General features: G+C 45.2%; 5 protein-coding genes across 9 annotated transcripts in view; 2 read left to right on the top strand and 3 right to left on the bottom strand.

Annotated features, from left to right (window-relative positions):
• The first annotated feature begins 717 nt into the window (after nt 1-717).
• SKIL (SKI like proto-oncogene) lies at nt 718-18,778 on the top strand. 2 transcript variants are annotated; one of them, XM_027647370.1, is made up of 7 exons: nt 718-771; nt 1,693-3,615; nt 8,140-8,237; nt 9,635-9,873; nt 10,098-10,342; nt 11,153-11,377; nt 13,652-18,778. In XM_027647370.1, the coding sequence occupies exons 2-7, from the start codon at nt 2,509-2,511 to the stop codon at nt 13,811-13,813; spliced, it is 2,076 nt and encodes a 691-aa protein (XP_027503171.1). In that variant the 5' UTR covers nt 718-771; nt 1,693-2,508; the 3' UTR covers nt 13,814-18,778. The 2 variants fall into 2 exon arrangements, with proteins under 2 accessions (XP_027503171.1, XP_027503172.1); XM_027647371.1 differs by lacking the exon at nt 718-771 and adding an exon at nt 1,060-1,084.
• Nucleotides 18,779-22,258: 3,480 nt separating this feature from the next.
• CLDN11 (claudin 11) lies at nt 22,259-32,366 on the top strand. Of its 3 annotated transcripts, none has more exons than XM_027647624.1 (4): nt 22,259-22,717; nt 25,445-25,609; nt 31,182-31,346; nt 31,864-32,366. In XM_027647624.1, the coding sequence occupies exons 1-4, from the start codon at nt 22,492-22,494 to the stop codon at nt 31,896-31,898; spliced, it is 591 nt and encodes a 196-aa protein (XP_027503425.1). In that variant the 5' UTR covers nt 22,259-22,491; the 3' UTR covers nt 31,899-32,366. The 3 variants fall into 3 exon arrangements, with proteins under 3 accessions (XP_027503425.1, XP_027503424.1, XP_027503423.1); XM_027647623.1 differs by having other exon boundaries at nt 22,262-22,717; nt 31,182-31,458; XM_027647622.1 differs by having other exon boundaries at nt 22,263-22,717; nt 31,182-32,366.
• A 2,429-nt stretch (nt 32,367-34,795) lies between these two features.
• Nucleotides 34,796-65,240, bottom strand: SLC7A14 (solute carrier family 7 member 14). The gene is made up of 8 exons (XM_027647407.1): nt 65,213-65,240; nt 51,168-51,567; nt 45,849-46,085; nt 44,883-45,100; nt 42,855-43,001; nt 41,577-41,785; nt 40,352-41,229; nt 34,796-39,140 (listed from the first exon to the last, which is right to left on the bottom strand). Exons 2-8 carry the CDS (start codon nt 51,469-51,471, stop codon nt 38,818-38,820), a joined length of 2,316 nt encoding a protein of 771 aa, XP_027503208.1. The 5' UTR covers nt 51,472-51,567; nt 65,213-65,240; the 3' UTR covers nt 34,796-38,817.
• A 50,558-nt stretch (nt 65,241-115,798) lies between these two features.
• RPL22L1 (ribosomal protein L22 like 1) lies at nt 115,799-118,172 on the bottom strand. The gene is made up of 4 exons (XM_027647266.1): nt 118,114-118,172; nt 117,444-117,536; nt 116,928-117,049; nt 115,799-116,053 (listed from the first exon to the last, which is right to left on the bottom strand). Exons 1-4 carry the CDS (start codon nt 118,120-118,122, stop codon nt 115,909-115,911), a joined length of 369 nt encoding a protein of 122 aa, XP_027503067.1. The 5' UTR covers nt 118,123-118,172; the 3' UTR covers nt 115,799-115,908.
• A 282-nt stretch (nt 118,173-118,454) lies between these two features.
• Nucleotides 118,455-122,329, bottom strand: part of EIF5A2 (eukaryotic translation initiation factor 5A2) — a 7,479-nt gene continuing 3,604 nt past the window's right edge. Inside the window, exons 4-5 of one of the 2 annotated variants that reach the window (XM_027647265.1) lie at nt 122,240-122,329; nt 118,455-119,160 (exon numbers count right to left, since the gene is read on the bottom strand). The exon at nt 122,240-122,329 is cut by the window's right edge and continues 1 nt beyond it. In XM_027647265.1, the coding sequence (XP_027503066.1) occupies nt 122,271-122,329 (59 nt within the window). In that variant the 3' untranslated portion in view covers nt 118,455-119,160; nt 122,240-122,270. The other variant, XM_027647264.1, reaches the window with a different exon arrangement.

Below are 122,329 nucleotides of genomic sequence, written 5' to 3'. Positions count from 1 at the left end.
GAGACAGTCACTGAGGGACAGTCAGTGAGGGACAGTCACTGAGGGACCCTCTGTCGGGACAGTCACTGAAGGAGCTTTGCTGGGGGACAGTCACTGAGGAACCTTCGCTGGGGGACCCTCTATGAGGGATCCTCGCCGAGGGACAGTCCCTGAGGGACCCCCATTGAGGGACAGTGACTGGGAGCCCCTCGCTGAGGGCCTTCGCCTGCCGCCGCCGCGCCTCGGGGGAGCGACCCTCCCGACAGCTCCCTGCCGGCGCCGGGGCCTCCTCCCGCCCGGCTTTGCCCTTCTGCCATGGCCGCTCTCCCTCCCCCGCGCCGCAGCTGCCGCTCCGTGCCCGTCCCTCCGCCGGCGCCTGTCGAGCTCTGACGGGGGAGAGAGGGCGGCGCGGGGCCGGGTCTGACCCGGGCGGGCTGAGGTGGGGGCGGCGGGCGGACAGAAACAACACTTTTTAATGTCTATTATATTTATATATTTTTTTTAAATATAATTTTTAACGTATTCTGCCCTCTCCCGCGGGCGGAGGGGGCCGCTCCGGGCTCCCCCGGCGCTGAGGCGGCGGTGTCGGTGTCGGGGGGGAGGGGGAGGGGCGGGCGAGCGCTCCCGCCGCTGCCCCAGACAGTGGGCGGGGCCGGCGCGCGCCGCCGGCGGGTTCGTGCCCGCGCGCCGCCGCCGCCGCCGTCTCGGTCTCCGCAGTGAGGTCACGGGTGGGCGGCGCGAGCGCGGCGCCTGTTCCGCTCCCCGCGGCCGCCGGAGCCCCCGCGGCGCCGGGTGAGGAGCGGGGAGCGCGCCGGGGACCCGCCGGGGGCGGCGGCGAGCGGGGCGGCCTCGCCGCGGGTGGAGGGTGGGGGGGGGGGGGGAGTCGGGGGGAAGGGCGGGAGCGCCCGCGGGGGATGGGAGGGAGCGGCGGCGGCGGCGGCGCGGAGGCGGCGGGGAGAGGGGGACAAGGGGAGCGCGGGGGAAGCGGGCGGCACGGCGGCGGTGCCGGGCGGACAGCGGGGAGCCGGGCGGGGCGGAGGGGAGAGCCCGGCGGCGGGAGGGGGAAGGGCTGAGCCGTGCCCGGAGCGGTGCCGGCGGGGCCGGGGTGAGTCACGGCGCGGGAGGGAGCGGCGGGATGCGGCGTCCCGGGAGGGGCTGCGGGGTCGGGGGCTGAGAGTGGGGTCGGTGCCCGGCCCTGGGCTGGGGGGGAGCGCCCGTCCTGCGGGGCGTACTCGCCGGGAGAGCCGCTCCGGGCCACCCCCTCCCCCGCCGGCATCGCCCGTCGGCCGGGCTCGCCCCGGGGCTCCGTGAGTCACTGGGAAAGGCACCTTGCCTCTGGCAGGGAACCCCAGGATGGCTTGGGTTCCAAGGGGCCTTAAAGCTCATCTCATTCCACCCCCCTGCCATGGGCAGGGACACCTTCCACTAGACCAGGTTGCTCCAAGCCCCGTCCAACCTGGCCTTAAACAATTCCAGGGATGGGGCAGCCACAGCTTCTCTGGGCAACCTGTGCCAGGGCCTCACCACCCTCCCAGCAAAGGATTTCTTCCTTGTATCAAATCTAAACCTCCCGTCTTTCAGCTTAAAGCCGTTCCCCCTTGTCCTGTCACTCCGTACTCCTGTCAAAGGTCCCTCTCCAGCTCTCTTGAAGCCCCTTCAGGTGCTGAGCACACCCTGGGATTGCCTGTGACCGGCCCCTCTCTCTGTTCACAGGTTATCAGGAAGGACTGGCAGAACTCTGCTCTAGCACATGAATTCAGCCCATGGCCTGGATCTCACCTCTACTACTAATAACTCGGGCTGGGAAAATTCTGACACACGCCAGTGACATCTGGGCGAAAGGTGACTCTCCAGGGACGTTTAGCTTTTGCTGTCGATCTGGATCAGCCTTTAGTTTGAGGATTTATTTGTGAACTGCCGTAGTAACTCTCGTGGTGGTGGTGAAATCATAAAGCTGGCAGCACAATAAAGCAAGCCCTTAAGATTGTGTTTGATCTCTGGGAGCTGAAAGTGCTGAATAAAATTTTCACACAACTTAAAACTACGTTTTGGATTGGCTGCGTTCAGATTGACGTTCTTCAGGCTGAGCCTATTTTTCTATTTTAATATTTAAATAGAGACTTGTTTGAAAAGACAGTATATTTTTTAAAGGAAAACAATGATCAAGGATGGACGTGTATCAGCATGTCATTTTTTACTAAATTGCTGTACAAGACTACTGTGTAAAATAGGGGGTAGGGTATGAAGAAAAGCCTTTTGTATAAATATTGCAGTGGGTTTTTTATATTAGAAAATTGAACAAATAACTAAAAAAGTTGTGTAACCTCTCCATTAGTAATTTTATGGTACTACATGCAAAATGGGTCACAGTTTTTAGTGTTGGAAGCTGAAGAAGTAACATTTTACTGAAAGGATTGTGAAACTTGTTGTACCTGAGGTAATCCAAGATCACTTGAAACTATTTTTTATATGAACAATCAGAAAAATGCACATTTAAGACTAACTTAATTAAAGTTCTGGTGTTTAGCAATGGAAAGCCCACAGATAAACTTCCCTCTAGGTCTGGTTTCAGACCAGAAAAGGAGCAGGATCCAAGAGGATGGGAGTCCTCCACTGAAAAAAGCAATGACAGAAATGCATGTAAATAACAAAGTACAGGTTGTAATAAATAAATTGCCAACAATAAAGAAGGAAAACTTGGATGACTATGACGAAACTCCTGTGGAGGCTGATGGGGAACCCGCCAAGCCAAACAGTGCTTCGCTATCTGAGCCTTTGAGTTTAAATCCAGGTTTGAAACACACATTGGCACAGTTTCACCTGAGCAGCCAGAGCTCTCTGGGTGGACCAGCAGCTTTTTCAGCTCGTTATTCCCAGGAGACCATGTCACCCACCGTCTTCCTGCCTCTTCCATCGCCACAAGTACTCTCCGGGCCGCTGCTCATTCCTCCAGACAGCTCCACGGAGCTCACCCAGACTCTGCTGGAGGGGGAATCCATCTCTTGTTTTAAAGTCGGGGGAGAAAAAAGACTTTGCCTTCCTCAAGTGTTGAACTCGGTTCTCCGAGACTTCTCACTGCAGCAGATCAACACGGTGTGTGATGAACTCTACATTTACTGCTCACGGTGCACTTCCGACCAGCTCCATATCCTGAAGGTTTTGGGAATTCTTCCATTCAACGCTCCGTCCTGTGGGCTCATTACGCTGACGGATGCTCAGAGACTATGCAATGCTTTACTGCGCCCTCGCACTTTTCCCCAAAACGGCAGTTTTCTCCCCTGTAAGAACACCTTGGCCCAGCTGAAAGAGACTGGCAGTGCCTTTGAAGTAGAGCATGAATGCCTGGGCAAGTGCCAGGGGCTGTTTGCACCTCAGTTCTACCTTGCGCCGGACGACCCGTGTATCCAGTGTCTGGAATGCTACGGGATGTTCTCACCCCAGACGTTCGTGATGCACTCACACAGGTCCCCGGACAAGAGGACCTGCCACTGGGGGTTTGAGTCGGCCAAGTGGCACTGCTACCTGCACATTAACCAAAAATACCTGGGAACGTCGGAGGAGCGGGAGCTGAAGCATCTCTTGGAGGAAATGAAGGAGAAATTCAGTGAGAAAAATCAGAAAAGGACGCGGTCCAAAGTAAGTTCACCTGCTCTGGTAAAACTCCCAATTCTCTGTTCCTGCTCACACATAAATACTTGTTTTGGAAGCGCGTTGCTTGGCTTTGCTAAGTGGGAATGCTTGTCACATCAAGCCTAAGTTAAATTTGTGAGAGAGCTTCACCATGGAAATAACATTTCTCATTAAAAGGGGTGGTAATTTCTTTCCTCTTTGGGCTGTAAGTAACCACTCGAGCCGGCTTGGCTCTGTTGGTTCTTGTTCTGTTCTGAGGTATTACAGACTCTGAAAAAATCAGGGCCATTGAGGGAATTTTCATTCTCCCATTTGACCTTTGAGTAGGTTTTATGCGGCGTGTGTTGCAGCAGCTGAGCAAAGCAGAAAGGAGCTTGAAAATCAAGTATTACAAATTAATTCTTCATTTGTTATTTGTGCTCCAGCTCACACACGTGGGCAGGGTGGCAACCTGGCTTGCTGGCCACCCATCTCATGACTTGTGTGCAGGGTAATGGTGCATTGCTAAAGGGCTATTTAGGAGCCCAAAGTCTGCTTGTTCAGCAAGAGCTTTCTGTTTAAACCACTTGTGTAGAGAAATATGCCAAAAAGAGGGGGGTTTTAAGCAGCCCAAGTAATGAGCTGTAGGCCGGTATCTTGACAATGGTTAATAATAGACGTCTTATTTTTTCCTAAAATACTGCTGCAAGTCTGTGCTGTGGTTCAAAAATACAGAGCTTATTTGTCCCTTGGAGAGCTTCTATTTTAAATAATAAGACAAGCACCAGATAAACATTTACATCATAGATGTTTCCATTCATAGAAAGTACAAGTTTTGGGTATAATTTAAACTTAGAGGTCTTTATGCCCCTTGTCTTTGTTTCTTTTCAGTGTATTTGGTTTTCCATGTCTGTTTGATGGCTCTTGGTTTGATGATAAATCCATTTTGCCTGTTGGATGTTTTGTGGTGGATTTCAAAATAGCAGCAAGAGCAGCCCAGATGGCTGAGCCCAAAAAGGGGTGCTATAAGCTGACACCTTTTGACATAAATTCCTGAAAAGTTAGTGTTGCAGGAAGGCTTGCTGTAGTAACAGGTACTGTTACAGTGGTGTCAGTCTACAAGAAGGGGTTTTAGCAGCAAATTCCTATGGAAGTCTGCAGCATGGCACACTTCCATATGCTGAATTAGTTGAAGATGCAGTCTCCTAGCAAGGAGACTTTGCATTTCAACTGATAAAGACCTGTCAGTCTTTATCCCTGCAAAGCCAGCGTAGGAAATAAACTACAACATGGTGGAAATAGTCTTCCATATTCATACCTATAAATGCTGCTTCCCTTTCCACAGTAGCAGATTTCAGACCATGGGATCTTTCGGTTTCTTGTGCACAGACAAAAAAAACCCAGCTGAAATTGGCAGTAGCAGTCATTTGGACTGGACCAGTGCAAATGAAATACAGAAACTTTCTGCAGTCTTCCATTGCAGACCTGTGTAATTCTTTCTTACAAAGCTTCGTATGAAACCAGAGTGAGAAGCTGTGAAAACGTGAACAAAATTAAGCAATGGGGGAGGATTTTTTCTTGGTTTCTTTTTTTTTTTTTTTGTCTTGTGGATATTCATCTGGAAAGTATAAAAGATTAGAATAGTTTAGGAGGACAGTGTTGGAGCACAGCTTCCGTTTCCTTGTCCTGGAGAAGCTTGGGCTGCTTCAGTCGTCTTTTCATGGAATCATGGAATGGTTTGGAAGGGACCCTTAAGCTCATCTCATTCCACCCCCTGCCATAGGCAGGAACACCTTCCACTAGACCAGGTTGCTCCAAGCCCAGTCCAACCTGGCCTTGAACAATTCCAGGGATGGGCAGCCAGAATTTCTTTCCCTCGTTTCTGTGGTGTGAGAGAAGTATTAGGTACAACATTTAGACATTCCCTTTCCTTGTACTCCTAAGGGAATTTATTTGCAGGATGTTCTATTTGCCGTTCTGTCACCTCTTTACCACCTTTGCTGAGTCAGTGCTCTGAAGTGCCAATGCATCTTTGTTATCTTGGAGGAAGAACAGTTGCCCTTGGCCAGGTCTTTATCCATCTAGTAATAATAAATCAGTTCATTCCCATGGCCTTTGGAGCATCCTAGATCCCATGCCTCGCCTTTCTCCTTAACGTTTCACTCTGAGTTTATTCACCTCACAGTGCATAAATATTCTGCTTCAATATTTTAAGAGCAGACAAAGTACTCAGGAGGTTAATTCCTTTCTGTTCTTTGTGCTGGTAAGAAATCTGTAAGCTGTGTGCTTGATTGTCATAGTTTTCTGTGGAGTTCTAGACTGCAGTGCCACATCCACCTGCTCTTCATGGAACAGCTGTCACTGAGTCTGTGCTGATCTCTGCGCTCACAGATCCTCGTTTCCTTTGACTTTGCGACAGCTTCTGACCTCTCTGCATTAAAACTTTGTCTTGCTTCTCAGACTAATTCCTTGTGTTGGTCACAGTGTGTGGGGAAAAGCTCAGTGTGAAGAGTTAACATTGCTTCTGAGTATTTTGTAAATCCTGTCTCTGCTGAAACTACTGGCTTAATGATTAAACTGAAAAAACTACTTTCCTATATATTATTTTTCCTTGAGGAACAGCTTTGTCCAACTAGCTTAGAAGAAAAATAAGACATTTTTCTTGTAGCCCTTTCAAACAGTTTGGGTATAACTAACTCAGTGTATTTACAGAATTATTTAAGAGCATCTAAAATAAACAAATTGTTGGGTAATGAAATAACATACACATATGTGTATATATATATAAGTAGATGCTTTATTTTATTAACCTGTATGTGGAGGGAAGAATCCTGTTAGAAAATGGCTTCATGTTTATGGTTACATTGCATTTTCTTTCATAAGTAAAAATTTGATTGCATGCTGTGAAATTTATTTGCAAAATGCACATTAATGGGTGGACAGTAAAGTCGGTTTCCATTTGAAATAGGTTAAAAAAAAGTAAAAATCTGACTTAATAACTGGAAAATAGAGATTACATGATAGATAATTTCATATGTAAACATATAAACATGGTAAAATGCAAGTTGTAAAATATGGACAAATGTGGTTCAGGACAAAATCAGATTGCTGCATACTAGCTGCTGTATAAGTAGATTATATGTGATTATTTAAATTACTTGAATGATCTGAGTAAGTAGAAAAGACTTCACAAGTGTCAGGATGAGGCCAATTTTTCTAGAGATTAATCAAGTCTTTATTATTTAAAGGCTTGATTATGAATTTACTGCTCTGAAGCTCTGCTTCCTTGTGCCCTCCCTCCTTTCTGTCTGCACTGGAACTGACTTGAGGAGCTGCAGGGGTGGAGTTAAATTTCAGTTTCATTGTGAGAGCCGAATTTAGGGGGCTGGAAGTTTTGATCAGAATGAAATAGGTGGGATTTGGTCCCTCATGTTGGATTCCAATCATGTGGGATTCTACAGACCATGGCACAGACAATCCTGGTGTCATTGACTCTTTGACTGCCAGGGATGGAGTTTTGTGACAGTTTATTTCAGGGTGTGTAGTTATAAACTTTTCTGATGATATAGCACACAAGGAGTGATATCCTTTGCTTCACTTGTATTTTTCCCTTTCCTTCGCTTATTAAACAGTCTTTATCTTGTCCTGGGAACTTTCTTGTCCTTGTCCCCATCTCGCTGGGGGTGGTGCTGAGGGAGTGGCTGTGTGGGTGTTTGGCAGCTGCCTGGGGTCAGCCAACCACACCCTGCCCAAAAACCCACATCCCAGGGCTGTTTTAACACAGTGAAATTAAGAACCAATTTCTTACCTACAAGTCTTGCTTTAAATATATGATGAGACACCTTTCCCTTGAAGTTACCAGCAACTTTGCAGGGGAGCACGAAGGATCACGAGTAACTTTGATTGAAGTGTGATTCCAAAAATATTTCTTGAGACACACAGAACAGGAATTGTTATCCAAGAGAATGCACAGAAGTTTTTAAGATTATATATTCTGATGCACCTGAGTTAATTTTGTTTGTTGCTGCAAAGGGAATGGAGTTGTCATGTTACTGTGAGCAGCTCTGCCTGCTTCTACAATAAAAATTCATGATTGAATAAAATTCAGTCCCTGGAACACCATCAAATTGTTCCTTTTTATCTTGTAATAAAGTATCTTACAGGTTCTTAGTCTATGTAGAGATACTTTATTGCAAAAGGCTCCCACAACCTTTTGGGAATCCTAGTTTCTGCTTTCTCTTTCTCCCAGACTTGTTTAACATGCCTCTGGCAGAGTTCTGGGAGCTCAGCAGAGCTTTTAGATAGGTTGGTAAAGAGATTTTCTTTTAATTTCATTGCTATTTTTCCCATAATGGGATACTGGAGATCGAGGAAACTTCTGTGGCTTGGCCTCACCCCAAAGCTCTGCCAAAGACACCCTACTTCCCATACTCCAGTTTCTCAGATGTGTCTGTATTAATGGTGTAAATGCCATTCCTCTGAGGACTACTTATGAAAATGTAAATAACATTTACCTATGTTCCAATTACCAATTTATTTTCTTTTCTTTAGGCAGAGCCACAGCAGAACCTGGAATTATCGCAGTGGTATCCAGTTATAAAGCAAGAAGCAGAAGCTGATCCTCAACCACCCTCCTTTTTCCATCCCAGGTAACTGAATTTCCTGGTTAAAAGTATAACTGCTGTCAAATATTTAAATATTTTTGGCTATTTAAGTGTAATTCAAACTGAAAAAAAAGGTATTTGCAACCTGAACTGTTAAGGAAACTCTAAGGGATCACACAGGGATAATTGAACTCTAACTTTTTATGCATTTCTTAATGTCAATACTAATGAACTGCTTGTGAGTAGTTTTTGGTACAGGACTCAAGCTGTGATCTGTAAGTGTTCTTCAGTAGGTAATACTATTGAAATGTAATTAAAATTTCACTTTTCAGAGTAGAAATGACAGAAGATAATTTTTGACCTTTCACATTATAGTACAATGCATGCTCCTGGAAAGCTGCACAGGACCCACTTACCATGAAGGCAACTTAATTTTCTTCCAGAAAAGACTTGTAAAAGGGGTTTGAAGGCTTTCTTCCACAGTGGAGCAATGGCTGCAGCTGAGTTGCCTGTTGAGTAGTTTCCTGGTTTGAGAAACCAAGTGCATTTCCTTAACTTCTCACACAGTTTGTCATCTGCTTCAGTCAGGGAAACAGTTTTTCTTGACCACTCGTGTGCCTTCACCCCCTGTGGTTACACAGGGGGGATTTGGGTCAGAGCAGACCCTTTTGGTTAACAGCAGGCAGCAAACACATCACACTGGTTCCCACACAGGCACGAGAATGGGAGCACTCCTGTGATGGTCCCTCACATTCCCATTTCTGTCAGTGCCTTCCTTCAGACCCAGGAGAAAGGGAGGTGTTGGAGACAGCAGTGTTGACTCCAGCATCAGGACACTGGTTGTCTTGGTACTGACCTGGACACATCTGGGACTGTCTTTCCTCTGCACTACACAAAAGCTGACTGGTGAGGTTGGAGTGGTACACAGGGATGCTCCTGGGAGCCCAGGAAAATCCAAGCAGGCCACTCAGTGTATGTGGAAAAGAAGGTCCAGCATTGGTCCGGGACATACCCCAGCACTGTCAGGATGCAGCTTTGCTGTTTAAGATGCTCATTCCCACTTCACTGATCACTTCCCCATCCTCCACTGCTAATATAAGTATAAGGATTATGAAAATGCTGGAGAGTCTGGATTTAGTGGCATTCTAATTTCACTCTTTGCATTTAAATGAAGACTTCATATGATTTTCTGTAGGTTTTTTTTTTTTTTAATCAGCCATGTTTGGAAAATCCTCTTGTTTGATAGCCTCAAAACCTTATCTAGATTATCTACTCAGTAAAGATTAAGTGGATTGTTAGGATTTCCTTTTGCATAGGAAAAATTTAAAAAGGGCGTGCTTATTTTTTACAGTTTGAACTGAAATTAAACTTACTGCTCTGTACCAGCCATCATTTATTATGTCTTACCATTCACTATGAATTTTACTCTTCTGCTGTTTCAGTTACTACCTTTATATGTGTGATAAAGTGGTTGCCCCGAATGTATCTCTTGCATCACAATATAAGGATGTTGCAAAAACAACAGTCAAAGCTTCAGAAGTAATTAAATCCTCACCTGGGCAGTCGGAGAAGAAGCTCAGCAGTGGAAAGCACAAAAAGGCTGCCTCCTATCCAGAGGTTTCTCTTGAAGAACAGGAAAAAATTGACTTGAAAAGTGGTGTGGAGCAGCATAAACGTTTAGGTGAGTAGTCAGAATCATGTCTAAGTCTTTGATTTTTATAGCACAGAATTTTGGAAAGCGTAACACCACTGAACAAGAACTTTGTGACATTACCTCAGGTTTCCAAAAATTCCTCGCCCCTTTTTGTTATCTTGCTTTTCTTTGCCTTTTTTTTTTTTTTCCCCCCCCACTCTGGGAGTTGAATTTTCTGTGGTTATTATGCTGTGTTCTTCTTTTCTGTGTAGATCCACCTGTGGTGCCGACTCGTCCTGCGAGAGGTGGGAAATCTGAGCGTGTTTCTTCCAAACTCTCCAGAGACTCTGCCCGTGCTGAAGGGGGGGGTGATGCACGGACCTTGTCCCCCACGCTCATGAAAGACATCAGTTGTGAAGATGACAAGGGAAAGATCATGGAAGAAGTGATGAAAACCTACATCAAACAGCAGGAAAAGCTGAACACCATTTTGCGGAGGAAGCAGCAGCTCCAAATGGTACAGTGCCAGTCTGAGAGCGCTTCACCTCTGACACCAGAGAGCTGCTGGGAGCTGGCTGGCCCCAGAGGCAATAGCACAGATTACATTCATTTAGGAACAGCAAAACACACAGATCATCTTTCCCTCAGCTTGAATCCAGACACCAGATCTTTAGTATCCCTTACGCTCAGGAGGTTTGAGCCTGCTAATAATTGGTGTCTCTTCAGTTTGCAGCTGCTGGGTCCGAGCAGCTCCTGCTTTTGCTGTATCCTCTCAAATTTCTCAGTTTTAAGGGTTTTAAAGAGGTGACATCAATATTCTAGGAATGGTTTTATCACTGCCCTGTACAAAAAAAGAACACCACCCTCCTATTTCAGTTTGCTGAGGCTTGTTTTTAGGGATTTTAGTTTTAGCCCTTTTGTAATAATGGATGATTTTAGAGGCTGGTGCTTGCTTGTGACATTTCTGTTTTCTGAATTAAGTTAAATACTGTCTTTGCTTCTTACATTCATGGAACAGACCTAATATTTTATTTTAATTTAGTTTAGTTTAGTTTAAATGCTAATCTCAGATTCTATGATTTCAGGTAGGGCCCTAAAGCTACCACTTTTAGGTTGTTCTGCTATTGGAGGTAAAGCTTGTAGGTAAGTTAAAATAAATTAAGTCTTCAAAAATATCAAAATACTAGTGGAAAAAGAAGCCAAACACATTTATTCTGTTTTCTGATGATGCACTTCTTTCAACTTCAGAGTAAACCAGTAAACCAGGTTTTTTTATTTTTCTGGTCTTAGAAAAAAAGGTGTATGTGATCTTGATTTTTCTTTACAGGAAGTGGAAATGTTAAGTAACTCTAAAGCTATGAAGGAACTGACTGAAGAGCAGCAGAATTTACAGAAAGAACTAGAGTGTTTGCAAGCAGATCATGCTCAAAGAATGGAAGAGTTTTATTTTGAGCAGAGAGACTTGGAGAAGAAACTGGACCAAGTGATGAAGCAAAAGTGTAGCTGTGACTCCAATTTGGAAAAAGACAAAGAAGCTGAATATGCAGCACAGGTGAGAAGGGAAGGTTTTTTTCCAACCAGACAGTATTTGGTTATCAGGAAATGGTGAAGCTGTTGCTCAGGCACTTAAGGGTTTCATTTTCTCTGTGTGTTTTGACACCACAAATACCAAAATAGGTCACAGTGACAGCAATATTTATTTCCCTGTCCCTTGATTAAAACTGGGGTAGAATGCAACTTACAGAAACACTTGATGTTTTTGATGAAATATTAATCTTAAACATGAGGTCTGCTTTATCCTCATTTAAAACAGACTCTGTTCTGAATGTATATGGGCTTGCCAGCGGTATAGAGTTAAACAATCTCATTTTATTTCTTTGAATAAGCTATTAATCTTCTTCCTTTTATGTTAAAAAGAAAGTCCAAATCTCTAAACCATGGTTTTGTCAGATTAGCAGCATAACTTGTTGCTCTTTCTGTTCCTCGGTGGTAGAATCTTCTGCACTATCTGCTGAGCCCCTTCTGTGCTGCAGCAGAACATTTGGCCAAGAGTTCTCTTGGAAATGAAAATGATATTTGTGTCTCTCATTCCTGCCCCTTGGATTCATATGTCAAAACCTGTGGAGTTGTTGTTTTTTTCCTTTCACTTTCCTTTCAGCTTTTACTATTGTCCCTTTATGTTGGAGGGTATTCATGTCATTCCAATGGGACAAAATATAGCCAATGCCAAAGGGAATCCTGGAATACCCTTTTTAAAATCAGCTGCAGTTATGATCAAATGTATAGTGATGTATTTTGCACCATGTCACAGAAAACTAGTCCTAACAGACTCATTTTTAAAGTAAACAAAATCGAAAACTTGAGCTCAGCAAAGTTTTGTGGTCATTTATTTGTTCCTGACTGTGTATATTTCCTGTTCTTACTGACTCAAAGTGAGAAACAGGCAGTACTTGAGAGACAGGTTTTGGTATTTTTGGTGAGTAGGGCAGAGACCAGCATCGTAAATCCTTCTCACGAATTTAATTTCATGACATCCCACTCCACTGATTCCTGGCCTTTGCTGCCAGAAATAATCCTCTCTGACTCAGGCCTGATTTACTAAACATCTGGTACAAGCCCTATTAGTGCAAGTAACAACGTGTTCGAATTCATGAAGATAATCATGTATAGCACGTTTTATGTGGCTTGTGCAGCTTGCTTTCGTTACAGGGTAAAAACCATGGATTGTTCCCCCAAGTTCTAACTTCTGAAGTTAGACTTTGAAAACTAAATGCATTCCTTGTGTAAAAGTTTAATATCCACACTGGGATATAAAGTGTAATAGCCACACTGGGATATTACCTGTGTGGCAGAGCTATTCACAACATATAATTTGAACATTTTTCTTCACTTATCACATCTTATAGTAGATTTTGGTTCCAGGAAGCATCAGATTTAAACAGAGGTCCTGGAAACAGGGAACTTCCCCAGGCCTTAATCCAATGTCTTCCTGAAGCAGTTGCCCAGGTTGCCTTTTCTGTCAGAGAACTGTGGACTAGAAGGAACCCTCTGTGTGCATTAAACAAAATTAATAATTTGGGATTTGCTACTTGCTTAAAAGTCTCTTTTTCTTTTTAGGCCTGTCTAGGCACTGCCTTCTCTCCCTTTTTGGCTTCTTTATTGAATTGGCTTCTTTATTGTCTACTTTAATTGTTGCTTCACCCTGTCAATCAGAGCAGGGCAGAATAACCAGTACTGGAACCTTTCCTTAGAGCTGGAAATCAAAACTCAGCCAGAGAAATGTGTATGTGGGACATGCTGCAACATGCAGGCAGTGGGCACTGTTGTGCTGCAGCACTTCACTGAATCCAAGTCGTGGAGTCAGAGGACTTGCATTAACAGCCTATTACTGTATTCCAAAGATGAAGGAGGTACTTTATTTCTGTGTTTAAACATAAAATATTTCACAGAAACATTTGAGTGGACTCAGGTTTACATGGTTATGGTCAAGATTTTCTAAATGTCATTTCTGGTAATTCTATTTCATTTATACTAAAGGGTATCAGAAAGCAGTGGTGGTGGGTTTGTTTGCTCTAGAAATGCATTCAGGTATTGAAATAAAGAAGTAACATTTTGACAGGTCAGAGAAATGAACCTGAGAAATGAAAAGGTGCAGCTTGTCCTGGGATTTGTGAAACATCTGATGCAGACATCATCCTAATCTCCCCAACAGATTATATGTATTGTCAACGCGGTCTAGTGTGACAGGTCCTATAACTACAATTTATATGTATTTAAAAATTTTTGCTAAAATGTGCTCTGCCTCTCTGTCTCTCCTGTTTCACAGCTGGCAGAACTGAGACAGAGGTTGGATCATGCAGAGGCAGATAGACAAGAGCTTCAGGATGAACTGAGACAGGAACGAGAGGCACGGGAGAAGTTAGAGATGATGATAAAGGAATTGAAGCTACAGATCCTGAAATCTTCAAAAAATGGGAAAGGAAAATAGAAATCGGAAGAGGAAGCACGACTGCCTCCTTCAAACAGGGTGTTTTGGTTTTTAATGAGTTGTGAACAATTTCTGTGTGCTGAGAAGAAGTGTTCTCTACAGGTTTCTGTTTCCCAGACAGGTCCAGATGAAGATATACATAGATATAAATAACTAGAGATAGATAGACATTTTTAGATTTTCCTAACCAATGAAAATCTGCATTGATTTGTACTGGTGTTTTTCTCAAACTATGAAAAATATGAAACCCTTGGTTTAGAGTGACCAGTTTCTGTCTATTTCTGACACAGTCTTAAGGACTCAACACTTTTTAACACTGTCTGTTAAAACATGTGTGGGTATCTTTATTTTGCTATCAATTGCACATCCAGTTATACAAGTACATTAAGAACATTCTGAATTCTTCCAAGTCAAAAATAGTTTGGGTTTCAGTGAGAATTAAATGTTCTTGAACCGAGGAAAGTAAAGGCAGCTTTTCATCTGTTAGGTAATGCTCAAAATTGCCACAATGACTGATGATTGAGCCTCAAAAGTGATTTACCAGCATGAGTTTTCCCTATAATTTCATTGTGTGAAGTCAGGCTGATCTTTTCAGTATTGTCTATTTAACAACTCGTTATCAATCTAAAGAGTGCTTGAGCCAGCACTTACCTGCTGTGCTGAAAGAAGAAAACATTGGGATTTTTTTTAATTAATTAAAAAATTTACAATTACAATGGAATCTCTGGAAGTTAAAAATTCACAAGTTTTCTTCTATGTAGTAGGTGTGAAAGAAACATTAATAAAAGGCTTAAAGGTGGGGCTATTTATTCTAGAAACTGAGAAAACTTGACTTAACTGTTTTCAAGATTCTAATGCTTTCAAGAAAAATATTTATTAAGGAATATGTGTTAATTTCTTTAGCACCCTAAGCCTCCACACTTTGAGCTTCTTGCCAACCTGTGGGTTTTTCTTTCATTACATAGAACAGGCCTTAACTGACATTGTGATCATAGCTTAAAAAATAAAATTCTGAGGTATGGCACTTTGAAAAATCATTTTGATAGTCTCTGTATTTGGCTGGCATGGTAGGGTTACCATGAGTTAAGAAATACAGCATGTTTGTTAAGCTATAACGTTGGGAAATGTGTAATTGTACAGAATTACTGTTTTATGTATATATAATGTTTGAGTACTTCTGAAGTCTGGTTCCTAGTGGATTAAATGCATGGCTACAGAGTTGGATGAAGAAATACTTTATTTGCACTTCTCTCCAAAAAGTTGGATACAGCTGGCAGATGTCAGCTGATCATGTCAGTGATAGGAATATTTTCGTAATTCTAGTATTTCACTACATAATTTTAACTTGTGCTTTAGCTTCTTTTTTTAAGGTACTTAGGTTTAATATCCTCTTAATAATTCAGTTAATTTTGGATGATGCCACTAGTAAAAGCCTACGTTGATTAATTTTTTTCCCTGAACTTGTAAAACTGAAAACTTTTGAGCTCTTTTTTGTTTCTGTTTTAGTGGTATAACAAGACTGAATATCACAGAGAAAGATGAAATTGCACATATCTTTAAATTGGATGAGAAATGAGGTGGTAAATTAAATGTCATGGAGTCATAGGACGATTTTTTTATAACTATGTACAATTTTGTTTATGAACTCTGTTTCATAGTTACACTGACAATTAAAGCAGGAAAGATGAGAAATTATCAATTTTCTTTGTCAGTGTCGATCAGAATCATAGAATAGTTTGGATTGGAAGGGGCCTTAAAGATGATCTCGAACCACCCCCCTGCCAGAAAAGAAAACCCAGATTATATTTTCCCCTTCTTCAACTCCATCTCCAAATTCTTGCATTAAAAAAAATAAAAATAAAAAAGAAAAGGCCTGTCTTTGCAGCATGGTTTGGAGGGGAAGGTGCTGACTAAATAGTTCTGGCTGTGTATGCAGCACTTGTTTTAAAAACACCGTAAATGTTTTATTGTACCAACCACCAAACCCAGGGATGGCAGGAGAGGAGGCAGGAATATTGATAAAAGTGTGATGATTAGGGAATGGAGCAAGTTGTTCAACTTGCTTGGCAGATCCTGTGTTGGATTAGCTGGATGGGCAAGGGGAAAAGGTGTTATTAAAGGATGGAGAGATGCATTTCTAGTTGCTTTTCAGTGTCAGTGTTTGGACCCAGGCTTGCTGGGTTGTCAGTGTAGATAAATAAGGCCACCAGCTCGTTTAATACAGCTGCAGTGACTAATTCACACAGTATTTATAGCTTAGCTGTTGAATGTATGGAATCCTCCTGGGATTATTATATTAGAACACTGTATATTCTGTTTCCATGCAGGTCTTGTCTCTATTTTGTGACTTCTGCTCAAATCTCCCCTTTTGCCAGCAGTTGATATTCAGCAGCACTTGGTGGACTGCTGGAGGCTCTTAAAATGCTGGTGTCTGTCCTTTGTTCTAATATTTTCACTGTTGCAAGAATTCCAGCAGCTATAGGATGTTTTACCAACTCCAACTGCAGATGAGGCCTCCTGATCATTTTCAGACATCTGGCTGATAAAGCTAATGGGACATTTATTAAAATGACTTTAAAAGTAGCTTTGTAAATATTCCATTTAGTTAATCTAAAGTTAGAATGCATTTTAAATTATTGTAATCCTCTTAAAATTCTTAAATACTACTTTCAGGCTCTTGGCGAAACATAATTTTCGTACGCGTAGACTTAATTTTATACTGATTTTCAGTAATAATGTATACATAAATGTGCCATAGACTTTTGTGTGTTCACAGTCTTCGAAAGATAGTTTTTTAGTAAATTGTAAATAGTACTGTATAAGTTCTAGAACAAATATATGTTGACTTTTTTTTTTTTTTTTTTTTTCCCCTACCTTATGCTAGTTCTGTTGAATGGTTTATTTTGCAGCCTGATTTAGGAACTTGGAATGCACACTTGAGGGCCCTCACTTAAGTGCACACTTAATGGTAGAAACTAATTCTGTCATTAGGTCCTTGCTTTTAGTCATAGCATGCTCATTTTATGTATTGTTATCTGTTTTTCCTTCAGCTATTGCTTGCTGGTCTTTCAGGCAGGAAGTCATGTTCCCAGATACTTGTGACGTGAAGCCTGTAGGAAAAAAAAAAATCCTAAAATTGCCCCTAATTTGAAAGTTGGATTATTAAACACCTAGGGCAAGATTGAAGTTGCCTAGTGCACCTTTTGGAACAAAGTAAGTAGGATTCAAGGTGAATACCTAGTTTGCTCCTATACATTTTTAAAAGAGAACTTTCACGTGCTTTGTGTACTTTAATCAACAAAATATAAGAGCTTAGAGAGTAAAACTCTTGTAATTTTGGCAGTCTAGAAACACCCTCACTCGCAGTATAACCAGGTATCCCTCAACGAAAGAGATTTTTATCTAAATCTCCAGATTTAAGTCCGTGTTTTAGGTTTTTATAAAGCATATCGTTCAGTTTGACCATTTAGATGAATGTAGTTATGTTTCACCTTCTTAAACTAATTTTATTCTATATTTAATATATTGATAGCTTAGGTGTAAAACCATTTGTACATAGTAAAGGCAAAATGCAATTAGTGAAGTAGGAAAAGTTGGGTGGGAGCATAAAGCTACTGGTGGCCTGGAAAAAAAATAAGTCTTGGCCCATATTTTAGAAGTCACAATGTTTTATTCATACATCTTGTTTTATATCGGGGAGGGGATAGCTAGAATGTGTTATGAAATTTTTGGAAACCTTTCCTAGCATTAGTCAGGAGGTTGGCCTTGCAGTGCTGTCATGGTCAGCTACCTAGAATTCACTTGTTTGTAGAGTATATATTTTGATTGTCGGTAAAGATAACAACTTTGTATTTTTTCTGCACTTAATTTGTGTAATTAATCCACACAACAGAGTTTTCTATAACATGGTGAAGTCGACAAAAGACGTAATTTCTCCTACCTGTTAATCTGTGCTTGCAATATTTCAGTAATTTTATTTAAACCATCAATAGGAAGCAGCAGAAAGCTGCAAATTTCAATATTTTTTTTTTTGCTCATTACATTTGTAGTGTGCGTGTTCATCAGTTTTCTTTACAGAAAGCTTGTAGAATTTTCTATTTGCTGCATATATCTATTTAAAAAAATGCAGTCATTTTTTAGCTTTTGTGAAAGCAGTTATTGCTTACAAATTGCACGATGATTTTCTAGTGTGTCTCCATTACTTAGCAAATTGTTTTTTTCAGGGTTAGTGGTTCAGTTGGAAAACGCTTGAAAAACGAGTTTTAAGCACTTCATCAAGCACAGCAAACACGGTATAAAACTTTGCTATTTGAAAATGGATTAAATGTAACAATACCAATTGAATTTTTTTTTTGTCTTCTAAGAGATACCTCACTTAAAGGAAAGCACAGCTGTACTGTATTTAAACTAATCCTAGGAAATAATAAAAAAGTTGGTCTGAAATATTTCGTTGCCGTCAACGTTGCTTTCTGTGGTTGACAAAACGTTTTTTGTGTTTTCATCCTCGCTCTCCAAAGTATTTTTTGCTGTTGACATGCCAGTATAATTCTCTCAAATGACAGAAAGTAGCTGCAAAACAACCGAGTCCGTGTGAGCTCGAGGCAACAGGTTGAGTGACTATTCTGAAACCGTAGGAAAAACAATCCGTGCATTCAACAATTTTTAATACTTTGCCAATGATGTACAGTCTTATTGTCAGCGTTGCTGTGGTTGCATTACATGACACACAGAACTGTCCTCTACCTCACGTGAGATTTAACAGATATTTTATATGGTTTTAGTAAACAAGATGCATCTATCTGGTCACTTAGTTTACAAATTTTGAATTATATTTATTGAAACATGACATACTGTGCTCTTAGCTTATACCTCAATTGTATTTTGTGCTGTTATCCATTTCCATGCCTTGTAAATACCTGTATAGATCGTGGATTCGAAAGCAAATAAAGAACTGTAATGTCAGAACACTTTGTCGTATTTTTGAACACCGACTTCTAAACTTGACTCTTTGAAGGTGTTTCACACGAGGACAGAGCCTTCCTTGCTTTGATTACAGCAAATTAAAACCTGATTATGCTGAAATTTGTTAGCAGAACTCCCGTGGCCTGCAGCAGGTCCCCACTTCTCTAGAGGGTATTTTTAGCAAAATCTACAAGATCAAAGCTCTCCCTCCCCACGACTCCACTTCCTAAAGCTCTTATGGCTCTGTCAAAGTATTGACACAAAGATTTCTGTGTATCTTGGCATAAATTTGGGGTTTATACCTGTAAATACAACCACTTGCAGCTTGGCAAGTTCTGTGGTGCTCAGTTTTGTCACCACTCAGCTGCTCAAGCAGTGTTTGAGTTGTTCACACCTCTCTTCAAGAGCTCAATAATGGATGAGGTTAAAACCACACATTACCACAATAAATGCTGAGTTTATACAAAGTTAAAATCAGAAATGAGAATTTTACTGTGTTTCCTGAAAAATGGTTACTGCTGATGGGAAATATTTCCTAGAGCGACTCGGGAGTTCTTAGTTTTTGTAAAGCATGTGATTGTGTTGCTTAACACAAGTTTTGTGTCCTATCAGAGAGCTTAAATAGCAGAAAATTCAGAATAGGAGAGGGAAGGAGCAGTTGAGATGAAAAAAGGGAGCAGTTCCTCTAAGCTGTATATGAATGAGTCTTCCATTTACCTTGAGCTTCCACCACTTACAACAATAAGCTGTATGCTGTTGGTCACTTAAAACACCCTGTATTGTAGTAAAATAAAACTCTTGGCACAAGTAATATTTTGGAGGTTTTCTGGGTGATTTTATGCATCCTGAGAGTTTTTTCTAGGCAGATAAGAAAGCACATTCACATACACACACTTTGGTATTTTTTCCTCTCCTCAAATCAGTGCAAAAATGCTTTGTCCTTGTTTTAAGGAACTGTTCTTGCATATAGGAAATCCTGATGATGATTCAGGTTATTGCAAATCCTTAATGCTGCCGTGTAATTGCCTGTGTTTTACAGCTGAGGAGAGAAAGGCATGGTATGAGTCAGGATAAAGATTAAATTGATATTTTCATGAGCTCAGCCTTCAGTATAGAAGAAAATGAAAAACAAGCTGTACCACTTAAACCTGCTTTTATTCTGCATCCTAACTTGCATTTTCATACCGCTGTGTTTCTAAATAGGGAGCAGCTGTAGGGCTGAAGATGGAAAGAAAAAGTTCAAGGTGAGTCATCTGGATGAGAAAGAGCCATGGGGTGTTGATAGCTTGGCTATGACTAATTGCAGCTCCTGTCTTTTGTCAGAGAGAACAATGAGGATCAAACAGAAACTGTGTGAGTGAAGGGTGAAAAGATTGATCTTTAAGGAGTTCACACTGTTGCTGAAATAAATGTGTGTGCAGCAGTGTCTTTTAAAAGGGTAACTTTTAAGACTGTGGCCCAAAGTGATTGTTTCTTTGGCATATTGCTGGGAAGTCATTCTTATTTCTTATTTTATTGATCTTGTAAATCATTGTTCACTTGTCTCATAGTAACTTATACTCACTTAACTACTGATGGTGTGATTTATAAGACAGATAAAATTCTGTCTCTGTCGACATTAGCGAAATAATTCACACTGTGCCCTGTGGGCTCCAGCTCCAGTACTATTGAATAGTGTTAGTTACCAAAGTGTAAAATGTATTCCTTGCCTGTTTAGCTGCTGCACAGTCCCTGATAAATACATTTGTGAAGGAAAACATGGAGTTAAGAAGGTTTTGTGGTTAAGGATGATGTAACTGTAGGAGACCGAATTACAGAAGGATGTGTTTGCAACCTGCAAATTAATACCTTGCAGCATTTTTAAAATACTTGTATTGTGCATTAGGATGCACCTGCACTATCACTGTGTAAAATGCCTCTAACCTCAGCCTTGGGATGAAATTTGTAATCTCATCTCCTTCCAAATTCAGGAGGTGACACATGATCCATCTAAAGCAAATGTACAGTCCAGGAGGTGGAACAACACTAGTTTCACTCAAGAGAAGACAAGTTTATCTACTGAATAATAGATAAGCAGGGATATTGTTTGGGGAAAGATTAAATCTATCTAGAATCGAACCCTAGGCAACATAAAAATGGTGGTTGGATGTAAGAACAGCATGCTCCACCTGAAGTGGGTGCAGTAGAGGAGTAAGCTATGTAGGTAGATGGAATAGCATCAGGAAAGTCAATTTTTCACAAAAATACCATAAACCAGGTATCACAAAAAAACAAGGAGTAACCAACAATATAAAATAAATGTGAAAACAACTATTAAATTTCTATTTATTATAAAAGTTTCTCTTTAAAAATAATTTTCAGCTATTTATGTAGTAACTCCAACGTGCAGATGAAGCTTTGTGACAAAGGTGTGCCCTCAATGTCCTTGAATTTTGAATCTAAGGAACAGATGACAGATGAAGCTTAAGATGCTCTTGTTCATGTTTTTCACTTTATTTGCTAAAAAATGGGGGGAAATACCGTTGGATGAAAGAGGACGAAGAGCAGGATATATTTCATTCTCGACACCTTAATAGCAGAGTGGAGCTTCCAGTATTTCTCACTAACAGCTCTAGGAGTGAATCAAATCCATTGTAGTGTCATTTTCTTGCCTCTTTTCCCTCCCCGTGCACCACAGACAGCTCTCCACTAGTGGTCTCTCCAGGCTCGCGGCATCTGCCGAGATCCAAACCTTCCCCTGGCAAACCCAGCAGCGCTGGAGGAGGATGCACAGTGAGGAAATGTCTTTAGGAGTGTGTTGGCACGCGATAGCTCATTTATGTGTTGTGAAAATACAAAGCAAGGTTAGGAAAATATCCTGCTTGCCTGCTTTTCCTGATGCAGAACAAGCTGCAAAGTTTCCCTTCTTTTGTCGTTTTGAAGCGGGCTGTTCCTGTTCTATCAAACACACTAAAATTCATGTAATAAATTGACTCAGACTAAAAGTCTGAGTTAAAATCTGCTCATTCTGTTTTGAGCGTTCAAAAGTGGAAGTAAGATGCTGTTAAAAATGCACATATTTAAGACTCGGTGACTGTTAGTTAATGCTTCTGAAAACCCAGGTGCAGCGGAGAATGCAGTGATGGATCTTTTATATTTTTACAATTACTGAAAACACCAGGAAATACCCGAGAGTGATTTTTTCCCTTTACTGCAGCTGTGCTGATGGCTTTGGTGAGATGATCAGTTCCACCTCTCCAGTAACTCTGTCCACCACGTTTCTTCCCTCATCATTCCACGAGGAGGTACCAGTGTGACCATTTGTCTTCAGCTCACAAACACTGCCTTAATTTTTCTCCATTGGTGCTGAATTTTGAATAGTCAGGTTGTTTGCATCTGAATAAACCCCTCTGGTTTGTTTTTCAAGCACGGCTGGGTGTGATTGTGCATCTCCTCCTCTCCACACCCTCCTTCCCCTCGGATGCTCTGGATGAACTGGCAGAAGTTGGGGCTCCCCGCTTGCTCCTCCCATGTGTTGTGGGGCTGGAGGCAGCTCTGACCCCTCCCAGGGAGGGAGCTGGGCAGAGGCAGCCGAGTTCTTTCAGCAGAGCCTGATCAGGGACCTCATCCTGCCAAACCCCATCCCTCCTGCTCCCAGCAGCCGGGATCTCGCCGGGCGGCTTCGCTGAACCCCTGCTGGCACTGTCCTGTCCAGCTCACCCCACCAAGGGACAGAGATGGTGGCCACCTGCCTGCACCTGGCTGGATTTGTCTGCAGTTTTATAGGGTGGATCGGGGTGGTTGTGGCAACGGCCACCAACGACTGGGTGGTGACCTGCGGCTACACCATCACCACCTGCAGGAAGATGGATGAGCTGGGATCCAAGGGGCTGTGGGCAGACTGTGTCATGGCAACAGGTCTCTATCACTGCAAGCCCCTCGTGGACATCCTCATACTGCCAGGTACGTGTGTCCCGTCCTCCCCCTTCCCACCCAGAGTGAAGGGTGAAGCCTTGCCCGGAGCAGCGCAGGTCCTGCTGCCAGAGGAGCTGGTGGTGAAGCTCCTTCAGCTTCATCAGCATAGGAGATGGTCCATTAAATACCCTAAAGAATGTAAATGATAGCTCTGAACAGGATTCCTATTGATTTATACCTGGTTTTAATCATACCCAGGTATCGTGTTATCTGTGGCTACGAAAATCCAGTTAATGTTTAATCATTGCTCTGAGTGAAAGCTCACTGTTCCTCTCATATCTTGTCTCTAGATTGCCCTGCAAAACATACAGAGCACACTGTGGTGTAATAGAGTATTTCAAGAGGATGGTGAACTATTACAAACGTTAAGGCTCGATTCCTTAAAGTGATTTGGAGCATAATGAATCTTTCAGCATCTATTATTAATGCTCCTATGGCTTTTAATCTTTTGGAAGATCATCATTAGTCTTGATGGTCTTGTGCTTCCCACAGGTTCTAAGGCAAGGCAGAACTTTTACACAGCAAACAGATGTAACTATGTTTAACTTGTCTTGATGTTTTTTAATGATATAGCAATTTTCACCTAGCTTATTACAAAGCAAAAATTAAGCCAGGTGTTTAATTAGTATTAATGCATCTTTTGAGCTAATGAAACCTGCCAAAGTCTAGTGAGGTCTGGTCCCTGTAAGTTTAGTTTGTGATCTTGCCCATTTCAATCACTGTTAACTCTGAAGTGCTTCATTCTCCTGTGCTTTAAATTGCAATTCCTATATCATGTCAGAGGTGCCTCTCCCAAAGCTGACAGAGGAGAAATTACTATTCCTTGTCATTTTCTTTCATGTTTCCTGGTTTATTTGTTTAAACTGATGTGAAAATTATTTTACCAGAGGTAAAAGGGATTGTTCCTGACTTTCCCTCTGTTACAGAGCTTGGTCTGTGTCACACAGTGCTCAGCAATATTGAGTCTCTCAGATTCACTCCTATTCTCCCTTTCTCTCTGTGTGTGTATACTTTTATTTTAGAGGGTTTGCCTTTCTTATTACTCCTGTTGTTAAATCTGATCCAGCAGAGAAGTCCGTGTTTGTCCCAAAGAAACTTAATAAATAGGTAAATGGGTCTTGCAGCAGCAGAGAGCAAGGCTTCCCTCCAGCAGAAACAAATTACAAACCAAGATGTTTCTGCTTGTAGCCTGTTTGATACCCATAGCTTGCCATGAGAGGGAAATTTATCCTGGTGAAATTTATCCTGGTGTGCCCAAGAGTCTTTCATGGTCTGAACCAAGTCTTTAAAATGAATTGTTGGTATTAATTGGAATTGATTGCACAGAAACCTCACTGGGCACTGCCATCACCTTTGTTTAGGGTCTTGTTTTACGCCCTGAATTCCTCAGGCAACTTTTTTTGTTAAGTTTCGTCTTGAAAAAAAAATCAAGCAAATATTCGATATACAGAGAGTCTGCATTTCCAGGAACAGTAAGTCCTCATTCCTGGTGTCATATCCCTGTGTCAGTGGGACATGCTTGAGGCTCCAGTGTGCTGGTGTTGTTTGAGGCATCATGAACCCCTGTGTCTGTATATGGCAGCTTTGTTATTGAGAGGGTACAAGGAGCCAGCACACCTGCTGAGACTGTCTCGGGAGCTGGGGCAGGTCACCAGATACTGGGCCAAACCTGACACTGGTTCTTTTTCTTTTGTATGCAAGTGATGACCTGCTTTAATGTATTTATAAGTAAGTTTTATATAGTATATATACATTGTACATAAAATACATAAAATTTATATATACAGTCTACATATAAATATTTTTAAAATCATATATTAGGATATATAGATCCTCCCAGAGTGGCAGAAATGCCATAATCCCTGTCCAGCACACCCACAGCCCCTGGTTCCCTGTTGTTTCTTGCTGCCTTGTGTGCAGGGACAGGCAGGAGAGGGATGGGAGATGATGAAAAGCCAGGAGATCCTGTGATGTCTGTAGGAACCCAAAGGAATAACGTGGCTATCAGTTATGGCAACTCAGGCAGCTCTGCAAAGTACAGTCACTTCTCCCTAAGGAAGGGCTGTGCCGGTGGTCAGCTCGAGCCATGGATGTCCTCTGAAACCCCACAACCAGGCTGAGCTCCTGGGGTGCAGTGCTGGGATGTGGTTGAGGAATGTCCCTCCTCCTCCTCCTCCTCCCCCCAGGTCAACAGTGCTCAGCACCTTGGGGCAGCTCCTCATAGTATTTCACAGACCTGAGAGTTTCAGTAGTGGGTCTTCCACTGTTCAGCCCTCTGAATGATGGGAGATTCTTTAAAACTTTAAATACCTGTGTTTAATCTTGAAGACTGCAAATTCTTGTTATTTAATCAAAGCTCTTGCTATGAAAAGCTATAGGAAAACTCCTTCCTAGCCATTTCTTCTACTTTCCCTTCCCTTATTTTCCAGCTCCATGATTTCTCAGTGTCTTGCTGGGAAGAGCTTGTGTTTTCCAGGCAGTGCTATTTGTTTGCTGGAAAATTCTGAGCCTGCACATCCTGTACTCATGCACTGCCCACTGCACTGTGGCCTCACGGCCTCACACCTGGCGCAGGTTTAATGTTTACACGAGGGATGATCCCATCTCCCATACTCCGTGCAAGTCTCCGGATCTAATCAAACAGGAACCTTTGTCCAAAGGTCTCCTTCTCTTGTGCCAAATAACCCAAATCCTCTTTCCCTGCCTTGCCAACAGGGTATGTCCAAGCGTGTCGAGCGCTGATGATCGCAGCCTCCGTCCTGGGCCTTCCCGCAATATTCCTGCTGATAACGGTCCTGCCCTGCATCCGGATGGGCCACGAGCCTGGAGCAGCCAAGTACCGGCGGTCCCAGCTGGGAGGGATCCTCATCATCCTCCTGGGTAAGGCACCTGCTGCGTGTGGAGGGCTGGAGCTCTTCCCCTGCTCCAGGATGGCATGGTGTGGGCTGGCTGTGTTCACCTGGAAGGATGTTTGTCCAGGCTGGGCTGACTCTGGAGCTCTCCAGCATCCCTGCAGTCTGTGGGGTGGACAAAAGGCACAGACAGGAGCTGGGGGACAAAGACAGGAGGCAGGGAGTGAAGCAGGGTGAGGGAGGAGGGATGGGAATCCCCCTGTCTCTGTCCTGTGAGTCCTCAGGCATGGCCTGCAGGCACTGGTTTTGCTGGTTTGCTGTGAAAGCCACGTTATTTTTGGAAAAAGGTCTAAACTACCAAGCTGCTTCCAGGGAATGGATGACCTCCAAATTTTCACAGGGCATTGCAAATGCAACAGGGTGAAATAAATGGAGGCGTGCGGGAAGGGAAAGCCCCTACTGAGCAAGGGCTGGTCCTGTGGAAGCAGCAGGGGAAGGAGCACAGAGTGGGCATGGACATGGGAAGAGGGCTGGTGTGTCCCCTGTGTCTCCCAACCCCCTTGGAGGCCTAGCCCTTGGCCTCCAAGCCCTGGGAATTTCTTCCCGTCCTCAGTGCTTGTGGAGGAGATTGTTTTGAGCAGCACAGACTGTGGAGCTCATTGTCCCCCATGCAACACCTGCATGTTCTTGAAGCCTCGTCATCTCAGCAACAGCCTGCGGTGCCTTGTTTTCACCCGTCTGTGTGGCAGAGGAGGAGGGGGGAGGGAAAGTGGCCTCTTTGTGTGGCTCTGCTGGTCGCTGGCAGCCAGCACTGACATCATGCCCGTCTTCTTTCTTCTTCTTCTCCTTATTTTTTTTTCAAGTGGGCACTGAATATAGCTGCACACTCAGAAGGGCTGTCCCCTGGGTGCTCCTTCCCTACTCTGGCCCCCTGTGGTTAGTACAAGTCCATACATCCCAATCTAAGGGATTGAGTCCAAGGGACCCTATTAGTATCTGTAGGGTTTAGGGGCACATTATCGTGGTTGGAAGTCCTAAAATCAGCTTTATAGGGCCTGTTTAGAACATCCTAATCACAAAGAGTCACATTAGAGAGCTGTTGGAATGTGATTTTCATCCCTGTCCCAAAACCTTGAGTCATGGATTTGGGCTCAGCAAAATGAAAAAATAAGTGGGGTTATTTTCTGCCTGTGAGTGAAACTTCAGTGCTGGAGGAGTCTGCCCAGGATGAGGAGGCCCAGCAGAGCTGCACTGTGTCACAAAAGCCAGGAGTTTCTGGTTCCAGTCAAGGAGAACCATGCTGCAGGTCAGCCCTTCTTCTATGGCTGCAGACATGGAGGCAGGAGGATTGTCCCTAAAAATCCCAAAGGGCAGTGGGATGACAGGACCAGAACACATGTGGCAAATTGCAGTGATAGTATTGGATAATGCAGCATTAGAACAAGTGAAACCCCATATGCTGCAGTGTCACAGCAGGATTTGGGTCTGCTGTGCCACTATCCTGTCTTGGTCGTGCTGTGATGGGTCACCAGGGAGGAGAATAGATGTGCAAGGATGATGGAGAGTTGTGGTGCTCCATAAGCCAGGCTCCCCTCTGTCTCTGAACATGGTTTTCCCACTAGGTATATCCTGTGAGGAAAGGAAATGTTTTTTTAAGAAAAAACAAACTAATCCACATTTACTTTTATAAAGCCCAAATTTTCCCAGGCTGATCAGCAAGACAGTCCTCTTGGAAGAAGAATAATGTACAGAGCTTTGGACTTTGACATTGTTTAGGTTGATGAATGATCTGTTACTTGCAAAATGAGGTGTTACCATTCCAGAGCATTTAACAAGCACGGATCAGGCCTTGAGAGATATAATACCGACTTAAAATCCATTATATTCTAGAAGTAACATACTCTGGACTGTTCTTATTTCGCCCCGGCCACTGAACTCTCACTTGTGGTTTCCAGAACCTCACGGGCTCCAGACGTTTCCTCTTACGAGAGAGAGCAAGTCCCAGAGCTCTGGCTAAAAGAAAACAACCTCCAAAACACTCCTTAACACAGCAGAAATGGGGAGTGGGAATGCAATCAGGGAAATTGGCCCCATGGCAAACTTTACTTGCTTGGGGAAGGGATGGTAGTTTGTCACTGACATTTATTACAAGGGAAAATAAGGGTTGAAACACAGCATGGAGCAAAAAAAAATAAATTATATATATAAGAAGTTGAAAACTTGCCAGGAAAACAATGGGCTCAGATATTCCATTGATTTTTCTGTCCACTGATAATCACAGGCTGCAGAGTGCAACCTGTGTGCACGCCCTCCTATCCTGCTGCTGATGTGTTTATGGCTTGGCTTGATCCTATCTGACTGAGAGAATTGATTTATAGTTGAAAACAACCATCAGCAGAGGTTTGCTCTGAGCTGGCATGAAAACATTTCATACGCTGGTGTTGATGGAAAAACCCTGACCCAGCCCGTGTTGTTGATACTAATCTGGGGTCCCCTTGCTGGTAACCAAAGGGACATCTTCCTAATGTAGGAGAGAGACTGAGACACTGGAAAACACAGTGAAATACATATCAGTTAAGGGGAATTGCTACTACAAAATGACCTATCAGCTATTGTGTACTAAACAAAGGATGTTACTGATCTTTTCTGGACACTGCCCAAGTTTTACTTGTAAAATCATAGGTATCAAGAGAAAAAGATTACCTTGAGCATAGAATAAAAAAAATTGTGGATATCTATTATTTCAACCAAATGGTTTGAAAGAGAAATCTGTGTGACTTTGAGTCAGCAACCCAGAGTAGTTAAATTTAGCTGTGAAAGAAAACTATTCTTTATTCTGCAGAAAGCCTTTAACTTACTGTTAAGGAATTTGGCAGGGACTCACTGTCCCTTGAGTTAGAGTAATCCTGCTCCCTCTCCCCCAGCTCTCCAAGTACCCTCTGTGCTTCTTGTTTCTGTGCACTTCCATCTGACTCAAATATTCCTGTAATGTAGAATATTAAGAGTTTCAGCTCAGCAGACTGAGCTACTGCAAGTTCACAGTCAAAAAAGGACTTGGAAATGCTGGGAACTGGGATGTCTCCCTGTGGATTCACAGGAATCTGATGGAGCAAGGACATTCATGCCATGCAGAGCTGAGATGTTTTAGGTAGAGGCAGCAGCTTTGACAGGATTGCCTGCTCCAGGTGCAAAAAGCAGGCAAGCTTTCCATACATGTGTGCTCCAAAACATGCCTGTTTTTTCAACTAACCTGGTTGTTCTAATAGAAAATATTCCTTCTGTTTGTTGAAGGACTTCCTTTTCTCCTAGGCTATATTGGCTACAGCAGCTCTGCTGTCTGAAGACTTTCTTATTTAGAGAGAGGCAAAGGGTGCCTCGGCATTAACAGAAGAGAAGGGATAATAACTTCCACCTGCGCTCCTTTTCCATGTAGGCAGCTGTTTCAGAACTTGAAATTTGCCCTAAAATGCCTTTTCCAATCCCTTTGGGTTCCTTGTCAAATCACCTGGTTTTTTTCAGCCTTTCCCTGTGATACATCTAGACCAATATTTGAGTCCATGGAGAGGTATTGCAGTTGCTGACTGTCCTTTTCCCATCTCCTCAGAGGATTTACAGCCCAATCTCATCTGTGCAGAGTGATGAAACCCAGTCCTGTTCCAGGGCATCCCTCTTGCTCAGCAACGGGGTCACTGGTGACTGATGGCAGCTGGTGGCCTCCAAAGGCAGAGAGGTCAAAAGGACCCATGCAAAGTCCTTGGCTTGTGTTTCACAGCTTTCTGGTATTGTCAGCACTAAAATAAGATGGTTTTACATGTAGTGGAGCCACACGCACAAGAGATGCCATTGTGTGAGCATCCCTGAGAGCTCTTCTCACCCCAGTGCAAGTGTTTTCCTTGCTCCTGTGTTGTGGGGGAGGGTCTGTATAGATAAGGCTCTTATAGTCTATAGACAAAAATATATATATTTATATATATTTACTGCTGACAGAAAAAAGAAAAGATGATTGTGTTTTTTCGGACAACAAAGCAGCTTTGTTTCCAGAGCCCATTAGAATGCTTTGTGGATTCCCAACTGATACATTTTTGTTTTAAAGTGTTGGAAGCTCATGAGCTGTTTGCAGGACTGCTCCACACGCGGGAGAAACACTCTTTCCCCTCCCTGCCTTCTCCAAAAATTCCTTCCAAAGCTGCGGGGCCCTTGCTTTGAGGAGGCCCAAAATTATTACTGGCTTTATTAGCATCCTTCAAATGTTCTTCTCTCTTCCATAAGAAAATATTTTCTCTCACAATAACTGCAGCTTTGGGGATGGGTTTTCTGCTGTACCAGCCAGGAGCTACGGTTTGTTCTCTGCTTTAACTAAACAATTTTATTTTTAATTTCACCCCTTTCTTTTTCCCTCTTGCAACCTTAACTTTCTGACACTGCCTCCAGATACCTTTTAACACGGTCGGTGGAAATCTGTAACGCTGCCACGGACCTGTTATTGTTTTGCTCTCATTCTCTGATAGCCACAAGGATGGAGTCCTGCACAGCTTGTCCCGGAGGCAAGTAAATATTGACACATTAATTCTTCTCAGATGTACAGACCATCAAGGAGTATTGTTTTAGGACCTGCTCCTGGGAGGTGATTAACACCATCAACTCCCATTGCCCTCGGTGCATGTGGGGACTCTGTGGGGACTGTCTCCCTCACATGTCACCTCACAGCACCACTGCACCAGCATTCCTGCTTTCTGTGGGAAGAAAACTATGCAATTTCAAGTAAAATGCAAATCCTACAGTCATTTTCTGACCCGCTGTAGACTCTAGGCAGACTCCTGTTTAGACCCTCCACGTCCCACTTCTATTCAACTCAATAAGTTTCTGGACAGCCTTACCAGGTGTGACCCCATCACTTGATAGAAATTCTCCTTAGGGAAGGAGAATCTACTTTCCAGAGTTGTGAGACATTTTCTTCTCCATAAAAAAATCCTGATAATGCTGAACTGCTGCTCATTTCATCTCTGCCCATTTTCTGCTCGTATTTCATAAGGCCCTACTCTGTCTTGCTGGGATATTTTGGTGACATTTGTGTGATCATTCAGTAGAGCCACTGAAATGATGTGGATTGACATGGGCTGAGGACACAGCACGTGGGTCCATGCAGAAATAGTGATTTAAATCAGGTGATTCTGGGCCACTGATTTTACTCTCTCACTAATGCATACAGCTTTTGTGGTCTTGCTTCATATTTAACCTATTCCTAATTCTGGAGCTCTCCAGAGCATCAGTTGCAGGGATGACTCTCATTCTTCCTCCTTAAAACTAATTCTAGGGGAACAAACCTTTTTCCCTTCTCATAAACGTATCAGATTGTGTCAGGCACCAGCTGTTTTTTCTTCTTGTTTCCTGGCTCCTGAGAGAGATGGCTGTTCTCTCTCACTCCCTCTCTCATGAGGCCTCCATCTCAGAGACCTCTGCGAGGGGTGGGCTTCGTCTCTGTCCCCTGTCTTACAGAGCCTTCCTTCCCTTTTGGCGTGCTCTGTGTCCCATGGTGGGGTTCCATGCTGGAGTCCCCTCCAGTTTGGAACCCTGACTCTTTCCTCCCCTTCTCTCCCCAGCCATGTGCGGTGTCGTCGCGACGATCTGGTTCCCGGTGTGCGCCCACCGCGAGACCACCATCATGAGCTTCGGCTACTCCCTGTACACGGGCTGGATCGGCTCTGCCCTCTGCCTCTTCGGTGGCTGTGTCATCGTCTGCTGCTCGGGAGATGCCCAGACGTTCGGTGAGAACCGCTTCTACTACGGCTCGGGGTCCAGCTCCCCCACCCACGCCAAGAGCGCGCACGTGTAACCGCCCCGGGGACGCCCCACGGCTGCCGTCGGATGCTTTGGCTGGTGGGTTTGTGTGCCCTGGGTTTGCTCCTACTGACACACACGGCTGTCAGGCTCCCAGGGGGAGATTTAGAAAAAGCAGCACAAATGTCTGGTAGTTTGAAGCATTATTCCCCCCCCCCCCCCATCTGTTCCCCCCTTCTCTAGAAAGACAGCTCCAGCCAACCCTACCTCTTGGTCCCTCCCCAGTTTGTCCTTGACTGCCTGCCCCGTCTTCTTGTAGCCAGGATGACTCAGATGGTTTGGGGTTATCATGTGGGTTTTAGGGTTTTTACTTTATTTTCTAGCTCCCCTGATTATAGGAGAGTTTAAAGCAATAAAACAGAAATGAGAGAGACACTTTCCCATTGTTAGAAGGACTCTGACAGCTTCTCCCCCCACCTCACTGTTTCCTTTCCCCTGCTCAAGGTCTCGGCTCTGGCACAGTTGGGGAGAGAGGATAGGGAGGAAGGCTGTCCTCTCCCACCGGGCGAATGTTTCTCTTTTGGAACAAGAGGAGGGGACTTTTCTGCCTTTTTCTGTAAATACTTTTGTATCAGTTTCATCATTTTAGTAACAGTATTTCCCCCACCCCCACAGTCATCAGTATGAAGGAAACCGAACCCAAAGGTCCTAATGACGCGGTAGATAACAGTGCCTTTTCAAATAGTTATAAATGACTTTGGGGGCTCTTATCCCCACCCTCTGGTTTAGTTTCTTATCTTTCTTTTGTACAGATCAGCTACTAAAAATGTATTTTTACATTTTTTTAAACTCCTCACTTTCCTCCTCTAAGTTTGTATTGCCTCGTTAAAGCACCACATTTTAACATGCAGTATAATGTACCTGTTACAATACAATTCTGGTGAGTACTGATGATGCCTTTGTACTTTCAGTGAAATACTGTACAATAAATAACAGAGTACCTGCAACCTCTGACTTCATTTTTTTCCTTCCTTCCTGTGTGTTTCCATAGCTAGTTTTTCCATGACAGGAGTTTCCCAATGATTTTGAAGATGATTTTTTTTTTTTTTTCGTAGCAGTTCAGGATGAAAAATTCTGCTCTGCTGTGGCATTAAGTGGGGAATATTTAAAATATGAGTAATTTTCCTGCATGGAACTGGCCATTATCTTATTCATTGGCTCTTTCGATGTTCCCAGTAGCAGCTTGTACCAGTAGAACCCACTTGTGGGATTCTTTATTGTGAAGAAGACTTAGAAACTCCCCGAGGTGGTGGAGATGCACCCCCAGCAGTGTAAAGTTGAGACCTCGTGTTGCTGGAAGTGCTCTCAACTAAAAGAAGAGTCTGATCTGGGGTCATCGCTCTGATTAAAACTGTGTAAGATCAAGATCTGACTCTGTCCTTACCAGAGGCTGTAGCAATTTAATTATGTTGATACAAAATCCCATCTGTTCCCAGAGATGTTAACTCAGTTCAAATAATTTGTGTAAGCCAGGAGGAGGAAAAGAGGAATAGCTGCTGTTCAGGGATGGGCAAGGGGAGAGCCACAGTGGAAAGGTGAGGGGAGGAGAAGGGTCTGAGCAACCAGATTGTTTGGGGTGATGAAGAATAATCTGAAAACAAGGCTGTGGATTCAGGACTGTCCTTTCACCTTGGTCTGCTTCAGTAGAAGCCAAATTGTGCAACACAGCCATGGGCAAGGATGTTGCAGCTCCCAACTCCCCCCACCTCCCTGTGGGAAGCAGAGGCTGGAGCATTTAAAACGAGCCAAAGGGAGGCTGATTGTGCTCCACAGCAACCCTTTGCCTGCCTGGGCCAGGGATGGGCAGCAGCCCGAGCATCTGCCTCTAACGCCGCGCAGCCTTGAAGGCGGCTCTGTTGTGTGCGCTGTGCCTCGCCGCCGTGCTGTGCGATGTCCCCAGGGCGGGCAGGGCCGGTGGCAGGACACTTGTGCCCATGACATCACAGGCAGGGCACAGGCAGTTGTTGTACGCGCCGGGCGCTGTCAGTGCTGCCATTGATGTGCGGGTGCCACGGGCGAGGGGGCGGCGCACAGACGTGCCAGCTTGTGCGGGCTGCCCGGGGATTGTGGACTGTGCCCCGCCGATTGAGCCCCGGGATTTAACCCCGGGACTGACGGCGGCGTGGGAGCAGGAAACCACTGGAATGCTGCCCCGCAAGCAGCCCTGGAGCAAAGCGGGAGGGGAAAGCACAGGAATATCGCTCTCAGATGCCTGAGTCGGGTCTTTGGCAAGGTGTTGGTGCTGCTAGAGGTGCATGGCCTGATGGGGAACGAGCCCTGCCGGGCAGCGCTTAGGGGTTTTTTCTGTCCACGTCCTCGGACAGCACCTTGTCCCTTTCAGCCTAACCCATTCTGTGATTCCATGATCTTCAGGTAGGTGGGACTGAGGACCCTTGACAGGGCATGGTGCCAGGGCTCTGCTTGCTCTGCCCATGGTCACAGGTTACTGGCGTCAGACCCCAAATGCAACCCTTGAAAAGCCCTGGGCGAGCTGCTCAGAGGGAAGCAGCTATTTCAGGGAAGAAAATAAAAAAAAACCCCAAACTAAACAAAATAACCCCACAGCAGTTGCAGGGAAAACCTACTGTCTGCAACTGTAGGGTGTGAGGAGAAGGGGCCAAGAATGCGACAGGATATTAGTGCTGGCACTGCAGAGGGGAAGTGTTCAAAGGAAGCACCAAGAACACTAAACTATTCAAGTTTTTAAAGGATCAAAGCTAAAATACCTGCTTTGTGTCCTCCCCAAACACGCTGCTCCCCTGTGGGCTGTCACAGGTGGGGATGGCCATGGCACTGTCGGCTCTTGAAGGTTTTGGGTGCTTGTTTGCTGACTCAAAGCCTCAAAACAGGGTCAAATAGAATTGTCTTGAATGTAAAAAGTGCTCCACAGCGTGCCTACCATCAAGTGTGGAGCAGTGGGTGTGAGCTGTAGCAGCCACCCCACTGTGGGAGTGGTGATCCCTGATGCCCAGTGGAGCTCTCCCCAGATCCACCAGGACCAGTTGGAGCTGGTGATCCCATCCCCACGATGGGAATGCACCTGGCAACCTCCCCACTCCCCAGATAGCAAGGATACAAGGAAGAAGACCATGGGGGGACACCGGTGGCCCTGAGCACCCCAAAGAGGACAGGCAGCTGTGTCTTCACAAGCAAAACCTGGCTCCCCACAGCCCCAGTGCCTGTGCGGGGAGGGGACAGTGCTGTGACACTCCAGTTCCTCCAGGGAAAGGTGGGTGCTAGCAGCACCACAGGCAGATGGAAAGACCAGGTAACTCCCCAGGGCTTCACACTGCAGTAGTCAACCTGTGGTCATTAGCTTTAGGCTTTTTCCTTCTTCTCTATTTTTTTTTTAATTGTGTAAACGGATAACCATTTTCTTTCACAACAATGCAAGTCAATACCAAAGTCAGCTCACTGAAATGGATCTTCTACAATGGAAACTTTGAAGCACTTAAGGCAAGATATTGTTCATCTCTAGCTTCAATTTAGCACTGAAAAAGTATCAGAGCTTCAGGTACTGATTGGCTTAACAAAATTTACATGGGAAATTTTCTTTTATTATTTTTTGGTTTAGTCTTTCATTTAAAAGATTTACATTACTATGGAAACTGATATTAAGACACAATTGTCTCTGGCTTTCTTTACAAATCCCTTAGTTCTTCTTTGATTTTTAAATGTAAAGGCACACAATAAAGCTTTATGCATTTATTAAAATATACAGATTTGGTAAATTTAGATTTTTTTTCTTAGTATCTTGATTATATATATGTATTATATGTATAGTTGTCAACAACACAATCATTTGAAAATAAAAATCACTCCATAACATATCTGCATATTTTTTTTCTTTCTCATGACACACTACAAGACCCCATTGTACAATGCACCAATGGGATTCTGGAAACCACAAAAAAAAATATAAATGGATATAACAAACTGCTTTTAACAAATACACCAACTTCATACCAGAACTGCAGAGAATTGTTACACCAGAAAGTACCACCTGCAAAAAAAAAAAGCAAGATATACATCAGAGAGACCAAACAAAACGAAGTGAAGGTCATTTACAAGCTGGATTTACAACATCCCATGTAGTTCAGGGTGTGATTTCGCTGCCATGTGGAGGATGCCAGCGTGCTGGGCCTCGGATCGAGGGGTTGTGATGGTGCAGAGCGAATTTGTGGAGGGGCTGAGATCTTACAGAGTTGGTCTGGAAGGTCTGAGGTATTTATGCTCAATCTGTACCATGCACTGGGCCCCTCAGGAGGGGTGGTCAGGCATGAAGGGGCTCTGTGCCTCTCACCAGTGGTGGGAGCAGGATGGTACCACTCTGCCTGTGCCCTTGTGATGGTCAGGGATGCGAGAACATCCCTCAGGCCACCCAGAGAGAAAGGCTGGATTTGGGGCCACAGCAAAACAGGCACTTGCACCTCTTGCAGCACCCAAGACTGTCCCAGGGGCCAGCAGTGCCCAGGGGCAATGGACACACCTGGACATTTTGCCTTGGCAGCTTTTGCTCGTGCCCACTGAAGACCCCAACACTGCTACAGGAGACAGCACATGAGCTCCCAAATGGAGACTGAACCCACACATCCCCCAGGAAGTGCCACTCGGAGAAGGGGGCAGGGATCCTGCTGTGAACCAGGCCTGACCCAGCCTCTGGCTTGGCCACTTCTCCTTAAACAGCTCCATTGGGTGGGACGTGGTGGGCTTGGGAAGAGGGTACAGCTCCCACCCCTGACTCGGCGAGAGCTGACAGCAGCCTATCCACACCAGACAGTGCTGTGGCATCAAATGCTGTTTCCTGGCAGTCCCAGGATGTGGCACAGCCATCCTGCTCCAGCACTTCCTCGGGAAGGAGAAGGAAGATGGGTGAATGGGAACAAGAGCAGCCAAAGGGCCTCACTCAATGCTTGGATCCAATGGAGAGGTTCCTACAGACACCAAAGAGCAAGGGATCAAGCCCCCACCAAATTATACGGCATAACTAGAGCAGACATGACGACAGACACTGGAACTGGTAACTGCTCTGTAGCAAGAGATTAAGGCTGCAAGAAGAATAACGGGCTTTGATTCAACAGGGTACTTGGGCTTGAGTTTGTGGTTCAGCCGATGCCTAAATACCGTGTGGAAGCAGGATGAAAATGACTACCTGGGATATGGTACAGTACAAGAGCTGGTAGCAAAATAGCATCAATCTTTCTCCCTGAAAACGTAACGCCAGACCTGCGAGGTGCCATCTCTCTTGGGAACTTCTAAGGCATTGAGGAGGAGAGCAGCCAAGCGTGAGTGAGCGGTGACCATTGCGAGAGGAGCTCAGCACCACCAGGAAGGTTTTCCGAGCTGGCCCGTGAGCGGTGCACACATTGCAAACAGCTTTTCGGTGGGACACACTCCGGTTTGCTGCTGTAGGAGCGTGGTAGGGGTGGGCAGCAGGAGGCAATGCCAGAGCAAAGCTCACAAGTCCATTAACCGAATCCTGACTCCCAATCTGAAGCCCCCACAGAGGTCAAACATCCCTTGGCTTGCCCGCAGCGCTCCGGGTTAATATCTGCAGAATCAGATGCTCTTCTCCACTGGGAAAATGACTGTAGTTTGTCACTGTTTGGGAAAGATGCTGCAGGGAAACTTTTGTGGTCCCAGGCAGAGCCTGTCCATTGAACCCTTGAGCTCTGGGAACAATGGGGGTGGGCACATGTCCAGGCACCCTCTGCACCCAGCAGCCACTTACCCACAGAGGGTGTTTTGGGGGCTGAGTCTCATTCAGTGAACCAAAGTGTTAACAGTTCTCAATATCCATGAGGATAATTCCATGTTGGAAATTCTGCCCCCATTGATGTTAAATTTTCCTCTGGAATGCCAGCAGCAGCACCTGATACCAGGGATTGGTCTGGGTTGTGCTGAGGAGCCCCACGGATGGATTCACCTGTGGCCTTCAGCAGCCAGGAGGAGGATGGGTGTTGCTGTCTGATGGGGTGCTTTTTTGGTTACTATTTATTCAATAAGGTGTTCCTCCATTACACTGTTTTACACCAAGCGTGATGGGCTTCAGCACTGGATCTGCTGCTAATCACTGACCAAACTCCACCACTGCTAATGGTTCTGTGGGGACACTGGCAGCAGGGAATCTGATGGCACTGCTGGGGGCCATGGCCATGTTCAGGGGGTTTGACATCCATCTGCTGACCACCTCTGCCCTGCGAGCCAGCAGCTCAGTTTGGTTTCAGACTGAAATATGGACACTTAAGGAACGAGCAGCATTTCAGTGTTTTTCATACAGCACCCACCAAGCCAAAGTCAGAAAAAGAGGAAATGGTACAAGGTGGAGATGGCAGCAGGGAGACAGATTTCAGCTGCCAAGTCCTCTCTGCTCGCCGCATGTGGCCCAGCCCTGTCAAGGTGTGGCTGACCCAGGAATGCTGCTGTTTTGTGAGGGCATGGATGCATCCCCGAAGCACTGAGGCCAGAGCGAGCACTGAAATGTGCCCAGCGCGGTGAGGAATGATGGTGCAGTCATTTCTGTAAAAGACACAAGGTGCTGGAAGCAGCGCTCAGCCTCACACAGGTGATGCTCAGAGCAGCAGCGCATGGTCCTTGTTGACCATTTGTACAAGGTGGGTTAGCCAAGAGTGGGTCACAGCCCTCGCTGCGACCCGAAATGGGACCACAGGGTCACAACCACAGATTTGGGATGTTGGGCCATGCTGGGACTTCAAGGTTGGACTAAGACATGGATTAATTTTGAATCCCTATATTTGGGGTACTTGAGTTCAGGGTGTGGGGATGGACTCAGGGGTAGCACTGCTGTGTGCACTGAGTGCCTTCACACCAGAACGGGCCATGGAAACACCATGTGATGGAAACAACCATCTACCTCTGAACAACTCCCGGGAAAGAGTTTGTCCATCTCCATTTTGTACCTATCCACCCGCCCGTGTCTCTGGCTCAGCTGTCACTTTAGGTGGTTCAAAGGAAAAAAACACACATGCCAAGAAAGTGCCAAAAATGTAAGAGTGACATCCCACCGCTGTGGCCTTTGGGTGGACATTCCCCAGGGACAATTTGTCTTGTCCCCTCATGTGGCTCCTTCCACCTCTAAACACCCTCCCAGTTTGGCACATCTCCCACTCCACTGCCTCCACTGGTGCAGCTGGTGCCAGGAGATCAACAAGTCCTGGGGGATCAGCCAGCATTCACCGGGGCGAGACCCAACTGGTGGAGCTGGGACGGGCCACGAGTGATTTTGGTTCGGGGTCAACGGCAATCGCAGAGCGTGTCCCGAGGACCGGAGGTGAGCAGGGCGGTGGTGGAGGACCCGGGGAGGATGGGACAGGACGGGGGAGCCACAGAGACCCTTCCTCATGGTCTGGGTGGTGTGGCGCCCCACTGCCCATCCCGCTACTCAGGCGAGTAGTCCAACTCATCGTTGGCAATGAGAGCCTCTGACGGCGCTTTGTGCCTGCCTTTGCTTTTCGACCTGCTACTTGTCCGATGGCTTTCCTTGGCGCCCGCCATTTGCTGGTACGAGAAGCCCTTGTCCTCGGGAGGATCCCAGCCCGGGTAGCTCTCGCCCTCGGGGGCAAAGGAGAAGCTGTCGTCTACAGAGAAGGGGTCGACATCCACGTCGTAGCGCTGGTAGGTGCTCTGGTGCAGGGCCTCCTCCCGGGCGCTGATCTCCAGAGTGCTGTTCCACATCCCGTAGCCAAAGTAGATGAGCAGACCTGCGGTGGGTGAGAGGGAGAGGGTTGGACCCCAGCTAACTACTACCCCTACCTGATCTCACCCTCCTGCACCAATGCTTTCCCTGAGCGCAAATGTATCCAGAGATCTCATTTCCAGTTGATCCTGGGATTAACCTACACCACAGTGTGTACAGAGAAACCCCAGACTTCTCCACGTGCTGTGGACTGACCACAGGGGACTATTTGTGATGTTAAATCAGGACCACACACCTCTGCCAGAAAAACCAATGGAATGTGCCTCCCCCATCACACAAACATCTGTGGATGGGCTGCTGGAGCCCATAACACCTAATGCAGTGACTTAATTGACTTGTTGCCATTGCTGGCAGCTGAAGAGGTATTAGATGTACCCACAGGGGAAAGTACTTAATCACAGCAGATTAAATTGATGCTTCTAGGTAGAAGGGCTTTCCCTGGATTTACAGCTTCACCTATCACCTTCAAGGGCCAAAAAAGCACCGAGTGTGGCTTCGTGAGCCCATACAGTGCAGGTGGCAGCTCCTGCTCAGTGGCTCAGCATGGAGGAGCTATGAGAGCTGCCTATTTCTCCTGGGTTTGTGGAGTAAGTGGGTTGCAATGTAAAGCAAGGGAAATTATGGATATGCTGCACTCCTGGCTATTTGTCAGAAAGCCTACATTTGGAAAAAGAAGGGTCCACAACAGAGCCTGTGAGTCCTAAGATGCTCCTGCCACAGTTAAGAATTTAGACCAAGAAAAGGAGATACAGGTCCCTTGGTTCTGTCTTCCCCAGGGCTGTTGGAGTTGGGCAGCTCTGGGCTTTGGAAACACAGTGTTGAGATATTGGTGTGGGCTGCTGAAGAGCTCAAGTGGGTGCAGTAGCAAGAAAGCAGGCTGATATCTGTATGAAACCTGCCTGTGAGGCAATTTCCAGAACCCGCCTACCTTGCATCAAAAAAGCCATCAAAATAGTCACCTTTGCATGGAGCAGTTTGCTTCCATCAAACTGACATTTCCTGGAGGTGTAATTTTCCATTTAGATGTGGTTCAGGGGTTTGATAAAATGAGGTCTCTAAGAACTTCAGGATGACAAGGGGCAGACGAAAAGGACTGGGCACGTCCCAGCTGAAGAAGCCTCAGCCTAAGTACTCTAATTAGGGAAGTTGTTATTATTATCAACCTTTCAAAAAAGTGTCAGTTAAAAAATTAAAATAAATGAATCTGGGACTCACCCACAAAACACCAGACAGCAAATCGGATCCATGTGACCGTGGAGAGCTTCAGCATGAGATAGATGTTCACCAGCATAGCGAAGGCAGGGACGAAGGGCAGACAGGGTGCCATGTAGGGCAGCTTCTTGGGGTTTTCTGGCTGCTGCAAGATCACAAACACCAGCACAGCGATGAGCAGGACCATCAGCACGACCAGGAGGACAGCCCACCAGCTCTGCTCAGAGATGTAGTCTGCCCCGAAAATGATGAAGGAGCAGAAGATGAACATCAGGACAAAGAGCAGGAGCACGCAGGTGGTGACAGTGTGGCCGGTGGCCACCGTTGGACGGTCCATCTTCCCTGGCAGCCCCAGGTGGATCCGCATCGTGTAGTATCGAGGGCCAATCAGCTTCTTCAGCTTGATGAGGTAAATGTTCTCAGACTCATCTGCCTCTATCCCCGAGGTCATGTCGACCGTGCCGTAATTGGGGTGATTCACATTGTAGGCGGATTTATCGGATTTCCCAATCAGCATCTCGTTATCCCCCAGCGACGGCAGATTCTTCGCCCCACACGTGTTGGTCGGTGGGCCGGAGAACTCCTCTCCTTCGCTCCCTGGGGAGCAAGCTTCCTTCTCACAGTCAGCCAGGATGCCCTCCTTCTTCTTGGTGTGCTCCTCGGAGAGGAATTTGACGAAGCCGTCGATGTCGCTCTCGGGCTGGTAGCGGAGGAGCAGGACACAGACGGACACCAGTGTGTAGGCGAGCAGGGTGCCGATGGACATCATTTCTATCAGGTCCCGCAGGCTGACCAGCAAGGAGAGCAGCGCTGCGAGGAACCCGGAGACGATACAAGCCACCACGGGGGTTTCCGTGTAAGAACTGATGTGGGACAAAAACCTGGAGCACAAAAGAGTTGCAGGAAGTTAAAATTTCACATCACAGCAGTTCTCTGCTGCAATAACCCAGCTAGAAGGGACAGACACTCTGGAATTAAATCCTCATCCTTACACAAGAGGAATCTCCATGTACCAGCACCAAATGAAAAACTTCTGGGTAGACCACTCCTGATATTTTCCCCCCAGGCTATTTGGTGTGTGCCCTGCTCTGCAAGCACTGAGTCACTGCGTGTCCATTGCCCCCTGCACTGTCGGGGTGTTGGAGTACAGGACAGCCCCCACCCCCTGCACAATTCCCCTCCAGATCCCAAGGGGCCAAAAATAAATGCCAGCATGGGCATGACTGACCTGAAGAGCAGCCCATCACCAGCCATGGCGTAGATGACCCTGGGCATTGGGAAGAGGGAGCCCAGCAAGCTGACGGTCAGTCCGGCCACGGACCCGATGGCAACGATGAATTTGGCCGCGTAGAAGCCGTGGACCACAAACATTTCCATCAGTGGGGACTCGGTGTCGATGGCATCGTAGGGCACCATCAGCGTGAGGATCATGCTCACCTGGGGAAGGGGAGAGGAGCAGGACAGAGGTCTCAGCAGCAGCTCCAGCGGCTCCAGGGGACTCTCAGGGTGTGGGGGCTGCTTGTCAAGGGTGGAAACCCCAAAAATTTCAAGTCTGATTGGGATGTCCCCTGCGGAGGGGATGTAAAATGCTGGAGGCTAGGACTGTACGTGCTTTGTTGTGGGGTGGTAAATCCAGAAAACTGTGGGAACTTGGTCCCTGTTATTCAAAGGCAGGAAAGGGACCCTTGAACCTTGCTGTAGTCAAGGTGTCAAGTGGGATGGTTTGACTGGTGGGGCTGGTGGGACTGGTGGGGTCACTAACACTCATATTGGCCACGTTCCACTGCTGGGACAGAGCTACCTGAGTCATGCACTCCTGATGGGAGAGACCCTAAATCCAGATTGCATTCCTTTGGGAAACACTCTGATCCTATTTGAGTCAAAGAATTTGGTTTTGCGAGAAGCTTTCTTTGAAATTATCAGAACAATGTTTTTTCTCCTTCATGACTCAATTTTGCTCCCTTACAGGGAAAATCCCTAAGTACAGACATGCATTTATTGGGTTGCAGAGCAGCAGAATCTCTCACACAGCCATCCCTGCCCATCCCTCCTCTCACTTGGACCCTCTCCCATATCTCCAGCAGAGGCAGTGCTGCTTTTCCCATAAACACAGAGAAAGGATGCTGCAATGCTGCTTCTCCTTCTGCTTTCCTGCACTCCTGGATACAAAAATAGCTGTGGGTCTGCCACATGTCCCTGCAGCTGGAAGAGGGGTCTTGTCAGGTGACAGGAGCCTGGGGACAAACCAGGCTATGGCTGAGTGGAGCCTTGGCAGGTACTGCAGGCGCATGGAAACAAAGCTGATATCAGTTCCTACTAAGGAAAGGGACCTTGTCCAAGGGTCAGACTGGCACCTTGGCTCACCTCACCTCAGACTGGAGAGGGGAGCTGTGCAGATGCCCAGAAGGGACTCACACTATACATATATATAAATATATATATATTTAAAAAAATACATGCTTACATGCATATTTCTGTATATTTACCCTGTATAGGTGTTACTTACAGACACATATGCTGTCAAGCACGTGACCAGTGAGGCTGTGATGGCATAGGGGATGGAGGTGTTGGGATTCTTCGCTTCTTCTCCCGTGGTAGCGATGATGTCGAAGCCGATGAAGGCATAGAAACAGGTTGCAGCCCCTTTGAGCACCTGTGCAGAGGATCAAACTTCTGGGTGCCAGGAGGGAGGCTGGCACCCAGCCAGAGAGAGGGAGCTGAGCAAAAACTGCAGGAGCCCAGTTCTGCTCCTTGTCTGAGCTAAAGGGTGAGTGAGGGGAGGTCAGAGGACGCACACACAGAGCTGGGGACTGACCCCGGGAGCGTCCCTAACCCAGTGGTCTGGTCTGGGGGAAAGATTTCCCTGTGTGTCCCAAGCCACTGGAGGCACCTGCAACTCATGGCACACCACAAACCTGTGCACACTCAGGGCCCCAGCGGCAGAGGAAAACAGTCAACCGATTTCAGGTTTGTTGTCACAATCCTCCACCCCAAATCCATTTATATTAGTAGGGATTTGGAACATGTTTACACGTTCTGTGTTAGGAAGATGTCTCATGTGGCAGCAAGAGCCGCTAGCAGAGGAAGCAGGAGAGAGCAGCCGCAGTCAGATGTGTGCCGCTCTCCAAACAACCTCTGTTTTGCTTGGAAGCTGCAGACAGGTTAGGAGCACACACTGGAGCCCTTGGATGAGGAATTATTTGTACTTTTTAGTTTTTTTTTTTAATGTGATTTTTTAAAATATACAATACTAGCGAGGACATTTATAGGAAAGAAACGCTGAAGCAGGGTAAAGACTGCCTGGCTGTGAGTGAGCTGATCTGGAGTTGTGAAACCCTTGCATGCATCTAGATTGCTTGCTGGGCACCACCTGTCCATCACATCTCTGTCATCTCAGTGTCTGGTGATAGGGAACACAGTAAAACTCACTTCTTTTAGGGACTATCTATAATTACCTTTTTAAAGTATCCCCTACACTGCTGGTGATCTCACATCTCTGCTTGGTGGATATACTTTTACAAACAACTTGTGAGAGAACCAACCAGCTGAACATGATGGGACCACCCTATTGGGTTTGATGTGTTTTGGATATGTACCTTTTAAAATTATGGGTTTTTGCTCTCAACTTGGTGAGCTGAATTGGAGCAAAACAGATGTTTTCTATTTCCTCTTTTTCACTCCTGTTGTATGGCATAAAAAGCCAATCACAACCCAAAGGTAAAGATGACCTCTGGTCTCAAGTGAGCCTCAGTGCTCTTCTCACTGTTGTTCTCTGGCAAAGAGGTATTGATTTACCGAAGGGAGGTACAGGGACTGTATGGTAGCTTGGGATCCTTTCAATAATCAAGATTCTTGGTTTACTTTACTTTCTTGCTTGTTTTTCTGCACAAAACCCCAATGGAGTCGAGCAGTGTAAATCTGAGAAATTATCTTGGGTTTAGGCCAGCTGAGATACTTTCAGTCTCTGTTCATCCTTGGATAAAAACCAGTGCAAGCAAGCTAAAAAAGCCAAATATGTCCAAATTCTCAGTAAGCTATGAGGGAACGTCCATAAAATAAGTACTGGCAGGTGGCATTATGAAGTGCTCAAAACAAATGCTTGAGAACATTGTTGTTGAAAACCAGCCAACACAAGTATCTCCCCACTCCACAGAGGCTGAGCCAGCTCCTCTGGAGCTCCCTGCCTCAGATGGCTACAGCATTTTGCTCCATGGCCTGACAATTAGTGGCATTTCCTGGGGGATGCTTTCATGTGGAGTTTGGCTCTCCAGGAGGATGTTTTGGAAAAGTTCTGGGTTTATGCTAAGAGGTATAAGGAGATAAAAGCAAAGCATTGCTGTAGTCTCTGGGTTTGGCAGAGCAAGCTGGTCTGGATCCAAGCCTACAGTCCTGGGATTTGGAGGTCCCTGGCCAAAGCACGGGTGGGTTTAGCAGGGTTGGGGTTTGGAGGGTGCAGTGGAAGCACCCCATGAGCAAACCTAAGTGTGTGGCACCACTTGTGTGCTGTGTGTCCCTCCATGTGCCCAGGACTTACCCCTGGCCATCCAAAGGGCAGGAATTGCCCTTCAGCCCAGTTGTCACTTTTGATGTAGAAGAGTCCAGCAATCATGATGAAGATCCAGACTGCCAAGTTAATGACATTGAGCACATTGTTCAGCCCCACCGAGTTCTTCACCCCCATGGCCACGATGATGGTGACAATGACAGCAATGACCAGAGCAAGAAGGTCGGGGTATGATTCCTCTCCTTTCCCTAGGTGAGAGAAAAAAGATGTGTTACTCTCCATCCACAGCATCACCAGGAACTCTGTGGGGGAGTTTTAAACACTTTCCAGACCTTGAAGCTTTGCAGAACCCACTGGTCTCATTGCAAAGGCAGTCTCCAGATGCCCTCAACTCCACCAGTTAAAGTTATTTAATTAAGGTGATAAATCTTGATGCCTAAAGACACTGTTCAGAGCTTTGGGAGAGCAGCAAACAAGTGATCAGGTCCCAGTTTGCATGACATGTATCTGCCAAATACTCATTAAAAATCCATCAGTCATGAAGTTTTCATGACAGGTACAGGACATCTGGCTGGTTTACTTACTGGTAGGACCCATGGACTGTTGCTGGAAATGATGGTCATACGGGATCACCACAGCCCCCAGTTTGTCCATGGCAGTACCGCAGACACCAGCTTGTGCTCTCTACCAAAATTCTGTGTGTGCCCCCATGGGACCGATCAGAGTGTTTGCACTGGGTGAAGTGTTTCTGTGCTGTTGCTACCCTTCGACATTTGACTGTTTCTGTGCGTTTACTCCAAATTCCAGCTCATCCCGAAAGGGCTCAAAGTATCCCGTATCCCATCTCCTCAAACCCTGCCTGTGAACCCGACCGCCGAGGCAAAGCAGCAGAGCCAGACAGACGGTAAATAATGAATGAAGCCTAATATCCATGTCTGACTTTTGACGAGCTTCCAATTGCTTTCCAGACCCTCATTACGCGGAAGCGCGGCGTACCCAGCCCGTTCAGCGTCCCAACGCTGCTGATCATCCAGCGGCTGATGGTGTGGTTGGCCAGCGAGTCGAACATGCTGCTGAGGGCGCTGGCCCCCGCGGCCGTGCCGATCAGGTACTCCAGGATGAGGTTCCAGCCGATGAAGAACGCCACGAACTCCCCCACGGTCACGTAGCTGTAGGTGTAGGCAGAGCCCGTGGTCTTGGGGACGCGCACGCCAAACTCGGCGTAGCAAACGCCTGGTTGGAAGAACATGAAGAGAGATAAGGAAGATGTGCTCGGAAAAGGAGAAAGTAAAACTGCCTTGGTGGCACCTCCCAGAGGTGCCAGGAGGTGTCAGGGCTATAGTCAGCATCAGGAGCCCAGAGACATTGCAGGGGGCCATGGTGACCCTCCATCCCCAGTTTCTTGGCTTGGAAACCAGACAAATTTTCACTAAAATCAAGTTGTGATGGATTTTTCTTTTTTTCTGAGGGGACATAGTTCAAACTAGCTAAATGTTTACATGTGATCCTGGACTGGTGTTGCCCCGATCAAGATGCCACTGAAGGGCTCACACAAGGCTACATCTCTCCCTGCCCCAACCTTCCAATCTCCAAACAACTATTACTGTGTTGTTTGCCAGATCCAGGCACGAGCACTGTCCTGATCATCCCTGCTCTTGTTCATACCCATGCAAGAGGAGTTTGAAGACATCTCACATAGAGAACGTAAGTTATTTTAACATTTAAAAAATGTTATATTTAAATCTTCTAAAGAATAATTGCAAAACTAACTGTGCAGAAGAAGAAAAGAAAAGCAAAAAGAAGTATTTAACTGGAACTGTTTGGGAGGAGAATTCAGTGGACATTAATACCTTCTGAACTCCTTGTGTGCTTACTATGTCAGGATAATTTTTAATAAAAACTTGACCCTGACACACTGATGTCTTAAAACAATCATTAGCCTTTATTTAAAAGGAATGGATGGACTTACTTATAAATTCCCCAAATATTAGTCAGGACAAGTGCCAGAAGGGCACACAGTGTCTTGCATGTTTAACACTGATTAAGCCCCAAAACCCCTTCCCCAAAGACCTCAGTACAGCTTGTATGGGTGAATTGGTTAAGGCTGTTACTATCATTGTGTAAACACTTAGTAATTATTGAGTTCTTTACCATCTACTATTCTCTATTTAAAAGATAATAATTGCTTCAAATTTGCAATCACTTCAGTATAGAGAGGGGAATGAATAATTTATAAAAACGTGAGATGGCTGCTCTCAGACTCTAAGTGCAGTTTTTATACAGTACAAACACAGAGTTATTGAATCTCTTAAACTGAATTTGGTGGTGCTTTTTTTGTTGCTATTGGAGGACTTTTATATTCCATTCACTGTTCAACTTGCATGTGTGTTGCTTTGCAATGGGGCTCTTCAAAACTTGATTTCTGTAAAGCAGCCCAACAGGAGCTGCAAGACATCCTCATCATCCATCCATCCCTACTGACAGTCATTATTCAAAGCTGATGAAAAATGCATGTGCTCAGCAAAGGTACGATGTTCACAGATAACTACAGCCCTGAATGATTTATGAAACTGGTGCTCTGATGGGGACAAGTATCTAGTGTCACTCTCTGATGGCCCTAAAAATCATATACACTTTCCTGGACGCAGGTCTACTTCTAGCCAATGACAAGATAACAAGTTAAAGACAATTGCGATCGATACACAACGATAACAGCAAAGCAAGGATATTAATATGTAAAAAATGTTTGAGTTTTCAATTACTCTACTAGGATCCCAAAATAGAAGAGCAGTCTTTCACTATGCATTGGGTACAGCAATACATTATGGATATCAGCATTAGGTATCAGTATATTTTATACATATATGTATATAAAATACGTATTATATATAGTAATCTGCTGGATCTGCAGTGTAGAATAATACTAGTAAAATTATTATTATTATTATTACCATTACTACTGCTACTACTCCTATTACTACTACAATATAACTGCACAACAACACTGTGTGAGTTACTCCTTGGGAGCCTGAGCTATTGAGCACCTTGTCCCTCTGTATCCAGAGGGATGCAGCTCTCCCAGTACTCCTGCACAGTCCAGCTTGGGGGCTGTAGGCAGAGACTGGGCACACTCTCCCTATCACAACTCTTTGGAGACAGATTTCTCTTCCCCCCCAGTCAAGAGTGTTTGCAAGCTTCTACAGAAAACAAGCCAACACAGTGGCTGTTCGGAAGAGCAAACATTCTACAGAGGACCATTTCTTTTCCTTGAATATCTGCTACACTTGTGCAATTGATGTGACAGTCATTACACTTGTATAATTACACAGTTGTTGACATTATTCAGCAGGACATAAACACAGCTGAGGGGTTTGGTCCAAGGCATTGGCCCTTCGAAGATGAAAACAGCTGATGGGCAGCACAACTGGTGGCATGAGGAACTGGTGCTTTTGGTGTGTTGGGATGGTGGTGGTCATGCTGTGGGTTATGGCGCTCCCAATACTACCTGGTACAGGAACTATGAGACATCCCACAGGGCACTGGTATGATGGGAGTGATGTTTCAGGTGGAAAAAAAAGCCTTCAGAGAGGGGCCTTTCAGATGCACTGGAGGTAACACCAAATAATTCATGTTACCATGCAAGAAACCCAGAGGGATCATCCTTTGTTAACGAACAGCACCTAATTTATTGAGGCATTCATATTATTTGCAGCAGACCACTGAGCCTGTCCATTGTGTTTCATGATCACTACATGCTGACGTATAAGAGGCAGCTCCATAAAGAAAGATTCCTTAGAACAAGGACTCCCATCTCTCCACTTCCACCCAATCAGCTGCAGCTGGAGCCCCTTAGCCCAGCCCTCATCCTGCAGCCAGGCAGCACCTGAGGCACATGCTCAGCTCCATCCTGCTCCATCCTCTCATCCTGCAGCCAGGCAGAACCTGAGGCTCATGCTCAGCTTAATCCTGCTCCATGGAGCATCGCGGCTGCTGGTGAGCTGTTCCCTCATGGGTACCAGGTAAGACCATGGCACCTATGCTCCAAACGAGGTTGTATTACTTCAGGAGAGGAGATCACCAAGCAACAGCTGGTGAAAAAGGCTGCAAAGAGGGTGATGGGGTTGGGTAACATGGAAACTGTTGATTTTTGCCAAGAAGGAGTTTTGGTTAGACATGGGTGTGAGAGTGGGAAATGCTGGTGGTCACAGGAACCTGCAGAGGCTTTTTGTGGAGGGAAGCTTCTACTTGAGAGCTAAACAAAAGGCCTTCCAGTGAGAGAATAATTTATTTAATTTAATTTATCAGGTTAATAGATTATGGTGCCTGTGTAAGTACCCTTATGGGGTACATGTTGCTTAAACCTCGGGGAAGGTGTAACTGGAATTTGTTGGGTGGATGAAATTGGAAAAATCCCTGTCTGAAACTGGGCTAACCAGTGCAGAGGGGTTTCCCATTGGCAGGGCTCCTAGGTGAGCTGGATGACTTTCTGGATGGTATTGGTTTTGTTTGTTTGCTTTTTGGTGTTAGAAATTTTTTTAATCCAAACACCCCTGGGGTCCCTTTGCACCCAGTGGGGTTTAACTTGGTGATCTGTGATGGACTAAGGGAGAGCAAGTGATCTAGTTGTCCCATCTGGCCTTAAAACTTTTAAAAGCTCCTTAAAATCTGTCTGTGCACACTTGCCCAAACTCCGTGCCTGGCACACCAGGAGCAACCATGATGTGAGAGCTGAAATCACATCCCCAGTGAGTCCAACAGCCCGCCCAGCTCCTGAATTCTTGCTTGGTTTTACTTGCCAATAAAGTGTTGCTGTTACAAACAACAGTAGTGTAAAGGATGAAGTGAGGAAGCGGTCAAGGAGACTATCAAAACACTGCATCCTTCACAAAACACTTTCCCAGGGCTACAAAAGCAAGGGGAGATGAAAGCAGAGTGGGAAGTGGCGCAGGCTCCCGTGGGCGAAGGCGGGAGGAGCTCCTGCTGCGGGGCAGGGCTCATGTCTGGGGTGAAATAGCCCCTTTTGGAGGACAGCATGTTTTTGTTAGCACAGACCCACCCAAGCTCCATTTGCTCTTGGTTTGCATCCCAGCTAACCAAACCCTCACAGAGGAGAGAAAGCAGGCAGTGGGAAAGGAGAGACACTGATGCTATCTACTGCCTCGGTTAAAAAATGGACGTTTAGGGTTGTTTGTTCTGTTGGGATCTCAAATAAACATCAGATCTCATTGCAAGTTCTCTGCTTTTTTGTGGGCTTTGGAGAGAATGTGATGCTCACCCCTGTGCTGTGCCAGGGCTGTACCTCTGGGCTGCAGGATGTCAAGGGTTCAAACTCGCATGTGCTTTGATGGGATCTGCATAGAGCAGCATGGCAACCTCCAGGGAAAGAGCACAGCGTGTTTCCACCTCCACCTACAAAAATCTGGAGGCTTGAAAAGCTGAGCTGGGTCATTTTGCCATGTTTGCTTCTATCAAAGCTCTTTGCCATTTACTCAAGTTTCCTTATCCAACCCGCAGACAAAAGCTGGATACCAGACTGACACAGCATGCAAAGTCCTCTGAGCGGGGGAGAGCAGGAATATCACATCATCGTGTTAGCACTGATCTGGAAAGGACAAATGCCAGCAGTACTGGCTTCATGTGGAAACCACAGCTCGAGCCATATGCTCAGCTGGGTTCCTACAGAGGAGATGGAATTCACAGGGTTTTCGCTAAAATACGTAATTCCTCTGTCCCTGCACATTTGTTTGTTGTGTTTTTTGTTTGGAAATTCAAAGAGTGACCCTGCGTGAATAGGAGCCAATAAAATCAACTCCAGAACTAATTTCTTAATTCCAGGAATTTCTTAACTGTTAGCCATGTCAACAAAGGAAGTTGGCCCTGGTGCTGCCCAAGCCACTGATATCCTCCCTGCTGGAACTGAGTTTCCCACAAGCCACCTTTTGCTCTCGCTCCAATACTGTGGCTTGGCCAAGCTCTCTGCCTGGGACACGCACTGCAAAACTCTCCAATGTCTCAAAACATATTGGCCACAGGCTCCATCCTTGTGGAAGCCATCGGCAGTTCATCAGGATAATTGTGCTTGAGCTGCTGGCTCCCAGTACAAGGTTTGGTCTGATATTTGGGCAGTGAGGGACAGTGCACCCCATGAGTTGGGTGAACCAGGGAAATGGTTTTTTAGTCTGTGGGGAAGGTGCTGCCTCCTTGTAGCTTGTGCTGCTGAGCATGGATCCTGCCAGGCGTCCACCCATGAACGGAGAGGATGCATGAGGTGGCACGAGAGGGAACATCACCCGAAATCCCACAAGCACAACTCACCCGACAAGATGGAGGCGACGGCCGCAATGATGAAGGACACGATGACCCCGGGCCCCGCCATCTCCTTGGCCACCAGGCCGGACACCACGTACATGCCGGTGCCCACGCAGCTCCCGACGCCGAGGGAGATGAGGTCGAGGGTGGTGAGGACCTTGGCCAGCCTGGCGCCCTGGGTGGCTGCAGTCCCCGTGCCCTCCAGCATGGACTCCACGGGCTTGGTGCGCAGGACGCGGGTGCGCAGGGCGTGGCCCGCTGCCCCCCACGGCACCCGCCGCGGGTCCAGCCGCGAGAAGAACCCACTCATGGCTGGGGCTGGGCTCCGGGGAGGGGGATCACGGATGGTTTTGGCAGCACCCGCTCAGGGCTGTGGCTGCATCTCCCTCCTCCGCTGGTGGCCCGGCTGCAAGAGAGAGAAACAGAGTTTTTGACTGAAATAGCAAAGAAAGAGGGATGTGCTCCAAAAGGGCCCCCTAAGTTGTTTTCTGACTGGGCTCCAGTGCTGGGAGAGCTTTGGTTTCAGCTTTGCTGATGCTACAGAGAAATCTCCTCCCTCCATCCCAGTTGTTCTGTACAGCAGGGATGCACTGCCCTCCTTCGTGTTTGCATGGGTGTAACCCTGGTCGTTGCTGCAGTGCTACAACTGCAGGAACCTGATTTCCTCCAAGTGCTCATTACGTGGCTTAACTGCTACCAAAAGCAGTGATGGCTATGTGAAGCTGTGAGGTGTTGGTGGCCACTGTGGCACACTGGGAACTGGTCAGGACCCAGTGTGACTCCAAACCTGACAGCACTGCACTTCCAGCAGTAGGGCTGTCAGCCCTCCATCACCATGGCAGACTATGTGGGGACCATCTGTGGGACACCTCCTGTGGAAGCAGGCTGAGAGAGCTGGGGTTGCTCAGCTTGTAGAAGGCTCCGGGGAGACCTCAGAGCCCCTTCCAGTATAAAAAAGGGCTCCAAGAGAGCTGGAGAGGGACTTGGACAAGGGCATGAAGTGACAGGACAAGGGTGAATGGGCCTTCAAACTGGCAGGGTGCAGGTTTATACTAGGTGAAAGAAGAAATTCTTCCAAATGAGGGTGGTGAGGCCCTGGCACAGGTTGCCCAGAGAAGCTGTGGATGCCCCAGCCCTGGAATTGTTTAAGGCCAGGTTGGATGGGGCTTGGAGCAACCTGGGCTAGTGGAAGGTGTCCCTTGTCATGGCAGGAGGGTTGGAATGAGATGATCTTGAAGGTCCCTTCCAACCCAAACCATTTTGTGATCACTGTGCTCCACTTGTACTGCAAAAAATTAAGGAAGTCTGTAGCTTTGCTCCTACATCCAGTGTGTTGAGACCACTGCCCACCTGTGCCAAGCTGGGGCTGGATCACCACAAACCAGCCCTTACAAGGACAGGTGATTTTTTTCATTCTGATGCTCTAGAAGTTCAATCCTACAGCTCTCAGGCTATACTGGTTGTTTGTGGGTTTTTTGCGTGCTACTGTCATCGTGGTGAAACCTAATGGGAAAAGTTTTAAAAGGTACTTGTTCAGGTCCCCACGAATCACAAAGTTAAAAAGACTCCTCAGTGTGGTTTCTTCATTCAATTTATCACTTCATTCTTGTAGTTGTTTAAATACTGTTTAAGGAATACTTTTTAAAATTGAGATATGTGCTCTTGCTGGTGTAACTGCAATGCATTTTGGGTTCTGGCTTCTGTGTGGTTAAGCTGGGTGGGAAGATCAGTAGAAGCAGTGCCAGCTTCACTGGCCACTGAAAAGCAAGTAACTGATAGCTCCAGCCATTTTTAAATACTCTTAAATTATCCTGCCTGAACCCATCTCTTCTAGGATTGTCTTAAAAATCATGACATTATCTTCTTTAGCTCTTTCTCTATGCTTTTTCATCCCCAGTCATATTTTCAAGGACTATTCAGCAACTGCCATTCCTACTTTCTTTTCTTCTGTTCTTCACAAACAGTGTAGTTTTCATAATATCAGCAGCAGTGACTTTCTTGTGACACATGATGACTTAGCTTTGAGCAAAACAACAAGAATTGACAGTCTGCAAGTTAATACAAAGGAACAGGAAAAATAGTTTACGAAATATGAATTTTAACCTGGCAGCTTCTTTCCTGTTAATAGAGAAATCTTTCTTATTCTCTAATTGCCTTGAAGACAAAACAATTATTTTTTTCCGTCTTTACATCCAAAACAAATTACATTGTGTCCACCAGGCAGCCTTGTGTTGCTGGAGTTTATTAAATGAAACACAGCATTCATTTCATGTTTTGGTTGATCACAGTTCAAATTGTGCTGATTTTTTTTTTACCTTGAGCAACCACAAGCTGAAAGGCTGGATGTTCTAGCTAGGAATAATAATAAGGAAAAATTGTTACTGCTCCCAAGTAAATGTGCATCTGTGGTTTCAACCACAGGGGAAAAATACTTCTCCAAGAAAAGTGCTCATCACTACCCAAAATTCAGCTTCCTGTTATCCAAAGCACAACATGTCTGAAGCATGGGCTGGCAAAGAGGTCTTGTAGTGCTTCCCACCTCCCAGCCTCTATATAATTATTTACCTTGGGCTTTATGGGTGCTCCTAGTTGAATTTGAAAGACTCAGGTTGCTATGCTCAGATTTGCACCAAATTGACTTAAACCAGCCAAGAAGGGCCATTGGGAGAGGCAGAATGGTGTGAGATGGAGGTGCTGAGGCTATGGGCTGGTCCTTGGTCCCATCACCAGGCTGTGCTTTGCCATGGGAAGACCTGCCCTGTGTTTTTAATAGGGGTTGGGACCATGATTTGAGATCAGCAATTTTTCATTATCTTGTCTGGCGTGTTTGTGAGTGGCTAATGAAGGCTTTGAGAAGGGTGGCAAATGCTCAGGTCTTGCTGGAGGGATTCGCATCCACACTGGAAAAATCAGTGCATTCCCCCAGCTGAAGAGAGATGAGCATGACTGATTTGGACTGCCCAGTTCACTCTCGAGCCATATCATCGTATAGAAATTACTTTCTCACCAGCATTGCAAAGAACTCCAAGAGAAGACATGGCAGTCTTATTCTGGAATAATCTCAACTGCTAAAATAATGAAAAAAAACTTAAATATTTTAAATGCTTTAAATTTAAAGCAGGAACTAGCTGGTGGATTGGTGATGCACCCAGATTTAGGCTGTCAAGCAGTTCCAGCTGCCTGGGGCTGGGCTGTGACCAAATCCTCCTGCATGGCAGCTCAACATAGCCCTGCAATTCAAATGGCCCCTCTTAAGTTACCAAGGAAAAGAAAAAGAACCTTTCAAAACATCTGAAATTAAATAACTCTATAATTGCTGCTATATTCAATTAAAGCAGTCACTCGAAACTATTCCAGATGTTTAAGTGAGATCAGCATATTGCTGCTCTGTAGCTTGGAAAACATCTTTTCACTCCATTTGAAACAATGAAAAAATATGTCATGGATGGTAACCCTTTCCATGGGGCAGAGACAGCTCCCTTCTGCTCTGCTTCACTCACCCTGGCTGACTAAAAGCACACAGTGGGAAGGAAAGGGAATTTATACTTGTTTTCTTTAATCTGCTCTCCTCATCATAAACCCAGGAAGATGAAGGGAGCTGTGGCTCAGAGGGGATAAGCTGCAGCTGGGTTTTGGAGCCTCTCAGCTCTCCATCATCAGGCTGTTGGGGTTGGTTTTCCTTGCTGGCTGGTACTTGTGGCTGTCATCACGTGCTTGTTGGTGACTGCTGTTTGTGCCAAAACACTCTTCTTCATCAGGGTAAATTAACTAAAACTGCAATCAAGTCAGAAGGAGAGGTCTAGGTATTTACAGGCATGGATCTTCCTGTCTGGGCCAGTGCTGAATTATTCCTGATGTAAAACTTGTTCTGCTGGTGAGAAGCAGCACGGTGCCCCCCAGCATCGCCCATCCACATCACCCTCACAGCTCCACCTTACCCAGACAACCTTCCCCAAACCACATCTTGGGAATGGCTTACTTGATTTGTCTGTTAATAACAGAAAAAATCTGTCCGGGAGTCCACAGGAGTATTTTTGAGCAAAGATCTCTATTAAAAGCTGTTGAGGATGTAAATGAAAAAAGAGGTCTGTTGGTATATGGAAAGTCAGCCAGGGGGCCTCATTAAGAGGAAGAGGTTGCATTTTCTCTGGTTTTCCACAGCTTCCAGACTAATCATTAAAGGGAAACTGGATGATACCCCCAGCAGCTGGGTCAGCAGCACCCAGTTTGCTGCAGGATTTTCTAGGGGAAAAGCGCCTTCATCCTTGCCCAGGGGAGATGAGCTCCAGAAATGTGGGATTGAAGCAGGTTCCTACCAATCCCCAAGGCAGTGCCTGCAGCAGACCCCGGGCATAGTAACACGGGTGGTCATGATGTAGGAGCAGCAGCTCTCAGATCCCCTCCTCGTAGGGGCCGCATGGAGAGCTGGGCTAAAGCGTTTGCCTGGGAAAAGGGAGCCCCAAAGGCTCAAAGGGATGCGAGAGGTGGCTCGAGATGATGGAAAAGGCGGCTCCAGGCAAAAAACCCTCTGCAATCCCAGAAAAAGGACAAGTGGAACAATATGCTAGGCTGACCTCCCCCTTCTCGTTTTCCTTTGATTGTGAGCTCGGTAGCGGTGAGGCGGCTCGTCTGAAGAGATACTGGATCCTGAATTTCATTACAGCTCCTACAGCAGGGACAGCACTGACGTCAGCGGGGCGATGCGGGAGTCGGGCAGCAGCTCGACCCGAGCGGAGCCTTCTGCTGGGGCTGCTCCTCACCGCGGTGTTTTCGTTACGAGTGCGATTTCATTCGGAGTTTTACGTGCTTGTTTTTACAGTGCTGAGCCCCAGCTGGGCTGCCACTGTAAAAGCTGGCTCTGTCTCCGTCGTCAGCCCTCCTTAAAGGGATTTAAAACCAGGCACAGAGCCTAGAGCGAGGGCTGGTCCCTGCCGATCCCGGCGCCGCTCACGTGGGTCCAGCTTCAGCAATCTGGCCTTGTGCCTTTGCTGGTAATTTTGGGCTCTTCTTATTTTTAATCTTTCCATTTTTATTTCTGCTGGAGCAATTCAAGAGGAGCTGTCATTAATTTAAACTAAAACTGTTGCTAAATTAAACCAGTGACAATATCTCAGGTTTAAGGCTAACTTTCTGTGTGCATCAACTTAAAAAAATGGGTTCAGGGATTGTTTGTGTGTGTCTTCCCAGCAAAATGGAAGTGGAGAGATTGAATGGCCATTTCCCACGTTATTTCCATCCGTGTTACATTTAGTGCTTCACCGATGTTAGCACTGCTCCAAGCTGGCTAAACATCACTAACCTCTTTTCACAAATAAACAAAATAAAAGAGGAAATATTTAATTGGACCAAAGTCATAAGGCAAGGGTGCCATGCATCCAGAGCTAGCCCCCAATGAATTCCTAAACTTTGTATTCTAGTCTCTAGTGCAAGAGTTAAAAGAGCATAGACAGTAGTCCAGTGATATAATTAGCATGTGCATAGAGGTCACCCTTTTTTTGCCTCTCTCCAGCCTTCAGGGGGGGATACATTGTGATGGTGTAACTGCTGTCTTTGCTGGAAAGAGACTGGACTGCCTGAATTATCAGGGAAAAGGCAGAGGGAAGGATGGGAGAGATGTTAAAGCTTTTTTCTGTCCTGCAGCTGATGGTTCCCATGTCCCAAGTAGATAGAAAGTCAGTATTTGAGCACTGCTCTGTGGGCAGTCTGTTCACACTGGAGGTTTTGGTGGCTGAGAGCTCATCTTCCTGCCTGGATGAGACAGGAGATGAAGTGACATATTCAGGGGTAAAATTAGAGCTGGTCATGGTGAAGGCCAGCAGATCCCTCGATACTGAGTTGCTCTATGCTCTGCCAGGGTTAATTACACGCCAGCCTCACAAGCAGTCAGTCCAGGCTGTCACGGTCTCTTGGGATCCTCTGGAGCACCAGTCTAGTGAGAAACACCTCTGGGACTGGAGGAATCAGTGTTTTCCTCCTTCCTAGGGCCTGGATGCATTTGGAGACAGCACCTACAATTCTTACAGCCTGCATGGGATGGAAGCCAAAATACCCTGTTCACCCTTTCAGAGATGCTCATGTGCATCCCTGAAGGCACATCCCCTCCCCTTAGTAAATCCACCTATCCAAGACATCAGGTTTTCTCCTGTCCCTGTGTCTGTAGAAGGCAGTCCAATGCCTGGAATTTTGGTTTTCCACTTGTTTTCTGCTGGTTTTGTACAGGTACCAATGATTTCCATGGTGCAGAGCAGCGTAGGAATGAGTGCAGGGTATGACAGACAAGAGTCTTTGCGTGCAGAGCTGTAGGTAATGCAATATGCATGAAGTGCTCCATTTGGGTTTGCAAAAAACCTATTTAACCACCAAAAGAAAAAAAAAAAAAAAGAGAGAGAACTGCAGAGAAGGAGGCATAATCAATTTGCACCTTTGCAAAAAGGTCTAGTTTGTCATTGTTGCCTTGAGATGGGAAAGTAAAAGCCTTAAAGACTGTAACGATACAGTTAATGCAGGGAAATGGTAAATAAATAGATGGGTGAGCTGAGCAGAAAGTGGGCAACAGGGAACTTCTTGGAGCTGTTCTGACAGGATCCCTCTAGGAGAGTAGTGAAACCACATGAGATTAGTAAATTTGTTCCTCCATCGGTAAAATGGAGAAAACCACTGCCTTACAGAAGTGTGTGGTGATTAACTCGGCTGGGTTTTCTAAGGAAGCAGAAGAGAAAACACGTTCAAAAATGATTCATGCTCCTCTAGATGTGCCTTGTTGAAGTCAATGTTGGTTTTGCACCTGCACGTGGTCATCTGCAGAAGGACCCTTGAGGCTCTGGACGCCTCCAAACAGTCATTTTTGGCAGCTGTGTGACTCTGCATACCAAGTGCAGATATTGACACCAAAGCTGACAGCCACTGGATACAGCCTCCCCCATCCTGCTGCAGTCACAAGCCACAGTGGTATTGGACAAGTGCAACTCCTAAAGGAAGTTTGGGCTCACAGGTCTGGATGCTCAGACTCTTTCAAGCCCTAATGTGCTGACTGCTGAAGTTCAGGCATTTTAAATACTGTGAAATGGGTGCCCAGGAACCCAGATTTGTCTCTCATGGAATCACAGATTCATAGAATGGTTTGGGTTCAAAGGGACCCTAAAGATCCTGTAGTTCCAACCCAACTTGCCATGGGCAGGGACACCTTTTGCTAGAGCAGGTTTCTCAGGGCTCCATCCAACCTGGTCTTGGAAATATACTGGCAGATCCTTCTGCATCCTTCCCTCTGGTTTTGAGAGTAGCAATTCCAGACCCTGAGCTGCCACAAGAGGAAAAGCATCTTCCTGATATTCTGGTATCTCTGGATTGTAGTGAGTAGCCTGTTTGCAATGTTGGGTATACATTTCTCTAACAGTATGACTGCTGATGGCATCAGTGGAGTGGTTGCAGCCCTGTATTTGCAACTCTGAGCTTTTCCCTGGTTTTGGTTAGTAGATTATACTTTCAGTAATTACCACTTTGATGATATAGCATATTTTCTGTATCAAATCTCACTCAGAGAGTGGAAAAGGGTTGCTTTTGTATCACTGAAGCATTTAGTCCTGGGTTACCAGACGGTCTCTTCTAGAATTATAGTCATTTAAAAACTGTCTTTGCTTTAACAACACACAGGAGGAAATCTCTCTAACTACTGGGCTGTGTTTTCTTTTTCTTTCCTCAGTGGATCCATACTTTTACACCACAGGATGAAAGTCATTATAGTTTGCTGCAAGCCTGACAGGAAAGCTTTTTTCATTTGACATAATTCACAGAATGGGTTATTTATTAATGTGTGAGGCTCTCTAAACAAAATGGATTTTTACTGTTGCAAGAGTCTGGCTGATGCATCATTATGACAACTTATTTAATTTCTGGGTAGCATTTTGCATTCAGAGGCAAAATCACAAATCTTTCAGCAAAGAACTGGTTTAACACTTTGGCTTCATCACCTGAATAAGAAAAAGGTTTACCTGTATGGCAAACACAGGACCTGAAAAATCCACTATTTTTAAACCTCTACTTTTATTTTGAAGATTGCTGGGTTTATAGAGATTCCTTTATTCCCAGCTAAGAAACTGCTGGGTTTTTTTGCTCTCAGTGCTGACTCTCACTCACCAGCAATCTTTCCAGCTTTCTGTAATAATTTAGTAGGAGTCCTGAACTGGCCCTTTACGCAGTAAACACATCAGGCTTACAAACACAAATCAGCTCTTGCCAGGTTTCAAATGTGTTTTTCTTTTGGGCGTGCACATGGTCTCATTAATTAGTTATCGTGTTTCATCAGCAGTTCTACAAATGTAATTGATTATGCCTTGCTGCCCTGCTTCCCCTATTTTGGCTATCAGCTAATTAATGCAGGAGAGGTTCTCAAACAACTGCTTTCCTCAGAAGAAGCTGGAAAGACACATTCTTCAATCCCGAGCCTACTAAAGGTTCCAGAAGAAGCAGTAGTAGCATATGCAAATCATCAGGAGCTTTTTGCATATGCAAATGAGAGCTTTGAGCTGGGGGGTAATTTGGCTGCTTGTAACCTGTGTCACTAAATTCCTCAGCAGAAGCCTGAGGTAGATTCACTGCACTTCCAAAGAAGTGAATAGCAGCTCTTGCTGCTTTTATTACATTCTGCTGCTTATTCTTTTTATTCACTAGGACAAAACATCCTTGCCTTACGTGAGTAATCCTCCTGCTTTTCAACACAACCGATTATATGAGTAATGTGAGCACAAGTTGATCAAAGATTTAGAATAGGGTTCCTGTGTTTAGTCATTTTTCATCATCAGTCAGGCAAAGGCAACGTAACACCTAAGCAGTGTGTAGCATCAGTAATACCTGGAGCTTTAGCATGAGAGCTCTTTGACATTTCCCAGTGAGCTGAAAATGCACATCTAAGGCTAAATCAGTATTTAGGATGGTACTAGAGAAGCAGAATTAAATGAAGAATTATGTGTTCTTAAAAATTATAAGTTCAGGTATTATAACATCCCTGAGTGATAAACATGCCCTGCCCAGTGATGTCCTACATGATTACCTCCAGTTTAAAGTAGCTAATTGCATACTTGCTCTTAGCCTCCCTTAGCAGCAAGACCCCAAAACCCAGTCTCTTTCATTGAGACAACACAGTTACAGCCAGCAGAGTCCTCCCATGCTGTGCTGTCCTCCCTGGCAAGTGTAACTCCACTGGTGTGTGTGCCCACACACAACTGAGAGTAGAGCTGCTGGAATATTATTGCCATAGTTCTTGCTTGTGCCAGAGCTCTCAGCCAAAGGAACTTGACATATTGCTTCTTTCTGTCTTAATTTACTCTGTGCAGAGCTGGTGCCTCTGGTTATTAATTGCACATCTCCTGGTCCCTGTTGATTCCACAGCCAGTTAATGAGTGGAACACACCTGCTGCTGCCCAGGTGTCTTAGACAAGGCACTGGCATATCCAGATGCTTCCCGAGCTCCTTGCTCCAGGGCTGGAGTGGTGCAAGGCCTGTCATCAATGCTTTCTGCCTGGTCCCAGCTCAAAATGAAGGACAGGCAGGAGAAGCACACACTTCCTTCTCTACCAGACTAGGGTGTCCAAATCCTACCTGGAGCCACCCTGGCACTGTTGAGCACTGTGGAGCAGTGGCTCATTTAGAATGGCTCAATGGGTCTATCTCAAGACCTAGTTCAATAATGCTCAAGCACATGATTAAAGCTAAGTTTTAATTGGGCTGCTGTGGGTGAAACCTGCCCAGGTTTGAAATAGATGTCTAGCACGAATGGGTGTCTCCATCCCCAGCTTTAAAAACCTGTGTTGAAGAAGACCTAGCCTTCACTCATGGAGCTGAGGGACTGCAGGAGGAATGGACCAAACCACTAACTGAGGTCATGGTCACCAACAAGCAGGAGTCAGTGTCTGCTGAGAGGGACTAAACGCACACGTGTGGTTTTACAGACACCAACCTAAAGTTTTGACAAAGTTTTGACACCCTCATGGGCACTTGTAGCACAGCAGCAGTAACCCATTTCCCCACAGGCAGCAAACCACTGGCTCCTGTAACACTATCTTCTGAGAATTAGGTTGTGGTGCTTGAAAAACCTGTACTGTAAAAGCTCTTCTTCTGGTCACCTCCCAGGTAGATTTAATTTATGGTATCATGACTTTTGGTAAATTATTGATACGGTCACTGTGCTGAGGAACAAAAACAATAGAGTCACGTGCTGTGTGGCTCCACCTCACTGGTTTTGTTTCATAAGTACCAGAGTTTTACTGTGGGAAAAAATAGTTTTCCCTTAGAGATGTTCCTGTCTGGTGACAGAAAGGAAGGGCTGTGGTGGCAGCATCAGTGCTGCTCAGAACATCCAGTGCTATGCAGATGACCACATGGTCTAGAGGAAGGGCTGCTATTCGATGAGTCAAGGAAACATATACATGAAAAACCTTTTCCTGTAGTAGGGAGCAGTTTCCTGTTGGCAACCACAGTTTAACTATGCCTCATCCCTCGTAAATTAAAAGTGTTTTAGGAATCTCTGTGGATCTAAGTTAGAGTCTGCTCCCATTTACACCTTGGGTGGTTTAATGAGTTCAGCAGACTCAACCTGGGCTGAGATGAGACTCTGGACAGGTTTTCACATCTATATGAAGTAGTTTAAAAATGCCTACTATATTTCTGAGCTCTGGATGCTTTGCATCCCTAGATCTTCTATCTTCCACAAGAGTGACAAGGTCAGACCCAACCACGGCTTTATATTTTATAGAGGGAGTGATTTATATATATATATACATATATATATCATTTTATTCTGGGAGTGATTTGTGGTTTTTAATTATTTTTAATCGATGTGAAAGACACATACTGCCCACCAGATAAGAGTGCTTTTGAGTGACATATAGATCCCACTACCACACACAGATGAAGTATTTGCTTTCCTTTCATATTCTTACTTTTAAATGTCTTAATAATCCAAACAATGACATGTTGCTTACACATATACATTATGATGACTTTAATAGCTCAGGTGCTCTGAAAGCAAAATTCTGATTATCTGGAGGCTAAGTAGTCTGTTACAGACTGCTCTGTTTTCCTCTTTGTTTGCTTGTTTGTTTGTTTTCATGAGAAGTCCAGGATGGTGTTTATGTTTGTGTAAGTTCTTGCCATTCTATTTGATTGAGTGTTGCAGGGCTTCACAGGAAAACCATTAATTTAGCCAGTAAGAGGTTTGCCTGTTCTCACTGAATTTTCTAGAAAAACTCCTGTTGCCTTCAAGGGAAGATGGATGAAATCCTATTATATGTGCGTGATTTCAGAACTGAGAAAACAGACTGTCTTGTGCTCAAGAAAGAAGTAGTGTCACGTCAGCCTACAAATATATCCTTTAAAATAATTTTGGCTGGAATCCTTTCTGATATGATCCCATCTGAGACTCTGAAGTTACACAAAGAATGAATTTTCATCATTTTCATATAATCCTAAAAAAATTGGAGAAGGATAAGATACGTCTTGAATTGAGAGTCATAACTGACTCCCTGAGGAGAATGGTTTTAAAATGCTTCACTTCACTGCAATATGCACAAAGAAAGAGATTATTTTTAGGCAGAGTTAATTAATGAAACCAATTGGAAAACTGGGGGATTCAAAATAGAATTTGGTCAGTCATTTGTTCTGCTCCTGGCACGTAGTTAAAATCCCACCCGCTGGGAATGTTATACTTGTCTAGAGGGGAGGCTGGAATACCTCTACATTCCTGTGCCTTACTTGGAGAATTAAGAATCAAAGGTACCATTAAGTCCTCTGAGTTAATTCTGTCTGAATTGCAGGCCATTAGTTTCCAGGCAATTACTCCTGCAGGGAGCCCAATGACTTGTTTTGGCTAAGTTACGTATTTTGGGAGGACATCAAGTCTTGACATAAACAGATGGAGAATCCAGCAGGTTTTCTGATGGCTTCTTCATCAGGTCGTCAGCCCTCCACTGTTCAAAAATGTGATCCCTCACTTAAAATGGAATGTTTTGGCTTCAGCACCTCCGCACTAGCTCATGCTGTGTCTCCCTTTGGCAGATGGAAGAATAACTCAGTGCCTAATAATTTCTTTCTGTAGAGGTAAGAATCATGTCACCTTTCTTTGTAATGAAGTGAATTCTCAGGTGCCATAGTTCCTCCTTTGTAAGGGCCTTTCTCCAGTCCTTGACAGGCTTTGGCTTTTCTTTCCTCCTTTTTTCCCCTCCTTTTTTTCTTTTCTCCTTACTTACAGTTTTATTGTCATTTTTGTTGATGTCTAATGTATTCCAGCAGTCTGTCTCTAAGGGCTGAGGCAAAATTTCCTTCCTACATCTCCGCTTACTGATCAGCAACTGAACAAGACATTTTTTCCCTAGTTCTTGTTCAACAGCTTGTCCTATCACAGCTCTTGCTTCTGTGCTGTCTTCTCAGATATGTACTGCACATTTGACTTTGAGAGGATCCAATATTCCTTGTTGGTATAATTTACTACTCACCGGTCTCTGTTTTGTTGGCAAAGTTTAGCACCTTTGATAGATGAAAAAGGGAAATTGGGCCTTGGATCTCTGCAAGAACCCCTTAATTCTCTGTTGTCATGCAACAAGGATTCCTCATGGAGAGCAAGAACAGATTGTCAGTTTAACCTAGGTGACTTTTCTCTCTAGTGTCGTTTTTGGCTTATTTGAGGTTTTTTGTTTGTTTACAATATGTTGTTCAACTCCTGTAAGTCACATGCCTTAAGCAACGTGTACCAATAAAACAAACACACGTAAATATCTTTAGCAATCAGACTTTCAGTCTCATGACAGTTTTTGGGCAATTAAAAAAATGCCTTGGCATGCTAAAATGTACTCGCCTACTGCTTAGGGACACTGGGAGAATTAATTAGCTAATATGCTAGATAAAATCAGACATGGTCCTTTTGAGACAAAAGTCTTCTCTGGGGTCGACCAGAGTGATACGGCTTCCTACTCCCAGAGTAGGTGTTGATTTTGGAAGCCTGTACTAGAGCACTTTCAGCATAGTCTGTGACAGGAAGGCACTAAGTCTATCTGCATAAACTCTTATTTAATAGGCAACAAAACCTGGGCTGGAAAGCAATCTGAGGGAAGAAATTAGGCTGCTGGAGCACACCTACCCGGGGCCGAGGCGGGCAGGCGGCTGGTATCAGTCAGCTCCAAAATACCCGTGTGGAATCAATAAACAGCACCGAGCCGGGGTGACGTAAAGAGGAAGCCAACTCCATTACCGGCCTCCAAGTCGCGGGGAGTTTTGCCGACGCCGGCGGGAAGACGGAGCCGCAAAAGGGGCCCATGTGCGTGGGTCGCCCGCGGCCACGGGGGAGCCTCGGGGGGCCGGGACCGGGGCTGCCTGCGGCGGGGGCCGCCCCGTCGGGGCTTCAGCACCGCGGACAGCGCCCGCCCGGCGCCGCCGGCCCCACGCGGGACCGATCCCCGCATCACCCTGAGCCGCCCCGCCGGGTGACACCGGCCCCGCGAGTGTCACCGGCCCCGCAGGTCTCATCTGTCCGTGCCCGCCTCCCTCGCGGTTTTCCATCTCCTCCGATTCTGTTCCCCCATTTCCCCCCTTCCCGCAGCTTCCCGACGTTCCCCCCCGGCGCGTTCGGCGCGGTCACCTGTAGCGAGAGCTGTCGCTTCTCTCAGACCACCCGATATCCCTCCTCTCACTCTGTTTTTCCCCCGTTTCCTATCAATCCCGCGCCGTCAGCGCCGGCGCCCCCGCCTCCTCCTCCGCGCCGGCGAGTGCCCCGACACTCCGTAAACACGGGGCCGCGCCGGGCCGGGACGAGGGGATGCTCAGGCGGGCTGGGGTCCCCCGGGGCCGGTCCCCCGTGTCCCGGAGGAGCCGGGGCGCTGCCCTTGCCGAGCGGGGCACAAAACCGGCCCCGTGTGCGCGGCGGGGGGGCCGCGGCCGCGCTCCCCCGCGGGGCTCCGGGCAGACCTTTCCCGGGCTCGCCGCCCGTCCCCCTCTCTCCGAGGGGCTCCGAGGGGCTCCCACCTCCCCTCCCTCCCTCACTCCCTCCCCGCGGCGCGGGCACTCACCGCGGGCGCGGAGCGCGGCGGGCGGGCGGTGCTGCGGGGCCGCCGCGGGCGCGCTCCCCGCGGGGGCGGCTGCGCTGCTGCAGCCGGAGGGGCGGGGGGGCTGCGCCGGCACCGCCGACCCCGGCTCCCGGCAGCGCACGCAGGGCGGAGGGAGTGTGGAGGGAGGGGGGAGGGAGGGATGGATGGAGGGAGAGAGGGATGGAGGGAGGAGGGAAGGAGGGAGGGAGGGAGGAGGGCGCTGCAGCTCCTCAATTATTCGGCGCTTCCCCTCCCCGCCTCTGCCGCATGTGACCGCCGGCAATACCCACGGGCCGTGCCGGGCCCGGGAGATCTCCCAGCACAGGGCTGTCGCCTCCCCTCCCACTGAGTCCTTCCTGCCTGCCCAAGTGTCCTGAGGGCTGCAGACGGCATCCCCCAAACTGTCTGGCTGCTGGAAAATAACTCTTCTGTCTGCCTCCCCCCGAGCAGGGCTTTCCTCATCTCAGGGACAAAACGTGGGGAGCCTGGTTTTTGTTTTCTCCTTGAACTGCACTGTGAGATTTGGGTGCTAATGCCATAATCCCGGAACAGACAGAATTAGGACCAAAATAATGCCTCATGCATTGCAGCACGCCGGGTTGTCCAGCCCTCAGCACGGCATGGCTGGGAGGAGTTAGGTATCAGGTGCAGGATGTGTTTAATATTTTATATCCATAGCTGCTTTTCAGGATAGCTGGAGTTCATGTTCAAGATTATTCCTTTTTGCATTTTTAGTTCTTGATTCTCGCAGTTTGGTTCGCTCTGGATACACTCCCTGGCTGTATCTGTGTTGTACCATTTTGGTATCAAATCCAAACTGGTTTCATCTCCAGTTATGCCTGGTGAGAATCAGATTTCAGTCTCTGTTACAGGCTTCATGCTAGAGCTTCTAACAGGACCTATTCCAAATGCAGACTGTGTCTCGAGTGGAGAGAAACTTTTCATTCTCTAAGTACTGAAATAAATGTCTGCTCATAAAAATGAAATATGGTATCCTTCAGTGGGATCAGTTCAGTTCAGAAGTCAGTGTTTGTCCAATGTGAGTGACCCTGACAGGAGCTGCATCAATGGCAGTGACCTTCTGGGGACATACAGACAGTGACACTGCACAGATAAACCCAGACAGGGTGGGGATTGGACTGGATGACCTTTAAAGGTCCCTTCCAGCTCAAACTATTCTATGATTCTATGTCCATGATCTTGTCTTTGTCCAGGGTAGCAGACCACATGCCATGTCTGATTTCCTTTCCAGTCTTGATTCTTGTGGTGGTTTTTGTGGCTTTCCAGATGAGTGCCATCATTTTCCCAGTTTCTTACCAGACTCTCTCCAGCTTAGCTTTACCTTGCTCTTCCCCCCCCCCCCCCCCCCCCCCCCTTGAAGCAGTCTCTTTGCAGCCCCTCTCTTCCCAGACAGGAGCAGAAAAGACCTCTCCCAGGTTACTGCTGGTCAGCAGAAGGTGTCATCACAGGATGTCAGGATGCTCTGTCCCCTTCCTGTTGCTGTGGCCAGCACACATCTCATCGTACAGCACACAGCAGAAAAAGCTTTGTTGGAGCCAAAGGGCAGCCAGCTGACTACCCTCTTCACAACCAGCCATTTTGAAACCCTGTTTTTATTCTTTTCCTTATTCTTTGGTTGCCTGAAAGCAACACTGAGCACTGCAGCTGCTCTCCTGTCCCTCTCTGTAGTCCCCATGCTTCCTGTTTGGTTGTTGATTCTCTTCTCATTCGCTGGCTTCCCCCAGCTGCTTTTCTCAGTCCTGCATACAGCTGATATCAGGAGCTTTCCTTTGGCCAAATCTGCACAAAAGTGAAAACCTTCTCCATTTGTTATTGCACCTTGTTTTGCAGCACTTCTAAGACCATGGTGAACTCTGTCTGACAGAACTGCCAGCCTTTTGTGCTCACATCCAACTCCTTGGTGCTTGTAGAATGTGTGAGTAAAGGACATGGGACTGTTTGTTTCTGAAAGGATTGTCAGTCTGGCCAAGTTTTAATGGGACTTATCTGTGTGGGGGGGTTCAGAATCAATTGAGTCATATTTACTACTTGGGGCTTGCATAGCAGAGTATGTGCAGTTTGAGGGCAGTTTGGTTGGCAGTAGCAGAGAGAGGCTTTTGTGTCCTCTTAGGAAACCCCTGTAGCACCCAAGTTGGTACAAATCACTGTGCAGTTCCATGATACCACCCCCACCTTCCACCTTCTACTGCTCAGAACTCTTGCTCCGGCAGACTTTGCTGTGTAACAGCTTCACAGACCCTGTTTTAGTCCAGCCTTGATCTACTTTGTATAGGTTTGCCTCTGTTCTATCCAGTGGTACCTGCTGCTAGCTCCACAAAACAACCTGTCACCACTTTGAGTAATAAATGTTGCAAGCCTTTTGTCAGAGGCTCATTTAAGCTCTTTTTCATTAATCTTTACCCTGTTCTCATGAGTTTTGTAACTTCCAATCTTGCAGGAAGATGAATTTCTACACCTACCCCTCTAATGGTGCTCTTCAAGGTGGTTAAATGTGGATAAAGAACCGAGTGAGGACAAGTTACCCTCTCAACAAGTCCCATCACCGAGGTCGCCCTCAGGTTAAGGTAAAATTTTCCATAGCAGCCAAGCACAGGATGATACTTTCATAGCAGAATTTCTTCTATTCTCAGGCACTGCCCACTTTCTAGACCAAACTAATTTCTGCCCTTTTTTCCCTAACAGCAAGTGGCCATCTGACTAGTAATTTAAATACTTAATCCTATTTTGAATTTCACCAAGGCTTTGGCCTCAATAACACCTTGTAGCAGGGATCTCTATCTCTATCTGCTATCTCATTATCTCAGCTGTTTTGCTTATCAGTGTTAAATATGGCCTTTCCAATTTCATGGGACATAGGTTTCTTTTTTTTGTGACTCTGAATATAGAGAGAGAAAAAGCTAACAGAATCCATTCAATTGATTTTCTTTCTTCCTTTTATTAAAATGTTTGTTTACCTCCCTCATAATCCCCTCATACTTGTCTCATCGGTGACTAATTAATCAAGCCATTTAAATACCATGGTTACTGCAGTTTTCTGGGTTATTTCTCTGTCTACAGAGCTTTCTATTAGGACAGTCAACATCTCTTGGCCTGCTGATCCCCAAATTCTTCCAGGGCTTCCAGCATCCTCATCTCATGGGGCCTCTTTCTCTCCATGAAACCTCCCCAGAGTGGAAAGGCTTGTCTCTAATTCCTTTAATTTGATGAGTTTTCCTCAGTGCTGTTCCTCAAAATGTTTTGACATTATCAAAACTGACTAATGGGATGTTCAAGCTTGGATTTACATCAAGGTCCCAGGGTGTGTGCTTGGTCACCGAATGACATTTTTGTTGGGTTTAAAAAGCTGCACTGATTTGGGTAATGTTTCCAAACAAAAAATTATTTGAAACTATTTGAGAGAACCCACAGCACCTTTCCTTTTCCATTTCTGTGTCCATGTGTGCTGCCTGCCATCCCTCCAGCAGCTCCTGTTAGGCAAGCAGGGCACAGCCTCTATCATACACTCATCATTTAGCGAAGGTAGTTTCAGTGTCAGCTGGCTCTTAGGAACAATTGATATTTCATAGAAAAGCTCTTCTGTCTGCAAACACCAGGTTGCACAGGGACACTGTATTAAGCAGCCACTGGGATGAAGTGGTGGGAGCCTGTTAGCCCTGCACCTGCTTGCTCTGCCTGCCCGGGAGCTCATGTCCATGGCTTTGGCAAGTGTTCTCTCTTTCATTTGGTCTGTAGCATCACAAGGTACCTCACAGGACAGCAGAATCTCCCAGACATCCACTGCAAAGTTCAGCTGACAGTGTCTCTGAGCCTAGACCAGGTGGAGCCCTGCAGAAGTGCCAGTATTTTTAGAAACAGTTTTAGAAATTCTGCCTGATCTCAGGGAGCACATTGACTGCACAGGCTGTAATTTCTTTGGGTGAGGGATGGTCTCTACATGTTTTATGGGATCCTGACCTCACTGGGACAGTTCAGCCTGGGCAGATGCAATTAGCTGAGCAGCTGGAAGAAAGTGCCTGGAGTGGTGAGCTGTGCCTGCTTCTTCCCTGACTCCATGAGTTCTTACCCTGATGCACAGGGACTGCAGCCCTGACACCGCTGGGCAGGGGATGATCCCAGCACTCACAGGGCACCCTCTTCATTATTTAAATTACTTATTTGTAGTGGAACTGGCCATGGGCTTAATTTATGCTTAGAGCAATGGAAAACGTTATTCTGCATTGCTAAGTGGCATCTTGGACAGGAAAGGAAACATCCATATGGATATTTCTCATAAACCCATATGAAATGCTTCCCTCTGCATGGGAGAGAAACCTCAGTGGTCCATGCATACAAACAGAAACTGGGGTAATCCCAGCACACCAAAACCTGGGGATGCTTTGCCATTTGCTGTTGTCCAGTTAAGATTTCTCCCAGCCTCTTTCTTTCTTGCTCCATATCATCCATGCCAGGTTGAGTGGAGAAGACAGATGATGTATCCATCAGACCTGTTCACTGTCCAGACGCATGGGGAGATGGAGCATTAAAGAAATCCCTTTCAAGTCCATATGTGAACACACAGTGCAAGCCTAGTTTCAAGCCTGCAAATGAAGTGATTGGTTGTGCTGTCACTGCCCCAACGGGGAGATCACACAGGCACCGAGACAGCTGTGCTTGCCTTGGCCATGGACACATCCCCATGTGATGGGGATGGAGGCTGCATGGTGTGGGGATACCTGTGAGGACACCCCACCTTGAGGAGCTGCAGGCCCCAGTGGGGCTCCCCTTCCTGCACTGGGACAGGGGCTGCAGATGTTCCTCGGGGGAGGCTGGGATAAAGCAGCTGCCAGTGAGAAGGGATTAAATGATTCACTGTTTGGAGGCTGCTGCCTTATTTAAAGGACCACACACTATATTTTCCTTATCCAGTGAAGACTGCTTTTAACAATCAAATCAGGCAGAAACTTGATTTTTGTTGCCTTCCCATCTTCTTCATCCCACGGTTTAACATCAATGCTTTGGGCCACTGTGTAGCTTCTAAGTGCTACCTGTCCATCCAGACCACACCAGGTATGCTGTGATGATTATAGCTTAATCAAGTGAGACTTGATACTCTGCTGAGTATCGGTTCCTACTGTCTTGCAGGTGGGTTTAGCTCTTCTGAATTTCAGTTAAAGTCACCAGGGTGCAGCTGGTGGCAGGATTTTCTCTCAGTTGTCTGTTCTGAGAGTAAAAGGTGAAGTACCATAGCACAAAGGTGGTACCAGTGCAGGGACATCTGATGGATTTTTTGACAGACCATACCTGGGATATGACTCTGGATATAGAGACACCACAGGATGACAACTCTGTGTTAGGCAGGAGTGTGACTCCCACAGATGCTCCCCAGAAGATCAGCACCTACTTGATGTCTTCAAGCCCTCCAAAGTCTGCCAGGCACCTTGGGTTTGAAGTGATGTACCACCTGTAACCCATATCTATCGGCATTGACTTGTCTGATGTTGAGTGCTTAGTCCAGAGCAGTGGGTTGTGGTGTTTGCCACCTGTCACATGCCCTGTAAAGACGAGCCTCTGAAGCTGAGGGGATTGCTTGGCTTAGCCAGCTACTCGTCTTAGAAAAGCTGGTTCTAGCAGGACACATGCTGGGCTACTTTTAGGCAGAAACTCACTCTATCAGTAAAGAGCTTGGAGAGAACATTTTTTCTTTGCTGTAGGAGCAAGTGCTGTAAATGCTTTTAGTGTGGGAATACTTTGAGGAAAATGCTTTGAAAGCAAAGCTTTGACAAGGGGACACATGACCTGGTTCACCCATGATGAACCAGGTGGCAGGAAAGATGTTCTGCAGACCAGGTTGCTCAAAGTCCCATCCAACCCGGCCTTGAACACTTCCAGGTATGTTCTGGGAGGCTTTTGAGGGATGACTTGCTCTGCTGTGGTGTTGTGCACACCGGGTTGTGTCTGATCTCCATGGCTTTCCTGTGTTGCCTCTCATACTCCCTACCCTGGACTCATTTCAGCTCCCCACCACTTGTTGTACCTGGCTGCCTCACACAGGGCTGGGGAGATCCATGAGCTGTTTGTCCCCACTGTGGCACACTGTGGTGACAGGTCCAGCTTAGTCTCTGCTGAGCTGCCCATTTCCAGGAGAAGCTGTTTACATTATCCTCAGTAAAAGCAGTGTTAGGCCACAGTATCTGTTTTGGGTTCATACACAAATAGCTCACTCGTTACTGTTGAGAGTGCCAGGTTAGATTATTGGTCTTCAGAGTATTTTAGCATTTACTTGCCAAATTTTACCCAAGGACTGAACTATTTCTGCTTGGACAAAAAACAAAACAGAACATTTTCTTCTGGGGAAGGAAAACAGAAAGATATGTGAGTGCTTCCTGGGCACTGTAACTGGCTGTGTGATTTATCCATCCTGCTGCTAATCATGGACAGGGCTTTGCCCATCCCAGGATTTGCCAAGAGGCTGTTGTTTGCATGACTGCATTTGCTTTGCATGTAAATAAGAAGGTCTATTGTCTGTTGTTTGTTTTTCACAAAAGTGCAGTTTTTGCGTGCCCAGAATAACTGCTGTTGTCCCAGAAGTAGGCCTTCCAGGAAAGGAAAGGTTTATAAACATCCCAGGGATTGAAGATAAGTAGCATCAGCTATTCAGCAGGAGAGCACTGCACATCTGCTCTGAAACCAACAGCACTGCAGAAAAAGAGAGGACAATATTGATCTGATAGTTTGTTGTCATTGACATTTCTATTGATCTACTATTCCCTGATGATTTCTTACTGCTAAAGTCAAAGGCCAGTGCTGGGAAGGGCCAGCACTGAAGGCAAAAGCTTCATCCAGTTGGGCACCATTGTGCAGTTTTCCTTGGACTAAACACAGTTTCTCAGTTGAAGCTCAGCCAAGATACTTCAGCTGGGTCATTCCAGGTCTGTTCAACCTGATTTTGCATGTCAGCTGAAGGACAATGAGCCAAAGCTTACACCTCTGAAGTCGCCATGGATTTAATATCATAACGCAGCCTTGGCCGAGTGCAGCTTGAAAGAGCAGAGCAGCACAGATTGAATTACCTGCAGCATATTAGTTGAAATCTCCTACTCAAGACCCACAGGGCATGAAACAGCTCAGCTTTCAGGGGAGGCTGATAAGATCTAGCCTGTGGTAGCATAGTTTTAGGTTTTAATTTGGCATTCATTATATCATTATCAGCGATCAGGGTCCAGGCTCACTTACAAGCTGCTAATGGGATCTCAGCCAGGTGGCTCTGGTGAAAGAACTTGCCATGTGTTGGGTCTCTGGTGTAGGTCCCATGGCTTGGATAACCATCCTTTAGTGACCCTCTGGCACACGGGGGTGTGCTGTCCATAGGAATACCCCAAAGAAGCTTTAAAACTAATGCAAAAGAAGGACCGTGAACCAGATGGCTTCTCCAGAAAATGAAGATTGGATTTTCAGTAGTTTGTGTATCTTCTACTAACTTAAAATAGCTCCTTTCTGTTTGGTGAGGCAAATAAGACAAGACATTAATATGCACATCCCAGCAGTAAATAGGTTTCAAGAAAGCTTCTGCGGGGCTGGGGGAGGATATTAGGACAGCGTGTTTTTCATCATTGATGTGCCAGCTAGTATGCAAAACACTTGCAGTGCAGGGAAAGGACTGGAAAACTGGGGAAAAAATAAATTTTTCCACTAGTCTGTAGGCTGAAAAAAAAAGGTTGATCCAGAATGGAGACCAAATACTAGTATTGAGTCTGATCCAGTGAGACCTAATGCTAAAAGTACATGTTTTGAAGAATCAGTTCTGGAGTGGGTCAGGTACAGGCATGATGTAGCTCTTGAACTCAGCTGGAGTGTACATAAATGAAATGCTGCTTACATTGACCCGTTCTGCTTTTTTTTTTTTTCTAATTTATTGTTATTTTCCTGGCCCCTGACGTTGCACATTTATAAAGACAGGCTTTTAGAAATTGCATCTCATGGAAAAATCCACTGGGCTTTTCCACAGAGGAGTTAATGGCTTTTATGAAAAGATTTACCTAATCTGAGGTGATGTTTTCAGTCTCATAAAACCAGTGCTGAACAGAGCTGGAAACAAGTGCTGAAGCAGGAGCTGGAGCCATCTCTTCTGTGCAGGGCACACGGGAAAAAGAAGGGTTTTGCTTTGTTTCGTGCTTTTGCGCAAAATAAAGTAGATTTCCATTAAAAACCTGGAGGAGTGAATGAGCAATTTCTTAATGTACCCAGTCAGCAAAAGAGAACTGACTAGATCAATTAGACAAACCAGATTAATGGCTGGGGTGCATCCTGGCTGTCCACATGAAGCATGGACAGCCCGGCTACTGCTCAAATACACTAGGATAAACCCAGGCAGTGACTGATCTATATTTACCTTCTTGATTTACCAGAACAGAAGCCAGCAGGGACTCTGAAGCATATGATTCAATCATGTTTCTCATGGCTTATACAACTCCTGGTTAGGAAATGCTGCCTGTTGCAGGCAGGAGAGAGGGCGAGGGAAAGCCCCCACCTTTTCATCCACTCTCCATCCCCTTGACGGGGGAGCTGAGTCTTCAGTGGTCCTCATCATGCAGTGCTGGAGACAGCATTTACATCCTGGATCCACCCTTGTCTCATTCAGATGTTGTGTTTGACTTGCTCTGTGAAAACCACAATATTTGAACTGCATTTTGATGACCTGCATCGAACCACAAGCCAGGGCTGAGTTCACTGTTGTGCTGCAGGGCAAGGGGATGTGCCACAGCTCCATGGCCTCCTTGGGGACAGCAGGGACCCCAGGTGCCTCAGCCAGGCTGAAGACACACAGCATGTCCTGGGGGCTTGGCAGGGTGGGCACAGCTGACAAGAGGTAGCTGTTAACCAAACAAGAGCATGAGAAAGTGAACAAACAAGCCTAAGCTGCAGAGGAACCATGTAGCACTACAAAGGGAAGGAGAGGAAGCCCTATGTTAGAGTTCATTGTCATCTTTCACGTTCACAGCATCACAAGTAATTAAAAAATGCTAATGCTCCATTGCCCTCCCAGTAGCCTAAAAAAAAAAACGGTTTCAATCCCCATTTCTTAATGCCATTCCCTTTGCACTAGTGCTGAGCTGATGGGTGCAGTGCTGATAACTGGGACTGGCCACTGGGTCTTTCCCACTGGGAATTATCAAGCAGAGGCACTGGGAACAAAGCTGCTCTGTGGAAAAGTGCTTCGTGGAAAAGTGCTTCATGGAAATGGCAACCAGAGGCTGCTGACCCAAAAAGCTGCTCCTGTGTGGTGGCACTGGTCACCCCAGGGGACAGTGGGGACCTGCCTGCACAGGAACAGCCCCACAGCGAGGCTGAGCTCAGGCAGGAGGAGCAGGAGCACGGATGGCATTGGATGGGATTAAACCCAGCATCTATGCTTTAAGGAGAAATCAAAATTGGTCTTTCTGTTAACAACCTTATTGTGCTGATACAGGATTATATCTAGATCGAGTTCCGAACGGAGACTTGGCTGCTAATTTTAGCATTATGGAATTTCCTGAGGTGTTTTTATTACACAGAAAGGAGTAAGGAGAGTTACACATAATGAAATTTTGCAGTAGGATAGCACATACTGCAGCGTGTGACAGTTACTTAACCACCCCCCCTACACACTAATGTATGTATAAACAGGCTTCACCCAGCTTGAATTCCCACTTTCCCATTCACCACGGAGCACGAGCTGCCTGGCACTTTGTGCCACACGCAGTGCCCAGCACCACCAGTTCCTTAAATACATTATAGATGTACATTCCTGCAGGCAATTTTTATCCTCTCGTGCCCACACGGAATCACAAAATCAAATTATCCTGGGGCTTTTATGAAGTTTCTGGTGTTGAGGCATGCAGGAGGAGACACAGGAAAATGTGATTTGTTTCACTCTTTCCACTGTCCACTCTGGAAATAGCTGTTTAGGAGAGTAATTTCCCTTTTCCTACTGGGCATTGGTCTGGAAGTGTGCTGTGCTTCAACACAGTTGCTGTAGAGCATCAGTGGCCGCTGCTGAGTGACTTATCCCATATCACTCTCCACCAGCTCATCTTCAGAAAGGTGAATGGTGAATAAAGAATACTGGCTTGACAAGATGTGTGTTTTCCTTTCTTTTCTTTCTTTTTTTTTTTTTTTAAGCAAGAAACCCCGGTGTTTTGTTGACACAGAACAAGTAACAGTTCATTTGCAACTTCCCAAATGAAGCTAAATTATTCTGAATAAATTAAACATTAAAGCAACATCTAAGCAAACCCAGGTTCCTGATGGAGTTTAGTTCTACTTGGAAATGCAGATGTTCAGCCTAATGGGTTCCTCCAAGATAACCAGTGACAGCCCTTATCCAGCCTCACAGTTCCCTCAAAATACCCAAGTCTATCCTCCATTTTTTTCTGGCTTTTCCATGACTTATATTATTTCCTGCTGTCAGTGGATTGTCTTTGTATTTCCCAGTCAGAGCATTTTCACAAGTGGAATGCTACCAGTCGGTTTCCTCATACAGCAGTTTGGCTCTGAACTGATAAAAACAGACAAGCACTTAAATTGAAGAGTCATTTGACATTGTGCAGTTAAAGGAAATGTTCTTCGTTATGATAATTAATGATTCTTGAAGGCAGGGAGCAGGGAGTGGGGAGTCAAGGTTTCTGCTGGCTGGGGAGAGGAGGAGGAGGGGAGAGGGCAGGGGAACATTCCGCCAACTCCACTCTGCAGGAAAAGCGGTGCACATGTGTGGGGAGGGAAGAAATGCATACTCAACACTAAAGCAGAAATCTAGAGTAATCTTAGTAATCTCCAAGGAAATTTGTGATTTTGCCTCTGGTAGGAAGGACCACTAGGTAACACACAGCTGTCAGAGGGTGCCAAGTGGCCAAATCTGGCAGCAGAGACATACATGCTTAAATCAGAGCTGAATTTGCCTGCTTGTTCTGATTTAGTAGTGCCCTTTCCTGACTTTTTCCCCAGTTAAGGTTGTCATTTCTGTCAAAATGTAACTGCAGAGCTGTACATTTTAATTCCATGTAATTACAGTCCTTGGGAACTTGGTCTTCCCCTGCATCAAACATCATCCCTGTCCCCTCTGCCCTGGCAGAAGCAGATTGAAGTGCTATTACGGAAAGTGGCTGAAAGCCACTCTTGTTCTCAGAGGCCTTTCTTGTCCCCCTGCTGTTATTTTCAGAGCTCTGACTCGAGTTTCACTGCCACATGGACAACCTCCTCCCCAGCACTCCCTCCCAAGGCGGGGAGAGGGTGACACAAAAGCCACCCCGCTCCCACCTTCAAAGCAGATGTGACTCAGCCTACAGTCTGGGGGCTCTTTGTTGAATTCGAAGGAGGATGAGTCACAGGAGGCGAAGGCAGAGGCTCAGCTGGCAGGAGTCAGCTGATGGCCTCACAAATCGATTCAGCTGGGCTGATTCACGTGGGTGGAGAGTCCTACCTACAACCATCCCACCCACCCCCGGTTGTGCTGGGTAAACACCATCGACAGGGTGGGGCAGCTGACCTGAGAAGCACAATTATCAAGTCAATTGTGATGGAGATATATGGGGAAAAAAAAGTCTTCCTGCTCTATTTAAAGGACTAGGAAAAGTTAATAGTTAATAGTTAATAGTTCTCAGTGCCACCTCAGCGAGGATGCCTGCTCTCCTTGTCCAGCAGCATGGTAAGTGTGGGCCTGTAAGGGCTTGCAGCAAGTCTCTTCTTCTGTTCTTCAATTCCAAATATCTTGCTTTAGAGGAACAAAATGTTATCTATAAAGCTTATTTTCTCTATAATTGTTAAGGATGAGGGTGGCAGTCAGAATGCGGAGAAAACCAAGTAAAAAACAATGTTTCCTGCAGTGGTTTTATTGAGAGCATAAGGAGAATTCATAATTTTTTTTATCCCCTGTGTCAGTTTTGGTTTCCACTTCCTTCAATGTATTCAGTCCACTCCCATCTTAAATTTCCTTGCTCCTTCCCATCCTCTAAATCATGTCAGATTGCTGCATCCCATGGGTGATGCAACTCAGAGTCAATAATCCTCTCCTGGAGAAATTTCTCCTGACAGTTCAGAGACCCGACTGAACAAAAGACATACAGGGAGGGTGTGTTTCTTCTGGGCTGGGCTCATAGCACCTTCATCTATGGGAGAAGGGATGTGATTCAGAAGGCAGCTCCTGAATGAGCTGTCCAAAAACTGTTACCAATTAAAGCCACTTTTTTTGTACTGATACAGAATTTCCATCGGCTTTGTGTCAGGTTGGTTGTCAAATGCGCTGTTTGGCTGCTGCTGAGAAACAGTCTGCTCCTGTTCCCCTCCTGAACTGAAAATCAAGAGCCTCTTATGTGGAGGAAGTGCAAGGATGGAGTAGAACCATTAAAAAATAGTATTATACATACAACAGGTTACCACCATTGCATAACGTGGTATACAAAATAGCTTCCTACATATATGCCATTGGTGGTAACTGCTCTTGTCACCCATCTGCTTATAGATCCTCATGTAAAAACTGTGTTATTTATGGAACAGATTGCAAAAGGGCACCTCTTCAAAATAAGTCAATTTGTCATCCTGATAAATATTTCTGTTGGGTTGTGTGGACAGTAGTTGTGCACCAAGCCTAGCCTTTTTCATAAGGACAGTACTGGAAGAGAAATGCCTGAACAGAAGTGGTGTTGGTTTGAAGCACAGAAAATGGCCATGTTTTTGCTCTTTCACATTGACTTGCTGATATGGTTTGAAGCTGGCTCCCTGCCAAGTCTCCAAACCTTACCACAAGAAGTCGTCCTGCCCCAAACCTCAGGGAGAAGAGGGAGAAAAACAACCAAGAAAAACCGAAACGAGAGAGACAGCTATAGCAATATATATATAAATATATTTACACTTATGTTACAGTTATATACAATTGAAATATATATACAATTTCACAAGGGGAAGGGAAAAAGGAACAAACCCAAAATAAAATATGTATATCCTGATTAGTAGCCCAATATCTAGCAACTAAAAGAGTTAGCAAAGAAATATCTCACTACTCTCCTTGGGACAACCAAGAGTCGCTCTGGAACGATCGCCGGCAACCTCCACCTCCCAAGGTCGAAAAGGCCTCACCAGGCCTCGCTCCCCAACACGACAGACTCAACAGCAGGGAACCTGCACCTCCAAGCTGCCAGAAGGAGCGAAGGCCTCTCCTCCTTTCTTCTTATAGTCTGGCTTATGTAAAAATCGTAGGGAATACTGGGTAAATCTGGACCCTTCCTTGGTTACAAACTGGTCACCAAGGAAGGCCCAGACCAAACTACCACACTTACCTTAGCAAAGATAGAACTGGAAATGGACGCGTGTCCTTGACCAAAAGTCCAGAGTGAGGAAGCCCAGGTTGTGAGGATGGGTGCAGAGTAGCCCGTTGGATTTTGACAGAGCGTGATCAGGATGAGACCCTTTTGGTCTGAGTCAGGATGGGCTTTGGCACAGAGGAACCAGATGGAACATTCCCATAAACTCCACCAAGCTTCAGGTCATGATCCCTTTTGGTATGTCGATGCTTTTGGAGCTCACAGGTGAGTGACTCCTGCTGGCATAGTCTTAATTTCCTGCAGCTTTTTGAGCAGAAAGGCTGTTGTGCTTGTAGCCATCTTCTCCAGAACATTGTTCCCGTAGAAAAGAGTGTTTTAGAAAAAATGAATTTTAGCTATTGCTCAGGTTTTGACAGAAGACTTTGTTGTAGTCACAAAAGACCTTATAAAAGAATGTAGCAAGCACAACTGTTGGTTTTTTCAGCAAGGATAAAAGTTTAAAATATATGGCAGAGAGTGAATAAAAACAAACCAAGCATGATCCTGCTGTCAAGTGTCCACTGTAGTCAGGAGAGAGCCCATGGCAAATGCGGAACTTTGCTGGCAGAGTGCTCTTGTTGGGCCTGGAAATTCTTGTCCGAAGCCCAGAAAAATCAAGGGGATCCTATTGAGTTCATTGACCTTGGGATTAGGCAGGATGTAAAACAGGAGGACGCGGATAGCGATAACGTGTTTTCAAAAAGTTATGCAAATGATGTTAAAATACACGATTTAAAATATTAGCTCTGGCAGAGAAAGACTGCTGAAGTTTCAGTCAAGGGGAACAAATACTTGATAAATTAAAAAGTCAGAAGTTGGCTCTAAAACAGTTGCTTTGTAAGCAAATGCTCCCTTTTGTGGTCAGCATGGAATGTGCTCCGGGAAGGGAATAGATCTCAGCGACTTTCTCAGGGGGTGGATATTGCCATCATCAAATCCATCTGAAGAAATGGCTCGAGTTTACACTTTTATTGGCACTCAGGAACTGGACAGAGGTTTATCAATTGTTTTTATCCTTTCCTTTGTAGATGGGATCTTCCCAGAAGGGAGCTGAGATCCATTTGTAACTGTAAGAGAAAAACTATGCCATTATGGCCAGGTCAGAGCCCCCTCTGTGCCAGTCCAGCAAGGATTAACTTGTATTTTAAAATTTAAAGCCTTATGTAGTCCAAGATATGAATTTTTTTTAAAAGCTCACTTTTTATTTTGTAAATACACATGTTGCTTTCAGGGCAAATGTAGAGCATATAACACTATTCTTTGTTATTTTAATTATCTGGTGAATCTTCAGTGCTCTTACCATGACTTTGTCTACCCAGGGGAAAGGAGGTCACAGACTACAAGTTGTTGGCAAAGAAAATTCAATTTTTGGCAATGCAAATAACCCTTAATGGGAAGGGGAAATTTATGAAATTTTTTTTAAAAAAAAAAAGGATGGCTAGTCAGTGGTAATTGCTTCTGTGTGGGAGAACACTGTTGGTTTGGTTTTAATTTTCCTTCCAGCCTCAGCACTTCCAGAATATTGCATGGTTTCTTTTGTTTTCTTCATGTTTAACTAAAGCTATCCCTGACCTCCCACCTGAGCATCCACCAGATGAGATAAAAAGAAGGGAAGGTCTGAACAGTGAGGGGAAGATATACTCTAAAAATACACGAAATACCTTTTGGGCATGCAAAATCTTGATCCATGTTTTCCGCTACCTGGGCATGGATCCATGGGAGTCGTGTGGTGCAGACAGATTAAACTTCAACCAAACAGTGGGCAGAAATGAAGGAAAGAAAAGAAATAAGTACAAATTTGAAATAAGAGAAATAAACTCTGGGTTTGGGTTTGTTTATTTAATTGTCCTATTGCTCAGTGAATCAGATGAAGTGGCACTTTAAAATCCCTGCTTGCTTTTCCCCAAGTTGAACACACCAGCTCCCGGCCCTCAGCCTGCAGCTGCCAGGGGGTTCCAGCTCTTCTCCAGCAGCAAAAGCAACCAGCCCTTTGATTCCATCAGTATTTTTAAGAAATGAATGGATAACACTTTGCTCTGGGGATGCACAACACTCCTTAGGTCTGGTCCCTAGACCTTGAGGTGTTATACCATCTTCATAATGACCTGCCTTCATGACAAACTTTTTACTCCAGAGATTATTGGAGATGAACTCAGGAATGTTTGTGGAAGGACACTGATGTACTGAGATCCCCTGGCCTTTAAAATATTTACAAGTAAAGCAAAATACATGTTATGGGTTTCACTTCTCTTTTCAAATGATTGAAATGACATTGGAGTGGGAGGCATTTGTGTTATACTGCTGAAGAACATTGGATTTGATTAGTTCCTGCTCTGCTTTTCTTTTGGCTGAGAAAATACCTATTTCTCTTGCAGAAACAATTTATTTGCAGCATGTAATAGCAAAGCACTGGGATGTACTTTGTCCCATTTTGAGGCTTTGTGTTACAGAGAACAACTTTATGTTGCTTTTTCTTGCCTGAATATTTAATGCTCACCTTCCCCTGTGATTTTTTTTATCAGCTGTGTTTTTCAACTGAACATTTCTTATTTGTTGATAGTGATAGGACAAGGGGGAATGGTTTTAAACTAAAAGAGAAGAGGTTTAGACTAGAAGTCAGGAAGAATTCTCTAATCAGAGGGTGGTGAGGCCTTGGCACAGGTTGCCCAGAGAAGCTGTGGATGTCCCATCCCTGGAAGTGTTCAAGGCCAGGTTGGACAGAGCTTGGAGCAACCTGGGATAGTGGAAGGTGTTCCTGTCCAAGGCAGGGAAGTGGAATGAGATGAGCTCTAAGGTCCCTTCCAATCCAAACCAATTTGTGATTTCTGTATTAAAGAGAGACCACTGGCCTTGTCAGTGGTCTGCAGAACAGCAGTCCCTGGCTGTGACCCTGGAGCCTGATGCTGAGGAGACTCCACTTTGCTCACAGAGATACAGACAGTGACTTCAGGTGATCATGAAGTGAGGAGCCCTTGGGTTGTGCTGACCTGGCTATCGGTGGCTGGGGAGAGACTGGCAGCTCTGAGTCTGATTGCACAGCCTGCTGTGAACCCTCATGGGGATTTCCCCTGTTCCTCCCCAGAAGGTCAAGGCAAACAGGGAGCAAAACAAACCCAGCTTGTCAGTCTGTTCTGTTTAACTGTGGGAAGATGTGAAGGCTGAGCTTGTCCATCACAGCTCTCAAGAGCAAAATCTAATGATACAGACTTTCTTCTGGAGATATTGCTAAGCTGTGCTAACCCATCGCTCATCCACAGTGTCTCCCTGCAGTTATTTCTTTTATTGAGTACATTAAAAAAAAAAAAAAGAACACTTTCTGTCTTTCTTGTCTAATGCAATTGCTTTACTTCCTATCCCTGTTCAATCCTGTGCTCCATGAATCCCTCAGCCTGTCAGGGCTGTGCTGAGAGTCACCTCCTGCAGGTGAAGGGACCCTGCTGGGGAGCACTGGAGATGAAGTGTCATATATAACCACAGGTTTGGAACAGGAGGGCTGGGTAATGTTTTTCCAGAATGATTTTGAACTAAAAGACTGTGCATGTAGTGGTCTTCATAGGAGTAACTGTAAATACAGAAGGACTGTAGGGCAATAGAAAGCAAGAATTATATATATGGAGAAGCTGGAGGCAAGGAGTGTTTGTAGATGGGCAATATTAGTGATATCTGAGTGCTGGAAAGCCACACAGGACTGGCAGATGGCAGAAGGCATTTAACAAAACACTGTGCTGTCCTAATTGCTCCCTTTGCAGTCCACTGGACTCTGATCAGAGACACTTTGGGGGCATAGAGTTAACATCCTGAAATAATACTGTGAATTTAGTAATACTTGTGTTGTTCTCAGAAGTAGCCAATGTTTTCCTTTTAAATTGTTAGGATGGGATATATGACTGCCCCACTCTTTTCCCCTGGAGTTACAGTTTTTCCTGACTTATATTGCAATTATTTCTTTTCTTTATTTTTCTTTTTCAATATTACATTGTAAACGACCTGACTGATGTCAGTGCAGAATATCCCAGGCCTTGCAGACAAGGCCAGCCCCGGCCACAGCTCTGCTGATGCCTGGGAGGACCAGCCTCCACCAGCCCCTTGCCTGCTCTGTGCACCCACAGAGCTGTTGTAGAGTGCTTGTAATGCTGTGCTGTGAGAAGACTGTGCTGGATGTTGGTAATATAACACTGAGTTTCTATGAGAGGAATGAAGAACTCTAAAGCACTTAAAATAGATAAAGGAGGAGAGAATTAACGTTTTCTTCATAACTAACAGCCTCAGCACGGGGGCATAAATCATTACTCATGGTTCTCCACAGCCCAGCCTGTTGCCCCATAATGTCATGTTTTTGTTGGGGTTTGGGGTTTTTTTCCCCTGAAGTTTGAAAAGAGCTGGGTGTAGATGAGTTTCTCCTCGGATGCTGAAGTTGCAGCCCATGCTGTGTGATCCCATGGTGTTGGCTGGGGGTGAGGGATTGAACTGCTGCTCTTCATGCCCCAGCTGCAGAGCAGTCTTTGTTTGCAGAGCTTAGAGCATGGGTGAAACAGCTTGTCAGCTTTGGTAAACTGGGATATTGGGACCTTTGTTACCCCAAACTATCACAGCCATTTCCCTGTCTCCATTGTCTGTACTGTCAGCTTTCTTTTGCATTTTCTGCAGTTCTCCTTCCCAATCCCTGTGGGATGTGCTACACACAGGGCACATGCCCACGGGCTGTGTGAAAGGGCAGTGAACACATGTGAAGCTGTGGATGGGCATTTAGTGCACCTGCACACCATTTCCAGCTCCTCTGTTGCTGCTGCAGCAGTGGTTGCAGACTAAATATCTTTTGGAAGTGCACCCAAGAAAAGCCCAATTGGCCATACAATAGCCTGGAAATTGTTCTTTGATCGAGTGGCATTTTCATGTCATCCTAAACACTGTAGAAAGACAAACTAGGTTACAGGATGCCTTTTTTTCCCCGTTGTTTCATTTAATTTGATAGCCTTTCCTTGGGTATGTAAGTGCTTCCTGCCTCTCTCCCTGAACTTGAAACGCAGATGGTGCAGTACTGCCTGTATTACACACATAATAAAAGTTATTTAATGGGTTTTGATGCACTTCAAACAATGGAGGAAAAACGCCCATCCTCAGAGTTTTTGAGAAATCCTTGGCCTGAATTAGGGAAGGACTAGACAGGGAAGATGAGAACCAGAGGAACAGAGCTAAATGGAGGTTACAGTGCAAACGCAGCTTGGGGTCTGTGTTTAACATTCCCCTGGGGTTTGCTGTGAGATTTCTGGAGGGAGCAGACACTGGAACTAGCAAAAAATATTTTGAAATAACTGACTTAAATTAAAGGTGCTCTCTTGAACAAGAAGGTGGTGCCCTTCTGGGAGGGTGACTTCTGAGCCACCAGCAAGAGTCTGGTGGTGAGCCCAAGAGCCCCTCTGGCTTTGGTTTTGGCTGTCCTTCCCATCTCTTCAGTACAGGTTCTTCATGTTCAGACTCCAATATAAATTTCCATTGCAGTATAAGCAATGCAAAGCCATATTAAGGAAATTGAATATGGCATTAGTCATTCCCTAGGCAAGAGCTGTGCCTAAGGAGGAGGAGGCGGAGGCAAACAGAGCAAGGCATCACGCCATGGTTTCTGTGCAGTGCCAAGGCAGCCAAAGCCCAGATCTCCCTTGCTGCTGCTCAGGGGCAGCAATATGTTCAATACTGAGCATATTGAATCAGCTGGATTATTTCACAACATTGGTTTGTCAGTAGTCAGTGTCAATTTATGCTGCTCTGTTAATGCTTCCTCTCACTCTTATCCATGAGGGATTAAGTGAAAAATACAGTAATGCAGTGGATTTTACAGGAATTGTTCAGGTTTTCCTATCAACTGCATCAAGAAGGCATTATAACTCGAAAACTGCAAGTTCAAGCTTACAGGATTAACCCAAAGAGCATAATGTTTAGCTAAACTCAGGAGCCTTGGCTCACTTTTTACATTTGGATTCATTGATGGATTCCCTGATTAAGGGCTGTGCAAACTTATCAACAAGTGCTGACCAAGTTGGACTGTGGGGCTACATTTGAACTCATGTTGAGGGAGTCTGGGGTCTTGTCCTTGATACCATTTAGTTGTCAGAGTTGTCCATGGTCTGTGCCCAGCAGCACACCCTGTGCACAGTACAGGTGTCAGGATGGGTCAACCCTTCTCCACAGGCAATTTTCACACAGCCTTTTTGTTCTGCAGGGTGAGAGAGTTAAGCATTATGGACATGGGTCATCCTGTGCCAGCTGGCCAATATCCAAGAGAGTGGTCCCAAACCTATCTAATTTATTAGCAGAAAGGTACCCTGATTAAATTGATGGTTTGCTTTCTGGGGGCTAAGGCTTCTTTCAAGATTTGGTCATTTGGAGGTGATGAATTTTTGCCTCAATAAAGGCTTCTGGATTTGACCCAAGGTAAATTAGTTCAGATGAGCCAAAAAGCCAAGCAAAAAAGGCTCAGAGGGTCCCATACAAACCGTAAGTTTTGTATGAAGGGTTATGAAGGCAGCCTTGTTATTGTCTTATTCTTTCAGCGTTCCAGGGAATACTTGGGCAAATACCATGGGAATAAAGGAAATATTTTTGTCAACAGAAAATCCCCAGATAGACTCAAAAGGGCAACCCTACTAATAAATTTGTTGAGGGTGTGTTCTGCCTTGTGCAGAAACTGCTGGGCATTATGTACAGTGCCTGAACTTGATTACTTCATGTCGTGGAACTCTAATCACTTCTGAGTTTTAACATGTGCAAATTAGGAAAAGGATTAAAATTATTCTTGGGAGTGAAGTGTGTTCTTTCTGATGAAGCATAAAATCAGTTGTCTCTTGGGGAAGGCCCAACTGAATTGTTGTTTACAGGGGTTTCTTTCAGAATTGGGGCATTGATGGTTTCAGTTCAGATTTAATTAAAAAAAAAAAAAAAGAGAAAATATTTGTCATATGTTCAGGACCACTGAGTGGTGTTTTGCTTGCTGACAGTGATGTTTCTTGCTGCAAGATAACATTAAGTTATCCTAGGGTTTCTTCTCTACTGTTACTTGATTTATGATGGATGACTCTTTCCAGGTAGGGAATGGTCTCCCTTGTTAGGGAATGCAAGAAACTGTATGATTTAAAAATTTAAATTTAAATAAGACAGCTGTTGTCCAGGCAGTCAAGAGGGAAGCAGGAATGCACACAAACCACAGGCACGAGAAGCAGGATCATAGGAATAGAGTGCCCGTGCCCAAGGGAAATACTAAGACAGAGTAAGAAATCACTCTGTTTTAAAACCTCTGCCTCTGTTGCTGTATTTTTGTGGATAAATGACTCAAGCTTTGTTTTAAAGATACTATATGTTGTCACTGCATTTTCTGAAATGTGAAAATCCATAGGGAAGCATCAAAGCCAGTAATGATCCTTAGAAAAACACCTGTTTCATTTCATTTAAATGACCTTCACATTAACTTTTAGTGACTGGGCTATGACCACTGTAATCAATGGAGAGCTGAGTCACAGATACCTGAATCACTCCATGAGTCATGTCTAATACAAGATATTTCTGTGAAAATCCCTGGAGTTCTTGGGCAGATGTCTGGGTGAGGTGAGATACTTCGTCCTCAGGAAGTGCTACCATTCCGTGCTGGCTGTGGAGAACCTCAGTGAGGCCTTAGACCAGGCAGGAACCTTTCAGGCAGCCACTTCTCATTGTATGTTATGACATACTTTCATCTTATGACATGAAACCACTCTGAAGTGGGTGGACTTGGTAGTGTTAGATTTATGGTTGGACTCGATGATCTTAGGATTCCAACTTAAATGATTCTATAGTTCTACATCTGTCCTTTGCCCATCTACAGATGAAGCCAGTGACAGGGCTGGGAACAATTCCTAGGGCAAACTGTACTCAAGTCCAAAGCCTGCCTAGGCAGTGATAATGTGCACAGAGTACAGGCACTTCCCCTTCAAAATTCTCTGACAGCAGTACATTTTATGGTCAATGTTCTCAGTAAGTTCCCAGCTGAACACACTTATGATCTACAACAGGTCTGTGAATTCCTGGTTTTGCATCTGTGCCGTGGCTCAGTGTGCAATGATTAGGTGTGACCTGGCAGGAGTGTGTGCTAGGGGAATCAGTGCCTGCTGCTTGGCTACAGCAGGGAATGGGCAGTTCTCACAATGGGGTTTGAAATTTTATACTAAAATTTAATGCCTAGAAAGTAAACGGCTTGCAATTTTAACCGAAGTATGTCCAAGCAGGTAAGGTTTGCATTGTAAAGATTGGTAAGGTTGAGCCCTCAGGTAGATTAGTGCTTTAGGAACAACTAGAAGAGATTCAGAGCTCAGAGGTTGATTAATTTACCGTTTAGAGCAGATACCATCACTTCTTGTGAGTGGGTCTGTGAGCATCCTGCACTCAAAGACTGTAGGAAGGTGTCATCTTATTTTTGTGATAGTTCCAGGTTGGAGCTATTGGGCATTAGGCTTGTGTAACACTGCTGTAAAAGAGAGAAAAGTTGTCAGAGCCTGCTCAGAGGATTTACCACAGAGATGAGCCACATGTCTTAGGGCAGTGAGGAACTGAATGTGCTGTTCCTGGCATCCTCATTGTCCTCCAAGCGCAGCATGTCATATTCCTTTCTGTTCACTGAGAAATGTTTTATGAGTTCAAAACCATACCCAGGTGGTCACCTGAGCCCACAGGCTGCCACCTTTTCATGTGAGTCATTTGCTTTGGTGTTAGATTTACTCTGCAGCAGTCAGGAACAGGTCAATTCACCATGAAGAGTTCAGTCAGTGCAAAAACAAGACCCTGTCAAGCAGCTGCTGGGCAGCCCACTAGGCTGGTCTGCAGTGTCAGAATCATTAAAACTCCGTGGTAGCAACTAAATCTGCTCAAAATAACTCCAAATTAACATTTTACCCAGATAAGTGAAGGGTGTTGGCTGGGGTTATAGCTTTGTTTTATGGACACTCTCCTGTCTTCCAGTTCTTTGTGTTCTTTTTTTTTTAATCAAGAGATAACCAGCTTATTCAAAGGATGGAAGAGACTTGCCAGACATAACACTGTTGGTTTAATTTCCTTCTGTGTAATCACTTCTGTACTCATTTTTCTTTAAAATTTATTTCCATTTCACCCTCCTGAAGACAAATGTATCTTTTTGAAGATATGCCAGGGCAATAAAAAGAAAGCTGTAAGGCCACAGTGATGTCACATATGGGCTTCATGGGCAATCTGCAACGGAAATATTAGAATTAGATTGGCCTTCCCGGGACTAAACTGGACTTACAGGGGCTGCTGTACTTTCAGCTGCAAGTTACTCTTTTCTGCCTGTCATCAGAGCAGTCAGGTTTTAATTATAGTTCCATGTCAGGCAAAGCTGGACATGGGGTTTAACACCAAAAAACGGAAGTTAGCTCTTCTTTTGTAACTTCAGGAAAAAGTTCCCAGTTCTAATGTCTGGCAAAGAAGCTTGAAATGTCAGTCTGTGTGGTGGGTCTTCATGGATCGTGGGGACTCCGAATCTCACTTCTGAGGGTGAGCTACTCTGTTCATTCCCATGAGAAATGGTTAGGAAATGCAGAGAAAATGATGAGGAGACCCCTATCTGCATTTAAATATCCTTTTGCTTTAATCCACCAGTTGTAGCTGCTGGGGAGAATCAGGGCTTGCCAAGGGTTAGACAACACTGAATCTCTGCTGAAACTCTCTCCAAATAGGGATGAAGAGGGCTGGAAGTCTGAACTGTCTCTGCTGTTAAAGTTGAAGTTGCATCTTACACAGCATGATTTAAGTCCTCACTGCTCCAGACTCTAGCTGTGGAGTAAATAAGTGGTGTAGTTTGGCACGCTGTTGAGAAAAACTTTGGATTTGATATTCCTCGATACTTTCAAACAAGAAAACTTTCCATAGCAGACACTGAAATTGAATGTTAATTAGAAACAAAGATCCTAAAATATAGCAATGACAGATTTAATTTGAGAAGAGCTTTCTGTGCTTTTTTGGAAGCCATGCAAAAATACAGAGTGAAGCAGTCTGAAATCCAGCTCTCTGAATGCCGTGTCTTCACAAATGTTACTGTTGTGGAGAGATACAAGCAGATTAATTCAGCCCTCTAACCAGCTTTTACTGGCTGAATTCTCTGTTCCTCAGGACAAAGACAAACACCTGCTTCCAACCTCCCACCTCTTACCTGATGGCCACAACATCAGCAGAAGGAAACTCTCTCGCTGTGCAAAATGCCCTTCAGCACCCAGAAGGCGGCTGCTTTTCCAGATTGGTCTTTCCCTGCTGTTTTCTTTTTTGCTCTGACTCCAGTGATAGTACTGCCAAAGTTACTCCCATCCCTGTCACCTTACAGGACAGGTTGAATCCTGTCTTCCTTCACCTGCAACAGGCTGGGACATCTGGGAGCATCACAAGCGTAAAGCTGGGAGAGAGCTTCTGGAAGTGCTAAGGAGGCAAAGCAAAATTCAAAACAGCAAGCCTTTGGAGACAGATGGAAAGGACTAGATGCTTTGTTTTGGATCTTTTTGCTCTTGTAGTGGGAACTCAAGAATGAGTTTTGCACGACCTCTAATTAACTGGAGGTCTGATGCTTTGCAAGGCAGAGGTGGCAAACACTGTCTTCAGCTGAAATACCTGGGAAACAGGTGATAGTATTCAAATCCACCCCTCTCCATCATTCAGACCAGAGTCAAAGCTCTTACACATCCAATGCATTATGTCTTCTCTTGAAAACTGGCTCTCCAGAAAATAAACCAGGCCATTCATCCCAACCTTCTGGCACCGGCTCCAAATGCAAATACCAGGTTGCACAGCCTGCCCTTCTCAGCATTGCATGCTCCAAACTGGGAGGCTTTTTGTGTGCAATGCCTCCTGCAGCTGGCATGTCCCCATTTTGTACTAGACAAACACTGACAGCTTTATTTCTTGTTTGTTCGGTCGCAAAGATCCTCAACGTCCTGGTTTGAATTGAGTATTGTGGTTCCTCGCTAGCAGAAATGTAAATAACAAAGAAATTTCATGTATTTTAATTACCTGAAGGCGTCTGTTTTAATCTGGTAAATCCTCTTATGTGATAAAAGTAATGTTGCTATGGGAACCCTATCTAACAGGAAAGGTAGCACCAGTCTGCTTGTAAATAATTAGGAAACTGATGCAGTGAAGGGATTTTTCAGTCACTTGGCACAGAATTGGCTTCACGGTGAAAGTTTAGACCAGTGTTACAGTTTTATATCTGTATATGAGTGAAAGGCATAGATTTAACTGGGAGGATCCCCTTCAGGCGTCTTGGAAGGGTGGGTAGATGTTTCTTTCTCCTATATATTCCCCAAAACACAGCCCACTCCCACCAGCAGTGCATTTATATACTGTGACACTCTCATCAGTGTTTATTAAGTGCTTTAACTCAGTAATGTGTGAAGTTCACTCAGGAGTGAGACGCTCACTGAAATAATCCCTCAAAGGCAAATTCCACCCAGTAACTCACTTGTGCATCTCTGCAGCAGCCAAGGAGCCCCAGCAGTGCCCTGGGAGCAGAGCCAGCAGTGCAGGTCCCCTCTGTGTCACCCCCAGCAGCCCTTGGTGTGATACCAGCTCCTGCCATGGCTTTGGTTGGAGCAGACAGGTGAAGGGTTTGGGAGTTGGACGTGATCCTGTTTGCCTTTACATCATCAAATCCCTTTGCTTTGCATAAAGCCTCCAGGGACAGCAGTGCTGCCCAGATGGATGAGTGCCTGCTGGTGTGTCCCCAAGGGGCAGGACAGGCATCCTCTGCCTTGCCTGGCACTCTCCTCAGTCGTCCTATCCCGCAGTTATCAAGAGCTGTGTGTTGTGAAAGGGTTTATTCATTTACCAAGTGGATGTTCTGATAAGAGCCCTGTGATAACTGACAATAAAGCAATAATGGCAATATGGTTCAATATATTAGCAAATTTTCCATGCCATGAAATCCTTGTCTCTTTTCTTAGATTAAAAGGAACTGACTAATAGGATATTCCTCATTTTAGTTTATGTAAGTACATAATGTTCAGTATATTCTATTACATTTTAGGATGGGTCTGGTGTATGACAAACTTGCTTTCCTCCAAGGCAATCCTTGTACCTCGAGGCCACTATTGAGAAAGAAGCTGTCATTATAAGTTTGGAAGAGGTATTGAGTCACTCTAAAATCTGGGAAGCAAAGGAAAGGGGGAAAGATGAAATCTGCCATTAATTAAATACTTTTATATTCAGTAAATTCATTACATGCTAAAGAGAACTCATTGTTTGCCATCTAACTGTATGGTGATCACTGAAAAACAAGTAGACTTTGTTTCATAAACTGAAGAACTATGCATCAGTCTACTCCATGTACTGCTCAACCACATTCATTATGCAGTGGTGAGTGGCATATTCCTGTCTCATCGCATGTCAGTAGTGTGGTTTCCATGGATAACGTTTCCATGAGAAATTGTAAATTTTTGTCAAACAAATATTTTGTCTGCAAGGAAAACCCTTGTAGAGGCAAGTAAGATATGTCTGCTGCATAAAGACACTTGATTTGCAAATTAATATTACTCCAGTCAACACTGTCAGTGTGCTGACATAATTTGAAGGGAATTATTTCCTTTAACACAGGGAAAGTTGATACAGCTGAATAGGAAGGCTTGAACTTATCCTAAAATTCTTCCTTCCAGGAAAGGGATGTTCATGAGGAAATTTCAACATCAGAGACATTTTTCAGAGACTGCTCCAGGTGGGAGCACCATGTGGATCACTCTCAGTATAAGGTTTCAGTGATCCTATGGATTTTATCCAGCCTCACCAATGAGAAAATCTTATTGTAATAAATTGAACCTCAAAAATCATAATCAGGTTCATAGAAAATAATCCCACTAGCCCAACAATTTCAGGCAGAACCTGCCTCATTGCAAACAACATTAAGGACATTTAACTGCTGTTTGGGTTGTGCAGGTGATCTCCAAATGCCCTGGTCTGGGATGGTGATTTGAGGGGAAGGGGTGGGAGAGGAGAGGCATCACACTGGGTGTATCTGATTCTTGGGCATAAAAATATTGCAAGCCATGTTTCATACTGCAGTATTATGTTAAATTAAAGTCATGTTCCTGACATAGCTCCTGCCCAGCTAGGTATGAATCATTAGTACAAAACCAATTTCCTAATTATCTTTCCATTGCAGGGTAATGCAATGAATTTTGTAAAGCTGTAATTTTATCCTGGTTTACTTCCATGTCCTCTATTTTCTCTAGAGACGTGCTCTGTTTTCCTCTGAGGTTATTTTTGATGTGATCTTTGGCTACAGGATCTTTGGATACAGGTGGTGTATGGAGGAATTCATCCATCTTCAGCTGCTTTCCCAAATTCCCAGGGAATTTTTTCTGGGAATGTATAAGCTTGTGCAGGTGTTGGATGGTCTCTAGTGAAGCAAATAGTTTGTCTTAATGGTTGAATTCATCTTAATGGCAGGTCACAGGAATATTTTTGTTGCTGACTTGCCATGTCATCTATGGATATTTTCAGGTGGTTTGTATAAAACAGATGTGAAAAACCACAACAGGGAACCACATTATGAGGAGGTTTCTGAAAACCCTCTGTGCTAATAGGTATTTCTGTTAGTACTTGTAGATATTGGAGAGGTTAATTAGTGGAATTTGTGAAAAAAGCTGACGCAGCAAAGTGTTTAAAGAGGAAGCTCTGGCACTCCTCACCCTCCAAAAGTGTCAATGTTCCTGTCCTGGTTGCACAAGGTTGCATCAGTTGGGTTCTAAAACAAATCCTCTCTGTAGAAAATGGGGAAAAGACCTCAAACTTAAGTGATGGAAAGTGAGTAATGTGCCATCACCCCTGGGCCAGGGTGAGTCTGTCTGTGTGAGCTGCAGCCACGCTGCCAGCACATGAACCTGTCACTCCATCCAGGGAGGGAAAGAAGCACATTGGCACCATCCCGGGAGGGGAAGGATGGGAGAGTCCCCAGCTCCACTTAGTGGGCAAAGCATAAACAACATGTAACAGCTCGGCAACAACCACCGAAGCCAACTGAATAGCGTGTTTAAACCCTCCAGCTAAGTCATGAGCAGGAAAAAAAGCTTTCTTTGGCCTTGGAAGACCATTCTGAAGCCCCAAGTTCCCAGAGGAGGACCCATAGGAAGTGTTACCGCACTGACTTGTGGATTTCTCTGGAGTTATGGAGGGATGCAGTGGTTCGGTCATGTTCCTGCTCAGGCAAATATTTAATCAACCATGGTCAGATTTTCTAATGCTTTTTTTATTCAGAGCTCCTGTGAAAGGTACTCACAAGGAGCATCAGGAAACATATGTCCTGAAGGCAAGGCTTCAGCCTGGCAGCAAGGATCAGCCTGCACAGCAGTGGCTCCTCTCCAAGGAGCAAAGACCTTTGTTGATAACCCTGGTCCTTCAGGATGCAGGGGAGGCTGCTTGCGGATTTTCAGGAGGTCATCAGAGCCAGGAGAAAAGAAAAACCAGGATTTTAGTGCAATCATCTTTTCTGCTGATAGCTGCAAGATATCTCAGTAGCTCTGTAGATGTGTTAAGGGCAGTTCATTAAGCCACTTCCATTGGTGAGGCATCTCACCCAAATCACTTGCTTCATTCTCTGGTGCTCCAACTTTTGGCATTTCATCAAGAAAAGCCTTTTAAGGTTATATCTTAATTAAAAACATTCACCAACCTGGCTACAGCTCTTTCTGAAATGCTCCTCAAGCAACAGCACTTCATGTGCTATTAGCTACCTCCTGACCCCTCTCCTCTCCTGGTGATCAGGTCCATTTACGATGATAAATCAGAAAATTACCACAAATCATATAAATGAGGCACATTTGGAAGGGCTAGTTGCCATTTCACATTTTCCTGTGCTCCACAGGGATTTAGGGTGTGTTTCCTATACTCCCATGGGGATTTTGTTATTGAATAGTCCCTTGCATCAGAAATAAAGACTCCTGGTCCCAAGGTTTCAGGATTACTTGCAAACAGGATGGCTTTCATGGCATATCAAGTTTCATCTAAGCAAGTATTCCTCTCTTTCTCCATGTCAGAGCCTTCAGCACATCAGAGGCAGGGGAACTAAAATGCTTTTAACATCTGATATATTTTCTCTATTAATTTTTATGAAAAAGGATTGCAGGGGAATCACAAAAATGGAAGTGGTCCCCTCTGCGTTTTTAGAGGATGCAAAGAGAGAATAATGCTTAGTGGGTTTGGATTGCACTCTAGTTTGGATATCCAACTTTTATTATTATTATTATTTCTTCCTGTGAAATTCAAGTTAGAGACATTCCCAAGCCACCAGTCTTTCCAAAAGTTACTGGATTTTTTTTTCCCCCATTCTCTCTGTATCTCTGCTGTTGCTCCACCCCTCCTGCAATCACCCTGGGAAGCTGATGAGCACTGAGGTAGCTGCACAGCAGATACTGGATCCTCAGTGTAATTTTCAGCAGTTACTTAGCAGCTCTGCTGCTCACATTGAAAAAATGGAAAGTTTTAATTAGACTCACAAAGGGACCTGAAAAACTAGCCAGCAAGTAGCCCCTCTGTGTTTGGGTAGGTGAGGGACTTGCACTGATATGTGACTCTGCTTGTAACCTCTGCAGAACTCATAGAAAACAATTTTATTAGAGAAAAAGGAGAAAAGGAGATGGAAGAGGTTCCTGTTTACAGTCTGAAGTGCGATTCTCTACTTGGTGCCTTACACTGGCTTGAAATGTAGTTTTACATGTCATTATTCTGTAACCACTGTTAGGCAATATCTGCTGCTGCTCCTGCTCTTACTTAATTTTTTTCCTCTCCATTCATCTTTGCTCACTCAGTGTCTCTTGAAGTATTGGCAGATTCCAGGTTTGCTTCTCAATGGTGTGACTGAGCAGTGCCTGCTCTGAAGATCAGGAGGGAAACACTCCAGACATGTGTGCAAATGGACCCCAATTAAAATGAAAAGGCTGAATAGTGTTGAGAGGGGACAGAACATAGAACCAAAGAATGGTTTGGGTATGAAGGGACCTTAAAGATCCTCTCATGCCAACCTCCCTACCATGGACAGGGACACCTTCCACTACACCAGTTTGCTCAGAGCCCCGGCCCAGCCTTGAACACTCTCAGGAACGGGCTGTCCACATAGGAGTGTCTTAACAGCTGCATGAATAATCTTTAAGCTCTGTGCTGATACCAATATCTGCTGTAGAAAGGGGTTTTTTTTAAGACCGAAAAAGATGTGGACTTGACAATCCAGGCACCGTGCTACAGCTTACATTTAAAATAAATTATTACTCTGTTGTATGATTTAGTCAGCTAATGAATTTAACATTTTTGGATAGTGTTGTTAATGTTTTCAGAATGTCTTTAAGATACTCATTGCTTACCTCAAAGGCTTTTCTGACCTTAAATTAGATGAGCCATTTCAAACCTGAGGCAATGAGAAGGGTGAAACACAGGTCCAGGTCTTGCACTGCCTGGTTCAAGGGGCACCCAGGGTGCAGGGTCTGCGTTTGGGTTCACCACACGTAGGATACGCTGTGATGCTGAAATACCCTCTGTGCTCAGGGCTTGTTACGTACTCTTCACCCTGCTGGAATTTATTCCATTTGCAGAAATTTAAAATAAATTCATCAAGGCAAGGCATTTCCGTTATATTTTGTCTGCCACAAGGCAGATGAGCCCAGGCTGAACAGGGGGGCAGCTCCTGCCTCGAAAGGGGCAGGGGACCCTCATCCAAAGGTGCAGGATTGAGAGAGTGGGATCACTGATGCTCCCCGTGCCCCTCCAGCCTCCCTGGATGGGCTCTGCCACCGGCCCTGCAGTCCCCCGGTGCTGGAGGGAACTTTGCTTTTCCCTTGGGCTGTTTGGGTGGCTGATTCAGGCTTCAAAACCCATTTAGCTGCTGCGCATCTGCCAGTGCTCTTCCTGAGAGAGACGTTATTACATTAAGCTGCAGATTGGGGAGATTGCAGTAATATTTTTATACTAAAAGACGTGTTGTCCCAAGATGCCCCCGACGGTGGGGACCTACAGCCACCACGCATATTTATCTCCTGCCCTAATTACCTCGGGGTGGGAGCATTTGCAGCCATGCATTGACGGCAAAGCTCCTTATTTTGGAAAGCAGAGCAAAGCTGCAGGGCAGGGAATGACCCCAGAAGCACCACGAAGACTTTTTGTCTCTCTCCAAAATCGTAACCTATTTTTGGACCAGTCATTGAGGGGATTACAATTTTATTAGCTGAAGTAACCAGAGACTGCCGCTACTCACCAAACAGCTGCAGCTTTTGAGCCGTGTTTTGGCCTCCTTCTCTAGGGGTTGGTGTTTGTAGCCCGGGACAGGCTGTGACCTGCTGCCAGCTGGGACAATGTGGTCACTGCTGCAAGGTACCTGCACAGTCAGGTGACAACAGACAGGGCTTTAATGTCCTGCTGCTCCCCATTTCCTTTAGATTCCACACATAAAAATTAAATAAAAAATAAAACAAACAAAGAAAGATGCCATTTAAAGGATAAAAGGCTTTTTTTTAGTTATTTTCCTCTGTTCTCCTCTCTCCAGATACCAGCTATACTTAAGTATCAGCGGGAAGTGGTACCACTTCCCCACCTTATATTCCTCAAGGGTCTTACCTTCATCTTCAAAACATCTCTCTGATAAACACAAGGAGCTGGTGTTACAGGCTGTTGGAAACAAGAAAACCAAATCACTTGCCCCAAATTGTACGGCTGGTGGATAGCAGATCCTGCCTAGGAATCACTCCCCAACAAAAAATGTACAGGTCAAGGCTGGGCAGGGAATCACCAGCAGCTGCTGGTGTTGGAGTATGACTGTCCTGCTGAGGGTCCCTGCTGTGCTGTCAAGTCCCCTCACCCTCCCTTCCACGTTATGTGTTGATTTTAATGACACAGTGGAGCCAGACCACGTACAGGAAGGAAATCTCTAGCTTTCATCACTCAAGTCATCTGATGTTGGGCTGTGTGGAAGCTCCCAACGATATTTTATCAGCCATGTGCCACTGGTTTTGTACTAAAGAAACAATTATTGCACACTCCAGGACAGGCTTCCCTGTGTTGCTGAGGCTGCCCAGCCAGGAGCAAGTCACACAGCCTGGACAGGATGGAAGTGCTGGCACAGCCCTTGCTGGATGCCAGAACTTTTTTGCCCAGGAAAGTCAGGCTTCATCTACCACATCCCTGTGGGTTTCAGTAAGGATCATTCTAAATAAGTAGGGTTTGTTCGGTTTTATCTGTTAGTCCCAGGGATATAGAATTTTAGCAGTAGGTTTGTGTGTAAACTCTGACCTTCAGGATGGAGGTGATCTGTTTCAGGGTGTCTTTGTGTTTGGGAGGACCCTGGATCCATCCTGAAATGCAACATTTGGTCTGTCTGGAGACACGATTGTCCACCAGACCTTCAGATCACCTAAGCAGGATGTCCATCACCATATGGTCTCAGTAGCTAAGGCCACAACACTCATGACCTGCCTTTGCCCATGCAGGTACCACACTTTTGACTGGCAGCATAAAGATAAATTCACCTGTAACTTGGAAAGCACACGGTTTAGTAGATACTTCCCTGGTGGTTAGGCTGTTTATGGGGCTGCAGTTCTGTCCTCAAGCTGAGGTAAAGATGTTGTCAAATGGTACAGAGAGCTGAAAAGTGGGGAGAGGCTTTGGCTGTTCTGCAGCCTGAAAAATTCTACAGTGACTCAGAAAGGGAAATTTTCTGCCTGAGGAAACTGGCAAGATGCTACCAGGCATGAAAAGGGACTTGTCACTGTGGTGGTGACGACGAAGGTGAAAGAGATTGATGTAGGAGCTGAAATATTCCTCTGGCACAAGAAGGCATGAGATGTCTGAATCCTCCGAATATTAGATTGCAGTCTGAGTGGTGCTTTGCAGTTAATGATCTGACCAGAAGAACACTTTGATGGAATAAATGCATGTTATTAGAGACATCTCCTACTTTTCTTTCTGGTTTCGATGACAGTATCTTCTCACACAATTCTCCAGTGTGATTTGCATGTGCAAGTTAATTAATGCCTGCTATAGCGTGGAAAAATGTAGAAGCCCATGTGTCAATCTATAAAGCTGACCTTCCTCAGAGGTGGAAGACCTCTGTGCTGCCTGCACCCTAGGGTGACTTTTCCAGCACCTTGGGCTATGTGGGGATGTCAGACAGAGAAATCTCAGCTGATTTCACCAGCGAGGGAGTGAGATGTTTTGGCATTTAGTGCTCAAACAAGTTTTTTAAATGATAAATCGGATTGCATGGGTCAAGATGGAGGGATGCAGAGGAAGACCCTTAAAGGACTGTGGATTTGGGGTGTTTTGGGCCAGAGGATCTGTGCTGGCTGTCCATGAGTATCCTGCAGGTCCCCATGCACAACAAGGATAGCAGGGAACAGGCTGACTTACAGAGACCATGGTGTCTGCCCAGAGCTTTCAAATTGCTGCCACTTGCAGTTCCTCACTAGAAGAAGCAACATGGGGAGAGCTGAAAAAAAAAAAGAAAAAAGAAAAACCCAGCACGGTCATTAGGATGAACTGCTTGGAGTTAGATAACCAGAAATGAGTTGCTAAGCAATGCTCAGGGAAAACGACTTGGAAAGAACGTCACGGTGTGCGATACCTAAGGAGGGAGGGATGTGTGTGTTAGCAGAAATCAGGCTCAGCCACCGTGGCAGAGCAAGCTGGGCTCCAGGGCTGTTACAGAGAGGAAATGCAGCATTTTGCTTTATGGATTATTACTTTTATTATTTACTCCTTTATTGTTACTTGATGGGTTCTGGAACTTTCAGGATTTGGGGTTGCAAAGGAGCTCATCTTGAGGATGCATCCTTACTCTTCTGCCCTTAGATTTGCACAAATGTATTTACTACTTAGTTAAACAGATTTCCATCATTTTGAAAAGCCTGTCAAAACCATTTAGCTGTGAAAAATCACTAATGATTTTGGATATCTTCAGGAGGTGGGTGTATTTGTGGCACTAATTAGCTCCTGTCAGCACATAATATGTACCTTTACCTCCTTTGGTGTGCAAAACCATTCAATCCCAGACCTCAGAGATGCTGGGCAGCATCAGGGCACTAAGGACTCAGAGAGAGATGAGGTCTCTGCTGTGCAGTTTATGGCTCCCTGGCTGCCCACGCTTGACATGGAAACTATTTAAGGATTTTTGTGTTCAGATCTAGCCCTCAGTACAGCCCAAGCTGCAAAATAGTTAATCAGCAATAGCCTCGTCAGTAAAATTGAAACTTTTCCTCCTGACATTTCTTCATGGCATCTATTTACATCCCCTTGTCTCTAACCCTGAGCAAAGATAGGAGTCATAGCTAATGACTCAGGGAGTGTGTTATGATATCACTGTGCTTGGCTGTTCTCATGCTGCCAAGTGTCTGCAGCCTGTCCTTGGTGCCTTTTCCTTAGATAAATTTTGCATGGAGAGATACAAAACACTGACTCTCTCCAGCCTCACTGCTCCAGCTCACTGGGAAAGCAAGCCTGCCCCACACTGACTCATATCACAGCAACATCACTTTGGATGGCCCCAAACAGCAGCTCCCCCGTGTGAGACCCTCTCTCCCGTCAGCAGATTTCCCAGGGAACAGAGATGGCTGTATCCGTGTTATCTCCGGGCTGGAATCGCCTCTCCCGGGCACATTGCCTGGCTTGCACAGAAATGTTTCTTGTTTAGGCAAGAGGGACAGAAAGCACTGTGAGGAGTGTCCTTGTTGATAAGGGGTGTGTTGAGCTAAGCAAGCCTGGCATCTCCAGGGGCCAGCTCCTCCATCGAGGTGGGTGAAGGTGGCTCTGCCAAGCTCATGCCAATCCATGGACATTCAAGAAAGGACAATCCAGGTGTGTGAGGAGGGATTTGTCATCAGTGAAAGTTCCACAGTCAAGCATCAGTGCTTCATCTGTGTGTGACATGTGGGAATGGGATGTGCCCTGAAGCCCCGACCCTCTGGGCTAAAGAGGAAAAGATTTGGGATGGCTATGGAGAAATCTGGTCATGCCATATTTTCTGTGTGGAGAAGCTTATTTGGCAGCATCTGGTTTTAGAGGGGAGTTCCTGGTGGTGGTAAGGAGGGGAGTGCCCAGGGAGACCCTGGGTCCTTAGGGACACTCAAAGGGTCACCATGGCTCATTAGGACCAAATCAGGAGCTGATTATTAGGACTTGTTAGGACCAAACCACCTCAGAAAGAGGCACAGTGAGCTCCAAACCTTTTGATCTAGATTTTCCCATCCCAAATTCCACCTTTGCCTATTGCAGTGACCCCCGTGATGCAGAGTGATGGGTGGGAGCTGCAGACACCAATCCTGAGTGCCCATGAGCTGGTGGCACAGTGAAGCCTGGCACTTAGCACTTTGCCAGAGCACAGACTTCCAGGCCTAACCTGGAGTGATTTTGCATTTCTTTGCTATAAAACATCAATGCAACTGATCTGGGTCAGGGTAGGGCTCCTTCTGCTGAGCTGTGACATACCCTGTGCTGATCAGTTAATCTCTGCCTGCTTTGTTTTCACTGGGTGTTACAGCCTTGTGAGGGCTTTGTGAGAATTAACAACTAAAAACTGCTTTGATCAGTGCTACAATTAAACACAAATTGCAAGTTCAAGGAATTGCAACCAATCAGCTTGAGAACGTATTGCAGATTGTCCCTCAGATGATGTATTTGCTGGAGAGCAAAGAGAAATGTGTCTGTCAATGCCTCTGGTAGGATTCAGATCCCTGGGAGTGAGGGGATGCCTTAAAACACCCTGCTTTAGGGACAATGTCATACCCACAGCATCATAGCAGAAGGGATGTTGCTCAAAACCACCCTCCACCTGACAATTTTGGCTATTTTCTGCTTTCTAGGAATATTTTGTGGTCAGAAGATCACAGGTCACCAGCATTGCCTGCTTTCAAAACTGTGAGAGTGTGATAATACCAGTGAACGCTTCATTCCCCAAGCATTTCCTTCTATTTTTGGCATTTAAATTAGACTCAGACTGCAGTTAGCCAGCCCAGTCTTTCCTGTGTCCTGATCCTGGGTTTAGACAAGGGCCACAGTGTTGCCACATTAAAGTTTCACAGAGACATTTCTTCTCATAATGCAGTTTAGCAAACTAATAGTTTATTAAAAGAATATGTTTTTACTCTGACCTTCCTGTGAGTTGCATTCAGACCATCCTACAAAATGCCCAACAGTGCTTAATGGCAGTAATAAAATCATAAACTAAGAGGAGTCAGGGTTGTTGGCCATTTCTCCCCCATGACTGTTAATCTGTAGGATGTGTATTTGGGTTGGATTGTGGTCCTGTATTTGCTGCTCTGTGTGAAAAGGCTTTTACCCTTCTGCTGCTGCCCTTCTTTTTCAGAATGAAATTTCGGTAAGTTCCCCCTCCCTTCCCCCACCCATGATATTTTAGACTAACTGGAGGCAAGAATTGCTGGTTTTATGAAGATTTATTTTAATGGGGTGAAACATCTCATTTCCATCCTGAATAATTTATGACTAGCTCATTCCCACTGGTTCTTGGGTTGTTAGCTTAATTACTGTCTTTTCTTCTGTTATTCCTTATTTACTTATAAACAGCAGTTGTATCTTCTCTCAACCTGCTATTTTTTTTTTTTTTTGAGCTAACTAAGCCAAGCCTCTCTGGTGTCCTCATAAAGTTATGCTCTCTTATTTCAGGCAATAAAATTATTAAATCCATAAATAAAGACTCGATCAGGACCCTAGTCATCTGTCCCAGTTTATCTCTTCTCAGAGGGAGAAACGCTGCTGTGTGGGGCTGCTGAGAAAACCTCCACTGGTTTTAACACTACCACAATTTCTCCTGCCAGATGTTAATGCTTGTAAAGTCAACCAGAGAAGCTTCATAAATAAACTGCTTTCTAAATGGGGGGTTATTTATGTGTAGCCACAGAAAGGAGGTCAAATTGTTTGATTAAGCAACTGTCTAGTAGAAGATGTTCCTGCCCATGGCAGGGAGTTGGAAATAGGTGTTCTTTAAGGTCCCTTCCAACCCAAACCATTTTATGGTGTCTGCAGAGCAGTTGCAGAGAAGAGCCATCTGCATTGCTGATGTCCAAGTCTGACATTCAAAGGTTAGAGGTCTTTAAGGTTGTATTTCTGCTTAATTGTCACTGATGAAACTAATTTACTCTAAATTGTATTAAATAGGAGTGAGTTTTCTGAGAGCTTGTTCTCCAATGCTTTTCACAGAAGGCATTTTCATCTGAAAAAGTAAGGCTTTTCCTTAGCTGCTCATCAAAGCCCTTTACCAAACCTTCTTAGTTGTGTCATGAGGTCTCCGCATTGCAAAATTTAGTGTTTCCATGTTTTCTTGAGGCTTAGAGCAGAGTGGTTTGTTTTGCTGGCATCGGGAGCGTGGCTGTGCACAGGAACCATGTCAGGGCACTTCATCCATTGCTGGATTCTCCTGTTCTCTTTCCTGGATTATCTATATTTCATATTTGAAGCTATAAATGAATCATTTCAGGAAAAAAAAAAAAAAGGCAGCTAAAACTCAGGGAGAGCACGTATCTGGCATCTATCTCCAATGTGTTAGATCTGTGCAAAATCTGCTGCTCTCTTTGGAGGCACAAGACAACATCCCCATTTTTCTGGCAGCCAGCAGCACCCACTGAGCACTTCAGAAATCTGATCTGTTTTCTTCTGAAAATCTGATAGAGTGTTTAAAATACATGGCTGGGAATGATTTTGAAAAATGGTGCTAGACAGCCTTATTTGCTTTCTGAAATCATCTGAAAAACACCAGTTTTAGAAAAACTAACCGCAACCCCAGCAGAAGGATTAATTCATTTGTTTTCTTAAGGAAAAATAATTACTATGGATCTTTCAAAGCTCACAAGGAGTCAGCAGTGAAGTCTTCTCCAGAGCTGTCATATGTGACTGCAGAACTGACTGTGATACTGTAAAATCAATCATCCCTCTTGGCTGGGGCCGGCGAGCAGGAGGAGGCACCTCTGTGCTGGCATCTGGAAAGTCAAAGCTGCTGCTTAGATTTTGTCTTCACTGAATGTGTTGAGAGATGCAGCATCTGCTGTGGTTTGTAGCAATGAATATATATGAGGGAGATGGTTTTAATTCAAAATATTCCAGTTTCTCATTACTAGAGTAGCACAATACCCAGAGGGAGGATGCCCAAAGGGGAAGTGAAGCTCAGCACTGGTGGTCCCTGGTGCCTGGCAGTGGGAGGGTGGGTGGGGGCAGAGGCAAGGTGGGAAATGAAGCATTTTGCATTTAAGTGAAACCACTGGGAAAAATGAATCAAACAGGGGTGGCAAAAGTTGTTGAGGAAACAACCTGGAAAACAGCCTTGCAGAAAAGGCCTTTTTCAAGGCCAGCTTGGACAGGGGCTCTGAGCAACCTGGTCTAATGGAAGCTGTCCCTGCCCATGGCAGAGGGGGTGGAACTGATCTTTAATATCCCTTCCAACCCAAACCATTCTATGATTCTATGAAAATTGGGTGCAGAGGAGCTGGAGCTTCGGAGAGCTCAGAAACCTCCCAGAGCACTGCGGGGTGAGCAAGAATGATCCTGATGCTGGATCATCCGTTACAGATGCTGGCAGGGAAGAGCCTAGTGGGACTTTAACAGCTATCGGCATGCTGGTGTAAAATATTAGTTCTCCTGGGACATGAGCCCCAGGTGGATGGAAGAAATAGGAAGGAAAATAGGAAGAAAAAAAGAGAAGGGAGAGGGAGGCAGCAGAGCTGGGCTGGGTAGCTGAGCATTGCAGCGCTCAGCACACCACCCCCTGCTCTGCTCCGGGGCAGGTGGGATGACTTCTTGGCAGGGACTGGCTTTCTTGAGTTGCTTTCCCACTGAACAAGACATTTTTCATTTCACATTTTCACAAGAAAATGTCAGTTCCAAAGAAAAAGATATTGTTGTTTTTATTGTTGTCTACTCTCAGTTTTTCCTTCAGGCTCTCACTTTTCTTGCTGCAAGCTCTCCAGGTGGGGAGACCACTATCGAAAGACTGGCATGAAGGTACCAAGCCAGCAGAAATAAATACTCATACTGATAGGAGTTAGTATCTTATTTTGGTATTTTCCTTTTGGAATGAACCGGAAAAACTGAACAACCAAAATGCAAATTACTTTTGAATTCTTTTGAAACTTCTTTTTAGTTGGTTGGTTTCAAACTTTTTTGGGGGGAAACGTATTTTTTCTACCAAAAACCTGTAAGCAAGGATTCTTCTCCAGGCATATCTTGTCGTGTGAGTTTTATCAGCTCTCCAGACAACAGCTTCGCCAAACGGAAAGGTCAGGTAAGTGACAGCAGAGGTGGGAGTGCCTCTTTTGTTCGAGGAGATCTTATCTGTACAGCTGTGAAGATATTTCTGGCTCTGAAAAAGACCTCGCACATTTCTTCTTCCTAATTCTCAGCCCGCGGCTTCTTGCTTGTCAAGAGGTGTTGGACATTGGAGCTGTTTGGCCTCTAAACTTTGAGGAAAATCAATGCACCTGCAGGCAGGAGAAAGGAGATTTCAGGTCCTCTTTTAGGTACTCATGCAATCATTGTGTTACTCCTCTGAGGTTTTCTGCAAAGCTGTTGAAAATAGATTGTTCTGTGAACAGCCAAGCTGGCAGTTTGTGATTTGCCTGGTTCCCTGGGTCCCCTGTCCTGCCTTGCCACCTCTCCCTCCCCAGGTCCCCATGGGTTTCCATGGGTCCCTGCTGCTCCCGTCATGTCCCCTGGTGCCATTGGGGCCAGGCTGGGCAGGAGGTGCTCTTGCCTCTCCCCATTTCCCTACCTGGTTAATCACCATTTTCTTGAAATCCGAGCAAATGCAGTGCTCTGGGAGCATCACTGCCAAGTCGAATTTGGAAATATGTTCAAAACCCGTTAGAACTGTGGTGGGAGGTGGACAGTCCAGGCAGGGGAATATGACAGGAACCTCTGTGTCTCTCTGGATGATCTCTATGTCCCTTCATTCACTGAGCACAGCGCAGCCATTCCCAAGCACAGAAGCTCCCACCTCCGAGAACACATGTTCCCCAATGCGTCCCTGTCCCCAGTCTGCACGAGGATTTGGGGGTCACCTTTGTAGTGGGTTTGTTCAATGATTAGCAGGGAATCACAGGGGATATTCAGTTTATGTTGGCATCTGTTGTTTTGCGGGGGAAAAAAGGTTTAATTGTACGGCTGACAGACAGAGTTGATATGTGCTGACTTCAAAGGCTGCTCCAGCTCCGGTGGTGTTGAGTTACTCCCTCATGGTCCACTTCATCATACAGCTGTTTAACTACAACTGGATGATGGTGTTGGAAGCATTCCCATCACATCCACTGGCTCTCTGGATAACAACCCTGGCAGCTCTCTAACACAGCAATTGTGAGGGGCCTGAGTCAAAGCCGTGGGCCCTGTTATCCTGGGAATTTTGGGTTGTTTGAAATTAAAACATATCTGGGACCCGACCATGGAGGCAGACCATGCCCCAGCTTTGGGCAGGGCTCCAAGCCCTGTCCAACCTGGCCTTGAACACTTCCAGGGACGGAGCAGCCACAGCTTCTCTGGGCAACCTGTCCCAGGGCCTCACCACCCTCACAGGGAAGAATTTATTCCTAATATCTAATCTAAATCTATGCTTCTTAGCTTAAAGCCATTCCCCTTTGTCCTCTCTTCACTCAGAGTCTGCAAATTGAAATTAAAAAGCCTCTGAAAGAATCTGTAAGTAATTTCTAATGATATTCCCCAGGACATTTTAAAAAATGAAAGACCCCTCTGCTCTGTCTGCAGTTAACCAAGGTCCTCTGGAGCCAGGAGACTACAGAATATTTTAAAAGCAATGTTACTTTGCAGCAGCTCATAGCTAATGAATTCCCAATTCATATTTCACAGTAGGTTTAGAAGAAAAGAAAAATCCATTTTCATCACAGCTATAATGTATTTTCCAGTCACTTGTGGAACAGACTGTGCTCAGACCTGCAGCTTTAACCACTGACACAGCTGAGATGGGGATGGGGGTGGAAAAGGCTGATGCTCTCCTTCACCCAGCACAGTGCAATTTGTCCAGACTGTGGCAATTTTTGTCTTTTTTTTTTTTTTTTTTGGGGGTTTTTTTAGCTCGTTTCACTCCATTTGAGTGTTCATTGCAGCTCAGGTGCCCCACTCTAGGTGTTGGGTGGTGGCTGATGTGCTGGAGGTGTCTCTGGTGGGCTCCTGGTTTGCAGTCAGCCAGGAGGGTGCCCCTTCCTGGGGATCCTTCCTTCCCTGGGGATGTCATGCCAAAGCTGCTCTCACCAGCAGTGCATGTGGCTGTGGTCAGCAGGGCTGGCAGAGCCCTGGACACGGCCTGTCCAGGACACTGCAGGCACCAGGAGAGGAGCCGCCGCTGGCATTGGCAGGGATGTTGGGCATGGGGGGTCTGCTCCTGGATGCTCAGCCTGTCCCACAGCTATCCGTCCAAGTAGGTCCCACACAGATTGTACTGTTTTGGAACAAGCAATTTTTTAAGAAAGGATGTTCCTGCTAAGGAATAATTCCACCTGCAGCCATAACCTCATGCCCAGGTGGATGCATTTTCCTGAACTCAATGGGCTCAAGACAGATGTACCTGTGGCAGGAATCAAGAGCTTCCTGGCTCCAGACTAATGTGAATGTTCCCATCTCTGGGGCTGGCTAATGGGGAACAAGCCTCAGCCCCGGGGTGATTACCCTGGGGATGCACAGTGCCAGGGATGGGCTGCACACAGGGAATCACGGGATAGTTCCCCTACAGCACCATTTGCTGGTAAGTGCTGACAAAGATGTTCATCTCTGCCATGTGATTTTCCATTGCACTCCCTGTCTGGAATAAGAGTTAAGAAGTGCCGGCACATCTTTCTCAGTGTTAGAAAACACAACTAGAGTTTGGCTACTTTGGGCCCAGGGTCCCTCATCCACTCCGTGCTCTAATTGCATTAAAAGGGTGCATCTTGGAGGCTGCCAGAAACTCCATTTTCGTATTACTTTACTGGGTACTCTCCCCATTTCTACTTATTTTACTTTTCCTAAGTGCCTGCAAAACAAATTACAGCAAATATTCCCTCATCAGGACAATGCTTCTTAATTCACAGTGCATTTTTGTTCGTACATGTTGGTACATCCACCTAAACTGTGCTGGCTAAGACCTTGAAGAGAGTCAGTAGGATATTTCATCTGCTGGGTAATCAACCATCTTTCCTTTGTCCTGGTACCTCAGATCAGGATCAAAGGAGAGAGGCATAACAGTAGAATCACAGAATCAGAGACTGGTTTAGAATTAAAGGGACCTTAAAGTCCATTTGATTCCAACCCCCTTCCTTGGGCAGAGACACCTTCCAGTAGACCAGGTTGCTCCAAGCCCTGTTCAACTTGGCCTTGAACACTCTCCAGGGATGGGACATCCACAGCTTTTCTGGGCAACCTGTGCCAGGGCCTCACCATCCTCACAGGGAAGAATTTCTTTCATCTTTTTCAGTGAATTATGATATTTTAAATACCCCTACCGAGAACAAAAGCTGCTGTTTAACTATTTCCCAGGGTGAAGTCAAGGGGGTTTCTTTGTGTATCTTCCATGACTGTAGGGAATTGGAAGCTCAGGGCATAGAGCTGGATGTGATGGTGTTTTCTGGACATGGCTCCTCTTACACAACCATGGAGCTGTGTGAGGAAGCCTCAGCACCATGTTTGGGGGATCTGGCTGAGAACACAAGACCCTGTCCTTGGTATCTCTGCAAAGCAAACATGTGCTGCCCTCAAGGCTGCTGCCCACCAGTCAGGGTGATTGTTGCCACTGTCGTGTGACACAGTGTTGGTCCCAGGCTGTGAACAGATGGTAGGGATGCAAAAACTGCCTCTCAGTAGACGATGAAGCATCTTTTGGCATCTGTGCTTGCCTTTAGGCAGCAGCCAGCACAGAATGGCAGGAGATCTCTGCTGGGTCAAACAGAGCTGGTGTGACCTGACTCTGGCTGTGTGGCTTTTTCAAGGTATTTAATTAGTCTGTCAGACAGGACAAAAAAATTCCCATCCATTATTCTGGCTAGGTATTTGAGTCCCAAATGGGGATGGCCAGTACACAGCTTGGACTTGTACCAACCTCTCTGGGTCAGAGTTCTTCCCTTTCCTCCTCTTCACTCCCAGGAGCCACATTGGGGTCTCATGTGTGTTGGGAGCTTAAAATTTTAGGAAAAATATTAATCTTCAGTCAATGAAATAAACTGGGCAAACTGGGAGGGATTTTAATTGCATCCCATGTTCACTCATCCTTCTATCAGTCTGATCCTAGCCCAGGATCAGCACTGATTCTCATTTGTATCTTCCCTCTTTCCCCAGGGCAAAGTAATGGTGCTGGATGGACCCACCCTGGAAGACTCAGTTTTGAGCTCATATCTCAAAGGTCTATTTGTAAAACTATCTTGAAGGGATTGGCACAGGAATGCCATTTGTTTTAAAGGGAATTAGGCATCCCAGCTGCTTCTGGGGCTTAGCAAATCTCAGGACAGCACATGTAGATATTCTTATGATCATAACTCCTTTGATTGTGCTGTGTGCAACACAAAAGACCCAGAGGAATTAGGCAAACAACAGCAGTGGCTTCTTGACTAGCAAGCAGAGCTCTCCCCAGAGATTTTGTGCACAGCAGCAAAATGCTCTTTCTGCACCAGGTCCAGCAATCCCACCCTGGGAAAGAGCCCTCCTGAGGCACCCCTGCCAATGGCATTGCTTTGTAAGGAGCTGCAGACAAGGTCCCCAAAATATACCAGAACAAAAACCCAGGTTTCTGATTTCATAGGCTCTGATTCTTTGGTTATTGGGCTGATGTGGGAAACAGGCTCCCTGCTAAAGGTGAGCAGAAAAGTTGCAGCTTTCTATCACAATCTCTGCAGTTTGCTCTCCCAACAGATAATTCTGCACCTGCAAAAACATTAGTTGCTTTGTGCCTCTTTGTTGTATTTGTGGGAAGAGGAAAAGAGCCCTCCTAAACTTTCTGTAGTGGGTTTGAAGGTCAGAAGTCACTGAGAAAAAGCAGATTTCCTATCCCCACTAACCTCCAAGGACCATACAGCTCATCAGAGCTCAGATGTGGTGCAGCACTGTCAGCACCCTGCTGTCATCATGCCCGTCCTCTGGGAGGCACCTTCCCTTGGGAATTATACATATTTATAGTGATATATATATAGAGAGAGAGAGAGATAATTTATACATACTATATATAATATATAAATATTTTATAATTACATTGTATACATATATACTTGTGATATGTATAATATATACCTAAAATATACATATGAATATATTTTATTTATACGTTATCTATATATGATACATAGTACGTTTTTTATTATGAGTAATAGTTATTTCATCTAATAATTGTGTTAAAAATACATGTGGTTTTGATACAGCTATTCTATGGTCATGTTCATCCCTGTGCCCAGCCCTGGGCTCTGCACATGCCTTTGGGCTTGGATTGGTCCTGTGCAAAAAATTAATTGACGACTTTCTCCTCCAAAGGGCCAAGCAGGCTTCAGCAGGAGGTAGGGAAACCCACTCATCTTGTGCCTTTAATTATTTCCACTTTAATGCATGGATGTGCTTTTGCTTACGGAGGAGGAGCACAGGGATGCAGTCAGAGCCAGCAATGCTCAGGCGGACAACTCACCTTCCCGGGACATCCCTCCTCCCCCTGAGAGCAGCGCCCATCTCATCTTCAGAACATTCCTGCTTTGTTTGGCTCCACCTTCTGCTGGGTTCACAGATATACTTTTTTTTTTGGTATAACTGCAAGCTTGGCAATTACTGGTGTTTGGAGAAATAATTGAACGAGTTTACAGTAGGAAAGGAATCTAGAGAGGGTTATTGAACATAGAGACACCAGCTCTGGCTTGGGAAGTCCCTAACCATGAGCTGCTGCAATCTGGTAGGTGTGGCTGACCTCTACTGATGGGAGGGCAGTGGGGTCCAGAACCTTTGGTCAGACTCACTACAGCTTTTTCCATGTATTTAGCTTAAAACTTCAGCCTTTGGCATCACGCAATTTCCCAAAACTTTAATTTAAAAAGCGAATTTATTTCTAAATCTCCTGCCGAGAAGAGTTGAGAAATACCACTCCTTAAACTGCAGAAGAGTAAAAAATAATTCATTATTCAACGTCATGATTTTTAAGCCAATACAACAAATTTTGGTGCCCTTCTGTGTTTCTTGACCACTTTGCTGCTGCCATGCTGTTAGTGAAGACCTTTTGGCACTGGGGCTGTAACTGGTCAGCCAGGGGTCTGACAGGCCTTGAAAGCAAGGACTGGGGCAATTTACATTTAATAGCCAGGCTGGTGTAATTAGAAGGCTCCTGTGTTTGGTTTGGATTCGTATTTTTCAGCTCCAATATAATTTCTCATGGAAACACCCGCACGCAGCAGCACGGAAGCCGCAGCACACTTCTCAATGCTCCCTGAGATGCTCTACATCCTGCACTCCTGAGGCTGTCCAGAGAAATGCAGACTTGATCTCTGCTTCCAGCAAATACCCATCTGCCCAAAAAGCCTGTACAGGGAGGAAAACACAGGTCCCTGTGGTGTCTGGTGGGTGCTACACAGGTGGGAGAGACGGCAGGACCCTCCTGCTCTGGGCTTCAGGCTACCACCCCAGTTCAGCAGACCTTTGCTGCCTACCCAGAGGCTCTGCCAGTTATTTCTGCCAGCCCAACGCTGTGCCCCATTGCAGCTGGTGCCATGGAGAGGGTCTTTATCCCCGTGGGGCTCTCAGTATTCCAGGCTGGAGCAGGAGGAAGAGCCGTGAAAGAGCTGCTGGGGAGATCAGAGGCTTTACAGCTCCCAGCTCGCTGTGTCAGCAGAATTACCTCTATCTCAGGAGCCTTATCTGCCAACAGTGTAAATATTTTCTAAATGAGCTGGAAGGAGGAAGATTGATGAATGCAACCTCATTGGAAAATGTTACCAGGCTGGGAACAGCGATGGCTGAACACCCTCTTATCTGTCCTGGATGAGGAGCAAGGGTTAACTGAGATCTCCCCAGCTCTAGACAGTGGCAGCGCTGCTCCCAGAAGCATTCTACTCTTCTGTATCAAACTGAAGCATTTTAGTTATTTGCTTTCAATTCTGCTGTTTGTGTGCCTTGCTGTGTTTATTACGCAGTGCCATCTGCCCTCTCCCTGCCCCCTGTGCCAGTGATTAAGAAGATGCTGATGCTGTTTTTGGCTTTGGCAGCTGGAGGTTGGGCTCAGAGCATCCTGTCAGTGTGCAGGGAACACCAATGTGTTGATCAAGCCACTGTGTGGGCAATGGTCTGCTGAAAAAAATGCCTGTTGTCCCATGTTTCCATTTAAAATCCCTATCAAACCTCTGAACTAATGGCAAGAACATCATAACAAACATGAGACTCTAATCATGCTTTAATGCTTGCTGGAACAGGGTGGGATGGGGTGTTTGAACTGCCTTGCCAAGTTAAACTACTTAATTAAAAAAAAAAAAAAGGAAAAAGATTTGTTAATAACCTATTAAAGCATTTCTCTCTTAATTGCTTGTTTAAATCTAGCATGGATGGGCAGCAATGGGAAAATCTATCCCAGCTGGTGGCACTTTGTGTGTTTATTAACCTGCAGAGCAAAGGGATTCAGGTGCAAAAAGCTGCTCGGGGCAGTTTCCAGGCTCGGAGGGGTCATGGAAACACTCTCCTTGGAAAAAAATCCCTCACCCTGCTCCATGAGGGCTTCATGTGATCCTGCCAGAGGGGTGTTTGGGACATGTTGTAGCCATTGTCCTGGTTATCCCAGGCCACTCCTCCCACCTATGGTTTGTGCTCCGAATGGTGTTGCTTTAGCATGAGTTAGGGCTCAAATAGCAGCCACAGTGCCAAGACAAGCCTAAAAGGGGTTTCAGGCCAGCACCCTGCCAAAAATACACGTGCCATGGGAATTTAGCTATTCCATATCCATGGGACAGCTGAGCAGCAATCCAAAGGTGAGTGGCTGGATGGGCTGGGTGGATTTAGAGGCTGAAAAAGGGTGGCGCTGACATGAATCCTTGCTGAGTCCTGCAGCCCTGTGCTGCCCCCAGGGCAGATGCCCACACCATGCCCCTCTGGGTTACCCTGCCAGGACAGCTGGGGCAACCTCAGAACCTTCCAAATATATAATGGATAAATAAACTATACAGATATATAGATTATATGTATATATTGTACATATAATACACATAAATATACAAAATGAGGAGGCAATTTGATCCCTACTGATCTGCCCAATTAGAAATTTTTGCTTTGTTTTTGCCTTTAAAAAGAAATAGCAATTGTTCCTTATTTTTGTCTATATTTGGTGTAATAAGATCACTCCACCACTGAAGCTCATTTCCTGCTGCTGGGTACATCCAGGCTATTATTGAGTATTTATTTTTCCATGGGCCTCTCTGTTTCTAATTACTTCGTGCTGATGTTTTGTGACAATGTTGAGTCTGCACCTCCTTTAATACTTGCCACATGCTGGGTCTATTGTATACATGAGTACCCCAACACATTTTTCAGATACTTCCTGCTATTATTTACCTTCTTATTGCTGATCTTACTATTTTTGGGTATATAATAAAGTTGTTTTCTGATGGGGCTATAGGCCAGGAGGGCAAGCAGACAGAAAGCACACAGGTACATCAAGAAGTAGCTTAAAGAGATGCTTAAAACTGGTGAAATCCTGTGAGGGTTGTTGTTTTGTTTTGTTTTGTTTTTTTTTAATGGAAGACAATGAGAGTTTTGCTGCAGTAAAACTGATAGAGACTGGTGGTGCAGAAAAATAATATCTCTGTGCTCACACATAAATAGCTTATGTGGTGCTGCTACTGCTGCTCTGGCAACAGCCACTTGTGCTTAGAAATCTCTGTTTCTTCATTTTGTTTGACAGACATTGGAATTTTACACGTGTGGGATGTCTCTCATAAACCGATTTTATTTGGGGAAGGGCAGCAAAAACATCTTTTGAGAAATAAAGGGGAAAAACATTGAAAAATGAAAGGGAGAGTAATATATTTTTATAACATATTTATATATGTTTATAAAATATAGAATACATATATATGTAAAAATTTTGGCTATATTGAAGTCTAGTAAGAGTTATAGTGCCATTGCCCTCCTGAGCCCTGAGCTGGCAGGTGCTGGCCCAGGCCCATCTGCTGTGCTACCAGTGCAACTGGTGCTTTGCAGTGATTATTCCTCTCTCCTAATTACACTTCTGGCTTGATGGACCAGGGCTCTCAGCTGAGTGGAGGCAAAGCAGTGCTCTCAAAGCACTCACTCCTGCTGGATTTCATGCTTATCCCTTCTGGAAATCCTAGAGCACCCTGAGCATCACCTGAGACTGGAACATGTTTCTGTGGCTGCTGAACTTTGTGCTGTGGGTATGTCATTTTTCCCAATAGCTTCATCCTGTGGCTGATGCAGGAGCATGTGTCCCTGCAGCTCCAAAGAGAACCTGTCCCTCCATCGAGCAGGGCTTTTCTGGGCTCTTGTCCAGCACTAAACATGGAAAATTCCAGCAGTCAATCCTGTCCACTATCAAGCTGTTCAGGATCTTTTAACTTTCAAAACAAAGATGAACAAAACTGGTGATTTTACAGCAGACTCTAGTTGGAAAGAAACAATTGGCCTGCCAGGTCCCTGAGGAAGGTACCTGGCCGCTCCCAGCAGGGCAGAGCTGCATCCCCATCAGGGATCACAGAAACACTGACCTCTGGCTTCTGAAAAAGCTTGCTTCAATTCTAATCAGGATAATTTGCATTAATTTACATTTGAACAATAACAGGCTTTGTTCCCTGACTGCCACCTGCATCACACCTGGCCTCTTTGGTTGTGAAGTACATGAATTTATGAAAGAATCACCGTTTTTTCTGAAGTGTTTCCTGAGGTCAAATTCTCATCTGTGGACTCCAGCAAGTTTTCTCCGTGAATAATTTAACAATCGGACTCTAAAAGCTCCATTTAAATTTAAAATCCCTCTTTGTGGCTTCTGTGCCTAACACATACATGCACCTTCACCTCATAAAACCTCTCCTGCATTAAGAGCTGTAACAGCCCCCATGCTCCTAAAATCAGAGTTGGGAGGTTCTCGGTACAGACAGCAGAGCTTGGGCAGCAACACAGGGACAAAACCAAAATGCCTGGCTGCTACCTGAAGGAAAATGTTCCTAAATTTGCTAAGTACTCTAGATCCACAGTTGTTAATCAGAATTCTGGTTTTTCAAAGGTTACCAACATTTTCAAGCATCAGAGTAAGGAATTCTAAGGCTCCATCCTCACTGCAGTGAAGCTCAGGGAGTAATACAACTGCATGAGCACTCTGGCAGTTTTCCTCCAAACACAGCTAGGAAATAAGTTGCTTTGCCTGCAATCCCAGGCCTTGTTTCCCTCTCTCCTGACTAATGACAATCTGTATCTGCTCGGCTGTACAACCACACACTGCCAGCCTGCTTTGAAAGGAAGGATAACAAGGCACCATGATCCCATTAGCTCCGATTCTGTTTGTGCTTGTTCCATTTAATCACAACAGGTTTGTCCTGTCAGTGAGGTATAAAGGATGTATTGTCACATAAAAGCACAACTCTGAAACACCAGGTGGGGGTGTGTTTTGAAACACAACTCTTAAGTCAGGCCCTTTGCTTAACTTCCTGCAGCAAAGAAATCAGCTTTACAAATACTTGCAAGTTTACCGGGAAAAACGTGGCTTTTTCAACCCAGTATGAACTAACAATACTGTAAATGCTTTGTAACAGCATCAGTGATCTTTGGAATTACAGAAAAGCAAGAACCTTTAGTTGTTGCTTCAAAACTGCCTGTTTTTTCTCCAGTGGGAAATTCCAAGGCAGCATTACCCAGTGCCCTAGATCAGGACAGGTCTTCTAGTGTTTTATTTCCACTGAAGCATATGAAGTCCAACACATCTGTCTGGCAGCCACACGCTGCTCCCTTCCTTTTGCTACCTCTGAGGCAGCAAAATGAAACAAACCAGCAAGGCAGAGATGACACAAGTAGCTGTTGTTCCACTGCTGCTTCCTTTCCTCTCCCTGGGCCACCCGTCAGGAAAAGCTGCTCAAGCACATTGCAAAATGACAAATGGGACCCCAAAGGCTGTTGACAAAGTTCATCTCCCCTTCTGTACTTCTCATTTAGATTCAGGTAGCCAAAGTGGGTGCCATTGGACTGTTAATGCATTGCTTTGGGCTTTGGCAAGTCTCTAACTAGACTGTGTCAGAGGTTTGCCAGCAGAAACAATGCTGATATAATTCATAAAAAAAAAAAATCATCAGGAAATCAAACTATTTAGTAGGCACACTTCAGCCTGAACTAGCAGATTTGTTCAAGCACAAAAATCAATATCAGAGCCTACATGAATCCCTATTTTATGATGTTGACTTATTCCAGATTTCACCAATGCTCTGGGACCTGAGAGTAATAATAAATCACATGCAGAGGACACTATCAGCCCAACAGCACATGGCACTGAAATGCATCCACATGCAGCAGTTACTGCAGCTGCAGGCTCACAAATATTTCTTCATAGTGAAAATTTATCAAATTTCTCTTACTATTACACAAACAGAAGAACTGTTTTACAGGATTTGGAGTGGTTTGTGTTTCAATGAAAAACCCCCACTTGTACTAAAGAAATGCTTGTATTAAGGAAATAATCCCAGAAGTCAAATACAAGAACTGTAAAATACATCATGAAAGTAGAACCATCTGTATGGATTTTCTGGCATTCAGTCACTGTCAATATTAAAGTACATCTCACTGCTTCTTTTAAGTTGTTTTAGCTGGATGCTGGCAATGAGATTTGTCTCCATCTCATCAATCTAATATAAATGTGGCTAATAAACCTCTGTCATACTGGAGTTTGACTTGTGGTTATACACAGGAATACTACAACCAACTAACGAATTAGGTGAAAAATAAGTACAATTTGTAAGCCTGTTTTTTAACTAACATAATTAAAAGTAAGCTTTTATTAAGTATTATGCCATTAGCTCCATGTAAATTAGCAGGAGCTGGTACTTTCAGTCACAAAAAGCTCCAGGATTATTTGTACCAATATGATTAAAAACTGTCCCACAGGTGTGCTGGGCAAAGGGCTCAGTATTCTCCTACTGTGACTCTCACTGGTGCCAAGTGACCAGCTGATTTCTGGCAATGGAAGGAAAATTGCAAATCAAACCATTTCCCGGAGTTGCTTTTTAATGAAAGAAAAATACTAGAAAACTAACCATGCTCTGTCAAACAGGGTACAAAGTCTTTATTCACCAATAAGTTAAGTGTTCTTATAAATAGATGTTCTAGTCTTTTGTACTCTGTGTTGAGCATAAGGCCAGGATTCCATTATTCCTCGGACTCTGATCCTTCCTCATCCTGGCTGATCTGGAAGTAGCGCAGCTCATACGTCTCCTTGTCCGACGCCACAACACGGAGCCAGTCCCGCAGGTTGTTCTTCTTGAGGTACTTCTTTGTGAGGTATTTGAGGTACCTTGAAAACAGGAATTTCATGTCAGAACTTTCTCTCTGAACAACCCTTGCTGCTGTCTGCACTCCACCCAAGACACACTGATCACACCCAGAAACAGAAGATTATTCTAAGTAACAAGTAATAAAAGCAAGTTTTCGTTATACATATGCAAAAATTCATTATTTGTTGTTTTTTGACTAAACAGCAAAATGCCAGTAACTGAAAAGCATTGGTAAGTGGTTTTAAACCTTGGTCTAGAGAACTGATTCTAAACCTTGGTTCCATGGAACAGATTCTGGTGCATCCGTATCAGCAAATGAAGGGGGGATGGAGGGAAGGATCTGTACCTCTGATCAGTGCACTCATCTGCTGTGTCCTAACAAAATTAGCACTTTAAGGCTTCATTTAACTTATGGGGGTCTTTGCAACAACACATACCACACACACACATACACACTTTAATACAACCAACTAAATAATCAAACAGCCACCCTGTTAAAGGTCCATCTTCCCTTGATACACTTCTGAAGACCTATTCAGAGTATTTGTATTAATATGCTTAGAGTGAGCTTAATTTGCAATCAAGCCTTTAGTTTTAAAAAGCAGTCTTTAAAGTATCTAATATGATAAATCTGTTTTAATTACATATTTCACTAATATTTACAAGTGCTATGAAGGTTAGAGCTGACACCTCTCTAAGTATCAGAAGTGCACTAAGTGAAATCCCTTTTGCAAGCAGGAAATGAATATTAATGGCTATTTCAGGGACATGATTTAGTGGTGGACATGATCCTGACGATCTTCTCCAACATTAATGACTCTATGATTTTATGTTCAACATAAACCAGTTCAAAACTCTCTATCACAAACACAACAGAAGGAAACCCATGCCAACCTTTTGGAAAATTGCTTCTCGGATGTCACCGTGATCTTGTTCTTCAGACGTTCAATGTGAACAGTGTTGCCCAAGTTCCCAGTTTTACCATTGACCTTAACCTTCTCCTTTAGGAACTGTTCCTGTTTCAACACCAAAGAAAGAGAACACTAGGGAATGGCACCCTAGGTATAAACTAGGGAAGGGACCCTAGTCATGCAGCAACATTAAAAACCACCGTTTACTCATGTCCTCACAGAAGTATTTACAATGCAGAAAGATTTTAGAGCATGTGATTATAAAATATCAGTCCCTTGCTAAAACAGAATTTTAAACAGTTCTATTCATGGACAGATACGAACTATGCTGTCTATAAAAGACAACTAAAGCCAAATAACTTTTTAAAAGCGCTGATAATTTAAAGGACAGCTGCTGATCTTACTAATTAAGAATGTAGCTTTTCAGGTGTAACTCAGCTACTGTAATAAGGCTTTAATTATACTATTCGTCACAAGTACAAGCAAAACCATGACTTACAAAATTCCCTGAATCAAAAATTCCATCTTCGACAGGATGGGTCAGGTCAAGGCAAAACTTCCAGGTGGACTTTTTAGACTTTCTGTCTTTTTGCTAAAACAAACAGACAGACACACGCACACAAAAAACCCCCAAACAACCAACATTAAGAAACCGTGCCAGAGAAAGCTTTTATCTGAGCAAAGGGGTGGTGGGGTGGACATGGCAGGGGAGGGATGAGGACACACGATGGAAGAGGGAGTACTCACGGCAGAGTGGGACACACGATGGGGGACACACTGTGGGGAAAGGGGGCACATGGCACTGGGGGGACACAGGGTAGGAGAGGGGGACACACGGCACGGGAGGGATGGGTGGACACACTGTCGGAGGACACACTGAGAGGAGTGGGGAACACACGGCAGTAAGGGGGAACACAAGAAGAGGGAAAAGGAGGGGACACACACGGCATGGGGGGGTCACATATGGCTTAAGAGGCGGAACACGGAGCAAGGGGGACACGGCAGCGGGAGCGCCACCTCCCGGCGAGCGACGCTCACTGCAGCCACCTCCCCCCGGCCGCCCCCCACTCCAAGCCCTCTCGGGGAGACCCGCGCTTGTCACCGGGCCGGCCGCCGGCCCCCCGCCCGCCCCACAGCTCCCCCGCGGCCCCCTCGCCGCCCCCTCTCACCGGCGCCATGGCGCTCCCGCCCCGCCGCTCCCGATGAAAGGAAGTGACAGCGGCCGCGCGGCGCTTTTATAGCCCCGGCGGTGACGTCACCGCGCCGGCGCGCGCGGCACGCCGGGAGGCGGGGGCGCTCCCGGGGACATGGCGGCGCCGGGGACGGGATCCCACATGGAATTCCCGGCGCTATTCCCGCGGGGCCGGCGCGCGCGCGCGCGCGGTCCTCTCGCAGCCGCGCGTCTCTCCCTCCACCCCCACCCCAGGGACCCCCACCCCAGGGACCGGGCTGCCGGAGCCCCCCCGCGCGGCCCTCCCGCGGTCCCGTTCAGTGTAACCAGCACCAGCCTCCCCACAGCACTGACACCTTTATTATTATTATTTCTGGAGCAAAACACACACGTACAAATCTCTTTTCCCCTGATCGTTTCCATGGTGTTGAGAACACAAGCTACCAAAAGAGAGCCGCGGGAGCCGCTCGGGCCGGGAGCAGGGTTTGGATTGTCCCATGATCCATAACTCCAGCTGTGGCCGTCGCTCCCCTTTTCCCTCGGAGAAGACAGGTTTGCTTACAACAGACAGCACAGGACAACAAGGGTTTCTGCGATACAGCAAAGCACAGCAAACAGTTCCTTGGAGTTCACAAACCAAGTCACTCTCGGGTGCCAAATCCTGTAGGGCCGGGCTGCAGGCGTTGGAGAGGCTCCCGACCCCCTCATTCCATGCTGATCGCTCCACCATGCCTCCAGGATCCACACCTTCACAACATTCCCAATGGATACTCGAAATATCCTTAGCAAGGTTCTTTTATAATAGCCTGAATTTAGTTCTACTGTAACAAACTACATTCTAATTACTCAATCAAATAAAATAAAAAAAAAAAAGGGAAAAAAAGTGGGATTTATTGAATTTTGAGTTCTGTGAGACTGACCTGCAGCAACCATAAGAGTTTGAACTGTCAACAAACTTGACTTCTTTACAGATTAGGTAAAATTATCTGCATTGTGAAACTACAGACTGTGCACTGTTTCTGGGTACACTGTGGATTACAAAAACCTACAAGAGAAACAATGAACTTCAGCTAACTTCTTAAAAAAAACAGCCCTGAGAACATGGCTCAACCAGCAAGAGCCCAGTTGAAAAACCACCATTGTAAGCAAAAATTAGAAGGATCTATTGAAATCTCAAAGTATTATTTGCCAACATTTGAGGCAGGAAACACTGCAGTCTTTCCAATTGTGTAAAGTAGTAAGAGAAACTCAATGAACAGGAGCCATAAAAAAATGCATTATTTGGAGTGGAAACACCTCTCATCACCTCCCTGTGTTCACAGCCTTTAAGCAATTGCCATCAGCTATCAGAAGTTTATAGTTTATGATTTTGACACAATTTAAGTGTTAAGACAGTAATACAGAACAAATACACTGGTAAGATTTGTTTTTAAGCAAAGCTATGAAAGAACTTCCCTAAGCACTTGGTTATGGATCTTAAAAATACACACCTCTATGGATTACTGATCACAAACAAAGTTTGTTGCAACGATTCTGACAGGAAACTGAAACACCTCGGTTTGGAAAAAAAAAAGCCTTGAATACATGTTCTAATTTAGAAGCAACTTTTAACCTTACTGAAACTTGGAGATTATGCTTAAGACATGCTTATGTATTATCTTATGGGAAGCTTCATGCATGATGCTTTGCACTTCCATGGTGTCTGAAGTGCTTCACAAAAGACAACTAAGTATATAAGAACAAACCTATAATGAAGTACTTAACCATTTAAATCTTGCAGAACTGAAGGTTGCAATAGAAGGATGTCTGAAAGGCCCAAGGAGGGCTCTTCCAGCAAGCTGGAGGTCATAAAACCTCTTTAGATTGCTGTATTACTTGAAAACTCCAGTCAGGCCTGAACCCCGCTTGTAGGAACAGGACTAAAACCAGCCCTGGTCCCAGAGAGCTTAGTCTGAGTAACTGCTCAGATTGTGAGCCAGTGGCATCAAATACCTGTCTTCCAACAAGGGTTTTGAGGATAGGCAGGCATCTGAAAGTAGACTAAAACACTATCAAGAACAAGGACAAATTCAAGTCTCGTAGTTTTCAAGCATATTAGAAGTATTTGTAATATGATGATAGCATCAGAACTTGCATTAGTTTGATATAGCAACCTATGACTTCCCATGTGACACCACACAGCTTAAATTGCTGTCAGCACTATCATCAGTGCTCTTAGTCACCTCCAAAGCCAACAAAGCCTGTCTTCCAGGTACCAGCCCAGTGGAGAGGCAGGAATGAGCATAGTGCAGAGTAGCCTCACCTATTCCACACATGCTTCAGAACTATTCTGAAGGCATTACAATCTACAGCTTCTTCTAAGAGCAGCTTTGCCATTTCAGTCAAGGTGCTATTTACAGAGTTCACCTGCAACATGTATTGTGCTAGGCAAGAGCATGAGGCAGGTCCTGCTTCTGCCAGGTGTCCCAGGTAACTGTGCTTTATTACCAGAGTGTATTTATTGCTGTCTTTACCATCACTGGTACTGCTCTCCCTGGCGCGAGGAGTCTGTGGGAAATGCATGTTTTTGCCACCTGCATTTGCTAAGCCCTGCCACGGTTGTGTCCAAGGGCAGTTCAGGACAGTTGCCACGAGCCCTTCGGGGACTAGAGAGTACAAACTATGAAGCTGAACACATCTGAAGCAGCTGAGAGCAGCGTGAAGCCTGACTCTCGCTGCCAGTGGTGCGAGTTGTGCGTGCTGTCTGGGGCAGCAAGCCACGAGCTTACGTGTCATCCTCCACCAGCCACTGAAGATTAAGGCAAGTTCATGGAACGATTTATCAGCTGTGAAGAGAGGTCTGAGCCATGGACTAAGGAAGTTTCCCACTCATGAAGAGTCACCAAGTCTTAGAATTCAAGCTGAACGCCTTAAACAGGAGCAGGCTAATTATCCTTCCATAACTATTGCTGTGAAGCCTTGTTAAGCTACTATATAGTTAGAGGCATGCAGGCGTGTTGCTATGACTCAGAACTCTCTAGGACAGGAGCCAGCTTTCCTAACTAGGTAGCAAGTGTTTTATAGTTAAGCCATGGTTGTTCGGTATCGTCTGTCAAGTTTATATTTTGAAAATACAATAGTTTTATTTTTTTCTTAAAAAGAATCACATGCATTTAGTTTAGGCTCAATGCTACAGTTTGTCCCACTTTTTGAAAAACATGTGGTCCCTGTGCTACAAAAATATGGTCTGAACCTGAAGGTTAAAACCTAAAGCTGGAAGCACTGCAACAGATTCCCATGGAGTTTGTCACCCTTTTATAGTTTTAAGATAAATATAATAAAGGAAAGCAATTGAACTGCATTTTTCTATTTTATTTTTCAAGTCTGACAAAGGCCTCGAGTGAAAGTCTATAGCTTTAACATCCATTCTCACCTTTGTGTCCCCTTGACCTATCTATGTCTTATCTACCCAATATTCCAATTGCCTGCCTAAACTACAGGTAGGCTTTTTTTTTTTAAAACCATTTTATCATTACAATAAGCCAACAAGTTGGCAAAGAAGAAAACAGAGGTAATACAGTTAAGTTGCACGTGGCCACCGGGGCTTGGTCAAGCCAGCTGGCATTTCTGATCACTTGAGTTTCTTGGTCTAAAAGTTGTGATTGGCACCTACAGTTCTGCAAGAGTCCCAATCCACAAAGTACTTAAGCTTTAAAAAAAAGAAAAAAAAAAAAAGGCTACTTTTATTGTCAGTTCTACCTAAAGATGTCAAGAAAAATACTATTTGTGCTCTAGGTCACTTTATAATCCTAGATACCTACCAGCTTATCTAAAAGCCCCTGAATACTGTATTTTGTCTGTTCATACAGACAAACACTGTTTTGCTCAAGCAAATAAAAATATATCCACTAGTAACACCTGATTGGTTTCTTAGATTCATAGCTGAAACCCACAGGAATGTTAAAATAGTTACAATTAAGGAATTAAAATCTCAGTGATTTTGAAAACTGCCAGTTAGCCTGCAACACTAATCCAGAATCCAGCACTGCTTTTTAACAATTCAAAAAGGAAATGAGGTTGCTTGTGAAGGCCAGAGCTTTGGTGACAATAAGAACCAAATTTATAGATCTGTGGTTTGTCCAGACCTGAGCAGTTGCCCGAGCCTGGCGATCTTCTTTACTTGCAAGGCTTTATGGCTACAGCACATTCTTCATTCATTGCACTTATGACAGAAA

The sequence above is a fragment of the Corapipo altera genome, unplaced genomic scaffold (genome assembly GCF_003945725.1).
Source record: "Corapipo altera isolate COAL_440 unplaced genomic scaffold, ASM394572v1 113, whole genome shotgun sequence".
In the NCBI taxonomy this organism is placed as follows: domain Eukaryota; kingdom Metazoa; phylum Chordata; class Aves; order Passeriformes; family Pipridae; genus Corapipo; species Corapipo altera.
Note: the sequence above shows the minus strand (reverse complement) of the source record. Positions and strands in the feature narration are given on the sequence as shown.

Coding starts and splice junctions, on each gene's coding strand:
- CLDN11 (XM_027647623.1), top strand. CDS start 22,492: ATGGTGGCCACCTGCCTGCACCTGGCTGGATTTGTCTGCAGTTTTATA. Junction 22,718..25,444: donor GGACATCCTCATACTGCCAG/GTACGTGTGTCC, acceptor CCTTGCCAACAG/GGTATGTCCAAGCGTGTCGA. Junction 25,610..31,181: donor GATCCTCATCATCCTCCTGG/GTAAGGCACCTG, acceptor TTCTCTCCCCAG/CCATGTGCGGTGTCGTCGCG.
- RPL22L1 (XM_027647266.1), bottom strand. Junction 117,050..117,443: donor TTTTTGATTCAGGGAATTTT/GTAAGTCATGGT, acceptor GTGTTGAAACAG/GAACAGTTCCTAAAGGAGAA. Junction 116,054..116,927: donor GAGAAGCAATTTTCCAAAAG/GTTGGCATGGGT, acceptor CCTGTTTTCAAG/GTACCTCAAATACCTCACAA.
- SLC7A14 (XM_027647407.1), bottom strand. CDS start 51,471: ATGAGTGGGTTCTTCTCGCGGCTGGACCCGCGGCGGGTGCCGTGGGGG. Junction 43,002..44,882: donor TGCCCTTTGGATGGCCAGGG/GTAAGTCCTGGG, acceptor TCCTCTGCACAG/GTGCTCAAAGGGGCTGCAAC. Junction 41,230..41,576: donor GGTGATGGGCTGCTCTTCAG/GTCAGTCATGCC, acceptor TTTGTGCTCCAG/GTTTTTGTCCCACATCAGTT.
- SKIL (XM_027647370.1), top strand. CDS start 2,509: ATGGAAAGCCCACAGATAAACTTCCCTCTAGGTCTGGTTTCAGACCAG. Junction 8,238..9,634: donor CCCTCCTTTTTCCATCCCAG/GTAACTGAATTT, acceptor CTGCTGTTTCAG/TTACTACCTTTATATGTGTG. Junction 11,378..13,651: donor AAGCTGAATATGCAGCACAG/GTGAGAAGGGAA, acceptor CCTGTTTCACAG/CTGGCAGAACTGAGACAGAG.